The 131209-nt window shown below is 39.7% G+C and overlaps 1 protein-coding gene across 1 annotated transcript; it reads left to right on the top strand.

Annotated features, from left to right (window-relative positions):
- Positions 1-28502: 28502 nt before the first annotated feature.
- Positions 28503-128488, top strand: LOC309822951 (UPF0524 protein C3orf70 homolog; the record flags this gene model as incomplete). The annotated part of the gene is made up of 2 exons (XM_082655051.1): positions 28503-28698; positions 127932-128488. 2 exons carry the CDS (start codon positions 28503-28505, stop codon positions 128486-128488), a joined length of 753 nt encoding a protein of 250 aa, XP_082511177.1.
- Between the last annotated feature and the right edge of the window lie 2721 nt (positions 128489-131209).

Here is a 131209-nt window from a genome sequence, read left to right as displayed (position 1 = left end):
ACCACAGCTACTGAGCCTGCGCTCTAGAGCCCGCGAGCCATGACTACTGAGCCCACATGCCGCAACTACTGAAGCCCCATGCCTAGAGCCTGTGCTCCACGACAAGAGAACCCACCATAATGAGAAGTCCAGGCACTGCAAAGAAGAGTAGCCCCTGCTCGCCGCAAGTAGAGAAAGCCCGAGGGCAGCAACGAAGACACAACGTAGCCAAAAATAAATTAAAAAAAGAAAAAACTTCTCTCTCAAAAAGTCTTGATCCTGTCTCCCCTTCCAGCTACCAGCGCTTTTCACTTCTTTCCTTCATAGCAAACATCTATACTGATTATTCTCACTGTTTCCCATTGCTTCCCTCTCATTCTCTCTTGAACCTATTTCAATCGGACTTGTATCCCCACCACCCCACCAATAATGCCTTTGTCAAGGTCACCAGTGGCTATTTTATTGCTGAATCTGATGGTCAATTCCTGATTCTCATCCTACTTGATTCATCAATCATTCCCTCTTCCTTAAAAAGCTTGCTTCATCTGATCCAAGGGTACCACCTCTGTTGATTTCCTCCACCTCACTAGCCTCCTTCTTAGTTTCCACTGCTGGTTCTCTTTCTCCCTCACCAATAAATGTTGGAAAGTCCCAGGGCATAGTCTTTAAACCTCTTCTTTTGTCTATGTACACCTACTCTCTTGGTGACCTCATTTAGCTTCAAGGCTTTGAATATCCTCTACACACCTAAAACTCCTAAAGTCACACCTTCAGCCTGCACCTCTCCCCTGTTTGACTGTCTACTTGACATCTACATTTGGATGTTTAATGGAGATCTGAATCTTAACATGTTCAAAATCAAGCTCTTAATATTTGCCAGCCCCGAAAATACAGGCTTCTCCTGCAGCCTACCCCATTCCTTCCTGCCAGTTGTTCAGGACATAAATCTTAGCATCATCCTTGACTCTTTATCTCACTCTCCACATCTAATCCATCAGCAAATCTTGGTGGTTCTACCTGCAAATGAATCCAGAATCCTACTACTTATCACTGCCTCCTCTGCTATCGGCTGGGTCTAAGTTCTCTCTCACTCGAGGCAAAAGCATCCTAATGGGACTCCCTGCTTCCCTCCTTGTTGTACTGTGGTCTTATCCACACAACACCAAGAACAGCTGTTCTATTCAAAAGCTCCATGGCTTCCCACATCATTTAGAATAAAAACGAGATTCTTTACAATGCCACGAGGCCCTACATTATGTAGTCCCACTACCTCTCTGACTTCAGCCCCTATTTCTCTGTTTAGATCATTCTGCCCCAGCCAACCTCCTTGGTGTTCTCTGAATATGCCAAGTAATCTCTCACCCCAGGGCCTTTGCAAGTCCTGTTCTGTCTACCTGAAACTCATGGCCCTCAGCTATCTGCATAGCTTGCTTTCTCCCTTTTTTACCTTCTGTTTCAATGTCACCTTGTTAGAAGGTCCTTCTGACTATCTCACATACAAGAGCAACCATCCCCCCTTCCTTGTTACTCCCTATCTCCTTGATCCTGCATTTTCTCCATAGCACAATTACTGTCTGACATATTATATGTTTGTTTATTTGCTTATTTTCTATGGCCCTTCCCCTGATGTAAGTTTCTTGAAAGTAGGCATTTTGGGTGTTTTGTTCGCTGTTCTAATTGGAACCTAGACCAGTGCCTGGTACATAGGTGATGCTCAATATACCAGTTGACCCTTGAACAATGTGGGGGTTAGGGGTGCTGACCCCCTGTGCAGCTGAAATCCATGTATAACTTTTGTGTCCTCCAAAACTTAGCAACTGATAGCCTACTGTTGACAGGAAGCCCTAAACAGAAACCATCAATTAACACATGCTTTGTATGTTATATGTATTACATTCTGTGTTCTTACAGTAAAGTGAGCTAGAGAAAAGAAAATGTTATTAAGAAAATCATAAGGAGGAGAAAATACATTTACAGGCTGTACTGTATTTATGAATACAGTTAGTTTATGTTGTCTGTTTACAAGATGAATCATCTGTCTGTCAGTACCTACATCAATATTGTCTTATACAATATAGAACATGGTAGCTGTTATCCTTATTACTAACACTAGATGTCAAAAATGAAAAGATAATGTGAAAAAGAAATTTGTATTTATTTACAGGTATAACGATTCATGCATCAATAACAAAGCAGCAGCAGTATTATTGCTTTATGGTAGCCTAGCCTATATGTTAATGAATGAATTGTTATGAAATTTTTATGGCATAGAGTGTTACAGTCATATTCATAATACAGTATTGGAAACATTGTTGTATTAAGAGAATCCACTTACCTGTGATGGTAGGGTGATACACAGTTTACCCAATTACCAGAGAGAGGCATACTGTACAGTAATGTAATTCTTTGAAAGCAAAGTTATATAACAGAAAACTAACACATTATTAATTTTATATTAAATATCACTCACCTTATGCCTATGTTAGGCTAGACTAGTATCTACATATATTTTATGTATTTCTTATATACCTTTTTCTTAAATTGTTCAATATTTCTAGGTACGTGGTTCGTTTGTGAATTGTTTCAAATTGTTGCAAATCTCCAAAAATTTTTCCAATATGTTTATTGGACCCGCACAGTTGAAAAGTGTGTTGTTCAAGGGTCAACTGTAATTATTGAAGAAGTAAAAATCTTAATTTACCCCTTGTCTGAGGCTTGCCATTCTGAAATATTATACCCCATGCTCTGCATGCTGGAGATTAGCCCAGGCTATCCTAGGAACACTGAAGGAAAGTTGTAGAACGATTGCTCATCTAATGATTGTCTGTTTAAAACTGTCTAGCACGGTTTAATGTAAGGTGGTATAAAAACTAAATTTCCATTGGTAACCTGACTTATGACTTGTCTACCCACCTGTAATTACAGAATGCATGATCCAATAAAATTTTTCCTAATTTGTGATTTGCATTAAAAAATACTTACAGAGAACTAAAAATAAAATGACATTTTGTACAATTTAAACTTTTATTTAAGACAATAACATTACATAATTATAAAATTCAAAAATATTTGTTATTAGAATGTATGAAAATTTGAAATCTGAACTGTTGCAGAAAATCTAAGTTTTGCTCTACTTCTGTATTTTCAGTTATTCAACTGGTCCTCAGTAATATCTCATAATTTAGACTCTATGTCAGAAAATGGAACAAAATTAATGAGTTAAACTTTAAATAAATCATTCCATGAACTGGATATATTGAGAGTAGGATTTTTGCTACACTCCCCACTAGATGGTGCTGCTAAGAAGTTTTCTTAAAAATTCCAATTTAGACATACAATTTTAACCAAGCAATAGAATATCATTCATATGTTTAACGATAGTTCTGTCATAAGATGTGTTTTTAAAACTTTCAACAAAATGTTCTGTGGGCTCCTAGAGCTTGTGTGTAGATGTGATGTGGGTCAGTTTTATAAATAATAGGCAATCTGAGTAGGTGGAAATTGGAGAGAGAATTTCAGCCATAACAGCATTTGATATTATTAGATTTCCAGCGATCATCATGTAGTTGGCTTCCAATTACCTTTCTCAAATTTAAAAGAATTACATAAGATGTACATAATTTTCTTGTAGATCTTGTTCAGTCTACCAAAATGAGTATTGTAATACCCTTTCAATTAAAAAACCCAGATGCTTATTCTTATGTGGTTCATGAAAAGCCAGCTTTATTAATTCTTACACATATGAGAAGAGTGTTAAAAATAGTAATTCAACAGTTGGATTTATGGTTCTTTCTGTGAAGAGATTTGGTCTATAAGACAGAAAAATCAGTGTTTTTTCCAGTGTGTAATATAATCTGTATTCCAATATAGTAGCATGAGCTATTGGTATAATATAGCAATTAGCCCTTTTGACCACTTCCTAAGAGCCCCTAATTTCAATGGGAAAACCTAATGGATATAGGGAGTCAGACTCTCCAATCTGCTATAGATTTGAAGCTTTAATGGAAATTTGAGGGTCAAAGTCTTCTTTTATTTTATCCTCTGTGGAAATTGAATCTTGCTGTGAAAAAGCCATTGCATTTTCTTTTCTAGATTAAATTTCAGCCTCTTTACCTTTTACACGTTGATTCTATTTTCTATCTTTTAGTTACTGTTGTCTTCCCAGGTTTATTGAGATATAATTGGCATACAACAGTGTGTAAGTTTGAGGTGTACGGGATGACTTGATATAAGTACATACTGGGAAATGACTACCATAAGGTTAATTCACACAACCGTCACCTCACCTAGTTACTTTGTGTGTGTGTGTGAGTGTGTGTGGGTTGAAAACAGATAAGAGGTACTCTCTCAGCAAAACAAAATAGTATTGTTAACTTTAGTTACCATGCTATACATTAGATGCCCAGAATGTATTCAACTCTAAGTTTGTACCCTTTGACCACCTTCACTCATCACCCTCCTTCCCCCCCAGCCTCCAGTGACCACCAATCTACTGTATCTACAAGTTTGGTTTGTTTAGACTCCACGTATAAGTGAGATCATATATATAGTATTTCTGCGCCTGATTTATTTCACTTAGCATAATGCCCTCAATTTTTATCCATGTTGTTGCAAATGGCAGGATTTAATCATTATCGTTACTTTCTCCTAGTGTTACCAGAATTGGGATAAGAAAAGGGAAGGCATCATTTACATAATCATCTGCGTTTATTTGCATAAATTATAAGTCAGTCTGAGCACATGAGAGGCAGATGGGAGGGGAAAGGAGAGGAGCCTGGAGTGGGGGTTGGAACTTCAGAAAGGTCTTCTGGGACTTCCCTTTAGGAAGACAGGAATCTGGGATGGCAACATCCAGGGAGACAGGAGAGATAGAGGAGCCGATACAGACTATGCGATTGTCACTGGAAAGGGTGAAAGAGGAAAGGAAAGCAGGCAGCAGGAGCACAACTCAATGCACTTCTTTCTTCTTTTCACTGCAGCTGATGTTCCCACTCCCTGGCACCTCAGCCTGGAAATGGGGGAAGCGGGAGCTCAGGGCCAGGGCTCAGCAGCTGCTCTGCCGGGCTCCTGGCAAGGGAGCTGCCTCAGCACACAGACCCCTTTCTTCTTCCTTGGAGGGAGTGGGAAGCCGCTGTCAGTGGAGCCTTGTTTCTTGGTCTCTCCATCCCCCAGTTATCAGAGGGTGAACCACTGTGTAGCAGTTTGTCTCCAACTCCTGGACAGGGCTGGGCCAGAGGACAGCACAAGAGAAATAATCCTAGCATATTAGCGCCCTCTTTTAACGCTTGAGGAGTTAGGCAATTTGGCGGATCCCAAGGCTGGAGGCCGACTTCAGTTGGAGGAGGCAGTTCGGGAGGGATTTTACTCTGATGCCCAGAGTCATTTGTTTCTTTGCCTCCAAAAGAGTAAAATAAAGCAGTAGTTGCCAAACTTTTAAGATCACACCTCTTTTGGTTAAAAGAGTAAGGAGAGAGCAAGAGAGTGAGGGAGAGAATGCGCCCTTATTGTCACTTAATATATGCATGATAATTACCTTTGTCTTTATCATAGAGAAAACTTGCACAGCCCTTACTGTTGCAGGGCACTGTTCTAAATATTCCTCATATAGGGGCTTCCCGGATGGCGCAGTGGTTGGGGGTCCACCTGCCAATGCAGGGGACACGGGTTTGATCCCTGGTCCGGGAGGATCTCATGCTCTGTGGAGCGGCTGAGCCCGGGGGGCCACAGCTGTTGAGCCTGCGCTCTGGAGCCCGCGAGCCACAACTGCTGAGCCCGCGTGCCACAGCTGCTGAGGCCTGTGCGCCTGGAGCCCGTGCTCCGCAGTGGGGGAGGCAGCCGCAGTGAGAAACCTGCATGCTGCAGTGAAGACCCAATGCAGCCAAAAATAAAATAAATAAACAAATAAATAAATTTAATAATAAATAAATATTCCTCATGTATTTAGTTCTCACAACAGCCCTGTGCAGTAGGTATTATTATCTCTGTTTTACAGATGAGGAAACTGATACACAAAAAGGATTCTTACCCAAGGACACACAGAGGCAAACCTAAGATTTTAACCCAGGCAGTCTTCCCCGGAATCTATGCTCTTTAACTAGTATTCCATGCAATATACACTTATTTATAATCCCACACATATGCTACTGTGATCATATGTAGTTTATGAAACAGACATGCATGGACATTTTAAAAGATTTGCCTGTAGTGGATTTGCCTGCCTTTTATAATAAACCCAGGCCCCCCAGAAGGCACCCAGCTTTTGTAGATGTTGAGATCTGCAGGTGTACTGGAAAGAGTCTGCGTTCCAGAACCAGCCAGAACCGGATGGAATTCTAGTGCCACGTGTGTGACCTGGGATGAGTAACAAAACTTTTTGAACCAGAGTTTCCTCACTTGTAAAATGAGGATAACACATCCTTGCTTGTTTGTTGTAAGGAGAGCTCCATAGGAAAGTCTCTGGTACGTATTGACACAGTAAGTGGTAGTTATGCTTCTCAGAAGCAGATCTCCTCTGAAGCTTAAATTCAGGGTGTGGTACTTGCACTGGCCCTTTCCAAAACTTTGGGAAACCCCTCGCAATTTTGTGATTTGTAATTTTGTATTCTTTTTCTTAAAGAGGGCCCCTAAAATTGTACATAAGTCAGGCTTACGTTGGATTGTCCCATTAATATCCTGCCACCCTTCGACTCTAAAGGGAGCACCTGAGGATCAAAGTGCTGTAATGCCCAATGAAGCTCCATCCCTCCAATTAGGCTTAAGGCAAACAAGTGATGTGGGTGCATGGGAATTGCTAAGGCAGTTCCCAGAGAAAGGGCTTCAACAGCTACCCTCCAAGAAGATGTGAAAGTGAGAACGCTGAGTACTCAGCCTCATGGTGATGGGGGTGTGGGGAGTGGGGAGGGGTGTGTGTGGTGGGGATGCCCTGAGAGGCAGCAGAGATGCTTCCTGTCTCCCCTAAGCTCTGGATAGCACCATATCAGCAGGGTTTCGCGTCCCCATCTGCCTAGTCAGACACAGAATTAAGATCATCCCTTAGTTGGGGTCTGAACACTGTCCTAAATTGATGGTTCTCAATCCTGGTTGCACAGGCAAATCAATCTGGGGAGCTTTGAAAAAATCCTGATAATTGGGCCCAGCCCAGAGATTCCCATTCATTCAGCCTTGGGTGGGGCCTGGACCCTGGTTTTTTTACAAGTTCCCCAGGACATCCCAGCATGTAGTCAGGGCTGAGAGCCATATTGAAATTAGTATGAGCAGCTTCAGTGAGACAAACAGTGATGTCAAAATTAGTGACGGTGCAGTGGTTAAGAATCCGCCTGCCAATGCAGGGGACATGGGTTCGAGCCCTGGTCTGGGAAGATTCCACATGCCACGGAACAACTAAGCACGTGTGCCACAACTACTGAGCCTGCTCTCTAGAGCCCGCGAGGAGGAGCCCTGTGCCACAATTACTGAAGACCACGCGCCTAGAGCCTGTGCTCCACAACAAGAGACGCCACCACAATGAGAAGCCCGTGCACCACAACAAAGAGTAGCCCCTGCTTGCCACAACTAGAGAAAAGCCTGCATATAGCAACGAAGACCCAATGCAGCCAAAAATAAATAAATAAACTTATTAAAAAAAAACAATAATTAGTAGTCTTCAGCGGGGTAGACAGCAGCAGATGGTACAGACCTTTCTTAGGACTGCTGTGAGGCAGGCACTGTGCTAGGAACCGAGACGGCTAAGAGCTTTGACTGTCTCTGGGCCACAAAGAATTTGCAACCTACTCAGGGAGAAGCACACAGGCTGCTATGATGCTTGGAAGAGAGGCTTTTGTTTCGGTGAGGATGTGTCAAGGAAGACTTCCTGGAGGAGTTACCTGAGTCATAAAGGATAAAGTAATTATACAGATGAAGAAGGGAAAAGGGGAGAGTGGTCCAGACAAGGGGAACAGTCCCTGCACAAAAGCTTAGAAATATGAACTACATTTCAAAGGTGCGATGGTTAATTTCATGTATGAACTTGACTGGGCCATGGGGTACCCAGATATTTGATTAAGTATTATTTCTGGGTATGTCTGTGAGGGGTTTTCTCAATGGGATTAACACTGAATTGGTAGACCGAGTAAAACAGATCGCCTTCTCCAATGTGAGTGGGCCTCATCCAATCCATTGAAGGCCTGAATAGAATAAAGGACTGAGTGAGAAAGGATCCTCTCTCTCTACCTTACTGTCTTGGAACTGGGATATGGGTCTTCCCCTGCCTTCAGGCTTGAACTTGGACTGGAACTATGCCATGGGTTCTTCTGGGTCTGGACTTCTCAGCCTCCATAATCGTGTGAGCTAATTCCTTATTTAAAAATCCCTTTTAAATATTGGTTCTGTTTCTCTGGAGAACCCTGACTAATATACAATGTATATTGGTTGGGGTGGGAGTATGGGAATGACGTGCAATTTGGGATTACTAGAGGGGGGAAAAGTGAGAAAATGAGAATTAAACAGGTGGGTGAGAAGGTATAGAGGACACTGGACCATTGGGCAGGCTGGGGGCGGCTAGCAAGGGCAGCTGGACTGACCAGAGCTGAGCCAGGTGAGCAGCCCCTGTGAAGAGAGGGAAATGGCTCAGTGCCAGCATGACCACATGAAGCTCCTTTGGACCCCAAGCTGGAGAAGGAGGGACCACAGGGCTCTGGACAAACTAGCCAAAGAGGGTGACAGAATAGGGAGGGGGACCACCTTTGCTGGGTTTGAGTTCCTTTGAACTCATGGGAAGGCTCTTGGCTCATCCTGGAAGGGCTTTTTGACAAATACAGAGTGAGTCTTCAGGCCATCCTGAAATTCAGTCCCTCCCCTCTCTGGCTTGGCAATACTCTTTCCAAAGCTACCTCACTCAGGAGCTCAATAATATATGTTTATTCTCAATAATATATTTTGTTTGAAAGTTGTTTCTTTTTTAAATTTTTGTACATCCATCTTGTCTCTGATAATGTCCTTCATGCCTCTATGGTCAGAAATTTATTCCTTCTCCACCACTTGGATAAACATGTTTTCCTGTTTGTATTTCTAGGTCATTTAACTAGTTTGTTTGTTCTAGTATGTACTTAATGCTCTGACTCATGATAACACTATTTACTATGTTCTGGCACTATGGTAAGTACTCTACATACATTATCTAAATTACTCCTCAAAAGTACCTTCAAGCTAGGTATTATGAGTTCCATTTTACCAAGCAAGCAAAGGAGACTTAGGAATTTTAGAAATCCACCAAAGTTGATCTGATTCCATTTTTGTTTTTAATTACTGTATGCATAAGTAAATGCTTTTTTATACTAATATCTAATTATCTTAATGGTATTTATTAACGATTCCTTCCCTCACTGTCCTAGTTCTGATTTGTCACGTATTAACTCAGAGTTTGAGTTAATCTGTTAACATTTCTATTTTTTCTGATTCAACAACTTTATTATGTTTTTTAACTTAGTGCTCTATTGTTTTTATAATTACCACTTTATAATATGTTTTAAAATTTAGTAAAGCAAAATATACAGTAGGGTGAGTCAGTAATCATTACGTTTAAAATAAAATTCTGTGGCATTATTCTTGTTATTATACCAGAGGAATTGTTCTCTTCATTTGTTAGGGACTTTAACTTGTTGAGGCTTTAATTGATAAATCTACATTTTAAACTTGGAAATACTATTATATTTACTTTCTTAATCAGCAAGTATAGCACTCAATTTATTAACAGCCCTCTCTATAATTTCTCTGAATAAACCTTGCCACAAGTTAAATCCATTCCCATGTATTTAATCCTTTTTTGTTGTAATACCAGCAATAGAATCCATTTTAATTTTATTTCCTTGTTATATATTAGTACATATACTGATACATATATAATACAATACACACATATATACATGATATACACAGATACCTACAAATCTTTTGGAGTCAGTCCTGCAACTAAACTCATTATTTCCATAAATTTTTAGTTAATTTCCTTAGATTTCTAGGTCTGTAATCATGCTATCTGTAAAATAGATACTTTTGTTTCTTCCTTTCTGATATATATACATAGTATTTTCTTTCTTCTTGAATAGCTATTGACAACATTTCTGGAACAATAGATCTGATTTGAGAAACCAATATGTGTTTCTTCTTTAAGAATAAAATCGACTCTTTGTTTTCAATACACACCCCATTATGTTTAGCTAATGTTGCCTTAGTTTCCTGTTTGGAAGGGCTGAAGATAAAAATAATTTGGCAGCAGCTCAAATAAAAATAAGCCAAAAAAAAAAAAAAAGGTATATTATCAGGACATCCAGAAGCAATTGCTCCTACTCCTTTTTCTGGGCATTGCTGGTGTATTTCATACCTATGAGTCTCTTGAGTTTGTCTCTCCTTGAACCCTAGATCCCCAGTGCTACAGTCTGTAGTTATGAGGGTCCCTGCCCTAAGATGCTGATATTTTTCTTGTTACCAGTACCCCTTCTTCCACATTCCTTCCCCAGAAGTAAAGGATATATTCTCATATAAGAGAGATGAGTTTAAACAGTGCAGAGCAGGAATCTGCCTTTCTGGTGAATTACTGAACTAAATTCCATACGACAAAAAAAGCAACCCTAAATTACCAACACCTGATTTTAAAAGTTTTCATCAGCAATGGATAGCTAGTGGCAACCTGCGGTATAGCACAGGGAGCTCAGCTCCGTGCCCTGTGATGACCTAGATCAGCGGGATGCGGGGGATGGGAGGGAGGTCAAGAGGGAGGGGATATATATATACAAATAGCTGATTCACTTTGTTGTACAGCAGAAACTAACACAACATTGTAAAGCAACTATACTCCAATAAAATAAACAAATAAAATAATAAATAATCTTTAAAAAAAGTTTTCATCAGGAAGAGATGAGAATTATAGCCAAAAACTTGTTAAAGTCTCTTTGGATTATATAATATATTATATTAATTTCCATTTTCCTGTTAATGTGATATCCTATATTACTTTTACTTCTTTGTACCAGTTTTGTGTTTCTAAAATTAAGCATAGTGACTAGTACATTTAAAGCATTTTTCTCTTCTTTTGCTAACACAAAATCTTAACATTTATGTTCATAAATAAGATTGGCCTATAATTTGATTTGATTCTTATTCAGATTTTGAAATCAATCATTTTTCACTTCATAAAATAAATTGGGTAACATACAACACACATAAACACATACATTTAAAGTTTATGTAACATAGGGATTTATTTTGTTGTTGTTCTTTGAAAGTTTGGGAAATTTTCCTATACCCATCAGGACTAGGCATCTTTGTGGGAGTAACTGCTTGTATTTCTTTCTCAGTTTTTTGATCTGTCACAGTGCTTTATATTTTTGTAAGCAAACACCCATTTAGTTATGTATTATGTTCTTATTTCTAATCTTATTAATTTGTATTTTTTCTTATTTTCATTGAGATAATAGTCATTTATTAAAAAACAGGTTTTACTTTTTTAATACACTAACTTGGCTTTCTTCTTTATTTTATTTATGTATATTCTTGTTTCATTTTTTTTCTACTCTTGATTTGCTACTTCTCCCTCTTAACTAAATATTTTAGGCAGAGTTTTAGTTCACTATGTTTATCTTTTTATTTATTTATTAATAAATGTGCTCACAATGATCTTTCCCCCAGTAACTGGTTTGTATGAGGTTTCCCTATGCAATAATGCAGTGGTTAAGAACATGGGCTCCAGAGTTAGGCTGCCTTATCAGCTGTGCTGCCTTGGACAAGTTACTGAACCTCTCTGTGCCTCCAGCTTCCTCATCTGTAAAGAGGGTGTGGTTACTAGGATCCACCTGGTAGATTATTTTTGTAAAGATTATTTGAGACAGTGTGAGCACTTAACACAGTATGTGGCACATAGTAAGTTGTTAATAAATGCTAGTATGTTAGTTGTCATTACTATTATTTTTAATTAGAAAATATGAATTACCTAGTTCTTACTGTAGGAGTCCTCACAAGGAAGAGGCACTTCCGGTGAGGGGTAGGATGAAAGAGAAGTCTGGCCTCAAGGACTGGTGTCTGGCTGAGGGTTGGAGGAGGATCTGTGATTCCCAGGCTGATAGTGTGGGTTTACAGCTGGAAAACCATGTAAACTGCTTTCACGAACTAGAGCTTGGTCAAGCGTAACACAGCAAAGTTCCAGGTAATTATAGCCTCTGCTCTTTCTGCTTCTCCTTCCTCCTCTACCTAATCCTTACAGCTTCTCAACTCCACCTCTAACTCCTCTTACCCCAGTTCAAACCCAAATGAATTTCCACTGAGGTATACACAATTAATGAGATATGAGTGCTACTGTGTTGTGTTTGAATTTAACATTTGGTATAGTTTTGTTTTGTTTTGTTTTAATATTTATTTATTTATTTGGCTGCACCGGGTCTTTGTTGTGGCGCACGAGATCCGCACTGCCACGTACGAGCTCTTTGTTGCGGCATGCGGGATCTTTTCTGTTTTTAGTTGCAGCATGTGGGATCTAGTTCCCTGATCAGGGATGGAACCTGGGCCCCCTGCATTGGGAGCGTGGAGTCTTAACCACTGGACCACTAGGGAAGTCCTGGTATAGTTCTAAGGCAAATTAACTTTCATGTGGATTTCTCAGGCGCAGTTCAATAAAGTGTTAGATTTTATTTTGTTTCTGTTTGGAAAGGCTCAAAGGGGCAGGAGTCCTTCTTGAGTATTGCATATGTGCCCTTCTATCCATCAACCTAGTCCCATCTAGAAGTCAAAACAGGCAGCTGATTTGAATTTTTGTGAGGGGCCAAGGTAAGGAAGTTACAAAGAGCATGGCAAGGAGTCTCTAAATTAATATCTGTGTGAAGCGGGTGGTGGTTTTGTAAGAAATAAAATTTGAGGCCCTCTTCCTAGCCATGCTTGTCTCAGATCACCTTCTTCCTAGCTTCCCACTCAACAGGGAAGAAGTCGCTAATCAGAATGGTCGGAGCCCAAGACGTGGGTTGGGCTATGTAGTAGATTGTACTGCATTTTCCCAAACTGTCTCATCTCTCGTGCAGTTCTTATGATGTGATGTTGACGTGATTCATTGCGAGGTAGGGTCTGTCCTCTCCCTCTGAACCCAGGCAGACCTTTGCAAGTGCCTCAACTAGTCGAATGTAGCAGAAGTGATACTGTGTGACCTTTGAGGCTGGGTCATAAAAGTTACTACGGCTTCCACCTGGCTTTTCTTGAGGCACTGACGGCGTTAGAGGAAGCCACTTGGAGAGGTCACGTGTGAGCACTGTGGCTAACAGCCAGCCACAGACACGTGAGGGAACGCTCCTTCAGACAGGTCCACCCCTCAGCCTTTGAGTCTTCTGTGGAGATTCCAGAAACTGTGGAGCCGAGAACAGCCCTCCTTGCTGTGCCCTGTCTGATCAGGAGGACCTGATCCACAGAAACTGCAAGACAGAGTCAACGATTCTTGTAAGCCGCTACGTTTTGGAGTGATTTGTTACAGACCACCAGGTAACGAAAACAGGCTACATTTATAAAAGGGTGTGAACCCACCTGCTCCTCTCTTGTGCTTCCTGCCTCACTTCTAGATGCATCAGGCCTAGAGAGTCTCTTCTCTCTTCTATGTTCCTCCTAATATGCATTTGGGGGAGCAGATAAACCAAGACCTATTGTGCAAGCCTGGCCATATAGTTCCCCTATTTCTTAGACTTCTTCCTCTTTGCATATGGTCAGAGGGCAGGGATACCCCAAGAGGAAGGTGGCCCTACTTACTTTTTTTTTTTTAACATCTTTATTGGGGTATAATTGCTTTACAGTGGTGTGTTAGTTTCTGCTTTATAACAAAGTGTATCAGTTATACATATACATATGTTCCCATATCTCTTCCCTCTTGCGTCTCCCTCCCTCCCACCCTCCCTATCCCACCCCTCTAGGTGGTCACAAAGCACCGAGCCGATATCCCTGTGCCATGCAGCTGCTTCCCACTAGGTATCTACCTTACCTTTGTTAGTGTATATATGTCCATGCCTCTCTCTCGCCCTGTCACAGCTCACCCTTCCCCCTCCCCATATCCTCAAGTCCATTCTCCAGGCCCTACTTACTTTTTTTTACCAGATAGCTCTACATTGGGGTATGGGCACCTGGGCTCTCCTAATGCGGAGGTATCTTGTTTCACAACCTGTGATTACTTTTTGCGCTTTGCTTCCTTGGACCCTGGTGGGAAGGGGAGAGGGCAGTGGTAGGCAAGGCAGGGTTTGTGCATTGCTGGGTCCTTGCCTGTAATATCGCAGTATCAAAATATCACCCTAAAAAAACCAAAAAAAAAAAAAAAACAGAAAAAAAACCTCACCCTAAAAACCAACCATGGGCAAAGAGTGAAAAGAAGTAATCAAAACGTAAAATGCATAAAAACAGAAGCCAATTCCTCTTCACATCTCTATGGCAGAAGAAAGAGCAGCAGCTTTGGGATCACAATATACGATTTCTATTTCTTTCTCTACCAGGATAGATTGTGGAATGAGTAGTTTGATGACCTTGGGCAAGTCACCTCATCACTTTTCTGTGACTCCACTTTCCTGAGTAATAAAAGGGGCGTTTTACTTAACCAATCCTGTCAATCTATGAATCCACAAATCTCTCCTCTCACTTTCAAAGCTATTTACACCTCCAGCTTCCAAACAGAAACATATACATTTGGATGGTCACCCATGGGAGATACGAGAAGGGCGGCAGTCCCCAGCTCTGTGCCTCCTGGAAATCACAACAGCTGCCGCGGCACTTGGCTGTCTCTCTGGGAAGTGAAGGATGAAATTCCCTGGGGACAGCAGCTCCTTGGGGAAATCCAGCTGCCAGTGAGGAGAAGCAGTCTTGGTCTTACCCTTATTTCCCTCGAGATGAACTAGCTCTGCTCAGGCCTGGAGTAACAGTGGTGCCCCAAATTCCACACAGGTATATACCCAGACCAAGTAGGAATGAGTAGCAGAGAAAGCAAGCAAGTCTTATCCTCTCCCCTGGAAGCTGGGGCACAGAAGGGATTCATTTTACAAACAGCTATGTAAAGAACCTGAATGAAGCCACCATAGACATAATGATTAGAGCTAACTGCATTGATGATTCTTCGTACCTGATCCACTGGGGGTGGGAGGGAAAGAGGGTCTCCTGGAAGAAGCTTCCAATGTTGTCAGGTTACATGTCATCTTCCTACACCTAATTTCAATCTGACTTTTTTGAGATAGAATTGACATAAAGTTCTATTAGTTTCAGTTATACAACATAATGCTTTGATTTACGTACCTATTGTGAAATAATCACCATAATAAGTCTACTTAACGTCTATCACCACACATAGTTACAAATTTTTTTCTTGTGATGAGAACTTCTAAGATTTACCATCTTAGCGACTTTCAAATATGTAATACGATAAATATTAACTATAGTCACCATACTGTAATTATATCCCCAGGACTTAATTTATCCTACAAATAAAAGTGTGTACCTTTTGACTCCCTTCTCCCATTTCTCCACCTCCACCCCCTGGCCCCTGCCTCTGGCAATCACCAATCTGTTCTTGGTATTTATGAGTTTGCAAGGGGTGTTTCTGTTTTAGATTCCACATATAAGTGAATAAGGTATTTGTCTTTCTCTGGTTTATTTTCGCATAATGCCCTCAAGGTCCATCTAAGTTGCTGCAAATGGCAGGGTTTCCTTCTTTTTTATAGCTGAATATTATTCTCATACCGATTTCTGAAATAACAGTATCATACTTGTGACCTATCCTTCCACCCCCAGCCTCCCAGCCTCTGCAGGACACACACTCACCTATGCACTACACCAGGCATGTCAGCCTTGGTGTCTCCGTGTCCTCAGTTCCTTCAGTGGGAAACTGTCCACCCGTAGCTCCAGCTAAAAGAGCAGTTTAGGTGGCCTTTGTATCACATGACTTTGCTTTCTTTTCCTTCAGCTGTCGATGACTGTTAAAGTGGTGGTCGAAACAAATCCTCACTCTAAGGAATTCAGACTGGGAGGAAAGAGAAAAAGCTAGGTCATATCAAGAACTGAAATAGAAAGAATTAACGGTGGAAAAGAATAAGTTGGGGTTGGGACCGTATGAGGTCAAAGTTAGAAGGAAGCAGGTACTATGAGGGAAGAGGAGCTATAAGGTGGAGAAAAAATAATAGAAAGAATAAGTGTGTTGGTGATGTCAGGCACCAACACATGCGGAATAGCAGGGTCACATTTCTGGAGCACAAGAGCAGTCCCTCCTCCTGTCGTTGGTCCCAGGCCTGGTTTGCACACAACCCCAGTTCCTGGAGGCCTGAATGTACAATGACTTCTGTTCTTGGTTTTTCTTATTGCACCACGTACCTCCTGACATTAAACTTCCCATTATACAAAGTACCTGCAAGACACACGTGCACACACACACACACACACACACACACACACACACACACACAAACATACACCACACTGAATACTAAGAGCTCTAGCATGGATGCTCTATGATGCTCTAGCATGGATGCTCTATGATGCTCTATGATGACTCTTCTGCTCTCTGAATAGAATGGTGAGAAATGAAATATTTCCTGCCATATCAATAAACAGAGGATGTCACAGTCATTAATGATTGCAGCCCTCCTAGGAGAGCCGAGGAAACTCAGGGCTGAAAAGAATACCTGCCATCTAGCAGCCGTCAGACTGCAGCCACTCCTTGCGGTGAGCCTGAAAATACAGGACACTGGCCCCAGAGAGCTGAGGTGCATATCAAAGGAATGATTTCAATGAGCCCAGACTCTTGCATCTTCCCATGTATAGAAAAGCACTAAATTCCTTAACTTGAGATATCTGGTTTTCTTTAATTAACAATAATCTTTTGACGTCCCGGCTACCTGTCCTTTGTTGCAAAACTCCTCTATATCCTGGCCCCTCACCTCACCTCCTCGGAGCAGTTTCTCAGAGTTATCTGAAACGCTGTCTCCGGGCTGCAGTCCTCATTCTGCCCCAAATAAAACTTAACTTGCAACTCTCACGTTGTGCATTTTTAAAAAATAAATTTATTTATCTATAGCTGCATTGGGTCTTCGCTGCTGTGTGCGGTCTTTCTCTTGTTGTGGTGAGCGGGGGCTACTCTTTGTTGCGGAGCACGGGCTCTAGGTGCGTGGGCTTCAGTAGTTGTGGCACGCGGGCTCAGTAGTTGTGGCTCGCGGGCTCTAGAGCACAGGCTCAGTAGTTGTGGCGCCTGGACTGAGTTTCTCCACGGCATGTGGGATCTTCCTGGACCAGGGCTTGAACCCGTGTCCCCTGCATTGGCAGGCGGATTCTTAACCACTGTACCACCAGGGAAGCCCTGTGCATTTTTTTTAAGTAAACAATGGTGAGGATATTCACTGTGTCCTAGAGTGCCCTTCAATGGGAGATAATGGCCATTAGTATATCACCATCATAATGTCTGCTACCCCCATTAGGTGCCTATTTTGTGGCAGGAACTGTACTTGGCATTGAACTACCATTGTCTCCTCACTTAATCACAACCACTCCACTAAAACTGTTATTATTAACAGGAAAATGCTGGCTCAGAGAGCATAAGTGACATCAGTTAGCCAGTGATGGAGGCAAGATTTGAACTTAGGGCTGCCTGACTCCAAAGTGTGGTGCTCCAAGGACAATGGTGCTTCAAGGACAAAGGGTGACCCTGCCTGAAAAAGTTTCAGCGTTAAACCCCCTACCGGACTCTTAATCGCCCTCCCCACCATGTTGCGATGGTTACGAAATTCCTGAGCCCACCTGGGTGATGCCCACCTGGGCAATGGGACCTGTCCCAAATAAGGAAAGGCATCTGCCCTGTCCCATTCCCACCCTATAGAAGGAAGGTATAGGTGCCTTGACCAATCAGTAAACAAAAATTTCACCTCAGACCATTCTTCTGTTTTCTGGCTATAAAAACTGATCAATAGCACATGTTTGGGCTCCACTCTCCCAGACTACTAGGAAGTTGGCCCACTGTTCTGGCAGCGATCCTTCCCTCTAATAAATTCTATCTACTTTACATTCTGCCTTGTGTCTGGAAATTCTTTTCCAACCCGCGTTTGGACCACGACACAAAGCTCATGTCCTTCTCACGCTGCTGTGACTCCTTCCTAAGGAGTGCTGTTAAAGTCCAGCTTCTCTAGAAACTGAATTCAGTTTCCCAGACAGCACAGAGTTTCATATGGGTTTGGTTTTGATAGCTTTAAGGAAGGCAGGCACTCCACAGTTCAACAGTCCCTGCCTCAGTCTGTTACTTTATACCCAGAACTCTTCATTCCTTTATGTTATATTCTTGGCCCCCAAAGGCAGTGGAATTTGCAGCCTCTGTGACTGAAGCACCCTAATATGTAAGTACAATTTCTTATGCAGAATACCCTACTGCAGACTTCTCTGAACCAGCCTCCAACTAACAATTACTGTTCTCCGTAAGGATGACTCCCAGCCACTTTGATCTCTACACGTCTCAAATGGAACTCTTTTTCTTTCTCTCCAAACACATTCCTCCTTCTTTGTTCCCTAGCTAATGACTGGCATTGTCCCTGAAACTCGTTTGCTCCCCAGACTCAAATAATCCCAAATTTTATTTTTACTTCTTAAGGATTTATACCACTTCTGCTTTCCACCCCCACTGTTCAGGCCCCCTTCCTCTCCCTCCTAGACTGGAAATTGCCTTATCTCTGGTTTTGCTCCATTCAGTGTTTCCTCCTGGCTCATTCCAGACTTAATATTTTTTTTAATGGGGTAGCTAGTTTATGTTTTATTTTTTAGTTTTAAATCTTACTACTCAATTTTATTGCAATATGTAGTTAAATGGTAGATTCTCGTTGGATAATTCTTTTTTATAAAATTGAAGTATAGTTGTTTTACAATGTTGCGTTAGTTTCAGGCGTACAGCAAAGTGATTCATAAAAATGAATATATATTCTTTTCCAGAATACATATTACAAAATATTGAGAATAGTTCCCTGTGCTATACAGTAGAACCTTGTTTTTTATCTATGTTATATGTAGTAGTGTATATATGTTACTCCCAAATTCCTAATTTAATATTTAAAATTCATACTTGATCCTGTCACTCTGGGCTCAGAATTCCTCACTGGCTCCTGTATTAGTTATCTCTTGCTGCATAACAGATTATCTCACAGCTTCTGTGGGTCAGGAACCTGAGTGCAGCTCAGCTAGCTCGGGGTCTCTTACAAGTGTAGGCAAGGTGTTGGCTAGAACAGCTTCGTCTCAGGATTCAGTTGGAAGGATTTGCTTCCAAGCTCACTCATGTGCTTGTTGGGGGCCTCGAGTCCTTACTGGCTGTTGGCCAGAGATGGTCATTTCCTTCCCATGAGGGCTTTTCCATAGGGGCACTCACAGCATGGCAGTCGGCTTCCCTCAGAGTGAGATTTCAGAGGGAGAAGGTTGGGGGAGGGGAGGGAAAGACTATGACAACAGAAGCCATAGTGTTTGTAACCTAATCTTGGACGTGACTCCATCACAACTTTTCGGGTTGCTAAGTCCAGTCCACACTCAAGGGAGGGAATTATGCCGAGTATGAATACCAGGAAGTGGTGATCACTGGGGGCCATGTTAGAGGCTGCCCACTACAACTTGCACTCTCCTGAAACAGTGGTTTGGCTCTGTTGTTTTGGGGGTTACAAACAAATGAGGTTCCAGCATTTCCCTCCAATAAGTAACAGCTTCAGTGGGAGCAGCTGGACTTTACGAATTTGTTTCATTTATGCTTTCTGGTAAGCATTTCCATTGACCAAAGTGCTTCTAGCTTAAAAGTATTCAAAAACTACTGTGTAGAGGACTCAGTCTAAACTTTGCAGGGTTTTTCATGATTTGGCCCTTGCCTACCTATTTCACCCCTCGTCTAGCTGCTCTGTCAAGCCTGCATTACTTAGGAACAAGACAGACTTACAGAGCGGCTCTTTGCCTTTCTTGCCTGCACGCATGCTGTTCTCTTCCCCATAATACCCCAGCCCAGGTTGACTGCATTGCCAGTGCTAACTCATCCTTTCCGTGAGATATTTTTTGGTGGCTCCAGGCAGATTTTTCTGTTTCTCCTGCGTTCTTCTACTGTGCTTTGTTTAAACCCCTTAATCAAAGCAATTACCTTTTATACTCTTATGGTTTGTTTATGTCTCCCTTCTAAATTATCTCCAGCATCCAACCCAGAGGCTGGCACCCAGAAGATACTCAACAGCTATTTGTGGAGTGGATAAATGAGCCCAGTACTACATGCTGGACGTGACCTAAATGCTTGGGGCCCTGGGTGTGGGTGGAGTGCTGACTGCAGCCCAGCATCTTCATGGGTTGAATGTGGCACCTCAGCTGTCTCATTTATAATCCATGAGTCAGTCATTGTATTCCAGATTGCTCTTCACTGTCATTTTAGCCTTTTGCTGCGTACTGAAATGAGCTAATTAAAGCTGAATTATTTTAATTGCTAATCATCAAGAAAAAAGGTTTTCTTCTTTTTTTTTTTTAATGGAAATGGCAGAATGTGTGTGTTATCTTACCATTAAAAGAAGCCAGAGTGTTCTTTCAAAATTATGATAGGTCCACCGCTTCCAGAAGTAAGTGTGGACCACTGGAGCGTAAAGAACGGTTGTGTTGTGTGGAGCACAAGATTGACCTAGATCCTACTTCCATTACTGTCACATCATATTACTCAGGAAAAGTCCAGTGGTTATGGGGCTTGAACACTGAGGGTGTGTACTGATCCCCACAGGGGGCTGATGGCTTGTCATATTAATCAGAGGCCTTTTGCCCTCCTCTTTTACGTTCAAAACCTACTCTGGAGGTTATTCTTCCACAAAAAAAATTTTCATAGATAAAAATATTTCTCTAGTTGATAAAACAAATTGGGACAAAACTTGGTGTGTGTCTTCAAAGGGCACCTAAGGGATAGAATGGTGAATGTTGAAAATTATATTAAAATAATCCACAAATATCTACTACTTCCACTGCTTCAAAAATATTACAGGAAATGCTGGTTTGGACTGGCTCAGGGTGTTACCAAACCAAAGTTGGGTCTGCTTGCCCAACGCAAAGCAGAGCCAGTCTACTGACACTGGATTGTGGTGAAGGAAAGCACAGTGTTTACTGCAAGGTGCCAAGCAAGGAGAATGGGCAGCTAATGACCCAAACTCCTGGATGGCTCTTAGGGAAGGGTTTTTAAAGGCAACATTAGGGGTGAGGGCCACAGGGTACGTGATCAGCTCATGGACATTTTTTTGGTTGGTTAGTAGTGAGGTAACAGGGTGATGTTTCAGGAATCTTAATCATCAGCCTTCTGTTTCCAATGAGTCTGTGGTCTGTGGGCTTGTGGTCAGTATGTAGTCACCATCATCCACAAGTTTGGGATCTTAGTTTCTGCAGAACAATGCAAAGATATGCATCAGATTGTTATCTATATCCCTTCAGGAGGAACTAAGAGTCTTGTGACTCTATTGTTCTAATCATTAACTGCTTAAGTCTGTTCTTGGAACTCAGGGAAGCTTAGGGGAGGCCAAACAAGAAGCATGTGTGCACAGTGTGTGTGTGTGTGTGTGTGTGTGTGTGGCACTTAGGGACTTGTACCCAGGAAGGCCCTGAAAGGTCCTGTTCAGTTTCAGATACCTACCTTGCCTTTGATAGTGGTGCAATGGGATATTTTGCGGGAAAGCTGCCCTTCATGGTACAATATCAGAAGGTTAGGGAAGGACCATGAGCATTTCTCTATTGTGAGTCTGTCGTTCTTGCAATGTCTAAAATACCTCTTGGAGTCTAGAGTTGTTGTTGCCTGGGTCACTCACCTATAGAGGTTAAAACATTCATTCAGTAAGATGACAAGCCAGTTTGTTGAATATTTTTGAATGGACACATTAAAAGATTTATGACTAAACAGTCATAAATAGTATAGAATGGCAAAACATCTGTTTTTTAAAGCTTAGATCCCCAGAACTAGGAGATTCCTATGAAGCCTTTGAAGTTCAGTTTCATAGGAATCTCCCAGTTCTGGGGGTTTAAGCTTTAAAAAACAGATGTTTTGCCATTCTATACTATTTATGACTGTTTAGTCATAAATCTTTTAATGTGTCCATTCAAAAATATTTGTTGAGTGTCTTCTAGTACCCAACACAATGCCAAGCACTGGAAATACACAGTACCTGCCTTGCCATGTGAGGTACCAAGTGGTAGGCACAGCACGTCCTTGAATATGGAAGAGGCAGTGAACTAAGAAAAGGCTTCAAGTAGCCTTCAAGCTAGAATTTGAAGGAAAGGGGAGCATTTCTCATGTATAAATGGGGGGAGGGGGCGGGCAATTCTAGGCAAAGAGAAAAGAATGGGGGAAGGCACAGAGGCAGGCAGGAAAGTGTATTACACGTCCAGAAACAAAACCACCATCTGGGGAAGGTACAGATTTGGAGGCATGGGGAAGAGCAGCTGGAGAAGAGGTGGGGAGGGCTTTGTATAGCCTACAAAGGTTTGGAGTTTGTTCGGTAGGCAGTGAGAAGCGTCAAAGGTATTTAGGCCATGTATGCTCTGATCAGGTTTGTTTTAGAGAAATGTCTTCTCAGCATCATGAAGGAAGGACTGGACATAGAGAGTCTATAAACATGGAGGGCATTTGGAGGTGCTGGGAAGAGGAAGACTAATATATATATATATATATATTTTAAAATTAATTTATTTTATTTATTTATTTTTGGCTGCATTGGGTCTTCGTTGCTGCTCACGGGCTTTCTCTAGTTGCTGCGAGCGGGGGCTACTCTTTGTTGCAGTGCGCGGGCTTCTCATTGCAGTGACTTCCCTCATTGTGGAGCACAGGCTCTAGGCATGTGGGCTCAGTAGTTGTGGCTCGCGGGCTCTAGAGCACAGGCTCAGTAGTTGTGGCACACAGGCTTAGTTGCTCTGCGGCATGTGGGATCTTCCCAGACCAGGGATCGAAACTGTGTCCCCTGCATTGTCAGGCGGATTCTTAACCACTGTGCCAACAGGGAAGCCGAAGGAAGACTAATATTTATTGAGGCTCTTCAATGTGCCAGATATTGTGCTAGCCTCTTGACATGTTATCATATTTAGTGTTTACTGCAGGTGTATGATATACGAATTATAATTCTCAGTTAAGAGATGAGGCTAAATAACTTGTCCAAGATCACTCAGCTAGGTGGTAGTAGAGCTGAACTTTGATTCCATTCTGTCTGATTCCAAAGCTGCTGTTTTTCCTTTACACCAAAATGATGATGAGGGTCTGAATTATGCCAGCAGCAATGCTAAATAAGCATCCTCCCTCCCCAGAGAAGACTTCTAATTTTGTTGCACCTCATTTGGAAGGGCTTCTCCATCCATTTCATCATTCTAATTGCTTTAATATGACAAATTGACCAATTACTAGCAGGTTATTTATAACCACGGTGGAATTAGTTGCTTGGTTCAATCAAGCAACCAAAAAGTAACTGATTTGTAATGACTCGATTTATCAAAGTGTTCAGAATGGTTGGTGTGTGTAGACAAAACTTACATTAGCGTTAGACAAATATGTGCAATCAGATAAGAAGGGACTATCTGACTATTCACAAATGACATCTGAACCCAAAAGGATTCTAACCCTAGCTAAGTGGACAGGTCATAGTTTTAAGTGCTAAGATATATTCTGGAAAACCTTCTTTTTTGTTTTGCTGACAAAGAAACTGAATCCCGGAGAGCATAAAGGATTTGCCCAGGTCTCCAAGCCAGAAAAAAAACAGAGCTTAGACTTGAACCATCTGTATTGTTCTGATGCCCAGTCCTAGAGAACTTGTCCCACTGTGCCTGTGGCACTGTGACATTGAGCAAGTCACTTAGCCTCTTGAATACTCAATTATTTGCCTACAACATGAGGGAATTGGGGGGTGTATCAGTTAGCTTTACTCTGTAAGAAACTACTTACTCGAAACTTAGCAGCTTGAAACAACAACTGTTTTATGCAGCTCCTGATTCTGTGGTGTGTCCTTGTGGTTGTTCTGTTCAAGACTGGCTCAGCAGAGCTCTACCGGACTTTCTTATGCTTCTGGGATCAGCTGGTTGGTCTAGGATGATCTAGTATAGCCTCACTGATGCTTCTAGTGGTTAATAGACAGTTGGCTGGGAATTGTCAACTGGGGGCACCTCCATTCTCCTCCACAAGGCATTTCACCCTCCAGCAGGCTTGCTCTGGCTTGTATACATGTTGGTCTCACAGTTTCAAGCACAGAAAGAAAGGGCAAATCCCAATGAGTATGTCCTTTGGAAATCTTTGCTAAGCATGTTTTCTATTCTCCCGTTGGCTAAAGCAATTCACATGATGTGGTATGTAGCTTCTGAAATGGCTCCCAATGATTCCTGCCTCCTGATATTCATGTCCTTGTGTAACTTCCACCCCTTGTTTGAGGGCTGGACCTACTGACTTGCTTCTAATGAATAGAATATGGCAAGAATGTTGGGATATCACTTCTGAGACTAGGTTATAAAAGACGGACACTCTCTGACTCTTTTTACATGCTTGTTCTGGTAAAGCAAGATGACTTATGAAGAGCTCTATGTGGCAAGGAATTGAGGGTACCTTCCAGCCAACAACCAGTGAGGAACTGAGACCCTCAGCCCAACAGTTCTTTAAGGAATCAAATCCTTGCAAACTAGTCACTGAGCGATCTTAGAAGCAGATCCTTCCCCAGTTCAACCTTCTGATGAGAATGCAGCCCTGGCCCACACCTTCATTGTAGCCTTATGAGAGACTTTGAAGCAGGGGACCTAGCCAAGTCATGCCTGGAGTCCTGACCCACAGAAGCTGTGTTGTGTTAATTTTGGAGTGATTTATTACACAGCAATAGCTAACTAATACACGTAGCTAAGCTCAGAATCAGTGCGGGAGGGAAATATTCAAGGATATGGTTACAGGAAAAGTAATTATAGGAATTATTCGCACGTATTTACAAACAATTTACCACAGATGGACTTTTTCCAGGCTTTGGGAGTCTGAGATGGAATAATTTCCACTACTTCAATGACTTATTCTCTGCATTAAGTATTGGGAACAATATGGTGAACAAGACAGAGGCCATGTTCCTGCCCTCAAGGAGCCTACAGTTTGTAGCAGAGGAGGGGGGATGAGGAAAGACATTAGTTCAATAGTTCCTTCTTTAATTATGTGTTTAAAGTTGAGTTAAGTGATACAAAGGAAATGTGTATATAACTTAGTTTGGGTTGGTCAGAGAAAACTTGAAGTGGCAGATAAGCTAAAGAGGTAGGCAGGAGAGAAAGAGACAGGAAAGAGGAAAATTCCAGGCAGCAGCATTCTTAAAGGGGAGCCGGATAGGTGGTCAGCAGCTATGGAACAAGTTCAAACTTATGGTCAAATTGTATCCTACTATGTGATAATTGTATTGTGACTTATGGTTTTTAAAAGTTCATTTAGAAATAGATGTTTAAATATTTATGGATGGGGCTTCCCTGGTGGCGCAGTGGTTGAGAGTCCGCCTGCCGATGCAGGGGACACGGGTTTGTGCCCCGGTCCGGGAAGATCCCACGTGCCGCAGAGCGGCTGGGCCCATGAGCCATGGCCGCTGAGCCTGCGTGTCCGGAGCCTGTGCTCCACAATGGGAGAGGCCACAACAGTGAGAGCCCCGTGTACCGCAAAAAAAAAAAAAAAAAAAAAAAAAAAAGCTCATATCCTGACAACACATCCCGAAGGCTGTGTGTATACACGTTTGACAGGTCACAGCACATATACCTCCTCCCGCCCCACTGCAGACAATAGAGGTTAATAACATCTTTAGGGCAAGGGAATGGAATGAATTTTATGTTATAGAAAATGTAAAGGCTTCTCAGCTTCAAATCATATGGCTAACATAAAGTAGGGTATTTGGGTAATTTACCTTGCCTCCTCAATATGACACATTACTTCCTGTGCTCATTTTTCACTAGCTAAGATGGCATGATTTCATATAGTAGAATCTTATATGGTTCACCCTAGAGTAAAAGCCAGTGGAAGGATTCTGTTCAAATACTAGTTACTGAAAGAATTCTGTTATAAGACCTTATATAACATGGACAGTATTAGAGTGAATTTATGGGTTGGGGAAGGAGAAAAATAGGGTAGGAGAGATGGGAATCCCCTTTTTGAAAAATTCTGGTTTGGCTTGCTACAGCAGTAATGGATTATGTATTTCTTGGATTAAATTTTTCCTTCCTTTTATTCATGTTATTCTGAGGTGGGTCAGACTGTGAAATTAACAGCAGGGATGGAGAAATTTTATAAGTCAGGGATGTACTTCCTTAGGATTTTTTTTGGTGGGGGAGAGGGATGCCTGGGGCTGAAGCTGAAGATGTGATGCTTCATGTTTATAACTGTTTCAGTGTTAGGTTATTGGAGGGAACCATATTTTGAGATTTTGATTCATACCTTTCTTGAAAATACCTTTGCCACCAAATTGTCTCTCTTCAGCCCCTAATAAATGAAGCCTTCACTAGAGTCAGACATATGCAAATTACATTTCCCTTCTTAAGCCAAGGTTAAATAAAAGGGAAGATTGCTTATGGCAGTGAGGATTTTCAAAGCTTGAAGATGAATTTGGTTATTTCAAAACCATGATGAGTCTCCTTGTCAGTGCAAAGCAGGAAAGGAATAAAGTAATGGAGAAGGTGGACCTGGGCATAAACATGTTCCCACACAGCATTTGTACTGAAAGGCTTTGTTGTTGTTCCCTGAACCTTGGCAATTACAGGCATTTTCCTCTGCTCTGAAAAATGTTTGGCAAATAGCAAGAGGAGGTCCCCTCCTTTTCTGTGTTCAAGGCTGGGTTCTGGCCTTGTTGCAGGGAAACGCTAATTCCCAACTGTGCTCCCCGGGAGCAAATGGTTTGTTTTCTCTTCACTGAACCCTGCCCGGGGTGGGCTCTCAGCAGCGGAGCCTAGCATGGAAAATCTATTTGGAGCAACTTGTCCTCAAGAGGGAAGAAGGCAAGCTGATTGGGTGGGAGAGTTGCAGTCACCTTCAGGGCCAGTTACACCTGCTGGCCAGGGTGGGCATTAACACACAAAGGCACAGAGTCCATGGCAAACACGAGTCTTGTTTGTATGCCCACAAACACACATACTGCACACACCCAACTCCACCCGCATACACCGCACACATACACTCAATATGCCAGTCATATGCACCACACTGCCACATACATACCACACACACATACACACATGCTATGTAACAACCGTGCCCACCGCACCCCACGTACACATGGATACACACATACTCAGCTACTCGAATAGCACACACAGAACATATACCCTACCACACATAAACACACCACTGACACTCCACATTGGTCACATGCATCCATGCCACATACACGTGTATACACACCTCATATCACACAGTTCACATAACAGTCACAGGCATCATGCACACCACACATGTACCATGTACTCACTTAACAACACATCCAATTACACACACACCACACCTACTCCACATAACAAGCATACACGCCCACACATCACATACATGCCAAAATACACACACGCAACACATTCCACATACCAGTCCCGTACATCGCACTTCCCGTGCATCTCTTTTACACACACACACACACACACACACACACACACACACACACACACACACCACGGCACCCAGCTTGGTTACTTTCCCCCTCAGCAAGGCGGGGCTGCAGCCTCGGGCTGAGACCTGGGCGAGCGATGGTTACCAGGGGCCGCGAGGGGCTGGTGGCAGTGCGTGGCCCGGGACGTGCGCCCCAGTGGCCCTGCTGGCAGCAGGAGGCAGCCCCGGGGGAGCGCGCGTCTGTTGCGCGCGTATGTGCACGCGCCCCCAGGGGCCTGGGTGCCCAGACCCTCTGGGGGATGTGTACGAGGGCAACGTGGGGTGCGCGTGGGGAGAGGCTGTGCGTGTGAGAAAGCCTTGCTCCCAGTTGCGCAGGGACCAGCCCACTGGACGTCTGGGAGGGCGTGTCCTCAGCGTGCACAGCCCTCTGCGGATTGTGGACGTGTGTGTCGAAGGGGAGTGTGTGTGGGGACTGAGTGTGGGAAGTGTTCCTGGAAGCTGGCCTGCGTGTGAAAACTGAGCCGCCGAGGTGTGTGTGTTCCTAACGGCCCTCCGTCGGTCGGGCTCAGCCTCTGAGGACTGAGTGTGCGGCGGCTGCGGGGTACGCCAACGACCCAGCACCCAAGCCCGGCGTGTGTGAGGAGGCGGGGTTGGCGGAGGGACTCGTGGCGTCTGCCGGGGTCGGCGTGTGCGCGTGCGTGTGCGCGTGGGGGCGCGGCGCGCGCCACGGCGGAGGGAGGGAAGGCGGCGGCAGGCCTAGACCCCGGTCGCACCCGGGGCGGCTCCTGTGCTAACCTGGGGTTGCTGCGCTCCCGCCGCCGCCACCGCCACCTTCAAGCGGTGGCGTGACTCCCAGCTCGCGCCCCGCCCTCCCGCGTCCTCAGCCGGCTCGGTTTCCTGCCCGCCCAGACGCCGCTCCTCCTGAGCTCCGGGTCTCGGCTCCGCGGAGGGAGAGGAAATGTGTGCGGCCGCGGCGCCGGCGCCCGAGCGCGGTTGGAAGAGCGAGAAAGTGGACGAGGCTCAGGCCCTGGCGCGGAGTTGCGCCGCCCGCAGACCCGACTTCCAGCCGTGCGACGGGCTCTCAATCTGTGCCACGCACAGCCACGGCAAGTGCTTCAAGCTGCACTGGTGCTGTCACCTCGGATGGTGTCACTGTAAGTCGAGCCTCATGTCCCCGCCTTTCGCGGCGGTCCCGGGGCGCCCGCCGGGCCGTCCGGGGTCGCGGCAGGGACTCTGCGGCCTGGGGGGCTCCGGGCTGGGCCGGGGCTGCTCTGCCGCAGGCCCAGGGCCGCCCTGGGGTCCGGGCGGCGGGAACTGCCCTCGTGCCGGACCAGTCGGGTCGGCGCTGCCTTGGCAACGAGATGAAATCCGTGGGGAGCCTAGCTTTAGCCACTTCTACAAAAGGGGATCTATCTACCTGCCCCAGGAAAATGGGACATATATATATTAAAAAAAAATTTTTTTTTCCATTTTGTTTTTCAACCGAAACTACCAGGCAGTGTGTTGAAAAAGGGTCGACAGCAGTCAGAGTTGACGACAACCGAAGGGGAAGCCTTTTTTCGGGGCTGGTGGTTAAAAGATGCTCCCCTCTTTTTATCACTTTTGTCTTAACAGGCTGCTATTTAAAAGAAAGGGAGCCCTTGGAATTCCAATCGTAGCCCACTTCTTGTATCCAGACTGAGAAAGTGCTAAAGTGTGAGGGACTGCTTCCAAGAAGTTAATATTAACAGTTTGGACGGGTGAACTGTTTGAATACCCAGTTCCAGCATATAGAGCCAGTGTATTCTAGAGAGTGTTTTAAAATTACAAAAATAAAATGAATGAAAATAAGCTTCAGTAATTTTAAACCAATTTATAAAAGTAAATGGTCTAGACCTTTCTCTACGTTTATCCCGCCTGTGATTTTTAAAATGGATTTAAGTAGCCATTTAATCAATTTCATAATTTGATTAGTTCATGGTATTTGGCCTACTGTATCTGGTGAATTATTTCTTTTTAGAAATATATTCTAAACTTAGTTTCCACATAACGTTATAGTAGAGGGGTTTGGAGTGCTTATTTAGGACACAAATTCTCAAAGTGATCTTAAATTAAAATTATTTTTTCCTTGTTGGTTAGAAAAAAATGGCTTCCAACAAGAGATGCAGTACATAGCAGATCCTTATTTATATTAATTGAACATAATATATTTCTAAAAATTTTTTTCAGACTTTTGAAAAATTTCACATACACAGCACTGAAAGAGGATCACTGTAGTGTTACACACCTAGATTAACAACTGTTAACATTTTGCCACATTTGTTTTACTCTGTAGACTTGTTAAAAAGTTTTTTTTCCGTAATATTTTAAATTGAATTTATGACTTCGAGGATAGAGAATTCTTACATTTTCTTTACAAATATAAGGCACATTGAACAGTACTGATTTTTTTTTGCATTCTCTGTACTGATGGGTCAGTTTCTTCCTATATTGCATTATTCCTGTTGCTCTCAGATCCATACCTAATTATATGGCATTGCTTCAGTGGGGGACAGGGTACAAAGTTGGAAGTCACAACTGTGGGAAACCTGTGATGCTGTAGTACACAAGTAGGGTGAACCTGGTGAGTCCATTTCCTGAGGAAGTACAGAAAGAATCATAGTGTAGAAGGCGAGGAACATTAAAAATGGCCCAGTTCAGTGCCTGTCTTATTTCAGCAGTCTCCTCTTTAAGTACACCATTACTGATGGGAACCTTGTCTACTCAGGCAGCCTCTTCCTTCATTAGACAGCTTTGACTCTTAAAATGCTCTTCCTTATATGCAGCTGAAATCAATTACGTTAGAACTTCTTTCCATTGCCTCTATTTCTACCTTATGAAATCATATAGAACAATCTAAAGCTTTTTTAGATCAAATCTGTTTCGACTCTTCAGATATACACATGAATTTCTCACAGATATAGACTGTCTTTTTCCTATATCCCCAGTCACAGCCACAATGTCTGGCCAGAAATAGGTTTGAAATTCACGTTTGTTGAATGACTGAATGAAGGTAGCCATTGTTTTCCTCTCAAGGCATTGCTTTGTCCTATTTATAAATCTCCATTCCCTCCTGCCTTTCCTTTAATGGTATTCAGGCCCCTAAGCATCCTGGTTTTTCTGTTCTGAACATGTGCCAGTATGGTTATGATCCTTTGAAGACAGTGACCCATAGAAGGGTACAGCATATCCCAGTTGTGGTCTGATCTGTCCAGAGTTAAGCAGGACTCCTGTCACCCATGTTTGAGATACTACTGCTGCAGCTAGCATCACATTAGTTTTTCTTGTTTCCACATCATATTGAGCTTGTTGCTGTCAGATTGAACTAAGCTTGATGTGAACTAAGCCATTAAGCCTCTTTTTTGTTTGTGTGTTTGTTTTACATTTGTGGCATAAGTTACAGCGTTTGCCTATCTCACAGTTATATATGTGTATTTGGATATGGGTACTCACTGATCCCTTAGATATATTTTCCTCTTATTGGTAAAATTGTTGAACAGGGAAAGGCCACAGATGAAAGTCCTGAACTGCCCTTCAGGTTGATAACAATTCATTAATGAGCACTTGTTGTTATGGTCGTTAAACAGTTACCTCACTACCTAATTGTACCGTTATCCATCTTCTGTTTATCTTATCCATATGGGTGTAATGAGAACCTGGTCAAATACTTTGTTGAAATTCTACCAACATACTACTTTTACATCTTTTTGATGTGTGATGTCTGTCTATCTGTAAAGATACTCTCGTTAAAAAAAAAAAAAAAAAAGGAAATTAGTCTGGTATAACATAGGTTGGTTCCACAAATGCTTAACATTTTCTTTTCTAAGTGATTAGAAGCTATTTTTTAAATAATCTGAATTTAGAAAAGGATGGGCATTGAGTATACTGGACTGTTGCCAATTCTTTCTATTTTTTAATCAGGCCTACATTTATTTCCTCTTTTCTAGTCTTTGGCAGCCCTCTGGGTCTCTGTGCTTCCTCTGCTGGCAGTGGTTCGGTGATCACATCGAAGAGCAGCTTCAGTTCGTTAAGAGCAGCAAGGTGCTCTGTTACAGTGTCCTCACCTATACTAGGCACCAATTCTTTCTACCTTTTTTAAGCCCAAATATTATTTTTATTGAACAGAAGCAGAGTTAACGTATTTGAGAGGTTCTACTTCTTTTGGCATTCATGAACACAACATCAGGCCTAAGCAGAATTCCTTTAATTTTGTTGAACATGTATAGAGCACCTTCTCTTCATGAGACATTATTACGGAAACAGGAATACAGATATGAATACAGCTGGATGATGCCCTGTAAGCAGAGTGTAAGGGTGTGATGCATGCTGTATTTATTTTTGTGTTCCTTTAAAATCACAAGTGATATGGGTGAAAAAACTACCAGCTTGTTCACCAAGTCAGAAAATGCTAAAATAGGAGGACTACCTTGAGGTGCTTGAGAGGAAATTTGGAACAAATAAAGAAAAGTCAGTTTTATATGGTTGATGTTAAACTTGTGAAGTTTATAACCTTGTGAAGTAGAAAAGGCTGAAAATACACACCTGTTCATAAAAGACACAAAATATGTGTATGTTGAAAGATGCAGTGCTTAATATAGAGGAAATAATTAGTATATTAGGGTAATAACTGATTTTGAGGACTATGGGAGGAAAACTATATGTGTTCTGTTGGTGTCTCTGTCAAAGACAGATTATTGGGCTGAATAAACTGTGACTCCGAATCTGTAACTTTATTTATTTATTTATTTTCCTAGTAAGGAGAGATATTGGGTTGAATTAACGAATGAACGAATGAAGGATTCTAAGAAGAGTTTTGAGAGAGAAAAAGACATGACTTGGATAGGGAAGAGGAATGGGAAAGAATAAATCATATGCAGAAATTGTAAAGTAGATTTTTTTTGTGGCTTGAGTAGGTAGAATATTTAGAAGAAATAAGAAATTTGATTGTTGAGATAGATGTTAGGGAGGGATGAACAGGCAAGGTGGGGAAGTTTCAGTTGATAGAGACCTTGGCATGATAGTGATAAAATGGGTAGTGGAGGAATGAAGTCAGCAAGGGAGATTATTTTTGTATTAGTGTAAAAAATAGGTTGAAATTCATGCAGCAATATCCACTTAATGGAAATTGGAACAGATTAAATTTGGAAGGGGAGGAAGAGGAGTTATAAAGGGTAACTTCTAGATTTCTAGAATTTTGCCTTATGCAGCTTGGATGGATGGTGATGCCATTCATTCACTAAAAAAAAAAAATACTGGAGAAGAACTAGGTTTGGTTGATCATGGAATCATGAACCCACGAAGACCATGAATCCAGTTTTGTATCTATGGAGTTTAAGTTGCTTTGTCATAGCATGGTGATGTCAGTAGGCAGTTGGATATAGGGGATCTGGAACTTGGAGAAGTCTGCACTAGAGATAATGTGGAAGTCATTTACTTCTTTATAGATTGCAGTTGTAACCATGATGAAGCATGAGATTGCCAAGGGAGAGACTACAGTATGAGAAATGAAGAAAACCATTAGGCTTTCCCTTTAGAACACTAACGTTTAGAGGCTGGTTGCAGGAAGATGAGCTGGCAGTAGAGTCTGAGAAGAGATGGCCAGAGAAGAAAAATCTTAAAGTATGGTATTGCAGAGGCCAAGGGAAATGAGTACTTTAAGAAAGAGTAGGAAAATGAAATCAGTTTTCAGCAGGTTATTTCTTAGATATTGGTGAAATCTAGAAATAATGATTTTCTTTATTACTGATGAAGAGGATGAAAGGTTTAATCCTGCCACAGTAACTTCAGGAACATACTTAATTGCATTATTAGTCAAAGCTGTTTGAGATGGTGAATTCTTCAAGGTAGAAAGAGAAGAATAAAATGGCAGGGGAATTAGGACACAAAGGTAATAATTAATATTTATTGAGTGATTACTTTGTGCCAGAGTAAGATGATTATGCTAAGCACTCAGTAGCCAATTATGTCATTATGTCCATTCTGTAGTGGAGGAAAAAGGCTTAAAGGAGTAACTCTCCCGTGGGCACATAGCTAGTAAGAAGTAGAGCCTTGGATTTGGATCCATGTCTATCTGATTCTAGGACCTGGACGCTTAACCACCATAGGTACTGTGGAGCAATTTAAAGTTAATGAGCAGGGCTCCCCTGGTAGTGCAGTGGTTGAGAGTCCACCTGTCAATGCAGGGGACATGGGTTTGAACACTGGTCCAGGAAGATCCCACATGCTGTGGAGCAGCTAAGCCCGTGCGCCCCAACTGCTGAGCCTGCGCTCTAGAGCCTGCGAGCCACAACTACTGAGCCCACGTGCCACAGCTACTGAAGCCTGTACGCCTAGAGCCCGTGCTCCGCAACAGGAGAGGCCACCGCAATGAGAGGCCTGTGCACCTGAATGGAGAGTGTCCCTCGCTCGCTGCAACTGGAGAGGGCCTGCGTGCAGCAACAAGGACCCAACACAGCCAAAAATAAATAAATTTAAAAAAAAGTTAATGAGCAAAATCAACAGTTTTTAGGCTTTGTTAAAACCAGTGATGGGGAAAGTTTTTAAGAAATGGGTGGCAAATTGTATCAATTGCCATAGTGAAATACAGAAGAATGGGAACTGTAGAGAGGTCACTGAATATGGTGGGGAATGAAGTCCAAGTTAAGAGCTATCAAAGCAAAAGTGATTAGAGGGTGTCAGGGGTGGGTGGAGGTGGGGGAGTGTATGTGGTATGATGTTGGTACCACCCGCAGAACTCAGCTGTATTGGCTTAATAAAATCACACAATAGGTGAGCTCAGTTTTCTGCATCTTAAAAAGATGCAGACATCTCAAAGACATCTTAAAAGATGTCTGTCTTTTTCAGGTTGAAAGCAGGAAGAGTGGCACTTGATGTAGTCTAATAGATGATATTAACATATCTAAAGAAAGACTTACAGCAGAAGGTAGATGGGCAGCATTGAATTATAGAAAAATGGGAGTTGGAGAGGCAGAATTTGGAAGTGGTGTTTGCAGACTGTTCAGAGAAGGTGGCACTGCCTAGAGGCTTAAACGTCTGGTCCCTGTGACTGGACTGTCCCAGCAAATGTTTGGTTATAATTTGGCTTCTTATTTATAGATTTCCTATAGGGAGGGAAAGAGCTGATTAGAGGATTTAACTGTCAGGAGGGGCAAATACACTTCTCTCCACTAGTTAGTATATTAGCATTGTGGTTTTTGTGTTACTCTATTTGTTCTATTTTCCTGCTTTACACAACCCCCAAAATCAAGTTCTGACTTCCCCAGGGTAATGCCAGTCGGTTTTCCTAAGGGGCAACTCAGTCATATCAATAACAAAAGCTACAGAAAATATATTTAAGGTTGTTTGACTGTGAAAACTAGCAAAAAACGGAGTGGTAGTTTGATTAGATGGAGGAGCCAATTGAAGCTTTTTTCTGCTAATGAGGGTTCTTCACATGCCTGGTGGTTAAAGGAAGAGGATACAGGTGTTACCGTGCAAAGGTGAAATCAAGTTCTGAGTGAGTTTCCTCAAAGCTTTTCCAGAGAAAGAGAAAGCTGATAGGTATTTTTCCATCCAAGTGGTGCTTCAGTAATGGACACACACCAACTTCAGTGATAACAGATAACACACCTGTTGCTTATATGCAGGCACAGTTGTAGCCTTTTTGCATGTGTTAGCTCATTTACACCTCACAACAACCTTGTGAAGTAGGTACTGTTATTCTCATTTTTTAGATTAGGAAACTTGCCGAGTAGCCCTGGCCACATGTGGTCAATGTGCATTAGAATCTCACAAACCGGATGGTAACCAGGTCTCTGGGTTTCTTGGTTCCACTCAGGGTACAGTGAGGAGGATTTCAGCTATTTAAAAATTTTTTTCAGACAAGGAGGATTTAAATAAGTAAAATGAGAATGGTTTCTGATTTTAAGAGAGGGGCAATTATATGAATTGTGAACGTTTTTGGAGTGGTTGCAAACTCTATAAAACTATGCTTTTAAAAAACATTTGATAACGTATTTGTATAATATGAAAGTTCAGTCATGTCACATCTTCAACTGCTCCCTAACTGGTGCAAGCCCTTTTTTTGGTTAGATTTGCATACATACCATTAATTATTATTAGTTTCCAAGCCTGTTGAACTTAGGGATTTGAACCAAATAGCTTTTGAGGGCTTTTCTATGATAATTTCCTACGTTATAACACCCTCACTTTAAGTTTGTTTTCTCATATTGTGAAATCTCATTAATTTACAAGAAGTAATATTTTCAGAGAAATTAAGTGTTATTAATTCCAAACAAATTCAGGAACATATGTTTAACAGCTAACAGTTGTCTAGTAGAAGATGTGTTTCCTCGAAAAATAAGGAATGTTTTATACATAGAATGTGGAAGGCAGAGTGTAGTCCTATTAAGGGCAAGGGCTGTGGAGTCAGACACACCTGAGTTGAATCCTGGTTCTTCCATCCATTGGCAGTGTAACTTCCGACAGGTTACTCAACCTCTCTCAGCTTCAGTGTTTTCTTCTGAAAAACAGGACTAAAAATCCTACTTCACAGGGTTGTTGTGAATATTATATGATGTAAAGCAGTACTTAGTACAGGTGTTCAGCATCAGCCCCTCCTCAGAACAAACAATGGAAATACTAGGTAGCCTAGTCATCCTGAGGGCAGGCTCTGGAGTTGGGCTTTGTGTTTGAATCCTGGCTCTGCCCACTTACTAGTTATATGGTTTTGGGGAAGTTACTTAACTTCCGTCTTTGTTTCATCTTTTTTTTTTTAACATCTTTATTGGAGTATAATTACTTTACAATGGTGTGTTAGTTTCTGCTTTATCATCATTTTTAATATGGGGATAATGACATAGTTACATGTTATTGTCATAGTGTGATGATTGTCAAAGTCCCCAATTCCAACTGCTTCCCCTTCCAAAAATGTCCTGGTTAACCTGGAATTCACTTTGTAACCATACTCATTTGTTCAATTACACACTTCAACACAATACAGATGGTAAAAATATACATTTCAAATAGGATGACATTTAGAAATCGAGTTTTTAAATTGCCCTCACTGTTGAAAGTTTTATTTTATAATAGTTACTTTGTGATGATTATCTGCTTTTTATCATGGAATCTTATATTGTACTCCCCACTCCCCTACTCCATCCTATTTTCCACCATTGTTAAGCAATGGATAGTTCTGGTTAATCAGGTATGCCAGTTAGTAGAGAACTGTCATATCAAACATGGGTTAACACGTTTCAAAGGATCAGAATATTACAAAACTGTTAAAGTGAAACTGTACATATTTAACTTTAATGATTTAAAAGTCTGTCACGATCCTGTAGCGATACTTAGCTGTTATTTGGAATACTGATTTTGCGTAGAAAAATGGCAAAAGTGCTAGTTAACAGAGGGGTCCTGGCTTTTAGAATGGGTGGACAAAGTAGATTTAATTGTAGTTTTTGCAAGTTACTTTACTCAAAGTCACAGACTTTTTTGTTGTGTTTCTCCTGTTCATATTGTTGGCTTGCTTTTGAATATCCTGATATTTAGTAGTATTCTGTAAGCACACTGCCAAAAACGTGCAGTATCTGGAGTGCCAACAGTGTATGATAAATCCTTCCAGTTGTGTCTGCACGATGTCCCAAAACAGTCCATTCAGGACAAATTCTTTAACCTCCCTAGTGCTTAGTTGTCTATTTAAAACTAGATTCTTGGTGTGATATAGAAAGTATTTCTTCCTCTGTATCTCATTTAAACAGACCTTTAGTGAAATAAAAACACTAAGAGTGTAATTATTTGGTATTTTATGGAATACTCTGTCTGTTAGACTCATTTGCTTTATCTTTCTGTCTACACACACACACATGCACACACATGTACTTTTTTCTTAAACCATTTAAAAGTAAGTTGCAGACATGACATTTCACTTAAATGTTTCATCATACTTCTTAAGAAAGAGGACATTTTCCTATGTAACCACAATACTAATCATACCTAAGATAATAACAGTAATTCAGGAGTACCATCTAACATACAGTTTCCTTTATCTTCAAAAAATGAATTTTATAGCTGACTTTTTTTTTTTCCAATTTGGGATCCAATCAAGATTCATACATCACATGGATATTTTAATGGCCTAGATTGTGGTGCTAGTTTCATGGGTGTATACTTATCTCCGAACTCATCACATTTTCTACATTGAATCTGTACAGCTTTTTCAGTGTCAGTTATACCTCAGTAAAATGGTTGAACAAGTGAAATAAATAAAATGAGTGGAAAAATAAGATTCATGCATCACATTTCATTATTGTATCACTTTAGTATCTTCTTTAATCATTCTAGAATAATCACACTTTTTTTGGATGGTGTTGAAATTTTTGAGGAGTCCAGATTAACTGCCTATACTATCTCCCATATTTTAGATTTGCCTTATTAGATTTAGGTTGAACATTTTTGTCTAGTTATTACATAGGTGAATATTGTACCTTTCTTACAGCATTAACATGAGGAGACAAGTCAGTGTGTTCCACTAGTGCTGGTGCTAAAGTGATAACTGCCAAATCTGTCCATTATAAAAATATTGTTTCCCTTTGTTATTTTTCTTTTTAAAATTATTTTTGTCACTGTTTAAGGATAAGTAATCGGTGGGGTGATACTTTGACACTGAGTGAATATCCTGTTCCCCAACAAACTTTAACCCAGTGATTTTAGTATTGACTGAGGAGTCTTGTGTGAATCACTTATTTCATTGTTGTTGCAAAATAGTGATTTTCTAATTCTGTGATTCCTACTATTTGATAGCATTCTTTTGTAAAGAAGAGGTTTCTCTTCTCTACCTATATATCCCTCTGTTTTAGGTTTTATTATAGACAACTTGATTCTTTTTAATTTGTTATAATCAAGTAACATAATTTGTGTGTGTGTGTGTGTGTTTAGGTTTAAGATTTATAAAAAATAACAGAGAACACATACTACGAACATCAGAGTTCCCACCACCCAGATGTAACCGGTGTTTCCATTTGTTCATCACTCTTGCTTCAGATAAAGTTAGAGTCCTTGCTGCTTTCTTTCAGAGTCTCTTTCTCATCCTTCTCTCACAAGAAGCAGCCACTATCATGAATTTGGTGTGTATTCTACCAGTAAAGTTTGGGACTGCTTACACCACGCTTTCAGAGTTGGAAGGTATGTTAGGGTCTAATCTTTTCCTATTTTATTTTTATTTATTTATTTTTTATTTTTTAATTTTATTTTGGAGTATAGTTGATTAACAATATTGTGTTAGTTTCAGGTGTACAGCAAAGTGATTCAGTTATACATATATGTGTTCCTATTCTTTTTCAAACTTTTTCCCCATTTAGGTTGTTACAGAATACTGAACATAGCTCTCTGTGCTATACAATAGGTCTTTGTTGGTTATCTATTTTAAAAATAGTAGTGAGTATATGTCAATCCCAAACTCCCAATTTATCCCCTCCCCCACCCTTCCCTCCCCACCCCTGGTAACCATAGTTTGTTTTCTAAGTCTGTGAGTCTGCTCCTGTTTTGTAAATAACTTCATTTGTATCATTTTTTTTTAGATTTTGCATATAAACGATATCCTATAATATTTGTCTTTCTCTGTCTGAATTACTTCGCTTAGCATGATAATCTCCAGGTCCATCCATGTTGCTGCAAAGGACATTATTTCATTCTTTTTTATGGCTGAGTAATATTCCATTGTATATATGTACCACATCTTCTTTATCCATTCATCTGTCAATGGACATTTAGATTGCGTCCATGTCTTGGCTATTGTAAACAGCACTGCAGTGAATATTGGGGTGCACATATCCTGGGAAAACTATGGTTTTCTCTGGATATATGCCCAGTAGTGGGATTGCTGGATCACGTTCTATTTTTAGATTTTTAAGGAACCTCTATACTGTTGTCCATAGTGGTTGTACCAATTTACATTCTCATCAACAGTGTAGGAGGGTTCCCTTTCCTTCACACCCTCTCCAGCATTTATTGTTTGTAGACTTTTTGATGATGGCTGTTCTGACTGATGTGAGGTGATACCTCATTGTAGTTTTTTTAAAAATAAATTTATTTATTTATTTAATTTATTTATTTTTGCCTGTGTTGTGTCTTCGTTGCCACACATGGGCTTTGTCTAGTTGCGGCGAGTGGGGGCCACTGTTTGTTGTGGTGCATGGGTTTCTCATTACGGTGGCTTCTCTTGTTGTGGAGTATGGGCTCTAGGCGCGTGGGCTTCAATAATTGTGGCTCTTGGGCTCAGTAGTTGTGGCACACGGGCTCTAGAGCGCAGGCTCAGTAGCTGTGGTGCATCGGCTTAGTTGCTCCACGGCATATGGGATCTTCCCGGACCAGGGCTCGAACCTGTGTCCCGTGCATTGGCAGATGAATTCTTAACCACTGTGCCACTAGGTAAGCCCTCTCATAGTTTTGCTTTGCATTTTTCTAATAATTAGTGATGTTGAGCATCTTTTCATGTGCTTCTTGGCAATATGTATGTCTTCTTTGGAGAAATGTCTATTTAGGTCTTCTGCCCATTTTTTTGATTGGGCATTGCCCATTTATTGAGCCGCATGAGCTGTTTGTAGATTTTGGAGATTAATCCCTTGTTGGCTGCATCATTTGCAAATATTTTCTCACATTCTGTGGGTTGTCTTTTCATTTTGTTTATGGTTTCCTTTGTTGTGAGAATACTTTTAAGTTTAATTAGGTCCCATTTGATTTCTTTTTATTTCCATTCTAGGAGACAGATCAAAAAAGATATTGCTGTGATTTATGTCAAAGAGTGTTCTGTCTCTGTTTTCCTCTAAGAGTTTTATAGTATCCTGTCTTACAGTTAGGTCTTTAATCCATTTTGAGTTTATTTTTGTGTATGGTGTTAAGGAGTGTTCTAATTTCATTCTTTTACATGTGGCTGTCCAGTTTTCCCAGCATCACTTATTGAAGAGACTGCCTTTTCTCAATTGTGTAGTGTTGCCTCCTTTGTTGTAGATGAATTGACCATCAGTGTGTGGGTTTACTTCTGGATTTTCTGTCCTGTTCCATTGATCTGTATTTCTGTTTTTGTGCCAGTACCATACTGTCTTGATGACTGTAGCTTTGTAGTATAGTCTGAAGTCAGGGAGCCTGATTCCTCCGGCTCTGTTTTTCTTTCTCAAGATTGCTTTGGCTATTTGGGGTCTTTTGTGTCTCCATACAAATTAAAATTTTTTTTGTTCTAGTTCTGTGAGAAATGCCATTGGTAATTTGATAGGGATTGCATTGAATCTGTGGATTGCCTCAGATAGTATAGTCATTTTGACAATATTGATTCTTCCAGTACAAGAACATGGTGTATCTTTCCATCTGTGTCATCTTCGATTTCTTTCATCAGCATCTTATAGTTTTTGGAGTATACAGGTCTTTTGCCTCCTTAGATAGGTTTCTTCCTAAGTATTTTATTCTTTCTGATGTGATGGTAAATGAGATTATTTAATTTCTCTTTCTGCTCTTCCATTGTTAGTATATAGGAATGCAGTAGATTTCTGTATATTAATTTTGTATCCTGCAACCTTACCAAATTCATTGATGAATTCTAGTAGTTTTCTGGTTGCATCTTCAGGATTTTCTATGTATAGTATCATGTCATCTGCAAACAGTGACAGTTTTCTTTTTAAATTTGGATTCCTTTTATTTTTCTTCTCTGATTGCCGTGGCTAGTACTTCCAAAAGGACAATTTGATTCTTTTTTAATTTGTTATAATCAAGTATCATAAATTATTTTGATGTTCAAATTGTCTTAAATTTGGGCAGTAAGAGCTCCTTCAAGCTGGCTTCTGTGACCTTTTGACATGTTCCTGTCATTTTTTGAGCACTTTACTGCTTTCTGGAATAACAAGATGTTCCAGGCTTACCTAGTAATTTCCTCACCCCAGATCAGAAATCAGAAACCATTATGTGGGCTTTTAATGTGCTTACTTCTACTGGGATATTACTGCATGTTACTTTCAGTGGATAGACGTAGGAAGTGTGTGTGTGTGTATGTGTGTGTGTGTGTGTGTGTGTGTGTGTGTGTCTTTCACCTTTCCCCATTCCATAATTGTACCTCCCTTCTCTGTGGGCAAAAACCCTGGTTTCCATTATATCATAATATTTACTCATTTCTTCTATCTTCAGTTACACACAAGGTAGTTTAGGAATTATTACATTATTACCATTACCAACAACCAACTGATTACTAAAGTTCAAGATTCTTTGCTTGTTTTTTAGAATATATCTTGGAAAGGATTTATAGTCAGAACACTGTGTTCAAAAGTTTCTTGAATTAATTATTTTCTTGTATGTGGTTATATTATCAGGTTAATTTATTTCTGATTTGAATCAATTTCGGGTATACTTTTTTCATCCTTTTTAAATTAAACTTTTTATTTTGAGATAATTTGTAGATTCACGTTAAGTTGTGAGAAATAGTACAGAGAGCTCATGTGTTCTGTATTCAATTTCCCAGTGGTAGCATTTTGCAAAACTGTAGTACGATATCACAACCAGGAAATTGACATTGATACAGACAGATTCAGGAGCATTTTTATCATTGCAAGCATACCTCATGTTCCCCCTTTATAGCCACACTCACTTTCCCTCTTGCCCCAACCCCTCATTAATCCCTGCCAATTGCTAATCTGTTCTCTATTTCTTTCATTTTGTCATTTCCAAAATGTTATATAAATGGATCATACAGTATGTAACCTTTGGGGATTGGCTTTTTTCACTCAGCATAATAATTCTCTGGAGGTTCCTCCAGGCTGTTTCATATATCAATAGCTCATTCCTTTTTATTGCTGAGTAGTGTTCCGTGGTGTACACGTACCACAGTTTGTTTATTCATTCACCCATTGAAGGACATCTGTGTTGTTTCCATTTTTTAGTTATTATAAATAAGCCTGTTATAATCCTTTGTGTATGGTTTTCTGTGTGAACAAAAGCCTTCATTTTTCTGGGATAAATGCCCAGAAGCACAATTGCTGGGTTGTGTGGTAGTTGCACATTTAGTTTTTTAAGAAACTGCTAAACTGTTTTCCATGGTTACCGTAACATTTTACATTCCCATCAGCAATGTATGAGTGATCCAGTTTCTTCACCACATTCCTGTCAGCATTTGGTGGTGTTGCTATTTTTATTTTAGTGATTCTGATAGATGTGTACTGATCACTCATTTTAATTTTAATTTGCATTTACCTGATTGCTGACGTTCATGTGCTTATCTGCCATTTGTATATCCTCTTTGGTGAAGTATCTCTTCTCTTTTTTTTTTTTAAATACTTTATTTTTTTAGATCAGTTTTAGGTTTACAACAAAATCAAGAAGCACGTATGGTGCTTTCCCATGTATTTTGCCCCTACATGTGCATAGCCTCCCCCATTATCATCTATCAGAACTGTACATTCTTTTACCCAGGATGAACCTACATTGACACATCATAACCATCTAAAGTCCACAGTTTACCTTAGGCTTTACTCTTGGTATTGTACATTCTATGGATGTGGACAAGTATATAATGATATATATGCATCATTATAATATCATACAGAGTATTTTCACTGCCCTAATAATCCTCTGTGCTCTTCCTATTCATTTCACCCATCCCCTTGGAAACCACTGATCTTTTCATTGTCTCCATAGTTTTAGTTTTTCCGGAATGTCATATAGTTGGAATCATATAGTATGTAGCCTTTTCAAACTGGCTTTTTTCACTTAATAATATACATTTAAGGTTTCTCTATGTCTTTTCATGGCTTGGTAGCTCTTTTTTTTTTTTTCCCCCTCCGGTACGTGGGCCTCTCACTGTTGTGGCCTCTCCCGTTGCGGAGCACAGGCTCCGGACGTGCAGGCTCAGCGGCCATGGCTCACGGGCCTAGCCGCTTTGCGGCATGTGGGATCCTCCCAGACCGGGGCACGAACCCGTGTCCCCTGCATTGGCAGGCGGACTCTCAACCACTGCGCCACCAGGGAAACCCGCTTGTTTCTTTTTAGTGCTGAATAATTCCATTTTCTGGATGTACCACAGTTTTTAAATTATTTTACTTTTTAAAAATTGAGGTATAACTGACATATTCGTTTCAGGTATACAACTTAGTGATTCAGTATTTGTATATACTGTGAAATGATCATCGCAGTTTAAGTCTAGTTAACATCCTTCACCATACATGGTTACAGATTTTTTTTCTTGTGATGAGAACTTTTAAGATGTACTCTCATAGCAACTTTCAAGTATACAGTAGAGTATTATTAACCATACTCATATTACACCTCCATGACTTATTTATTTTGTAACTGGAATTTTGTTTGTTTGACCATCTTTACCCATTTTGCCCATTCTCTCACCCTCCTGGCTCTGGCAACCACCAGTCTGTTCACTGTGTCTGTGTATTCAGTTGTTTTTTTTGTGTGTTGTTTGTTTTAATATTTTTTTTATTTTTATTTTTTTAACATCTTTATTGGAGTATAATTGCTTTACAATGGTGTGTTAGTTTCTGCTTTATAACAAAGTGAATCAGCTATACATATACACATGTTCCCATATCTCTTCCCTCTAGCGTCTCCCTCCCTCCCACCTTCCCTATCCCACCCCTCTAGGTGGTCACAAACCACCGAGCTGATCTCCCTGTGCTATGCGGCTGCTTCCCACTAGCTATCTATTTTACGTTTGGTAGTGTATATATGTCCATGCCACTCTCTCACTTTGTCACAGCTTACCCTTCCCCCTCCCCATATCCTCAAGTCCATTCTCTAGTAGGTCTGTGTCTTTATTCCTGTCTTACGCCTAGGCTCTTCATGGCCTTTTTTCCTTTTTTTGTTTTTCTTAGATGCCATATATATGTGTTAGCATACGGTATTTGTTTTTCTCTTTCTGACCTACTGCACTCTGTATGACAGACTCTAGGTCCATCCACCTCACTACAGATAACTCAATTTCGTTTCTTTTTATGGCTGAGTAATATTCCATTGTATATATGTGCCACATCTTCTTTATCCATTCATCTGTTGATGGACACTTAGGTTGCTTCCATGTCCTGGCTATTGTAAATAGAGCTGCAGTGAACATTTTGGTACATGACTCTTGTTGAATTATGGTTTCCTTAGGGTATATGCCCAGTAGTGGGATTGCTGGGTCATATGGTAGTTCTGTCTGTAGTTTTTTGAGGAACCTCCATACTGTTCTCCATAGTGGCTGTATCAATTTACATTCCCACCTACAGTGCAAGAGTGTTCCCTTTTCTCCACATCCTTTCCAGCATTTATTGTTTCTAGATTTTTTAAAAACAATTTTATTTATTTATTTATGGCTTTGTTGGGTCTTCGTTTCTGTGGGAGGGCTTTCTCTAGTTACGGCAAGTGGGGGCCACTCCTCATCATGGTGCACGGGCCTCTCACTATCGTGGCCTCTCGTTGCGGAGCACAGTCTCTAGACGAGCAGGCTCAGTAATTGTGGCTCATGGGGCTAGTTGCTCCGAAGCATGTGGGATCTTCCCAGACCAGGGCTCGAACCCATGTCCCCTGCATTGGCAGGCAGATTCTCAACCACTGCGCCACCAGGGAAGCCCTGTTTCTAGATTTTTTGATGATGGCCATTCTGACTGGTGTGAGATGATATCTTATAGTTTTGATTTGCATTTCTCTAATGATTAACGATGTTGAGCATTCTTTCATGTGTTTGTTGGCAATCTGTATATCTTCTTTGGAGAAATCTCTGTTTAGGCCTTCTGCCCATTTTTGGATTGGGTTGTTTGTTTTTTTGATATTGAGCTGCATGAGCTGCTTGTAAATTTTGGAGATTAATCCTTTGTCAGTTGCTTCATTTGCATATATTTTCTCCCATTCTGAAGTTTGTCTTTTGGTCTTGTTTATGGTTTCCTTTGCTGTGCAAAAGCTTTTAAGTTTCATTAGGTCCCATTTGTTTATCTTTGTTTTTATTTCCATTTCTCTAGGAGGTGGGTCAAAAAGGATCTTGCTGTGATTTATGTCATAGAGTGTTCTGCCTGTGTTTTCCTCTAAGAGTTTCATAGTGTCTGGCCTTACATTTAGATCTTTAATCCATTTTGAGTTTATTTTTGTGTATGGTGTTAGGGAGTGTTCCAATTTCATATTTTTACATGTACCTGTCCAGTTTTCCCAGTACCACTTATTGAAGAGGCTGTCTTTTCTCCATTGTATATTCTTGCCTCCTTCATCAAAGATAAGGTGACCATATGTGTGTGGGTTTATCTCTGGGCTTTCTATCCTATTCCATTGATCTGTCTTTCTGTTTTTGTGCCAGTACCATACTGTCTTGATTACTGTAGCTTTGTAGTATAGTCTGAAGTCAGGGAGCCTGATTCCTCCAGCTCCATTTTTTGTCCTCAACATTGCTTTGGCTATTCAGGGTCTTTTGTGTTTCCCTACAAATTGTGAAATTTTTTGTTCTAGTTCTGTGAAAAATGCCAGTGGTAGTTTGATAGGGATTGCATTGAATCTGTACATTGCTTTGGGTAGTAGAGTCATTTTCACAGTGTTGATTCTTCCAATCCAAGAACATGGTATATCTCTCCATCTATTTGTATCTTCTTTAATTTCTTTCATCAGTGTCTTATAAGTTTCTGCATACAGGTCTTTTGTCTCCTTACGTAGGTTTATTCCTAGATATTTTATTCTTTATGTTGCAATGGTAAATGTGAGTGTTTTCTTAATTTCACTTTCAGATTTTTCATCATTAGTGTATAGGAATGCCAGAGATTTCTGTGCATTAATTTTCTATCCTGCTACTTTACCAAATTCATTGATTAGATCTAGTAGTTTTCTGGTAGCATCTTCAGGATTCTCTGTGTATAGTATCATGTCATCTGCAAACAGTGACAGCTTTACTTCTTTTCCGATTTGGATTCCTTTTATTTCTTTTTCTTCTCTGATTGCTGTGGCTAAAACTTCCAAAACTATGTTGAATAATAGTGGTGAGAGTGGGCAACCTTGTCTTGTTCCTGATCTTAGTGGAAATGGTTTCAGCTTTTCACCATTGAGGACGATGTTGGCTGTGGGTTTGTCATATATGGCTTTTATTATGTTGAGGTAAGTTCCCTGTATGCCTACTTTCTGCAGGGTTTTTATCATAAATGGGTGCTGAATTTTGTCAAAAGCTTTCTCTGCATCTATTGAGATGATCATATGGTTTTTGTACTTCAGTTTGTTAATATGGTATATCACGTTGATTGATTTGCGTATATTGAAGAATCCTTGTATTCCTGGAATAAACCCCACTTGATCATGGTGTATGATCCTTTTACTATGCTGTTGGATTCTGTTTGCTAGTATTTTGTTGAGGATTTTTGCATCTGTGTTCATCAGTGATATTGGCCTGTAGTTTTCTTTCTTTGTGACATCATGTCTGGTTTTGGTATCAGGGTGATGGTGGCCTCATAGAATGAGTTTGTGAATGTTCCTCCCTCTGCTATATTTTGGAAGAGTTTGAGAAGGATAGGTGTTAGCTCATCTCTAAATGTTTGATAGAATTCGCCTGTGAAGCCATCTGGTCTTGGGCTTTTGTTTGTTGGAAGATTTTAAATCACAGTTTCAATTTCAGTGCTTGTGATTGGTGTGTTCATATTTTCTATTTCTTCCTGGTTCAGTCTCGGCAGTTTGTGCATTTCTAAGAATTTGTCCATTTCTTCCAGGTTGTCCATTTTATTGGCATAGAGTTTCTTGTAGTAATCTCTCATGATCCTTTGTATTTCTGCAGTGTCAGTTGTTACTTCTCCTTTTTCATTTCTAATTTTACTGATTTGAGTCTTCTGCCTTTGATTTCTTCAGTGATCACTTGGTTATTAAGTAGTGTATTGTTTAGCCTCCATGTGTTTGTATTTTTTACAGATCTTTTCTTGTAATTGATATCTAGTCTCATAGCGTTGTGGTCGGAAAAGATACTTTACATGATTTCAGTTTTCTTAAATTTACCAAGGTTTGATTTGTGACCCAAGATATGATCTATCCTAGAGAATGTTCCATGAGCACTTGAGAAAAATGTGTATTCTGTTGTTTTTGGATGGAATGTCTTATAAATATCAATTAAGTCCATTTTGTTTAATGTATCATTTAAAGCTTATGTTTCCTTATTTATTTTCATTTTGGATATCTATCTATTGGTGAAAGTGGGGTGTTAAAGTCCCCAACTATGATTGTGTTACTGTCGATTTCCCCTTTTATGGCTGTTAGTATTTGCCTTATGTATTGAGGTGCTCCTATGTTGGGTGCATAAATGTTTACAGTTGTTATATCTCCTTCTTGGATCGATCCCTTGATCATTATGTAGTGTCCTTCTCTGTGTCTTGTAATAGTCTTTGTTTTAAAGTGTATTTTGTCTGATACGAGAATTGCTACTCCAGCTTTCTTTTGATTTCCATTTGCATGGAATATCTTTTTCCGTCCCCTCACTTTCAGTCTGTATGTGTCCCTAGGTCTGAAATGGGTCTCTTGTAGACAGCATATATACAGGTCTTGTTTCTGTATCCATTCAGCCAGTCTGTGTCTTTTGGTGGGAGCATTTAATTCATTTAAATATAAGGTAATTATCGATATGTATGTTCCTATTCCCATTTTCTTAATTGTTTTGGGTTCGTTATTGTAGGTCTTTTCCTTCTCTTGTGTTTCTTGCCTAGAGAAGTTCCTTTAGCATTTGTTGTAAAGCTGGTTTGGTGGTGCTGAACTCTCTCAGCTTTTGCTTGTCTGTAAAGATTTTAATTTCTCCATCAAATCTCAATGAGATCCTTGCTGGGTAGAGTAAACGTTGTTGTCGATTTTTCTCCTTCATCACTTTAAATATGTCCTGCCAGTCCCTTCTGAATGCAGAGTTTCTGCTGAAAGATCAGCTGTTAACCTGATGGGGATTCCCTTGTGTGTTATTTGTTGTTTTTCCCTTGCTGCTTTTAATCTGTTTTCTTTGTAGTTAATTTTTGATAGTTGGATTAATATGTGTCTTGGCGTGTTTCTCCTTGGATTTATCCTGTATGGGACTCTCTGTGCTTCCTGGACTTAATGAACTATTTCCTGTCCCATATTAGGGAAGTTTTCAACTATAATCTCTTCAAATATTTTCTCAGTCCCTTTCTTTTTTCTTCTTCTTCTGGGACCCCTATAATTCGAATGTTGGTGCATTTAATGTTGTCCCAGAGGTCTCTGAGACTGTCCTCAGTTCTTTTTATTCTTTTTTTTTATTCTGCTCTGCAGTAGTTATTTCCACTATTTTATCTTCCAGGTCACTTATCCGTTCATCTGCCTCAGTTATTCTGCTATTGATCCCTTCTAGAGAATTTTTAATTTCATTTATTATGTTATTCATCATTGTTTGTTTGCTTTTAATTCTTCTAGGTCCTTGTTAAATGTTTCTTGCATTTTCTCTATTCTATTTCCAAGATTTTGGATCATCTTTCCTATCATTATTCTGAATTCGTTTTCAGGTAGACTGACTATTCCCTCTTCATTTGTTAGGTCTGGTGGGTTTTTATCTTGCTCCTTCATCTGCTGTGTGTTTTTCTGTCTTCTCATTTTGCTTATCATACTGTGTTTGGGGTCTCCTTTTTGCAGGCTGAAGGTTCGTAGTTCCTGTTGTTTTTGGTGTCTGTCCCCAGTGGCTAAGGTTGGTTCAGTGGGTTGTGTAGGCTTCCTGGTGGAGGGGCCTAGTGCCTGTGTTTTGGTGGATGAGGCTGGATCTTGTCTTTCTGGTGGGCAGGTCCTCGTCTGGGGGTGTGTTTTGGGGTGTCTGTGGCCTTATTATGATTTTAGGCAGCCTCTCTGGTAATGGATGGGGCTCTGTTCCTGTCTTGCTAGTTGTTTGGCATAGGGTGTCCAGCACTGTAGCTTGCTGGTCGTTGAGTGAAGGTGGGTTTTGGCATTGAGGTGGAGATCTCTGGGAGATTTTCACTGTTTGATATTACGTGGAGCTGGGAGGTCTCTTGTGGACCAGTATCCTGAAGTTGGCTCTCCCACCTCAGTGGCACAGCCATGACGCCTGGCTGAAGGACCAAGAGCCTTTCATCATGGCTCAGAATAAAAGGGAGAAAAAATAGAAAGAAAGAAAGAAAGAAAGAAAGAGAGGGTGGGGGGAGGGAGGGAGGAAGGGGATAAAATATAATAAAATAAAATAAAGTAAAATAAAGTAACGTTATTAAAAGAAAAATTAAAAAATAATTAAGAAAAAAATTTTAAAAAGAAAAAAATAAGGAAAAAAATAAAACCGGAAGGACAGAACCCTAGGACAAATGGTAAAAGCAAAGCTGTACAAAGTCTCACACAGAAGCATACACATACACACTCATAAAAAGAGGAAAAGGGGAAAAAATAATATATCTTGCTCCCAAAGTCCACCTCCTCAATTTGGGATGATTCATTGTGTATTCAGTTATTCCACAGATGCAGGGTACATCAAGTTGATTGTGGAAATTTAATCCACTGCTCCTGAGGCTGCTGGGAGAGATTTCCCTTTCTCTTTGTTCACACAGCTCCCGGGTTCAGCTTTGGATTTGGATCTGCCCTCTGCGTGTAGGTTGCCTGAGGGAGTCTGTTCTTCGCTCAGACAGGATGGGGTTAAAGGAGCCGCTGATGCGGGGGCTCTGGCTCACTCAGGCCGTGGGGAGGGAGGGACACGGATGCGGGGCGAGCCTGGGGCTGCAGAGGCCGGCGTGACGTTGCACCAGCCTGAGGCGCGCCGTGCGTTCTCCCGGGGAAGTTGTTCCTGGATCACGGGACCCTGGCAGTGGCGGGTTGCACAGGCTTCCAGGAGGGGAGGTATGGATAGTGACCTGTGCTCGCACCCAGGCTTCTTGGTGGCGGCAGCAGCCGCCTTAGCGTCTCATGCCCGGCTCTGGGGTCTGCACTGATAGACACGGCTCGCGCCTATCTCTGGAGCTCCTTTAAGCAGCGCTCTTAATCCCCTCTCCTCGGGCACCAGGAAACAGAGAGGGAAGAAAAAGTCTGTTGTCTCTTCGGCAGCTCCAGACCTTTACCCGGACTCCCTCCCGGCTAGCCTTGGCGCACTAGCCCCTTCAGGCTGTGTTCACGCCGCCAGCCCCAGTCCTCTCCCGACGCTCCGACTGAAGCCCGAGCCTCAGCTCCCAGCCCACGCCCGCCCTGGCGGGTGAGCAGATAAGCCTCTCAGGCTAGTGAGTGCCGGTCGGCTCTGATCCTCTGTGCGGGAATCTCTCCGTTTTGGCCTCCGCACCCCTGTGGCTGCGCTCTCCTCCGTGGCTCGAAGCTTCCCCCCTCTGCCACCCGCAGTCTCCGCCCGCGAAGGGGCTTCCTAGTGTGTGGAAACGTCTCCTCCTTCACAGCTCCCTCCCACTGGTGCCAGTCCCGTCCGTTTTCTTTTGTCTCTGTTTATTCTTTTTTCTTTTGCCCTACCCAGGTACATGGGGGAGTTTCTTTCCTTTTGGGAGGTCTGAGGTCTTCTGCCAGCGTTCAGTGGGTGTTCTATAGGAGCAGTTCCACGTGTAGATGTATTTCTGATGTATCTGTGGGGAGGAAGGTGATCTCCGCATCTTACTCTTCCGCCATCTTCTTCAATCTCCTTTTTTCTTTTTTTTTGTTTCCACATATAAGTGAGAATACATGGCATTTGTCTTTTTTCTGACTTATTTCACTTAGTATAGTGCCCCAAGTTCCCTCTATGTTGTCACAAATGGCAAGATTTCATTATTTTTTATGGGTGAAAAATATCCCAAATATATAGCTCATTTTCTTTGTCCATTCATCTGTTGGTGGACATTTAGATTATTTCAGTGTCTTGGCTATTGTAAATAATGTTGCAGTGAACTTGGGGGTGTGTGTATCTTTTCAAATTAGCATTTTTATTTTCTTCAAGTAAATACCCAGAAGTGGAATTGCTGGATCATACGTAGTTCTATTTTTAGTTTTTTGAGGGACCTCCATACCGTCTTCCATAGTGGCTGCACCAAGTTACGTTCCCATCAACAGCTCACAAGGGTCTCCTTTTCTCCACACTTGTTATTTCTTGTTTTTTTGATAACAGCCATTCTAATAGGTATGAGGTGATATCTCATTGTAGTTTTGATTTGCATTTCCCTGATGGTTAGTGATGTTGAGCACCTTTTTATGTATGTGTTGGCCATCTGTATATTTTCTTTGGAAAAAGGTCTATTCATATTCTTTGCCCATTTTTTAATCAGATTGTTATTTTGCTATTGAATTATATGAGTTCTTTCTATATTTTGGGTATTAACCCATAATCAGTTATATGATTAGCAAATATTTTCTCCCATTGGGTAGGTTACTTTTTCATTTTGTTAATGGTTGCCTTTCCTGTGCAGAAGCTTTTTAGTTTGATGTAGTCCCACCTGTTTATTTTTGCTCTTGTTCCCTTTGCTTTTGACATCATCTAAAAAAATCACTGCCGAGACTGATGTCAGGAAGCTGACTGGCTGTGTTGTCTTCCAGAAGTTTTATGGTTTCAGGTCTTACATTCAAGTCTTTAATCTATCTTGAGTTAATTTTTTTTTTTTTTTTTTGCGGTACGCGGGCCTCTCACTGTTATGGCCTCTCCTGTTGCGGAGCACAGGCTCCGGACGCGCAGGTTCAGCGGCCATGGCTCATGGGCCCAGCCGCTCTGCGGCATGGGGATCTTCCCGGACCGGGGCACGAACCCGATCCCCTGCATCGGTAGGCGGACTCTCAACCACTGCACCACCAGGGAAGCCCACTTCTTAATATTTTGAATTATATTTTCAAATACTGAACCAGCCTTCCACTCTAGAATAAATGTCACTTGGTTATGGTGTATAATTTTTGTTTTATATATTGCTGAATTCTGTTTGTTAAGTTTGTCAAGGATCTTTAAGTCTATATTTATGAGGAGTGCTAGTCTCTAGTTTTCTTTTTTGTATTGTCTTTGGTTGTGTTATCAGGATAATACTAGTTTTATACAATGAATTGGGAATTTTTTATCCCTAGCCTATTTTCTGGAAGAGATTGTTTAGAATTGGTGCTAATTTTTTCTTAAACATTAACAGCTGTTTAAGGAAACAGGTAATTTTTAAAATTACTAATTCAGTACTGTATAGCACAGGAAACTATATTCAGTGTTTTGTAATTAACTATAATGGAGAAGAATCTGAAACAGATTATATATGTATATCTGAATCACATTGATATACACCAGAAACTAACACAACATTGTAAATCAACTATACTTCAATAAAAAAAAAAACCCAAAGTTAAAATTAATAATTCAGCTTCCTTATTAAAGGATATTCAAATTATTGCCAATGGGTGAGTTGTGGTAGTTTGTAATTTTTGAGGAATTGGCCCATTTCATTCTAAATTGTCAAATTTATGTGTGTAGAGTTGTTTGTAGTAGTCCCTAATTATACTTTTGATGTCTTCATGGTGTTTAGTAATACCCCCTGCTTCATTCCTGGTACTGGTACTTTGTGTCCTTTCTCTTTATTTATTTATTTTTTAATCACTCTTGCTGGAGGTCTGTTAATTTTATTGACCTATTTGAAGAACTAGCTCTTTGTTTCATTTATTTACTCCATTATTTTTCTGTTTTCAATGTCATTGATTTCCTCTCTCATCTTTATTATGTCCTTCTTTCTGTTCTGCTTGCTTTGAGTTTATTTTGTGCTGCCCTTTTTTTTTTTAGCTTCTTAAAGGTGGGAACTTAGATTATTGGTTTGAGACTTTTCCTCTTTTCTAATGTGTGCAGTTATTGCTATCAAAGTCCATCTCACAATTTTGATATGTTTTATTTTAATTTTCACCAAACTCAATGTATGTTTTGATTTCTCTTGAAGTTTCTTTCTGATTTCATGGATTATTTAGAAGTGTTCAGTTTCCAAGTGTTTGGAGATTTTTGATATATTTTTGTTAATTGTTTTCTAGTTTTAGCACAGAACACACTTTTTGTGATTTAATTCTTTTAAATCTGATGACCCAGGATATGGTCCCAGTGTCATGGGCACTTAAAAAGTCTGGGTATTCTGCTGCTGTTGGGTAAAGTGTTCTATAAAGGTGTATTAGATCCTGCTGGTTGCTTGTATTGGTGAGTACATCCTTGTTTGTTTTCTATCTAATATGTTCTGTCAGTTGTTGAAAAAGCATTGTTGATGTCTCATAATTAATTGTGGATTTATCTTTTCCTCCTTTCATGTCTGTCAGTTTTTGCTTTGCATATATTTGCAGCTCTGTTTTTTGGTGCATACACATTCAGAATTGCTATGCCTTCTTGATAGATGACCCTTTTATCATCATCTAATATCTCTCTATCTCTGGTAATTTTCTTTGCTTTGAAGTCTGCTTTATGTGATATTAATATTGGCATACCTGCTTCCCTTTGATTAATGTTTTCATGACATATATTTCCTCTTTTTTTATTTCCAAACTGCCTGTATTGGTAAATTTGAAGTGAGTTTTTTATATACAGCATAAGTTGTTTTTTAAGCCACTATGCCAATCTCCTGTTTTTTTTTTTTTTTTGCAGTATGCGGGCCTCTCACTGTTGTGGCCTCTCCCGTTGCGGAGCACAGGCTCCGGACGCGCAGGCTCAGCGGCCATGGCTCACGGGCCCAGCCGCTCCACGGCATGTGGGATCCCCCCGGACTAGGGCACGAACCCACGTCCCCTGCATCGGCAGGCAGACTCCCAACCACTGTGCCACCAGGGAAGCCCCAATCTCTGTCTTTTAATTAGACCATTACACTTAATGTAATTATTGATAAGTCAGGGGTTAAGTCTCATTTTATTTTTTGTTTTCTCCATTTTCTCCTTCTTTTCTGTTTCTCCTCTTTCTTTTCTCTGCCTTCTGTGAGTTACTTGGACATTTTGTAGAATTCCATTATGAGTACCTGTAATATTTTTGAGTGTTCTCTTTTTGTAGCTTTTAGGTATATGTATATAGCTTATCATGGTCTGTTAGTGTCCTTCGACGATTTTGAGTGAAATATTGAAACCTTACTTCCCTTTATATGCCTCTGTCCTCTACCCATTTATAATATAACCATCCTAAGTATTTCTTCCACATATGTTTAGAACCATATCAGACAGGGTTACAATTTCTGTTTTAACTGTCAAATATAATTTAGAAAACTCAAGAGGAAAAGGAACATATTTATCTACATTTTTGCCTGTTGTGTTCTTTTTTTTTGACTTTCAGAAGTTCCTTCTTTTATTGTTGCCTTTGTGTTTAGAGAACTTCCTATAGCCATTCTTTATTTTTTTTTTTTGGCGGTACGTGGGCCTCTCACTGTTGTGGCCTCTCCAGTTGCGGAGCACAGGCTCCGGACGCGCAGGCTCAGTGGCCATGGCTCACAGGCCCAGATGCTCCTCGGCATGTGGGATCTTCCCGGACCGGGGCATGAACCCATGTCCCCTGCATTGGCAGGTGGACTCTCAACCACTGCGCCACCAGGGAAGCCCCTTATAGCCATTCTTTCACGGGAAGTCTGCTGGTGACAATTCTCTTAGCTTTCCTTCATCTCAGAATGTCTTGATTTCTCCTTTATTCTTGAAGGATATGTTTAGTGGGTATAGAATTTTGAATTGATGTTCTTTTTTTTTTTAGCACTTGAAAAAAATTGTTCTGCTTCCTTCTGGCCTCCATGGTTTCTGATGGTAAATTCACTGTTGTTTGAATTGTTTTTCCCTTCTAGGTAAGGAGTTGTTTTTCTCTGGCTGCTTTCAAGATTTTTTCTTTTTGTTTTCAGAAGTTTGAATATAATGTTCTGACCTGGATTTCTTTGGCTTTATCTTGTTTGAGATTTGCTCAGCTCTTGAATTGGTAGGTTATGTCTCTAGCCAAATTTGGGAAGTTTTCAGCCGTTATTTCTTCTGCTACTTTTGCAGCCCTGCCTTTTTTCTCCTCTCCTTTTGGGACTTCAGTAAAATGAATGTTAGGTTTTTTTGGTTGTAATCTTGTGGCTCCTGAGCTCTGTTCAGTTTTTTGAGTCTATTTTCTCTCTGTTCAAATTGGGTAATTTCTGTTGTTCCTTCTTCCAGTTCATTGAAGCTTTCCTCTTCCATTCTTCCGTTGATTCCCATTCACTGAGTTTTTTATTTTGGTTATTGTATTTTTCAGTTTTCATATTTGTTTGGTTGTATATTCTTATATTTGTTGAGATTTTTTTCTGAGGCTTTCTATATTTTCTTTGTTTCAAGCATGTTTGTAATTACTGAAGCATTAAAAAAAATCATGCTGCTTCAAATTCCTTGTCGGATAATTCTAATAACTCTGCCATCTCAGTGTTGGCATTTTTTGTCATTTTTCATTCAGTTTGAGTTCACCTTGGTTTCTTGCTATGACAACTGATTTTCAGTTGAAACCTCGACATAATTGTCATTGTAAGGTTCTGGATCTTTAACTTATTTTTACTGACTTTTTTGGCACCACTCTAGCAGGGGAAGGGAAGTGCTTCCTCATTAATTGACACCGAATGGAGTGGCTGCTTTTTGTTACTACTGGGTGGGAGTGGGGGGCTCTCCATGTGGTCTCCACTGGCACCACTGTGGAGATGACCTCATTTCCTGTTCTTCCACTAGGTTTCTGATTCCACCTGGCTAGAGTGCTGAGATACCTCATTAGAGCCTTTCAAGTATACAAGTCCAGGTTCTCCCCCCTTTCTTCACCTTTGATTTTGTGGATCAGGGTAGGGTACACAGTATTTTTTCTTATGTTTGCCTGGAGTAGAGTGAGTATTGTCTAAAAGTTATGCTAAGTTATTCCTTTCCTTGTCCTTTGGCCAGAGAGAACAGGTATTTGTTGGGGCACTTCTTGTCTGCTCCCATTGGCTTTTCCTGGTTGACAACTTCTTTGGCTCCAAACCTGGAATATAAAGCCCCACAAAAATCCCTGGGACTGCACCACCCTGTTGTTGCTTGGTCCCTGAGGTACCTAGTAGGTCAGCTTTGTATTCAAAGTCATCTTCTGTTTATTTTACATGTAATGTCTAGATTTTGAGTTGTGTTTAGGGAGGAAGAATAGGAGAAAGTGTGTCTGCTCCATATTCCTGGAAATATTAGTCTCTATCTTTTTTATTTGATCTTAACTTCTGAATATGTATCACAAGTCAAAACTACAGGGGCTTCCCTGGTGGCACAGTGGTTAAGAATCCACCTGCCAGTGCAGGGGACACGGGTTCGATCCCTGATCCAGGAAGATCCCACATGCCGCAGAGCAACTAAACCCGTGTGCCACAACTACTGAGCCTGCACTCTGGAGCCCGTGAGCCACAACTACTGAGCCCATGTGCCACAACTACTGAAGCCTGCCCGCCTAGAGCCCGTGCTCCACAACAAGAGAAGCCACTGCAATGAGAAGCCCGTGCACTGCAACGAAGAGTGGCCCCCACTCGCCGCAACTAGAGAAAAGTCCACGTGCAGCAACGAAGACCCAACGCAGCCAAAAATAAATTTATTTAAAGAAAAGGTCAAAACTACAAACAAAAGAATACTGAGAAAAGTCTCATTTATATTTCTGTATCTTCCGCTCCATTCCTATTTACCTCTTCTAGATAGTCTTTTTTTTTTTTTTTTTTTGGTATGCGGGCCTCTCACTGCTGTGGCCTCTCCCATTGTGGAGCACAGGCTCTGGACGTACAGGCTCAGTGGCCATGGCTCACGGGCCCAGTCGCTCCGGGGCACGAACCCGCATCCCCTGCATTGGCAGGGGGACTCTCAACCACTGTGCCACCAGGGAAACCCTAGATACTCATTTTTATTAATGTTCTTTTTTATTCCGTGTTCCTTTTTGCAGAAATAAGTCCATTATATGTATGTTCACACGTGTGTATTTATGTACACTTACACATTCTTATTTCTACTTATTAAACACAATCTAGTCATACTTTATTATTTATTGCATTGTGTATTTTTCATTTGACAGTATATCCTAAAAATCATTCCATATCCATTCATGGAGATCCTTCTCATATCTTTATGCCTGCATAATACTCTATTGTGTCTATATGTGCAGTAGGTTTTTAACCTTTTTTTTTTTTTTTTTCCTGGGCATTTTGTTTGTTTCTCATATTGCTTTACAATGGTATGTTAGTTTCTGCTTTATAACAAAGTGAATCAGCTATACATATACACATATCCCCGTATCTCCTCCATCTTGCGTCTCCCTCCTACCCTCCCTGTTTCTTGTATTTTATTACAAATGATGTCACAGTGAATAAATGGTGCATGTATTGTTACATATTTGTGGAGGTATTGCTATATCTTTAGAATAAAGTCCTAGAGGAAGTGTTGCTGGATTAAAGAATAAATGCACACATATTTTTGTTAGATATCGACAAGTCCCGCTTCATAGGAGTTGTGCCATTTGTCTCTGGCCAGCAACATATAAAAATGTCAGTTTCTTCATAGCCTCATGGTTAAGTATGTTGTCAAGCTTTTGAGCTTTGGCCAGTGTGATTGGATAGAAATGGTATTTCAGTGTAGTTTTAATTTTTATTTCTCATATTATGAGAGAAGTTTAGCATATTTTTTTGTTTTGACTTCCGGTCTTCAAAGATATTTTCATAAGTATAGACTTACAGTGTATTGAAGATACCATTCTACTTTCTTCCAGATCTCATTGTTGCTGTGGGGAAGTCAGCTGTCAATTTGTCATACTGTTGAAGGTTATCTCTTTTCCTCTCTACTTGCCTTCAGGGTAGTGTCTTTGCTTTGATGTTCTACATTTGACTGTGTGTCCAAATGTGGAATTCTTTTTCTTTATCCTGTTTAGGATTCATTTAGCTTCTTCAGTCTATGGATGGATGTCTTTCATCAGTTTCAGAAAATAGTTGACCACTCACTCTTCAAATATTATGTTTTCCCTGTTCTCACTATTATCTTTTTTTTTTTTGGAAGTCTAATCAGATGTGTCTTAAGTTTTCATTTTATCATACATGTCTTTTAACTTCTACTTTGTATTGTGAATCCCTTTCTTGCTCTATAGTGCATTTTCAATAACTTCTTTGGATATGCTTTCCAGTTTATAATCTCTTCAAACTGTGTTTAATCTGTTATTAAAAGAACTCATTGAGTTTTCTGCTAACTGTATTATTTTATAGATTTTTTCTGTGGCTTTATTTTGCTCTTTTTCTAGTTTCATAATGTGGAAAGTTAGATCATTTCCCTCTAAATAGTGATTTAGGTACATCTAACAAATTCTGACACATTGCATTTTCTTTTTTTTTTTTTAATGTTTGTTTAAAAAAAATTTTTCTTATTAGTCATTCATTTTATACACATCAGTGTATACATGTCAATCCCAATCTCCCAATTCCTCACACCACAACCCCCACCCCCTGCCACTTTCCCCCCTTGGTGTCCATACATTTTTTCTCTACTTGTGTGTTTTGATTTCTGCTCTGAAAACTGGTTCATCTGTACCATTTTCTAGGTTCCACATATATGCATTAATATATGATATTTGTTTTTCTCTTTCTAACTTACTTCACTCTGTATGACAGTCTCTAGATGCATTAACATCTGTATAAATGACCCAGTTTTGTTCCTTTTTATGGTTGAGTAATATTCCATTGTATATATGTACCACATCTTGTTTATCCATTCGTCTGTCGTTGGGCATTTAGGTTGCTTCCATGACCTGGCTATTGTAAATAGTGCTGCAATGAACATTGGGGTGCATGTGTTTTTGAGTTATGGTTTTCTCTGGGTATTTGCCCAGTAGTTAGATTGCTGGGTCGTATGGTAATTCTATTTTTAGTTCTTTAAGGAACCTCCATACCAGTCTCCATAGTGGCTGTATCAATTTACATTGTCACCAATAGTACAAGAGGGTTCCCTTTTCTCCACACCCTCTCCAGCATTTGTTGTTTGTAGATTTTCTGATGATTCCCATTCTAACTGGTGTGAGGAGATACCTCATTGTAGTTTTGATTTGCATTTCTCTAATAATTAGTGATGTTCAGTAGCTTTTCATGTGCTTCTTGGCCATCTGTATGTCTTCTTCAGAGAAATGTCTATTTAGGTCTTCTGCCCATTTTTTGATTGGGTTGTTTGTTTTTTAAATATTGAGCTGCATGAGCTGTTTATATATTTTGGAGATTAATCCTTTGTCCAATGATACATTTGCAAATATTTTCTCCCATTCTGAGGGTTGTCTTTTTGTCTTGTTTATTGTTTGCTGTGCAAAAGCTTTTAAGTTTCTTTAGTTCCCATTTGTTTATTTTTGTTTTCATTTCCATTACTCTACGAGGTGGATCAAAAATGATCTTGCTGTGATTTATGTCAGAGTGTTCTTCCTATGTTTTCCTCTAAGAGTTTTATAATGCCCGGTCTTACATTTAGGTCGCTAATCCATTTTGAGTTTATTTTTCTGTATGGTGTTAGGTAGTGTTCTAATTTCATTCTTTTACATATAGCTGTCCAGTTTTCCCAGCACCACTTATTGAAGAGACTGTCTTTTCTCCATTGTATATCCTTGCCTCCTTTGCCATAGATCAGTTGACCATAGGTGTGTGGGTTTATCTCAGGGCTTTCTATCCTGTTCCACTGATCTATATTTCTGTTTTTGTGCCAATACGATATTGTCTTGATTACTGTAGCTTTGTAGTATAGTCTGAAGTCAGGGAGTCTGATTCCTCCAGCTCCGTTTTTTTCTCTCAAGACTGCTTTGGCTATGTGGGGTCTTCTGTGTTTCCATACAAATTTTAAGATTTTTTGTTCTAGTTCTGTAAAAAATGCCATTGGTAGTTTGGTAGGGATTGCATTGAATCTGTAGATTGCTTTGGGCAGTATAGGCATTTTCACAATATTGATTCTTCCAATCTAAGAACATGGTATATCTCTCCATCTTTTGGTATCATCTTTAATTTCTTTCGTCAGTGTTTTATAATTTTCTGCATACAGATTTTTGTCTCCCTAGGTAAGTTTATTCCTAGGTATTTTATTCTTTTTGTTGCAATGGTAAAAGGGAGTGTTTCCCTAATTTCTCTTTCAGATTTTTCATTATTAGTGTATAGGAATGCAAGAGATTTCTGTGCATTAATTTTGTATCCTGCAACTTTACCAAATTCATTGATTAGCTCTAGTAGTTTTCTGGTGGCATCTTTAGGGTTCTCTATGTATAGTGCCATGTCATCTGCAAAGAGTGACAGTTGTACTTCTTCTTTTCCAATTTGTATTCCTTCTATTTCTTTTTCTTCTCTGATTGCTGTGGCTAGGACTTCCAAAACTATGTTGAATAATAGTGGTGAGGGTTGACATCCTTGTCTTGTTCCTGATCCTAGAGGAAATGCCTTCAGTTTTTCACCATTGAGAATGATGTTTGCTCTGGGTTTGTCGTATATGGCCTTTATTATGTTGAAGTAGGTTCCCTATATGCCCACTTTCTGGAGAGTTTTTATCATAAATGGGTGTTGAATTTTGTCAAAAGCTTTTTCTGCATCTATTGAGATGATCATATGGTTTTTCTTCTTCAATTTTTTAATATGGTGTATCACATTGATTGATTTGTGCATATTGAAGAATCCTTGCATCCCTGGGATAAATCCCACTTGATCATGGTGTATGGTCCTTTTAATGTGTTGTTGGATTCTCTTTGCTAGTATTTTGTTGAGGATTTTTGCATGAATACTCATCAGTGGTATTGGTCTGTAATTTTCATTTTTTGTAGTTTCTTTGTCTGATTTTGGTATCAGGGTGATGGTGGGTTCATAGAATGAGTTTGGGAGTGTTCCTTCGTCTGCAGTTTTTTGGAAAAGTTTGAGAAGGATGGGTGTTAGCTCTTTTCTAAATGTTTGATAGAATTCACCTGTGAAACCGTCTGGTTTTGGACTTCTGTTTGTTGGAAGATTTTTAATCACAGTTTCAATTTCATTACTTGTTATTGGTCTGTTCATATTTTCTATTTCTTCCTGGTTCAATCTTGGAATGTTATACCTTTCTAAGAATTTGTCCATTTCTTCCAGGTTGTCCATTTTATTGGCATAGAGTTTTTGTAGTAGTCTCTTAGGATGCTTTGTACTTCTGCGGTGTTTGTTGTAACTTCTGCTTTCTCATTTTATTGATTTGGTCTTCTCCCTCTTTTCCTTCATGAGTCTGGCTAATGGTTTATCAATTTTGTGTATCTTCTCGAAGAACCAGCTTTTAGTTTTATTGATCTTTGCTATTGTTTTCTTTGTTTCTATTTCATGTATTTCTGCTCTGATCTTTATGATTTCTTTCCTTCTGCTAACCTTGGGTTTTGTTTGTTCTTTCTGAAGTTCTATTAGGTGTAATGTTAGATTGTTTATTTGAGATTTTTCTTGTTTCTGGAGGTAGGCTTGTGTAGCAAAAACTTCCCTCTTAGAACTGCTTTTGCTGCATCCCATAGGTTTTGATCATAGTGTTTTTATTGTCATTTGTCTCTAGGTATTTTTTGATTTCCTCTTTGATTTCTTCAGTGATCTCTTGGTTATTTAGTAATGTATTGTTTAGCCTCTGTGTGTTTGTGTTTTTTACGTTTTTTTCCCTGTAATTGATTTCTAATCTCATAGCGTTGTGGTCAGAAAAGATGCTTGATATGATTTCAGTTTTCTTAAATTTCCTGAGGCTTGAATTGTGATCAATGATGTGATCTATCCTGGAGAATTTTCCATGCGCGCTTGAGAAGAAAGTGTAATCTGCTGTTTTTGGATGGAATGTTGTATAAATATCAAATAAATCTATCTGGTCTGTTGTGTCATTTAAAGGTTGTGTTTCCTTAGTAATTTTCTGTTTGGATGAACTGTCCATTGGTGTAAGTGAGGTGTTAAAGTCCCTCACTATTATTATGTTACTGTGGATTTCCTCTTTTATAGGTGTTAGCAGTTGCCTTATGTACTGAGGTGCTCCTATGTTGGGTGCATATATATTTATAATTGTTTTATCTTTTTCTTGGATCGATCCCTTGATCAGTACATAGTGTCCTTCCTTGTCTTTTGTAACATTCTTTATTTTAAAGTCTATTTTATCTGATATGAGTATTGCTACTCCAGCTTTCTTTTGATTTCCATTTGCATGGAATATCTTTTTCCGTCCCCTCACTTTCAGTCTGTATGTGTCCCTAGGTCTGAAGTGGGTCTCTTGTAGACAGCATATATATGGGTTTTGTTTTTGTATCCATTCAGCAAGCCTGTGTCTTTTTGTTGGAGCATTTAATCCATTCACGTTTAAGGTAATTATCGATAGTATGTTCGTATGACCATTTTCTTAATTGTTATGGGTTTGTTTTTGTAGGTCCTTTTCTTCTCTTGTGTTTCTCACTTAGAGAAGTTCTTTTAGCATTTGTTGTAAAGCTGGTTTGGTGGTGCTGAATTCTCTTAGCTTTTGCTTGTCTGTAAAGCTTTTGATTCCTCCATCGAATCTGAATGAGATCCTTGCTGGGTAGAGTAATCTTGGTTGTAGGTTCTTCCCTTTCATCACTTTAAGTATATCATGTCATTCCCTTCTGGCTTGTAGAATTTCTGCTGAGAAATCAGCTGTTAACCTTATGGGAGTTCCCTTGTATGTTATTTGTCATTTTTCCCTTGCTGCTTTCAATAATTTTTCTTTGTCTTTAATTTTTGCTGATATGATTACTATGTGTCTCCGCGTGTTTCTTCGTGGGTTTATCCTGTATGGGACTCTCTGCGCTTCCTGGATTTGGGTGACTATTCTTTTCCCATGTTAGGGAAGTTTTCGACTATAATCTCTTCAGATATTTTCTGGGATCCTTTCTTTCTCTTTTCTCCTTCTGGGATCCCTATAATGTGAATGTTGTTGCGTTTAATGTGTCCCAGAGGTCTCTTAGGCTGTCTTCATTTCTTTCCATTGTTTTTTCTTTATTCTGTTCCTCGGCAGTGAATTCCACCATTCTGTCTTCCAGGTCACTTATCTGTTCTTCTGCCTCAGTTATTCTGATGTTGATTCCTTCTAGTGTATTTTTCATTTCAGTTATTGTATTTTTCATGACTGTTTGTTCTTTAATTCTTCTAGGTCTTTGTTAAACAGTTCTTGCATCTTCTCTATTCTCTATTCTTTTTCCGAGGTTCTGGATTATCTTCACTATATTTATTTGTTTGTTCTTTTATATATATATATATTTATATATTTAATATATATTTATTTGTTCTTTCATCTGGTACATAGCCCTCTGCCTTTTCATCTTGTCTGTCTTTCTGTGAATATGGTTTTTGTTCCACAGGCTGCAGGATTGTATATAGGTATTTTCTTTGGCACTTTTTCAAGTAGTCATTTTGAAAAAGCCTTGCTTATTTTTAATAGGTACTTGTTTTTACTCATATTTTCAATTCCTTTTATTTCTGTAAGCGTAACAAGCATACTTGTTTTATATTCTGTTTCTGATCACTCCAGTATTAGAAGCTTTGCAGATCTGATTCTGCTGGATTTTAGTAAGGCTTTATTCATTTGTACATGTAATTTTTAAATGGTGAGCACCTGTTTCTTTGAATGTTACCCACGGGAATTCCTCCAGACATGATTTGCTTTTTCTTTTGCTTCTGCCAGATGGGCACTATTAGTGCAGGATTGCTTTAAACTAGACAAATACCTTGACATATTTCGACCACCCAGAAAGTTTAAAGTTTGGCTAAAACCCGTTGAAGGTCAGCTTTTGTTTATGAGTTGTCATTTTTCTCCCCTCTTTCCTCATGTGTTCGAGATTCAAGATATGTAAAACCCCTGTAGGAGCAGGTTTATTTCTAGTTTACTCTTACACTGATACCACCTTGATGGGGAACTTATTTTTAAATTCTTTATGATAAATGCTACCATACTTTTTGTCTGTTTCTCAGTGTAGTGGGAGTATTAAAATTTTTTTTCTAAGATTTTATAATTGTTTTTGGCAGGAGGATTAGTCTAGTTGACTAGTATACCATGCAGTCAGAAACAGGTCTATTTTTAATATTCCTACTGTGTAGTATGTCTTTTTTAAAGTTATTTTAAAGCATTTTGGAATAAGAATATATTCATGGAATATAGATATATGCACATGTGAATTCAGTATAATGAGAGGCAGTAAGTATATTAATCATTTGTTTAACCAGCTATCAGATGTCAAGCAAACTCTGTTATAAGAAGACATTATCACTTGGTGTCTTTTCATTGAGTACAGTTGACCTTTGGACAACGCACGGATTAGCGCTGCTGACCCCTGTGCAGTTGAAAATCCATGTATAACTTTACAGTCAGCTCTCTGTCTGCATGGTTCTGCATTTGTGGATTCAGTCAATCACAGATTGGGTAATACTGTAGTACATATTAATTGACAAAAATCCACATGTAAGTGGACCCATGAAGTTCAAACCCATGTCGTTCAAGGGTCAGCTGTAGTGGGTGCCTCCATTCCAATCATTGGAGATATTACCACCTAATCATAGACTTGTTATGGTTAACTTTTGGGTTAAATTACAACAGCTTCTGTAAAATCATTTTGATTTGGTTAAGGTGATAATCATTTGATTATTTTACAATTTTAGACCATCAAACCATTTGAGATACTACTTCACACCTACTGGGATGTTAGTAATAAAAAAGACAGGTGATAGCAAGTGTTGGCAAGGATGTAGAGATATTTGAACCCTCATGCACTGCTGGTGGGAATGTAAAGTGGTGTAACCATCTTGGAAAACGGTTTGTCACTTACTCGGAATCTTAAACATAGAGTTACTGTATGACTTAGCAGTTTTACTCCTAGGTATGTGCCCAAGAGAAATGAAACATGTCTACTCAAACACTTGTACACACATGTAATAGAAGTATTATTGATAATATTCAAAAAGTTGAAACCACCCAAATGTCCCATCAGTTGATGAATGGATAAACATGGTATGGTATATCCATACATATACTATTTTTCAAAATTAATTAATTAATTTGTTTATTTTTGGCTGTGTTGGATCTTCGTTGTGCATGGGCTTTTACTCTAGTTGCAGCAAGCAGGGGCTACTCTTTGTTGTGGTGCATGGCCTTCTCATTGTGGTTGCTTCTCTTGTTGTGGAGCACAGGCTCTAGGTGCACGTGCTTTAGGAGTTGTGGCACGCGGGCTCTAGGGTGTAGGCTCAGTAGTTGTGGCGCATGGGCATAGCTGCTCCGTGGCATGTGGGATCTTCCCAGCCCAGGGATCGAACCTGTGTCCCCTGCATTGGCAGGCGGATTCTTAACCACTGCGCCACCAGGGAAGTTCCCATACATGTACTATTATTTGACAATAAGAAGGAGTGAAGCACTGATGAATGCTGCCACATAGATGAGCCTTGAAAACATCATGCTAAATGAAATAAGTGAGACACAGAATTCACATGTATGATTCCATTTGTATGCAATATCCAGAATAGGCAAATCCACAGAGACAGAGAGTGTATTAGTGGTTAGTGGTTTAGACCAAAGGAAGGAAGAATAGAGAGTGTATTAGTCAGAGTTCTCCAGGTAATCAGAACCATTAAGATGCATACAGAGATGCCCACACACACAGAGATTTATTTTGATGAATTGGCTCGTGTGATTATGGAGCCTGAGAAGTCCCATGATCTACCACCTCACACTGGAGACCCAGGAAAGCTGGTGATGTATTTCAGCTTGAAACTTTATTGTTGTCACAGTTGTTATTTACATGGAAGTGATCTAATTAAGATTTGTATTTTATTTATTTAATTAACTTCTATTTAACTCTTCATTTTGAACTGACGAAAAAGTTATAAAATAGTATAAATTCATGTATCCTCTTTACCCATATTTCCCTAAATATTGAGTGTATATTTTTATGGTATGATTATCAAAATCAAGCTTAGTGCATGTTTTATAAGGCCTGTAAGTTAAGATGGAGTATACATTTTTAAAATTAATTTTTACTGGAGTATAGTTGCTTTAGAATGTTGTGTTAGTTTCTTGCTGTACAGCAAAGTGAATCAGTCATATGTATGTATATATCCCCTCTTTTTTAGATTTCCTTTCCATTTAGGTCAACGCAGAGCATTGAGTAGAGTTCCCTGTGCTATACAGTAGGTTCTCATTAGTTATCTGTTTTATACATAGTAGTGTACATATGTCAGTCCCAATCTCCCAATTCATACCTCCCTCTTCTCACCTTGGTAACCATAAGTTTGTTCTCTACTTCTGTGACTCTATTTTTGCTTTGCACATAAGTTCATCTCTACCATTTTTCTAGATTACACATATAAGCGATATTATATATTTGTGTTTCTCTTTCTGACTTGCTTCACTCTGTATGACAGTCTCTAGGTCCATCCACGTCTCTGCAAATGTCACTATTTCATTCCGTTTTATGGCTGAGTGACATTCCATTGTATATATGTACCGCATCTTCTTTATCCATTCCTCTGTCAGTGGACATTTAGGTTGCTTCCATGTCCTGGCTGTTGCACATAGTGCTGCATGAACATCAAGGTGCACGCATCCTTTTGAATTATGTTTTTTTCTGGATATATGCCTAGGAGTGGGATTGCTGGGTCATATGGTAGCTCTATTTTTAGTTTTTTAAGGAACCTCCATACTGTTCTCCATAGTGGTTGTACCAATTTACCTTCCCACCAACAGTGTAAGAGGGTTCCCTTTTAAGATGGAGTATACATTTTTAAAGAGTTATTTAAAAAAAAAAAAAAGGCAAAGCGGGATATGTGACAGAGACCTTACGTGGCCCACAAATCCTAAAATATTTGCTATTTGGCCCTTTACACAGAAAAGTTTACTGACCCCTGATCTAATTTCCGTAGGCTATTCAAATTGCCCCAGTTGTTCCACTGATACCCTTTTCTGATCCAGGATCAAATTTAGGATGCCATGTTGCATTTAGTTGTTATGTCTCCTTAGTCTCTTAATTTGGAACAGTTCCTCAGTCTGTCTTTTATCTTGATGCTGCTTTTGAAGAGTACTGTAGGATGTCTTTCAGTTTGGGCCTGTCTGATATTTCCTCATGATTAAATTTAGGGAATATACAATTTGGTAAACTAGCTTTTTAAAGAATTGAACATTTTATATAGGTTGGAATCAAATTGTTACAGAATTATGATCCTTCAATTTTTAATCTGAGAACAGTATAAATCGTAGACTATTCCTTTTCTAACCCAGTGTTAATTATTTTTATATAATTTCTGGATGGTGTCAGTCTTTTTTTTTTTTTTTTTAACAATAGTCAGGAGATACTCTCTGCTGGTATTTGTAATGGCTTTTTTGTTCAGGAACTACTGACTATATTAGAACTGTTACCAAAAATGTAGTTTTGTCTTAGTTTGCTTGCTTTGAGCTAATATTAAATATTATATTTAGATTAAGGAGCTAAGGAGCCTTTATTATAATTTTGTATAATTTAATGTTAACTGACAGTGAATCTACCTGTAATGTGTTTTTTATTATTTTATAATTTAGCAATATCAAACCTCATTTAACTAGCAAAGACATTAACAATTTTTAACAGCTTGAGAATCTGCGTTTTAGAATTGATACACGTTTCAAATTGTGCATGTGAAATTATGGCTAAAAGTAGGATACTTATATTTTACTTTAAAGTTATGATCAGTGTAACTAATTTCTGTATTTAACTTTGGATTCATTTTAAACAGAATTATGGATTTATGAGCCTCCCTGTACAGCTATCATTTTGGTAGGTCTTTATTTTGAAAAGGGTGTAAAAATGATATTTTTTCACTAAATTACATTCAGTCATTGTGTCTCTCAAAAATGTAATAATTTAAAGGCCAAGTTTATATACTTAGAAACTTTCTGTTAAAGAAAATAGGTAATTGAAGAAAAAAATTATGTGAATATTTGTTAAATGATTTAACTCAGATAATGTTAGTTTTAATTACTTGATTAAATGCCATACGTTCCTAGTGTGATAGAACTTATCTCTAAGTTCTCTAGAACTTATAAGAGAAAGTACCTAGAGATCATCTGTTTCAGAGTTTTTCAAATTATGCTGTAAGGTAGGGTTTGATGGAAGTGCCTGGGAAATTCATAGTGAGGGGCACCTCTTTTCCACTTCAGAGAAGCATCTTTTCATCTGTTTTACATAAAATAGAAAAACTGAAGAAATCATCAACATCGTAAGACAAAGAAAGTTATGTTTTCTGGACCTAGTGCCCTTCACAATGTTAATCAGATATAAGCTCATTCATTTTCAATAAAAGAGATGGAGAGCTCTCAAACTCACTGAGTGTAGGGTTTGCTATCTAGAATATGGTCTAATTCGTTTGTTTCTAAGCCATTTATTCTTTTTATTAATTTAATTAAGCTTCTTCAAATGTTTTATGATATCTGAAAATTATAGTTCTATTTCAGTTGCTATAAGCTTACCCTTTCATTTGTTAATTTATTCCTTGGTTTGGTGTGTTTCTATACGGATGGATTAATTATATTCACACACAAAACAGAAAATGGAGGCATCTGGAATAGTCAGGAAGCCAGAGGAATGAGAATATTTGTCATGTTGTAAGGGAGAATGTGTTTGTCAAGATCCAGACTACATTCCTAAAAGAACATGTGAAGATGCCTCATATTCTTCAATATGTGAGAAAAAAAATTCTATTTTTTTATTTTTTATATTGGCTGCACTGTGCAGCATGTGGGATCTTAGTTCCCCAACCAGGGATTGAACCCATGCCCCTTGCACTGGAAGCGTAGAGTCTTAACCACTGGACCACCCGGGACATCCCAAAAGTAACTTTCTTACATCAGATTGTAAGCATGCGGCTTGTTTTGTAAACAAAGTGCAATAACAGTATTATCATCACTAACATTTCTGTCTTTTAGATCCTTTCTTTTTCTTTCTCTCTATCTCCCATTCTCACTCTTTTTCTTTTCTGTTTAACTTGTTACCAGGGATACTATTTGATTTTTAAAAACAGCTGGCTGTATTGGGCTATTTGGAAAGGAACTTGTACCAAAAGTTTGCTAGCAGATTTGGGTACAGTGATTGCTGAAGTAACTGACTTCAGATTCTTTTGAACCTAGAAGACAGACTCATGCGTTTTAGTTTCCCTTACCTTTCTCAGTATTCTAAGACCTCCAACCATTACTGATCCTTTAAAAGTCCCTTTATTTGTTAGTTTACCTTTCCAGAGGCATTTTCACTTAGGTGTTTAATGCCTTTTTAGCTCTAAGAGCCCTTCTAGAGAATGTCTGTTCTGTGGGTAGCTTACACATGGGCTGTACCTCTGCTTACCTCTTATGATCTTCCCTGAACTTTAATGGTCTATTTGTATAGTCGCTAAAAAAAAAAAACAAAACCAAACACTTGTATTTGCAGTATTTTTCATACGTTTTAATACAAATCTAAAATCTGTTTTTTTCTATTTCAATTTTCTCAAAATATAAACTGTTGAGGTGTTGTAGAGTATACGTCCTCCCTGCAAATTTGTTGTTCTTTCTTTAATTACTGCAAGAACCAGTGCTTGATTTGTTCATTCTTGTACGTATTTGACTTCTTGTCACATTCTGACATAAAAGAGAACAACAGAATGTGTCTTGCACAAAGCATGGTGATTTTAATAGTTAAAGAAAAATTTGCCACCATAAATTTTTGCTGTTCACTCAACGAATAGTTATTGAAAACCTAACGGTGCCAGGTACTGTTCTAGAAGCTGAGGCTTCAACAGTGAACAAAACACAAAAATCCCCATCCTCATGGACTTTCTAGTGCTTATTAACAGTGATGATACATAAGGTTCATTGCTTTTGTGAGATCATTTTCATTTAGAAAAGTCTTTGGGTATTATCTTAGGTACTGTGAAGATTTGTGTGTGTGTGTGTGCATAGTTTCTTTTTTAAACAAATAATATTTGGATAATATATTATCACACAGATATTATAAAAGATAATGAGTATGGGAAGAGTGTGGTCTTTATTGTCCGTCAGATTGACCCAAGTTTGAATTCTAGATTTTCTACTTAACGTTCATTTTGCTATGAATATTTGTGGTCTTGGGTAAGTAACTTAGCTTCTCTGAGCCTTAGTTTACTGATTTGTCAACTAGAAGTAATACCTATGTTGTAGAGTTATTGTGAGAATTAGAAGTAATGTAATACTTTGTGGTATTGGTAACTACCATTATTACAATTGTCATTACATTCTCTGTAATCCAAATTCCTTGTCAACAATGACATCAGCAGTAAGAAGGCAGGGCCTAGGACCTAAGATTTAAACGTTTCTGGACATTCATTTGTGTTAAAACTCTGTTTATTGGGAGAGGGACTGGATACTAACAGTAAAGGAGCATTTTTGGAAACTAGTGAGGCCTTTTAAATGCAGAAAGGTTGATCAGATCAACTTCAACAACTTTCATTTAAAACGTAGCAAAAGCTCTTTGTCTATCATTGGTGTGGCCACAGATAGGAATTTCTGTTGGCTGCTGTGACCAAGGGTCTTGGGTGCACAGTTTTTCATCATAGCTTTTGATCTCAGTTTTTGGTATGACCTTATAGACTCTTGGATACTACCTTTCACTAAGACTAGCTTTTCTTCACCTCATACCAGGCGTTTAGCTTCATGTTGATTAATCCAGATTGTTTGAGCTTGCTTTACTCCTTTTGTCATGGGCCAGAGACCTTGAAAACATAACCCTCAGGAGATGTATCACAACAGTAACTAAACACAGCACAATACACAGTGGTATAAGGGTGAAATTCATAGTGGATTTAAATAAATTTCTTAACGTTTTTCTTACATAATAAAATGTGTTTATCCTTAGTCACATTTCAAATTTCAGATTTTATTTTGACACCATAGGCAGTCTGTCACTTAGAAGCTGGCTGACAGTGTTAATTAAATTGGCTTTTTAAGTTAGGTAGAGTACATTTTTTTCTAGAAACACTGTTCTGACTTGTAATTAGGGTCTTAAAGTAGCTACTAAAATTTTATTCAACACATAAAATTTTTTCAAATGATTGATTTTATTGCACTGATACTAGAGGTACTAGCATATCTAAACTTGGGGTTCCTTGGGCAGGGAGAACAGGTAACTGTAGACACTGTAGTGCAATAACTATATATTTGCTTCTGTTACAGAATCTCTTTATACAAGACTGAACCAAGACACACGGATGCCCTGAGCAGGCTATTAATTTAGCATTCTTCTAAACTGATATTGTTTAAATATTTTGTTCAACATTTAATTGTAGTGAAGAGAAATAAAAAGTTGTGTATCTTTATGTTCAGAAAGAAGGATTTCTTACAGATTACTAAGTGGAATATAACATTTCTATTCTCACATGCAGGATTCAGAATACTCAGAAATAGGTGGGCTCAGCAATTTCCATATAAACTATCACTTCAGCCATAGCAGGACCGATTTATACTTCACTATAAAATGTGAAATCCTGGGATTGCTAGGGCTCTGTTTCTGATTTATTCCTTAGAAACTGGCATCATGGATCTTGCTGTCCTGTTTCTTGTCCAACACTGTCTCTATACCTGGGTGAAAGAAAAGTTTTTCTATTTTCCAATATCTTCATAGGACAAGAGAACCCTGTTAGACCAGTAATACCTTAAATTGGAAAATAAAAGAGCCTTGTCCCTATGCCCATATAGGGGTGGGGGCTGACTTTGGACGAGACCCTTCTGCTATGCATTTTTATGGACAGTTTGTCCCTATTTGTCAAGTGCATGAACACTAGACTCATTTACAGCCGTCCCTTGGTATCTGCAAGGGAGAACAGGGGGACTGGTTGATTGGTTCCAGGAACCACCCTCCCCTTGGATACCAAAATCCAGGGATGCTCAGTCCCTTATATAAAATGGTGTAGTATTTGCATATAACCTACAAATATCCTCCTGTATACTTTAAATCATTTCTAGATTACTTATAGTACCTCATACAACACAAATACTATGTGAATAGTTGTAAATACAATGTAAATAGTTGCCTACTTACGGCAGATTTAAGTTTTGCTTTTTGGAACTTTTGGAATTTTTTAAAAGAAATATTTCTGAACCATGGTTGATTGAATCCGTGGATGCATAGCCTGTGGAAATGGAGGGCCGACTGTATTGATCACCTTTTATTTGCCAAGCACTGCACTAGATTTGTTAGGAGATAAAAAGAAAAATAAATAGACTCTTCCCATAGGGAATTTAGAGTCTCTTAGGGATGGAAGAGAACTAACATTTAATGAGTACCTACTGTGTGCTGGACAGCGTGTTAAAAGCTTTTACATGCGTTATCTTAGGTGATCCTCTGTGAGTGGATATCATTACCTCATTTTGAGGTGCAGATAGTATTGGGGTTCAGAATATGGAGTCAGCAGCTGGACTACTTGGATGTAGACTCCAACACTTACTACCTGTATGACTTCATGTAGCAAGTAAGTTACTTAACTTCTAGGGACTTCAATTTCCATATCTGTTAAGATGTAATAATAAAACCAACTTCACAGAGTTATTATGAGGATTTAATAAATTAATATGAGCAAAGGGGTTAGAAAATTATGTGTCACATAGTAAGTGTTCAATAAATGTCATTATTTTACAGATGTGGAACCTGAGACTCAGAAGTTAATTAACTTGCCATAGGTTAAATAGCTATTAAGTAATTGGTGGAGCTAGGATTTAACTCTATCCCTTCACCTTTTACTCAGTGGACATTGGTATAAGAGAGTTTAAGAGAGGTATAAATGGTTAACAGTAATTCAGAGGAAGGAGTACTTAATTCTGCATTGGGAATTAGATAAAGGAGTCCTTAACTGGATATAGATGGTTGAGGGAAATTCCACTTGGGAAAGGGATATTCCAGAAGGCAAACTCCAATAAAGCAGGGACTGTGTCTTAATAATCTTGTAGTCTCAGTACCCAGATGGTGACTGGAAAGCAGTGGGCACTCAGTAGATGGTTACTGAAACTGAGCTGAGCAAGTGGGGAATGGAGAATGAACATTGAAGGTGAATGGATTGAGCTTGGATCCTTGCTTCCTTCCTTATCTGTCCTGGAGAGATGTACTTTTTCTTTCCATTGGTCTCAATAAGGAATGACCTCAGTAATCCATATCCTATGTCAATGTAAGTTAGAATCAGTTAAGGAAACATTTCACTGTACTTTGTTTTCTTTATTCTAGTTCAGCAGGAATTGAAAAAGAAGATCTGATAAGTAAAAACAGTTGCTTTCCTTTCTTTGAAAATGAATAAAACAAAACATTTACTATTCTGGCCCACAAAATTAGTGAATCAGCAGGTTTGGAAAGAGAAGGCAGAGACTTTGTATCTGAGTCTTAGGGGACACCATACAGGAGGTGATGGAAAGGTATTTTCTGTTATTCCTGGGTATGAGATAAGGGAGATGGGGAATTTTAATAGAAAAGGTAGATAAAAGATACCTGGAGAACTTTCCTGAGACACTAAAATGGATTTTTTTTTTTTTTTTTTTTGTGGTATGCGGGCCTCTCACTGTTGTGGCCCCTCCTGTTGCGGAGCACAGGCTCCGGACGCGCAGGCTCAGCGGCCATGGCTCACTGGCCCAGCCGCTCCGCGGCATGTGGTATCCTCCCGGACCGGGGCGCGAAGCCGCGTCCCCTGCATCAGCAGGCGGATTCTCAACCACTGCCCACTAAAATGGATTTTTAACTGCGATTTTTTTTTTTTTTTTGGCCGCACCACACGGTTTGTGGGATCCTAGTTCCCCGCCCAGGGAGCAAACCCGCGCCCCCTGCAGTGGAAGCGCAGAGTCCTAACCACTGGACCACCAGGGAATTCCTCAAATGGACTTTTAAAAAGCTATAAAATCTCCTCTGGAGATTTGAATGTGAAGATACTAAATAATATTTTTGTAGTATAATTATTAGTGCAGTAAGGGAATGGACAAGAGATCTCTTGCATATTTATGAATTTGTCAGTGGACTGTACTTTCTCCTGGGGCTGCTTTTGTGGCCATGTGACTGTGCAGTTGGATGGCCCCACTCAGAAGAACTTTGTGCTCAGTTTAATGATTTGCTGTTGTCAGGTTGAAAATATTAAGCTTTGAACATGGGGCCTGCATTTTCATTTTATACTAGGACCCATAAATGATGTAGCCAGTCCTGCCTTTTCCTATGACTGTTCCACTCAAGGCAAAGAAACACATAGGCCCTTAATATAGAAGAAAATAATACCTATTTTCCAGGATTCTTTGAAGGTAAGAGGAGCTACATATGAAAGTCCATTCTGAGCCTCCTCAGTATCCGATGTGACTTCTGTTTTCTACGTTACTTCCCAGGTCTCTCTTCCCAGCTGCGTGTACTTGGAGAAACCCAGAGAAGTTATTTGGGACTCCTTGTTCTAACAGTAATGACCTTGTTCTATAGCCGTTTTGTCACATATCGCTGAATTTCACTTGTCTGAAAGGACAGCTCCTTCAGTCTGTGACTTACAGATCCTTTTTATCATCTTGCAACAAGTTCTCTAAGCTGTCTTACCTAGAAAGGGCGCCTGGAGCTTTCAGCTGTCAGTTTGTTAGCTATGTAAAGACACTGGCAGCCTGAACTCAGACCACTGTATTATGTCATTTGATATTTTTTTTAAATTCAAGAAATTAATTAAGTTAAAGAGTGGTCTTAAAGTGATAAAATGTGTAAGAAAAGATGAACATTATAGAATTGTAAGATATTTATCACTTTTACCTTCATTTTTTCAGTGGCATCCTTTTGTACTTACCATGATCCTTGGTTTCTTTTCCTTTTTAGAAAGTCAGATTCATTGAAGTATAACTCACAGACGGTAAAATTCACACATTTTCAGTTCTGTGAATTTTAAACAAACGTATATAGTTGTGTAAACATCACCACATCAAGGTGTAAATATTTTCACCCCAAAAGTTTTCCTCAAGCCCTTTTGTTATCTCTCCCCCCATCCCCACTCCCAGCCCTAGTAACCTCTAATCTGTTTTGTTCCCTATAGGTTTGCTTTTCCAGAATGTTTTATAAATGGAATCATACAATATGCAACCCTTTTACTATAGTTTTTATAATATTCCAGAAAGTTATGTAAATGGAATTATGTGGTATGTAGCTTCTTCCACTTAACATAATGCTCTTGAGATTCGTCCATGCTGTTGAGTGTATCAGTAGTTTGTTCCTTTTTATTGCAGTTTCATATTCCATTGTATGAATGTACCACAATTCATTCATGAGTTGTGGGACACTTGGGTTGTTTCTAGTTTTTGCTGATTAAGGATAAAAACTGCTATAAACATTTGCATGCATGTTTTTGTGGAGATGCATATCTTCATTTCTGTTGAGTAAGTATCTAGGAATAGGATTGCTGGATTGTATATGTTCAATTTTCTAAAAAACTGCCAAACTGTTTTCCAAAGTTAGCTGTACTATTTTGCATTCACACCATCAACGAATGAGTATGCCTCTTGCTCTACATCCTTGTCAGCTCTTGGTGTGTCAGTTAAAAAAAAAATTATCCATTTAAATATGGGTCTAGTAGTTATCTCGTTGTAGTTTTAATGTGATTTCTCTAATGACTAATGACACTGGACATCTTTTCATGTATTTATTTGCCATCTGTATAATCTTCTTTGGTGAAATATCTGATCAAATTGTTGCTCATTTATTTGAGTTGTATATTTTTTACTGTTAAGTTGTGAGAGTTCTTTATATATTCTGGATATTGACCCCTTGTCAGATATGTTTGCAGGTAGTTCTCCTAGTCTGTGGATTTTCTTTTCATTTTCTTATAGTGTCTAGAAAGGAGTTTAAAATTTTTATGACACCTTTTTTTTTCTTTTATGGTCCATGCTTTTTGTGTTCTACTTAAGAAATCCTTACCTAGTCCAAGATCACAAAGGTTACCTCCTATATGTTCTTCTGGAAGTTTTATAGTATAAGTTTCATATTTAATTGACTCCTCCATTTCAAGTTAGTTTTTTATATAGCATTAGGTATTAGCTGAAATTCATTGTTTTTTAACATATGGATATTCAGCTGTGTCAGCGCCTTTCGTTGAAGACTGTCTTTCCTCCATTGAATTGCCTTGGTGTCTTTATTGGAAATCTTTTGACTGTAGAGGTGCTAAAGCCTAGTATTGTTCCACTTATCTGTTGTCTGTCCCTTCACCAGTGCCACACTGTCTTGATTACTATGGTTTTGTTGTAAGTCTTGAAATCAGGTAATGTGAGTCCTTCAACTTTATTTTTCTTTTTCAAAATTGTTGAAAATATACATTTTAGAATCAGCTTCTCAATTGACATTGTAAATTTACAATTTACAGCTTCTCAATTTACAAAATATACATTTTAGAATCAGCTTCGCAAGTCTCCTGGGATTTGCATTACATTTGCATTGAATTTGTAGATCAATTTGGAAAGATTTGATTTTCCTTCATGTGTTTTGAAGCTCTGTTGTCAGTTTTATACATATTTAGGATTATTACATCTTCTTAGTCAATTGGCCCTTTTATGTAATATCCCTCTTTATCCTTGGTGATAGCCCTTGTTCTGAAATCTACTTTGGTATTATAGTCAGCACAGTTTCCTTTTGATTAATTTTTGTATGGTATATTTTCTTTATCTTTTTACTTTTAACTACTTTATGTCTAAATGTTTAAAGTGGGTTTTTTATAGACAGCATATTGTTGGGCTTTGCTTTTCTGTATAGTCTGGCATTGTAACTTTCTTTGATTGTCCTGTATGATCTTGGCCTTGTTACTTCTCCACCTCACATATCTCATTACACCCTTCCTCCTCACTACTCTCCCATCAGACTAGCCTGAATTCAGTTTGTAGGACTCATAAAATTCTTTCTTGCTATAAACCATTGTTCTTGCTGTTGTCTCTGCCTCGAATATTCTCACACCCCATGGTATCCTACCATCCTTCCTCCCTCCAGCCTCCTGTGCTGTAAGCTTATAACACATACTCTTCTTGTCCTTCGAGTCACTTCTTACATACCGTCTCTTCACAGAAGCCTTTCCCTACCATCCTATCTAGAGTAGGCCCTCCCTATTCTTTGTAACAGCGTCACGCTTTCTTTTCTTTCTAACCGCAGTCACGTCTGTGTATTTGCTTTGAATGACTGTTTACTATACTCTCTACCCTCTCCCAGTAGAATGCCAGTATCATGAAAGTAAAGGAGTCTTATCTGTTTTACGTTGAACGGTTAGCATTCAGTAATACAATATCTGGTATGTAGTATTGATATATGATTATTGAATGAGCAAATGAATACTTTTTCAAAATTTGGCTCTTTCTGGGAGTTACATAACCATATATATGTATATTTTTCCCATTGTATATATTATCCATTAGTCAGAAATGTATTTATACTTGCTAAATGACTCTTTGTCCATTAGCAGTCACATCTCTCAAGTAACCTATAGTGGTGTTAGTGTTCTATGACCTAGTATAGGATCTTTGTAGGACATTTTGCAAAACTTAGCTTCATTTTTCTAAAAGCACCCAGAATTCTGAAAAATGCAAATACAAAGACACAAAACTAAAAATCGATTAGTGATGTACTTTTAAATTCAGAATTGGATCAACTGAAAGCCTACTTCAAAACTTCATAATCACTTAAACATGCCTTTTCAGTTCATTTTTACATCTGCATATGTAGTGAAATGTGGTACACTGTTTACTTGACATTTGATGACTACAATAAAGTGGTAGTAAACTAGATGTTAGAACCAATTTATCATCAGTCATTAGGATCAACAAGCATTGTTGGTGGGAAGAGGGACAAAGTCTGCTTAGAAAGTAATTAATATTTTTATTTTTGAGGGACATTAGTGAAAACTTACAATGTTAAAGATGACATATTAAAGAGTAAGTTATAACAATAAGGAGTTTATCTGGTAGATAATGGAATAAGAAAATGAAGGAATGTCCTGCTGCTGCTGCAAACACAGATACATTTTGTTTTAAATATAGCAGCAAGAAAAAATCTTTTCATGCATGACCATGTTTGAAGGCAGGAAAGGCAAATCTCCTTGTGCCAGAGGGAACTCAGAGATTGGAAGTTAAATTCTAGAGGCCCATGAGACAGTAATTGGACTGGATATTGGTCTGTGGGGTTTTAACCCAGGCCAGGGGATAAGAGTGGAGAGCATGGGCTGCATGTGTAAGTAGAAACTAGAAAAAGACAGCTTCCTAAAGAGTATTTTTACCTCATGAATCAAATCAAATACAGGAAAGAAACTGAAAAAACATTTCTAAATTAGTGTAATCCAGTTCTTGCTGTTTTTCAGTAAGATAGTGATCTGGCAGTGGGGTACCTATCCAAATTTGAATGAAGCTTAGTCTGTTCCCATTACTCTTTTTTCTCTTTTTCAAAATTTTTTATTTTATATTGGAGTATAGTTAACAATGTTGTGTTAATTTCAGGTGTACAGCAAAGTGATTCAGTTATACATATGCATGTATCTATTCTTCTTTAAGTTCTTTTCCCATTTAGGTTATTACAGAATATTGAGAAGAGTTCCCTGTGCTATACAGTAGGTCCTTGTTGGTTATCTATTTTAAATATTGCAGTGTGTATATGTCAGTCCCAAACTCCCAATCTATTCCTCCCCCTCCCCCTTCCCCCTAGTAACCATAAGTTCTCTATGTCTGTGAGTCTGTTTCTGTTTTGTAAATAAGTTCATTTTCTTAGATTCCCCGTAAACGCGATATCATATGATATTTGTCTTTCTCTGTCAGACTTCACTTAGCATGATAATTTCCAGGTCCATCTATATTGCTGCAAATGGCACCATTTCATTCTTTTTAATGGCTGAGTAATACTCCACTGTATATATGTACCACATCATCTTTATCCATCCATCTATCGATGGACATTTAGGTTGCTTCTGTGTCTTGGCTATTGTAAACAGTGTGTCAGTGAACATTGAACTGCATGTATCCTTCCAAACCATGATTTTCTCTTTATATATGCCCAAGAGTGAGATTGCTGCATCATATGGTAGTTCTGCGTTTAGTTTTTAAAGGAACCTCCATACTCTTCTCCATAGTGGTTGTACCAATTTACATTCCCACCAATAGTGTGGGAGGGTTCCCTTTTCTCCACACACTCTCCAGCATTTATTGCTTTAGACTTTTAAATTAATTAATTAATTTGGCTGTGCCAGGTCTTAGTTGTGGCATGCGGGATCTTTGTTGCCACATATGGGATCTTGTAGTTGCGCTATGCGGAATCTTAGTTGCGGCATCTGGGATCTAGTTCCCTGACCAGGAATCGAACCTGGGCCCCCTGCATTGGGAGCACGGAGTCTTAACCATTGGACCACCAGGGAAGTCCCTATTGTTTGTAGACTTTTTGTTGGTGGCTATTCTGACTGGTGTGAGGTGATATCTCATTGTAGTTTTGATATTCATTTCTCTAATAATTAGCAGTGTTAAGCATCTTTTCATGTGCCTCTTGACCATCTGTATATCTTCTTCGGAGAAATGTCTATTTAGATCTTCTCCCCATTGGGTTGTTTATTTTTTTGATATTGAGGCTCATGTGCTGTTTGTAAATTTTGGAGATTAATTCCTTGTCAGTTGCATCATTTGCAAATATTTTCTCGCATTCTGTGGGTTGTGTTTTTGTTTTGTTTATGGTTTCCTTTGCTGTGCAAAAGCTTTTGAGTTTCATTAAGTCCCATTTGTTTATTTTTGTTTTATTTTCATTACTCTAGGAGGTGGATCAAAAAAGATATTGCTGCAATTTATGTCCAAGAGTGTTCTGCCTATGTTTTCCTCTAAGAGTTTTATAGTATTTGGTCTTACAGTTAGGTCTTTAATCCATTTTGAGTTTATTTTTGCATATGGTGTTAGAGTATGTTCTAATTTCATTTTTTTATAAGTAGCTGTTCAGTTTTCGCAGAACCATTTATTGAAGAGACTGTCTTTTCTCCGTTGTATATTGTTGCCTCCTTTGTTGTAGATTAATTGAACATAGGTGCGTGGGTTTATTTCTGGACTTTCTATCCTGTTGTATTGATTTATTTTTCTGTTTTTGTGCCAGTACCATACTGTCTTGGTGACTGTAGCTTGGTAGTATATAGTCTGAAGTCAGGGAGCCTCATTCCTCCAGTCCCGTTTTTCTTTCTCAAGATGACTTTGGCTATTTGGGATGTTTTGTGTTTCCATACAAATTGTAAATTTTTTTATTCTAGTTCTGTGAAAAATGCTGTTGGTAATTTGATAGAGATTACATTGAATCTGTAGATTGGTTTTGGTAGTCTAGTCAGTTTCACAATATTGATTCTTCCAATCTAAGAACATGGTATATCTCTTCATCTGTTTGTATCATCTTTGATTTCTTTCATCAGTATCTCATAGTTTACGGAGTATACAGGTCTTTTGCCTCTTTAGGTAGGTTTATTCATAGGTATTTTATTCTTTTTGTTGCAGTGGTAAAAGGGAGTGTTTCCTTAATTTCTCTTTCAGATCTTTCATCATTAGTGTATAGGAATGCAAGAGATTTCTGTGCATTAATTTTGTATACTGCAACTTTACCAAATTCATTGTTTAGCACTAGTAGTTTTCTGGTGACATCTTTAGGATTCTCTGTGTATAGTATCATGTCACCTGCAAACAGTGACAATTTTACTTCTTTTCCAATTTGGATTCCTTTTATTCCTTTCTGCTCTGATTGCCATAGCTAGGACATCCAAGACTATGTTGAATAAGAGTGGCAAGAGTGGACATCCTTGTTTTGTTCCTGATCTTAGAGGAAATGCTTTTAGCTTTTGCATGTTATGCTAGCTCTAGGTTTGCCATATATGGCCTTTATTATGTTGAGGTATGTTTCCTCTATGCCCACTTTCTGTAGACTTTTTATCATAAATGGGTGTTGAATTTTGTCAAAAGCTTTTTCTGAACCTATTGAGATGATCATATGTTTTTAATTCATTTTGTTAATGTGATGTATCACACTGATTGATTTATGGATGTTGAAAAATTCTTGAATCCCTGGGGTAGATCCCACTTGATAATGGTGTATGATCCTTTTAATGTATTGTTGGATTTAGTTTCCTAGTATTTTGTTAAGGATTTTTGCATCAATGTTCAGTGATATTGGCCTGTAATTTTCTTTTTTTGTGGTATCTTTTTCTGGTTTTGGTATCAGGATGATGGTGGCCTCATAGAATGAGTTTGGCAGTGTTCCTTCCTCTGTAGTTTTCTGGAACAGTTTCAGAAGGATGGGTGTTAACTTTTCTCTAAGTGATATAATTCGCCTTTGAAGCCATCTGATCCTGGACTTTTATTTGTTGGAATTTTTTAAATCACAGTTTCAATTTCAGTACTTGTGATTTGTCTGTTCATATTTTCTATTTCTTCCTGGCTCAGTCTTGGGAGATTGTACGTTTTTAAATATCTGTCCATTTCTTCTAGGTTGTCCATTTTATCGGCATATAGTTGCTTGTAGTAGTCTCTCATGATCCTTTGTATTTCTGTGGTGTCTGTTGTAACTTCTCCTTTTCATTTCTAATTTCATTGATTTGAGCCCTCTCCCATTTTTCTTGATGACTCTGGCTAAAGGTTTATCAGTTTTGTTTATCTTTTGCAAGAGGCAACTTTTAGTTTCATTGATCTTTTCTGTTGTTTTCTTCATCTCTATTTCATTTATTTCTGCTCTGATCTTTATGATTTTTTTCTTTTTACTAACTTTGTCGTTTGTTCTTTCTCCAGTTGCTTTAGGTGTAAGTTTAGGTTGTTTGAGATTTTTTGTTTGTTTGTTTCCTGATGTAAGATTGTATTGCTATAAACTTCCTTCTTAGAACTGCTTTTGGTGTGTCCCATAGGTTTTGGATTGTTGTGCTTTCGTTTTCATTTGTCTCTTGGTATTTTTTGATCTTCTCTTTGATTTGTTCAGTGAGACATTGGTTGTTTAGTAACATATTGTTTAGCCTCCACGTGTTTGTGTTTTTTACAGTTTTTTTCTTGTAGTTGGTTTCTAATCTCATAGCGTTGCAGTTGGAAAAGCTACTTGATATGACTTCAATTTTCTTAAATTTACTGAGGTTTGCCTTGTGGTCCAGCATGTGATCAATGTGCACTTGAGAAGAATGTGTATTCTGTTGCTTTTGGATGGGATGTTTTATAAATATAAATTAAGTCCATCTGGTCTAATGTGTCATTTAAGGCCTGTGTTTCCTCACTGATTTTCTGTCTGCATGATCTGTCCATTGATGTAAGTGGGGTGTTAAAGTCCCCCAGTATCATTGTGTTACTGTCAGTTTCTCCTTTTATGGCTGTTAGTATTTGCCTTATATATTGAGGTGCTCCTATATTGGGTGCATCTATATTTACAATTGTTATGTGTTCTTGGATTGATCCCTTGATCATTATCTATGTCCTTCTTTGTCTCTTGTAGCAGTGTTTATTTTAAAATTTATTTTGTCAGATATGAGTATTACTACTCCAGCTTTCTTTGATTTCTGTCTGCCTGGAATACCTTTTTCCATCCCCTCATTTTCAGTTCCTAGATCTGATGTGGGTCTCTTGTAGATAGCATATATATGGGTCTTGTTTTTGTATCCATTCAGCCAGTCTGTGTCTTTTGGTTGGAGCATTTAATCCATTTACATTTAAGGTAATTGTTGATATGTATGTTCTTACTGCCATTTCGTTAATTGTTTAGAATTTGTTTTTGTAGGTCATTTTTCTTTCATTCCACTTTCATTCTCTTCTCTTGTGACTTGATGACTAACTTTAGTGATGTGTTTTGATCCCCTTTTCTTTCTGTGTGTGTGTATCTATTGTAGGTTTTTGGTTTGCAGTTCCTATGAGTTTTGATATAGCAGTCTATATATAAACAAGATTGTTTTAAGTTGCTGGTCTTTTAATTTCAAATGCATTTCCAGTATCTTGCATTCATTCATACTCTCCTCTTCTCAGGATTGCTGGTTTTGATATCACATTTGTGTGTGGATGATTTCCTATCTTTACTGTATGTTTGCCTTTACAACTGAGCTTTTCCATTTGTAATTTTCTTATATCTAGTTGTGGCCTTTTCTTTTCCACCTACAGAAGTTCCTTTAGCATTTGTTGTAACACTGGTTTGGTGGTGTTGAATTCTCTTAGCTTTTGCTTGTCTGTAAAGCTTTTGATTTGTCCATCGAATCTGAATGAGAGCCTTGCTGTGTAGAGTGTTCTTGGTTGTAGGTTCTTCACTTTAAATGTATCATGCCACTCCCTTCTGGCCTGCAGAGTTTCTGCTGAAAAATCGGCTGATAAACTTATGGGAATTCCCTTTTATGTCATTTTTGCTTTTCCCTTGTTTCTTTAATATTTTCTCTCTGTCTTTAATTTTGTCAGTTTGATTACCCTGAGTCTTGGCCTGTTCCTCCTTGAGTTTATCCTGTGTGGGACTCTCTGTGAGTTTATCCTGTGTGGGACTCTGTGCTTTGTGGACTTAGGTGACTGTTTCCTTTCCCATGTTAGGGAAGTTTTCAGCTATTATCTCTTCAAATATTTTCTCAGGTCCTTTCTCTCTCTCTTCTTTTTCTGTGACCCCTAAAATCCAAATGTTGGTGTGTTTAATGTTGTTACAGAAGTCTCTTAGGCTGTCCACATTTCTTTTCATTCTTTTTTCTTTATTCTGTTCCATGGCAGTGATTTCTACCATTCTGTCTTCTGGCTCACTTATCCGTTTTCCTGTCTCATTTATTCTGCTGTTGATTCCTTCTAGTGCATTTTTCATTTCAGTTATTGTATTATTCATCTCTCTTTGTTCTTTAATTTTTCTATGTCCCTGTTAAATATTTTTGGTATCTTCTCAGTCTGCGCTTCCATTCTTTTTGCAGGGTCTTGGATCATCTTTACTATCATTACTCTGAATTCTTTTTCGGGTAGATTGCCTGTCTCTACTTCACTTAGTTGTCCTTCTGGAGTTTTATCTTGTTTTTTCATTTGGAACATATTCCTCTGCCATCTCATTCTGTGTAAATTTCTGTGATTATGGTTTCCGTTCTGCAGGGGGCAGGGTTGGAGTTCTTGTTTCTGCTGTCTGCCCCCGGTTGGGTGAGCCTGTCTAAGAGGCTTGTGCAGACCTCCTCGTGTGAGGGACTGGATCCTGCCCACTGGTCGGTGGAGTGGGGTCTTGTCCCTCTGGTGGGCAGGGCTGTGTCATGGGGTGTGTTTAGCAGGCAGCTGTGTGTTCAGGAAGACTTTAAGCAGCCTGTCTGCTGATGGGTGGGTCTGTGTTCCTGCCCTGTTGGTTGTTTGGGCTGAGGCACGTCGGAGCACTGGAGCCTACGGTCTTTTGGGTGTGGCCAGGTCTTGGTGAGAAAATGGCAGCCCCACGGGGGCTTATGCCAATGAGTACTCCACAGAACTACTGCCACCAGTGTCTTTTTCTGCACAGTGAGCCACAGCCACCCCCTGCCTCCACAGGAGACCCTCCAGTACTAGCAGGCAGGTATGGCCCAGGCTCTCATGAGGTCACTGCTTCTTTCCCTGGGTCGTGATGTGTATGATACCTTGTGTGCGCCCTCGAAGAGTGGAGTTTCTGTATCCCCCAGCCCTGTGAATTCTTGCGGTCAAACTCCGCTGACTTTCAAACCCAGATGCTCTGGAGGCTCCTCCTCCTGATGCCAGATGCCCAGGCTGGGGAGCCTGACGTGGGGCTCAGAACTTTGACTCCTGTTGGAGAGCTTCTGTGGTATAATTATTTCTAAGTTTGTGGGTCGCGCATCTGGTGGTTATGGGATTTGATTTTATCATGATTGTGCCCCTCCCACCATCTCGATGTGGCTTAATCTTTGTCTTTGGATATAGGATATCTTTTTTGGTAAGTTTCAGCATTTTTGTTGTTGTTGTTGTTGATGGTTCAGCAGTTAGTTGTCATTTTGGTGTTTTCGTAAGAAGAGGTGAGTTCATGTCCTTCTACTCTGCCATCTTGTCTCTGTCCATACCTGCTATGTTCTAATTGCCTTTCTAACTACCCCCCCAAAATTGTTGACATCCTCTGTGGCCATCTGTCAAGGTGGTCATTCCTTTGTGTTTGATGGAATTAGAGGAGTATCACGGTTCCACGGATTGATGAAGGAAAATACTCTGTGTTCTTGGCTTTTGGTGTTTATTTCCTTGTTCCTTGAGTGTCTGTTTTTTAAGGATCTTGTCTGTAAACCATATCTACTTCCCACACGCACAAACTGACATCTTCAATAAGCATCTTTTCTGCTCTCCACTTTTTAGTGCCTTTCCTGGAGCTGTGGAGGATGACACAAAGGGTAATAAAGGGTGGGGAGAGTAGAGGAGGAAGAGGTGAAGGAGGAGGAGAGCTGGGGAATTGGCTGCTCTTGGGTGTAGTGAGATGTCTCCAGCCAGGGCCAAGCTGTGGCAGCAGTAGCAGCAGAGAAGGGTCTGTGTGGCTAAGAGGCTTTTGATCTCTTTCTCTCTTACTGTCACAGTAAAGAGGAGAATGGAGGGTGCTCAGGAGGGAGGCTAGTGGAGGGCTGAGGGGGTAGTAATCGTGGTTGGGGGGTTTTTGAAGAAGAAACTCCTTCTCCTCTCTCAGGCTCAATCCCCCCCTCCCCATTACTCTTCTTTTAGGTCCTATCCCTGTCTTCTCTCTCTGTTGAGTTTCCATTTTATTGCATTTTAAATAAAGTTGTAAGATAGAAAAAAGGGGAGTCTCCTGGTCATTAACCTCTCATTAGTTTCTTGAAAGCTTTGGTTTTTCTTGGTTTAGGAGAGACTAGCTCATAAGTAGGGCAAACGTGCAGTCATTTATGAGCTGTAATAGAAGCAGCCAAGTAACATAAGCTTCCATCATTATATTGTTTTAATTATGTCCGTTAAAGAATCATTGGAAGAACATTTAATGTTTTAAAAGTCTGGAGAGATAGATGATGTGTTAAGAAAAATGAAGTTATTTTAGCAACTAACTCTTCTCTCTCAATATAAGGACCTAGGAGAAATTTACAGAAGTCATTACCATTGTCTGTAAAGGGTTTGCAAAGTCATTTGTAGGGGAATTCTTAATTCAGTAATGAAATAACATGGTAGAGTGGTTCTTGAGATAATATTATTATTTAAAAATGACTCAATTTGCACTGAGTACAACATTTAACTTTCTTATTTTCCTAGAACTGATTTATTATTTTAAAATTTTTGTTTAGATTCTATATAGTGTTCAGATATGGGTTTTTTGTGGGGTTTTTTTGATGTGGACCGTTTTAAAAGTCTTTATTGAATTTGCTACAATATTGCTTCTGCTTTATGTTTTGTTTTTTTGGCCTCGAGGCATGTGGGATCTTAGCTCCCCAACCAGGGATCGAACCCACACCCCCTGCATTGGAAGGCGAAGTCTTAACCACTGGCCATCCAGGGTAGTCCCCTGATATGGGTTTTAAATTCTGTTATTCTTAAAGCACACCAAGGAGAATAGTAGTAAAATCGTTTAAAAGCAATTTTGTTAGGTTACAGTCCTTTCTGGAAAACTACAAGGTAAGTTAAATGTTGGTGTTTATTTCCAGTTTTATTTTATCCCTATAATGTTTTTACTAAGGAGAGGTTTGTGCAGACAGGTGTGAACCTATGTAATAAAATGCGGTACATGCACATCTATATACATTTAAACATTTACTGAATGCCCCCTTTATGTTAGGCACTTGTGCTACCTCTAGAGCATATACAGATGATAGACACAGTCCTTATTCTTAAGGGGCTCACAGTCCAGTGGGAGAGACAGGGAGAGATAGACAAATAAATAGAAAACTGCTATCAAGTATATGTGCTGTCAAGTGTATGAAACTGTATCCAGGATGCTATGAGAGTACAGAAGGGGAGTATCTAACTTAGACTTAGGAGTCGGGGAAGACTTCCAGGGTGAGGGATACTGAGCTGAGTTTTAAAGGAAAACAGGAATTGGCCAGATAAAGAAGGAAAGAAAGGAGTGTCGTTACAGGTAGAACATAGAACTGTGAGAAGACTTGTAGATATAAAAGGACATTCATTTAATTATTTGACAGATATTTTTTGAGCATCTGCTCTATGTCAGGCATATGTAGTACCTCCACTGGGGACATACTGGAGCATGAAAACAGACACACTTCCTGCCCTAAATGGGCTTTACAGTCTGTATGGAGAAAGAGATGAATAAAATAATCACAAATAATTTCAAAAACTGTAATGGTGATAAACGCAGTGAAGGAGAGGTTTAAGGCGCTCTGAGAACAGGTATTAGAGTTGGGGTTGGGGCATTGTTCCCTGCGGAAGTGATCCTGGACCTGACAACTGAAGGATGGGTTTGTAAACAAATATTATGCGCAGTTGGATTGATCTCACTTTTACTCTGCTTACAAAACATAGGTTCATGGGTTTCTCTCCAGGGAGTACAGAATGGCTGGAATGTAGGGTCTGTGTGGGAGAGGGAAAAGAGATGAGGCTGGAGAGCGGGGCAGGAGCAAGATCATGGAAGGCTTTGCATAGCATTCTAGGAAATTTGGTTTTTATCTTGAAGATGATGGATGTTGTGAACCACTGAAGGATTTGAAGCCAGGCTGAGAGAAACATAATCAGATTTGTGTTTTAGAAGGAACTTCTTGAGAAAGGTTACTGTGGAGGATTGGTTGGAGACGGCAAGACTACATTAATTACTACTTGTTTCTCTGCCAAGTAATACGTGATAGGTTCTGTACTTTCTATTAATATTTTAGTTCCTTCATTTCTGCCATGTCAGTGACCACCCTTCTGTGTCTTCATCTATTTATTTTTGGTGGTACATATAGTAAGAACCATGGTTTTTACCTTTAGTAGTGGGCATGGATTCTAAAGATTTCTCACAGGTATTACAAGAACAAGAACAGGAATTGGAGGAAATATATTTCACATATTTTTTTAAATTTATTTTTTAATTTTTTGCATTACGCTGGCCTCTCACTGCTGTGGCCTCTCCCGTTGTGGAGCACAGGCTCCGGATGTCCAGGCTCAGTGGCCATGGCTCACGGGCCCAGCCGCTCCGCAGCATGTGGGATCTTCCCGGACCAGGGCACGAACCCGTGTCCCCTGCATCGGCAGGCGGACTCTCAACCACTGCGCCACCAGGGATGCCCTATTTCACATATTTTAAAGTGATGTGGCACTGCTCCAGAAATAATACTGATTAATGTTTCCAGGAGGGAAGAACAAGTAGGAAATTCCTGGGTTATGCTTCTGTTTGCAATTTTATTGACAAGGTTGCTGATTTTAAAAGTAAGAGATTCTGCTTCAATAAATGATTGGTAATAAATATTAATATTTCCACATCTGTGATTTCTTATCTAAAAATGCAGAATGTTGGACTAGCTGAGCTCTGAAGACCTTTCTGCCCATTGTAAACTATGATTCTGTGTTTGCTCTTTTAAGAGGTCGTCACACTTTTGCTTTCTTCACTGACATCAAATTAAGGCATTGGTTTTCAACAGTGGGTGATTTTGCTACCTAGGAGATATTTGGCAGTATCTGAAGACATTTTTGATTGTCACAACTGGGGTGTTGCTACTCCCATCTAATGAGTAAAGGCCAGGGATGCAGCTAAACTTCCTAGAAGGTACAGGACAGCCCTTCACAAAAAGCATTATTAACAAATTTTTAGACGTGATAAATATGTTATGAAATAGATGGTGGTGGTGGTTTGACAGTGTATGCTTATCTCCAAACTCACCAAGTTGTATACATTGTATACATTAAATATGTACAACTTTTTGTATGTCAGTCATACCTCAGTAAAGTGTTTTTTTTTTAATTAATTTTCCAGCCCAGAATATTAATAATGACAAGGTTGGGAAACCCTGAATTAAGGCAAGATTGATACGACTTCCTTTGGTTAAAATATAGTTCTTGAGTAGATGTGACATTCTCTCTCTACTATTGTCTTAGTCACCTTGGGCTGCTATAACAAATATACCACAGACTGGATGGCTTAAACAACAAATATTTATTTCTCATAGTTCCGGAAGCTAGAAATCCAAGATCAGGTTTGCCATCACAGTTGTGTTCTGGAGAGGGCCCTCTTCCTAGTTTATAGATGGCTGCTCTCTTGCTGTATCCTCACGTGGCAGAGAGAGAGAGATCATTTCTCCTGTGTCTCTTATGAGGGCACCAATCCCATTTATTGGGGCTCCACCCTCATGACCCAGTTATTTTCCAAAGGCCCCACCTCCTAATACAGTCACATTGGAGATTAGGATTTCAACATATGAATTTTGGGTGGACACAAACGTTCAGTCCATAACAAGTATAATATTTATTTGTTCATTTGTTCATTCACTCACTGTGAATTTTGCCAAATCACTAAGCACACCATCTTTGTATTCCTGTGGTATTATCTAATACAGAGTAGGTCTTGTTGAGATATCTGAGGGGACTCAATAAATAGCATTCCTCTTCTTACACTGAGTTCTGAACCAGCTGAGAAATAAGATAAGAATAAGTATCTGGGAACCAAAATATCACCCTCATTCTAATGAAAACTAAATTGGAGGATGCAGCATATATTTGCTGGCAGTTGGGCTTCCAAATTTTGAAGCTCAGAATTGGAAGGCTTATCCACCCAGTCATAACAGCACTGGACTGAGATGAGTGCCAATGTGGAGACTATCCTTAGAGAAGCAGGTCAGACTTGTGTTCTCTGTGGTTGACTCATTCCAAAGAGGTAAAAGGAGGGAGCTGAGCCAAGTACACACAGTTTATTCTTCCAAATTTGCCAACTGGTAAACCATTCTCTCTTTCCTTAGGTAGAGAGAGGAAAGGCATAGAGAGGGCCAAGAGTTTGATACTAATTGAGCTCCCTTTGTAGGATACGTAGGGGAAGGAGCAGAACCTTTCTCCATAATAGGCCTCAGTAATCACTAAGGGACTGTGGTATGGAATCTACCCATACTATGAATGTCTGCAAGGTCTAGACGGGGACAGTTTTTTTTTTTTTTTCTGGATTTGTGTGCATTTATTGTGTCTAATCTACCCATTAGTTAACCCACAGGCAAATGACTACAGCCAAAACTAGGAAAAATGAATTAGAATTTTAGATGATAAAAGGGACCTTACAGATTTTTTAGTCCAGTGGATCTTAATCTTGGTTGCACATTGGAATCACTTGGGAAACTTTTAAAAAAATATTGATGCGAGGGCACCATCCCAGGCCATTTAAAATAGAATCTTGCAAGGTAGGACCTGGGTATCGCTATTTTGTAAAAAGCCACTCAAAGGATTCCAGTGCATAGCCAAGACTGAGAATCACTGATCTAGCCTGGTCTTCTCATTTTATGTACAAAAACGGAATCTCAGAGAGTCTTGGTGACTTGCCTAAGGCTATAATTAGTGAGAGCTGGAGTAAGAATGTGGCCTTCTGTCTCAGAGTCTAATGCTTCTTATTGAAAACAAAGCTTTTGGTGGGTCTGCCTTTTTTTTCCTTCATAATTTTAGCTCAACAAAAGAATTTGCAAAAGCATGTTAGGAGACTTGGATTTAATCCTGGCTCTGGTGCTAGCTGGCTAAGTCATTAGGCCTTAGTTCCCTTACCTTTTAAAACTGAGGGGTTAGACAAGATCATTTCAAGGTTTTTTTTAGTTAGTAAAACTGTGTTAGGGAGTTCCCTGGCTGTCCAGTGGTTAGGACTCTGCACTTTCAGTGCCGTGGGCCCGGGTTCAATCCCTGGTTAGGGAACTAAGATCCTGCAAGCTGTGCAGAGCAGTCAAAAAACAAACGAACAAAACTGTGTTAGACAAGATCATTTCCAAGGTTTTTTTAGTTAGTATCAATAAAACTGTGTACTTCTGTAGTTTGAAAGCACGAGCTTTATTGCTCCTTAGATAGGGTTAATTGCTGTTGTTGTTTTAACTTCTATTAAGAATCTATCTAGCAAAGTGTAATGCTAAGTGTTTTTAGATACATTAGTTCATTTTAATTGAAATATTTTAGGATAGGTTTCTGATGGGAATCTTTAAAGGGATCATTAAAATCTAGCTACTACCACCATTTAAAATTATAATGCCTTGAATATCTGAGCTTCTTTAATTTGCTTCATTAATTTACTATAAAGGTAGCCTCTAGGGACATGTCTACATGGTAAGGAATATCAGAAAAAATGCTGCTAATTCTTCTTAAGTCTGGATATATTCAAGTATCTGGACAATTACTTGAGTCCTTTTAATGTAATCCTAATATTTCTCAATATACAAATAAAACTTGAGATAAAATTACTTAATCCAGTTATGTTCTTTTAGTAACTTTTGTGTTCATTTATTTTCTTATAGTAATCAACTTAGAAAGTATTATTTGAAATTTAAATTGTTAAGTTGTTTTAGCTTCTGGCCCTAAGGGCAGGGTCCATTATATTCCAGAGATTAAGCTACTATGTACCTCCCCCTTCTCTGCCCCACATAGTTCTATCCCTGGCACTTCAGAAGTGCTTAATAAATATTGGTTAGCTTAATTACTATTTTATATTCTGGTATTGATAGTCCACTGTGTCTTTTTTCCATATATATCACAACTGGAATTCTCCTTTTGGCACTATCTGGTAATTAATTATAATAAAAACTCACTAAGAATAATGAATAAGATTATTTCATTAAATGATTCCACTAGTGTTATTTATAGAGCCTTTTATGCTTGTCCATAATTCTATAAGGTTTTCCTAACTTCTGAATAAACCTCAGGTGAGGCAGGAATCAAGACACTGCTCTTTACAGCCGTGTTAGAAGAAAAGGAATATTCTTTTTAAGCAGTCTCGTGTTTCTTTTAACTTCTATTCTTACAGTTCTATCAAAAAAATATGGCATAGTTAATTCTTTAGGAGTCTTATTTTTTTGTTGTTTTAAATTTTCTACATACTGTAGATCTTTTTTTCTAGTCTAGGTGAGAGTTTCTGCAGGAAGGCAAATATCAGATATGCTACTTTATTTTTGCCACAGTTCTCTATAGGATTTGTGTGCATGTCAAATGGTAACTATCATTTTGGGATAAACATGTTAAAAATTTAACTCATGTTCAGTGACTCAGGTTCGAAATCATGTCATGGAAGTCTTTTTTCTGAATTTTCAGATTCTGGAATTTTTTTTGAAGTACTGATTATTATTGATTATTGTATATAATATACAAAAAAGAAAACATTTTAATTCGTCTAAACATACGAGTCTAGGGAGATAATGGAAAATGTATTAGGTAAAAATTCAAGATAGAGGTTATCTCTTGTGGTGATGGGGTCTGGGGAGGGAGAGGGGAATGATATTAGGAATGAATACACAGAGACTTCAACTATATTGCTAGTTTTATTTTTTAAACTAAGTGGTGAGTGCATGGAAGTTCATTATGTTTTTCTTTATACCTTTGTGTAAAATAAATATTTCATAATGGTTATTTTTAAAATGTTAAAAGTAAGCTAGGTGAGAATAGGTTGAAGACACCGTAAGTGTAATTTTTTAGCCAATTGGGAATGCTAATATGAATTATTTGTTGGGAAACTTCACAGAAATAAATTTTCTAGTTAAATTTGAAAGTAGTGGAATTATTTGGAAATGGAAGCCTAAAGTTTCAAGTCTAAATGACAGAATGAAAGAAAGCCAGAATAGAGAAAAGGATGCTTGCTGGGAAATAAGGAAATGAGAGCAAGGTGGCAAATGACCATTCACTCAACTAGTTTCTTGTTATAGTCAGAATATGGTCACAAAATGAGCCACAGAGTCATACAGAAGTCATCAGTGACATCTGCCAAAGTCTTGGGAGTGGGAGGAATTCAAAAGAAGGGAAACCAAAGTCTAAACTTTCCTAAAGGACAATCTACACAAGGGTTCACTTAAGTCTCTGGGTTTTTTTTTTTTTTTTTTTTTGTAAATAAAAGCTGATTTATCTTCTACCTGAGCATGTTACTTTACATCAAGGCTTAAATCAGTACCTTTCACTACGTGTGAGATTCCTTATCTTTTTGGTGTAGGAGTGACTAAGAAGCCCAGTTGTAAATCTCAAACTCTGTCGGTGCTGACAAACACAGGGCTTACTGGGCTCTCGAGAAGTCATTCAGACTTTCTATTGCCATGGTTCCAGAGATAGCCCACTTAAGAAATCGTTTGGAAACTGGACTCCCTTCTAAGAAATTTGAGTCTAAAATACTTTTAAAAAGATCATAAAAAGCAGATATGCATGCAACTTGCATGATAAAATATTTTTGCACAGTTGCCAGTTACCTTATCTCAAAATTTATCTTCGACGAAGTTATGAGGCCTCTTAAAGCTGTTTTCTCAATCTGCGGCCCCTCCTTTGTTCCCTTAGTTTCTTCAGTGCTTATTACCACTTTTTCACTGGTATTAGTGAAAAGAGGCAGCCTTTTAGTAGAATTACTAAAAGTTTATCAGCATCAGAATACATCTCTGTACTTGTAAAAACCAAACCAAACCCGAAATAAGACAAAACAAAATAAAAGCCTACTAGAACACAAAACAAAAAATTTTAAAACCCTACTAAAAAAATATGATTATTAGACTTCTGTCTAGGTAAGTTTTCCCATTTTGTTGTTGTTCAGCTTTAATTGGGCAAAATACTGAATTTTAAAAATACTTCTAATTTTCACCAATGTGTTTAAATCCTCTGCATATTCTTTAATGTATGATTCCTGCAACTGCATCTTCTACTCAGCTAAGCATCTGACCAGAACTTAACAATATGTATCTCATTCCCCATGGAATCCTCATGACAGTGTGACCACTTAGATTTATAGTTGTACATTTAAAATCTTTTATCATAAGTTTTAATGGGTGAGCTTATAGTAGGCCAAGAACCTTCCTGTGGGGGTCTGTAAATAAATATGTGCTACATAAATTACTAATTTTAGGGTAGATTTCCAAGGCAAACATTTTTCTAACAAATTTAGTTTTTAAATCAGTATTTTCTCAACTGTTTGCTTTGAGTTACCTAATGTGCCAAAACATTTATTTATTTATTTATGGGGATATAGTTGCTTTACCATGTTATGCTAGTTTCTGCTGTACAGCGAGATGAACCAGCCATATGTATACACATATCCCCTCCATTCTGGATTTCCCTCCCATCTAGGTCACCACAGAGCATCGAGTAGTGTTCCTTGTGCTGTACAGCAGGCTCTCACTAGTTAATCTGTTCCATACATAGCAGTGTATACCTGTCAGTCCCAGTCTCCCAATTCATCCCACCACCCCTTTCCCCCCTTGGTGTCCATATGTTTGTTTTCTACATCTGTGTCTCTGTATCTGCTTTTCAGATAGGTTCATCTGTACCATTTTTCTAGATTCCACATATATGCATTAATATACGATATTTGTTTTCCTCTTTCTGATTTCACGCTGTATGACCGTCTCTAGGTCCATCCACATCTCTACAAATGACCCAGTTTCGTTCCTTTTAATGGCTGATAATTCCATTGTGTATATGTACTACATCGTCTTCATCCATTCAGCTGTTGTTGGATGTTTAGGTTGCTTCCATGTCCTGGTTATTGTAAATAGTGATGCAGTGAACATTGGGGTGCATGTGTCTCTTTGAATTATGATTTTTATCAGGATATATGCCCAGAAGTGGGATTGCTGGGTCATATGGTAGTTCTATTTTTAGTTTTTTAAGGAACCTCCATACTGTTCTCCATACTGGCTGCATCAATTTACATTCCCACCAACAGTGCAAGAGGGTTCCCTTTTCTCCACACCCTCTCCAGCATTAATTGTTTGTAGATTTTTTGATGATGGCCATTCTGACTGGTATGAGGTGATACCTCATTGTAGTTTTGATTTGCATTTCTCTAGTAATTATTGATGTTGAGCATCTTTTCACATGCCTCTTGGCCATATGTATATCTTCTTTGGAGAAATGTCTATTTAGGTCTTCTGCCCATTTTTTGATTGGGTTGTTTGTTTTTTTTGATATTGAGCTGCAGGAGCTGTTTGTGTATTTTGGAGATTAATCCCTTATCAGTTGCATTGGTTGCAAATATTTTCTCCCATTCTGAGGGTTGTCTTTTCGTCTTGTTTATGGTTTCCTTTGCTGTGCAAAAGCTTTGAAGTTTCATTAGGTCCCATTTGTTTATTTTTGTTTTTATTTTCATTACTCTAGGAGGTGGGTGAAGAGTTCTATAGTGTCTGGTCTAAGAGTTCCTCTAAGAGTTTCATCTAAGAGTTCTGTAGTGTCCTGTCTTACATTTAGGTCTTTAATCCATTTTGAGTTGTTTTTTTTTTTTTTTTTTTTTGCGGTATGCGGGCCTCTCACTGTTGTGGCCTCTCCCGTTGCAGAGCACAGGCTCTGGACGCGCAGGCTCAGCGGCCATGACTCACGGGCCCAGCCGCTCCACGGCATGCGGGATCTTCCTGGACCGGGGCACGAACCCGTGTCCCCTGCAAAGGCAGGCAGACTCTCAGCCACTGCGCCACCAGGGAAGCCCCCATTTTGAGTTTATTTTTGTGAATGGTATTAGGGAATGTTCTAATTTCATTCTTTTACATGTAGCTGTCCAGTTTCCCAGCACCATTTGTTGAAGAGTCTGTCTTTTCTCCATTGTATAGTCTTGCCTCTTTTGTCATAGATTAGTTGACCATAGGTGCATGGGTTTATCTCTGGGCTTTCTGTCCTGTTCCATTGATCTATATTTCTGTTTTTGTGCCAGTACTGTACTCTCTTGATGACTGTAGCTTTGTTGTATAGTGTGAAGTCAGGGAGCCTGATTCCTCCAGCTCCGTTTTTCTTTCTCAGGATTGCTTTGGCCATTGGGGGTCTTTTGTGTCTCCATACAAATTTTAAGATATTTTGTTCTAGTTCTGTGAAAAATGCTGTTGGTAATTTGATAGGGATTGCATTGAATCTGTAGATTGCTTTGGGTAGTATAGTTATTTTCACAATATTGATTCTTCAATCCAAGAACGTGGTATATCTCTCCATCTGTTTGTGTCATCTTTGATTTCTTTCATCAGTGTCTTATAGTTTTCTGAGTACAGGTCTTTTACCTCCTTAAGTAGGTTTATTCCTAGGTATTTTATTCTTTTTGTTGCAGTGGTGAATGGGATTGTTTCCTTAATTTTTCTTTCTCACCTTTCGTTGTTAGTGTATAGGAATGCAAGAGATTTCTGTGCATTAATTTTGTATCCTGCACTTTACCAATTTCATTTATCCATTTCTGACCTCAGAGTAGCTGTTGGGTAGACATATTAAAGGAGATATTTTTGTCGTTAGAATACCACATGCCTTTCCAAAGTGTTTCCAAAGACACACTTCTTTTAATTTATAGTCGTTGAATAAATATTTATTTGGTACCTTTTATGTGACAGCAATGATAGCTTGTTTGCCTTTCCTCTTCCAAAGTCATTTTATGTATAGAATATGCCCTCCACAAGAGTGATTATCATGTTATCTACTCAGTAACTATCTTTGCCTTTTCTTTTTAAATTCAGTTGGGATATAAACATATGCTGCTTTAAGCACTTCTTTTTTTTTTTTTTTTTTTTATGGCTGTGTTGGGTCTTCGTTTCTGTGCGAGGGCTTTCTCCAGTTGCGGCAAGTGGGGGCCACTCTTCATCGCGGTGTGCGGGCCTCTCACTATCGCGGCCTCTCTTGTTGCGGAGCGCAGGCTCCAGACACACAGGCTCAGTAACCGTGGCCCACGGGCCCAGTCGCTCCGCGGCATGTGGGATCTTCCCAGACCAGGGCTCGAACCCGTGGCCCCCGCACCGGCAGGCAGACTCCCAACCACTGCGCCACCAGGGAAGCCCTAAGCACTTCTAATACTGCATAAAGATCCAGATTTCTAACAAAAAAGGGGGGGAGGAGTATATCATTAAAAATATTCACTATATTGGGCTTCCCTGGTGGCGTAGTGGTTGAGAGTCTGCCTGCCAATGCAGGGGACGCAGGTTCGTGCCCCGGTCCGGGAAGATTCCACATGCCGCAGAGTGGCTGGGCCCGTGAGCCGTGGCTGCTTAGCCTGCGCGTCTGGAGCCTGTGCTCTGCAACGGGAGAGGCCACATCAGTGAGAGGCCTGTGTACCACGAAAAAAAAAAAATTCATTATATAAACATCACTGCTGAATTCATTAATATCAATCAGTATCACTCAAAGGTGGTTTGGTTTATAATACTTGAACATTTTCCCCCTTTGCTTATTTTTTCATCTTTTAAAAACAAAAAATTAAAACTTTTCATAGTTATTCCTTAATTTAAATGTTTTTTATTTTAATGTGAGGATAATATTTGATAGAAAACAAAATGTTCTCCAGACCCATAATTTAGGGAAACCATCAATAGGGAAAGCACTGGTATTATTTAAATCAGTAAGGTATGGTAATTGAGCCATTTAATGATAAAAAATAGAAAGTACAACATGGACCTTTGCGTAACTGATTATATTGGTATTTCCCCCGTGTCCTTTTATTATATCTTACTGCAAGGGAGTTAAATTTTTTTTGTTTTGTTTTTGTGGTACGCGGGCCTCTCACTGTTGTGGGCTCTTCCGTTGCGGAGTACAGGCTCCGGACGCTCAGGCTCAGCGGCCATGGCTCATGGTCCCAGCCGCTCCGCGGCATGTGGGATCTTCCCGGACCGGGGCACGAACCCGTGTCCCCTGCATCGGCAGGCGGACTCTCAAGCACTGCGCCACCAGGGAAGCCCAAGGGAGTTAATTTTGAAGAAAAAGTATTGCTGTTCTCAGTGTACGCTGTCAGGGATGATAACATTCGTATTCATGACCTCAAGTATCTTATGGACTCCTAAAATTTTGTATCCCCTTCAGATATCTCTCTCCTGTGTTTTAGGTACATGTGCTAGCTGCCTATTAGATGTCTCCATGTGAATATCCCACAGGTACTTCAAGTTCAACATGTATAAGACTGTACACATCATCTACCCCTCTTCAAAATCCACACCTCTCATAATTCTTTTTTTAACAGCTTTATTGAATATATATGATAATTCAGTAAGCTGCATATATTTAAAGAGTACAATTTGATAAGTTTTGACATATATGTACAGCCCCAAAACTATCACTACAGTCAAGATAGTGAACATATCCTTCACTCCCAAAAGTCTTGTTGTGTCCCTCTACTTTCTTCCATCCCGTCCTGTGTCACCCCTCTTCTTCCCCCACTCCAGCTACAACCACTGATCTACTTTCTGTCACTATAGGTTTATTTCAGATTTCTAGAGCAGGGTTTGGCAAACTATGGCCTGTGGGCTAATCTGGCCTGCTGCCATGTTTGCAAATAAAGTTTTGCTAGAACACAACAAAACCCAATTGTTTATGTATTATCTATGGCTGCTTTCATGTTATAATAGCAGAGTTGGGTGTTTGCAACAGAAACTGTATGGCTCGCAAAGCCTAAGATACTTATTTACTATCTGACCCTTTACAGAAAAAGCTTGCTGAGAGCTGTTCCAGAGTTTTATTTGAAATCATACTAAATCACACAGGATGTACTTTTTTTTCCCCCCGGCTTCTTTCACTCAGCATAATTATTTTGAGGTTTGTCCATGCCTTGCACGTATCAGGAGTTCCTTCCTTTTTATTGTTGAGTAGTATTACCTTGTATAGGTATACCACAAGTTTATCTGTTCACCACCTGTAGATGGACATTTGTGTTATTGCCAGGTTTTGGCTGTTGCAGATACAAGGGCAGTCGGCATTTATACTTAGGAGTAAGAATATCTGGATCATATGTCTAAAGAATGTTTAAAGAAACTGTCAAAGTATGTCCCCAAATAGTTATACCACTTTACATTTCTTCAAGCACGGTGTGAGTTCTAGTTCCTCCACATCCTTGCTAGCATTTGGTACAGTTAGTCTTTTGAATTTGAGCCATTCTAATAGGTATGTAGTGATTTTTAAATTGCATTATATTTTTTAAATTGCATTTCCATAATGACTAATGATGTTGAGAATGCTTTCTTGTTCTTATTTGCTATCTGTATATCTTCTTTGATGACACATCTATTCAAATTTTCTGCCCAGTTTTTAATTGGTTTGTTTGTTTTATTATTATTGAGTTTTGATAGTTATTTATATATTCTGGATACTATTCCTTTACCAGATATATGATTTGCAAATATTTTCTTTCAACTTGTAGCTTGTCTTTTCATTCTCCTAACAGTATTTTTGAAGAGCTGAAGTTTTTAATTTTGATGAAATCGCATTTATCAATTTGTTCTTTTGAATTATGCTTTGGGTGTCATCTAAGAGATTTCCACAACCCAATGTTATAAAATTTTTCCTATGTTTTCTTATAGAAATTTTATAGTTTTAAGTTTTACATTTATATTTGTGATCTAATTTGAGTTGATTTTTGTATGGGGTATCAAGTATGGATCAAATTTTTTTTTTGATATCCAGCTGTTTCAGTATCATTTGTTGAAAAGACTAGTCTTTCTTCATTGAATTGCCTTTCCATCTTTGTCAAAAAGTAGTTGTTTATTATATGCATGGAACTATTTCTGGACTCTCAGTTCTGTTCCATTGATCTGCTTGTCTATCTTATGGCAATAGTGCTGTCTTCATTACTGTAGCTTTGTGATAAGTCTGGAAATCAGGTATTGTTAAGCCTCCAATTTTGTTATTTTGGCTAATCTAGGCCCTTTTGCACTTTCATATGACTTTTAGAATCACTTGTCAGCTGCTGAGATTTTGATTGGGATTGTATTGATTTATACATCAATTTGGGGGAGGAATTGACATCTTATCAATACGAGTTTTCTAACCCATGAACAAGATATATCTTTCCTCTTACTTAAGTCTTCCTTAATTTTTCTCAACCATACTCTGTTTTCCAGTATATGATCGAATTTGAATTTAATTCCATCATGGTCAAAGGATCATGCTTTGTATGACATGGATCCTTTTAAATTTAAATTTATTGAGGCTGGATTTACAACTTAGAATATGGTCTATCCTGGAAAAAATTTCATATACACTCGAGAATAATGTTTATTCTGCTCTTTTTGGGTGGTGTGTTCTATAAGCGTCAATGATGTCATGGTGGCAGATAGTGTAGTTTAATTCTATCCTATCCTTACTGATTTTCCTGCTTGTTCTCTCACTTATTGAGAGAGAGCTGGAAATCTCTGATTATAAATGTTGATTTGTCTGTTTCTCTTTGCAGTTCTATCAGTTTTTACTTCAAATATACTGAAACTTTGTTTTTGAGAGCATAACATTTAAAATTATGTCCTGTAATTAATTGACCCTGTTGTCATTGTGAAATGACCTTTTTCAAAATCAAGGTAATATTTTTTGCTTTGAAATCTATTTTGTCTGATATTAATATAGCTACTCTAGTTTTCTTTTGATTAGTGTTAATTGTATCCTTTTACTTTTAATCTGTTTATATCTTTCTATTTCAAATGTGTATTTTTAGACAGCATACAGTTGAGTCTTTTTTAAAAATCCAATTTGATAATTTCTGTCTTTTTGTTGGGTGTTTAAACCATTTACATTTATTGTGACTATTGATGTGCTTAGCTTTAAGAGTATCATCTTGCTATATTTATTCTCTGTTCCTCTTCCTTTTGAATTTGAATTAGTTGAGAAATTCTGTGATTCCATTTCATTTCCTTTGTTGACCAATTAGGTGATTCTTTGTTGTTTTACTGATTGCTTTAGGGTTTAAGGTATTAAACTTATCATAGTCTATTTTCAGTGGTATTATATGGTATTACATATAGTGTAAGAACCTTGTGATAGTATACTTTTGTTTCTCCCTTTCTGGCCTTTGTGCTACTGTTGTCATGCATATTACTTTTATTTATATTATAACTTCCATAATACATTGGGGTTTTTTTTGTTGTTGTTGCTTAAATAGTCATTTATCGTTTAATAAGGTTTAAATCATAGGAAAGAATTTTATATATTTATCCATGTGGATTCCATTTCCAGTGTTCTTCTTTCCCTTATGTAGGTCCATATTTCCATCTGGTATCATTTTCCTTCTGCCTGAGGGACGTCCTTTAAATTTTTTTTTTTTTTTTTGGTAGTGTGGGTTTACTGGTAATAAATTCGTTCATCTTTTGTATATCTGAAAATTATTTAGCCTTCACTTCTGAAAGATATTTTCTCTGGATATAGAATTCTAGGTTGACAGTATTTTAAAGAATGTTGTTCCACTGGTTTATTGCGTGCAGTTTTTGACAAGAAATCTTCAGTCATTCCTGTATTTGCTCCTCTGTCTTTTCACTCTGGCTACTTTTAAAAAGGTATCTTTATCACTGTTTTCCTTTTAATAATTTTGTATTTACTGAAACCAATTGTAGAAAATGTAAGCTTGTACTTTGTGTGCCTTTTCACATTTCACATTCTAATAATTGACTTCTGTTGGATTTTATGAAAGTTTCTGCAATAGATTGGAAATTTAAAACTAACAAGAACAAAAGCATTCTTCTCCCACAGATAATTTGAGAAGCCCTGCATTATGGATGGGACTAGATTTTTTTCTGTTTTATTCTGCTTATTTTAAAAATTGAAATATAATTTGCATACCATAAAATTTACCCATTTAAAGTATACAATCAGTGGTTTTTATTATATTAAGGTTGTATAACTGTCACCATTATCTAATTCCAGAATATTTTTATCACCCCCCCCAAAAAACTCTGTACCCATTATCAGTTACTCCCCTTGCACTCACCCCAGCCATTTCTCCAGACCTAGGCAACCGCTAACATACTTTCTCTTTTTATGGATATGCCTATCCTGACATTTCATATAAACAGAGCCATACAACATATGGCTTTTTGTGTCTGCCTTCTTAGCATAATGTTTTCAAGATTTATCCAAGTTGTAGAATGTATCATTACTTTTTTCCTTTTTATGACCTTATAAATAAGATTCCATTGTATGGATTATACCACATTTTGTTTATCCATTCATCAGGTGAAGGACATTTGGGTTGTTTCTGCTCTTTGGCTGCTATGAATAATGTTGCTATAAATGTTTGTGCACAAGTTTTTGTGTGGACATATCTTTTCCATTCTCTTGGTTATATTTCTAGGAGTGGAATTGCTAGGTCATAAAGTAACTATATTTAACTTTTGAGAAACTGAAAACTTGTTTTCCAAAGCAGCTGCTCCACTTTGCATTCCCACAAGCAATGTTACCCAGCTCCCAATTTCTCCCATTCTTGCTGACCCTTATTGTTGTCTAGTTTTTTTTTATACAGCAGATTCTTATTAGTCATCAGTTTTATACACATCAGCGTATACATGTCAATCCCAATCGCCCAATTCATCACACCCCCACCCCTCCTGCCGCTTTCCCCCCTTGGTGTCCATATGTTTGTTCTCTACATCTGTGTCTCTATTTCTACCCTGCAAACCAGTTCATCTGTACCATTTTTCTAAGTTCACCTATATGCGTTAATATACGATATTTGTTTTTCTGACTTACTTCACTCTGTATGACAGTCTCTGTATCCATCCACGTCTCAACAAATGATCCAGTTTCATTCCTTTTTATGGCTGAGTAATATTCCATTGTATATATGTACCACATCTTCTTTATCCATTCATCTGTCGATGGGCATTTAGGTTGCTTCCATGACCTGGCTATTGTAAATAGTGCTGCAGTGAACATTGGGGTGCATGTGTCTTTTTGAATTATGGTTTTCTCTGGGTATATGCCCAGTAGTGGGATTGCTGGATCCTATGGTAATTCTATTTTTAGTTTTTTAAGGAACCTCCATACTGTTCTCCATAGTGACTGTATCAATTTACATTCCCACCAACATTGCAAGAGGGTTCCCTTTTCTCCACGCCCTCATCAGCATTTGTTGTTTGTACATTTTCTGATGATGCCCATTCTAACTGGCGTGAGGTGATAGCTCATTGTAGTTTTGACTTGCATTTCTCTAATAATTAGTGATGTTGAGCAGCTTTTCATATGCTTCTCAGCCATCTGTATGTCTTCTTTGGAGAAATGTCTATTTAGGTCTTCTGCTCATTTTTGGATTGGGTTGTTTGTTTTTTTCATATTGAGCTGCATGAGCTGTTTATATATTTTGGAGGTTAATCCTTTGTTCATTGATTCGTTTGCAAATATTTTCTCCCATTCTGAGGGTTGTCTTTTCATCTTGTTTATGGTTTCCTTTGCTGTGCAAAAGCTTTGAAGTTTCATTAGGTCCCATTTGTTTATTTTTGTTTTCATTTCCATTACTGTAGGAGGTGGATCAAAAAAGATCTTGCTATGATTTATGTCAAAGAGTGTTCTTCGTATGTTTTTCTCTAAGAGTTTTATAGTATCTGGTCTTACATTTAGGTCTCTAATCCATTTTGAGTTTATTTTTGTGTATGGTGTTAGGGAGTGTTCTAATTTCATTCTTTTACATGTAGCTGTCCAGTTTTCTCAGCACCACTTACTGAAGAGACTGTCTTTTCTCCATTGTATATCCTTGCCTCCTTTGTCATAGATTAGTTGACCATAGCTGCGTGGGTTTATTTCTGGGCTTTCTATCTTGTTCCATTAATCTATGTTTCTGTTTTTGTGCCAGTACCGTATTGTCTTGATTACTGTAGCTTTGTAGTATAGTCTGAAGTCAGGGAGTTTGAATCCTCCTGCTCCATTTTTTTCCCTCAAGACTGCTTTGGCTATTCAGGGTCTTTTGTGTCTACATACAAATTTTAAGATTTTTTGTTGTAGTTTCATAAAAAATACCATTGGTAATTTGATAGGGATTGCATTGAATCTCTGGATTGCTTTGGGTAGTATAGTCATTTTCACAATATTGATTCTTCCAATCCAAGAACGTGGTATATCTCTCCATCTGTTTGTGTCATCTTTGATTTTTTTCATCAGTGTCTTATAGTTTTCTGAGTACAGGTCTTTTACCTCCTTAGGTAGGTTTATTCTTAGGTATTTTATTCTTTTTGTTGCAATAGTAAATGGGAGTGTTTCCTTAATTTCTCTTTCAGATTTTTCACCATTAGTGTATAGGAATGCAAGAGATTTCTGTGCATTAATTTTGTATACTGCAACTTTACCAAATTCATTGACTAGCTCTAGTAGTTTTCTGGTGGCATCTTTAGGATTCTCTATGTATAGTATCATGTCATCAGCAAACAGTGACAGTTTTACTTCTTTTTTCCAATTTGTATTCCTTTTAATTCTTTTTCTTCTCTGATTTCTGTGGCTAGGACGTCCAAACTATGTTGAATAAAAGTGCCGAGGCTGGACGTTCTTGTCTTGTTTCTGTTCTTAGAGGAAGTGCTTTCAGCTTTTCACTGTTGACTATGACATTAGCTATGGGTTTGTCATGTATGGTCTTTATAATGTTGAGCTATGTTCCCTGTATGCCCACTTTCTGGCAAGGTTTTATCATAAATGGGTGTGGAATTTTGTCAAAAGCTTATTCTGAATATATTGGGATGATCATATGGGTTTTTAAAAAAATTTTATTTAGTTTTGGCTGCATTGGGTCTTCATTGCTTCATGCAGGCTTTCTCTAGATGCGGTGAGAGAGGGCTAGTCTTCATCGTGGTGTGCAGGCTTCTCATTGCGGTGGCTTCTCATGTTGCGGAGCACGGGCTTTAGGGCACAAGGGCTTCAGTAGTTTTGGCTCGCGGGCTCTAGAGCTCAGGCTCAGTAGTTGTGGTGCATGGGCTTAGTTACTGCACGGCATGTGGGATCTTCCCAGACCAGGGACTGAACCTGTGTCCCCTGTATTGGTAGGCGGATTCTTAACCACTGCACCATGAGGGAAGTCCCTCCTTATTTCTTTTCAGTCTTTTTTCTGTATTCTGTTCTGCAGTGGTGATTTCCACCAATCTTGATTGTTTTCCAGCTCACTTATTCTTTCTTCTGCGTCAGTTACTCTGCTATTGATTCCTTCTAGCGTTTTTTTATTTCAGTTATTGTGTTGTTTATCTTTGTTTGTTTGTTCTTAAATCTTCTAGCTCTTTGTTAAACATTTCTTGTGTCTTCTCGGTCTATGCCTCCATTCTTCATTTTTTGGCTGCGCTGTGTGGCATGTGGGATCTTAGTTCCCTGACCAGTGATCAAACCTGTGCTCCCTGTAGTGGAAGCACGGAGTCCTAACCACTGGGCAGCCAGGGAATTCCCTGTGCCTCTCTGTTCTTTTTCCAGTATCTTGGATCATCTTTACTACCATTACTCTGAATTCTTTTTCTGGCAGATTGCCTGTCTCCACTTTACTTAGTTATACTTCTGGGGATTTATCTTGTTCCTTCATCTGGAATATATTTCTCTGTCATCTCATTTTGTGTAACTTTCTGTGATTGCTGTCTCCATTCTGCAGGCTACAGGGTTGTAGTTCCTTATGCTTCTGCTGTCTGCCCTCTTGTGGGTGAGGCTGTCTAAGAGGCTTGTGCAGGCTTCCTGGTTGGAGGGACTGGTGCCTGCCCACTGGTGGGTGGAGCTGGGTCTTGTCTCTCTGATGGGCAGGGCCCAGTCAATGGGTGTGTTTAGAGGTGGCTGTGTGTTTAGGATAACTTTAGGCAGGCTGTCTGCTGACGGGTGGGGCTGTCTTCCCACCCTGTTGGTTGTTTTGCCTGAGGTGTCGCAGCCCTGGAGCCAGCACTGGAGCCTGCAGGGGGTTGCGTGGGCCTAGGTCTTGATGCCAAAATTGCGACCTCTGGGAGAGCTCATGCCAATGAATATTCCCTGGAGCCTCTGCCACCAGTGTCCTTGTCCCCCACAGTGAGCCACGGCCAACTCCCACCTCCCCAGGAGACCCTCCAAAACCCGCAGGTAGGTCCGACCTGGGCTCCTGTGGAGTTACTGCTTTGCTGTGGGTCAGTGCACATGAAACCTTGTGTGTGCCCTCCAAGAATGGAGTCTCTCTTTCCCCCAGTCCTGTGAAGCTTCTGCACTCAAGCTCCACCGGCCTTGAAAGCCAAATGCTCTGGATGCTCCTCATCCCAATGCCAGATCCCAAGCTGAGGAGCCTGATGTGGGGCTCAGAACTCTCACTCCTTGGGAAGAACCTCTGTGATACAAGTATTTTTCAGTTTGTGGGTCGCCTACTCGGTTGGTATGGGGTTTGATTATATTGTGAAACCGCCCATTCTACTGTCTCGTTGTGGCTTCTTCCTTGTCTTTGGATGTAGAATGCCTTTTTTGATAGATTCCAGTCTTTTTTTGTCAATGGTTGTTCAGCAGCTAGTTGTGATTTTGGTGTTTTCATCAGGGAGGGTGAGCTCAAGTTTTTCTACTCTGCCGTATTGTCCTCCTTCCTGCTTTCCCTCAGAACAAAGACTGTGACTTCACAGTGCTGCTTCTCACCAGCTGGCCTGAGAGACAGTTGAAGATGAGGTAGAAGATCTCCTTTGGGGGTGGTCTTATCAAGGAAAAAAGGCGCTAGACTAAAGAGTTGGATACACTTTTTTCCCCCATTACTGGATGTTAAAGCTTGACAGATTATATTGCCCTGGCAGTATCTCATCACCATTACAAGCAATATTAGTCCCACTGTATTATTCAGGGTTCTCCTGAGAAACAGAACCAATGGGATGTGTGTACACATAGGAAGAGATTTATTATAAGTAATTGGCTCACACAATTATGGAGAATAGTGAGTCCAAAATCTACAGTGTGGGCTGGCAGGTTGGAGACCCAGGAGAGCCGGTGTTGCAGATAAAGTCCAAAGATAGTCTCCTTTCCCTCTCGTTCAGGGAGGCTGGTCTTTTTGCTCTATACAGGCTTCCAGCTGACTTGCGGAGGCCCATCCACATTATGGAGGACTATCTGCTTTACCCAGAGTCCACCAATTTAAATGTTAGTCTCATCCAAAACCCCCTCCAAGTTGACCATCACATGCACCAAGCTGTAAAATGAGTAGTTTTGTAATAAGTGTTCTTGTGCAGTATAGTATGTGAATACATCTTTTTTTTTTTCCTGTGTGGGTTCATAAAAATGTTTACTGTAAAGGAAAATACTCTCTTCCTTTATCACATCATTTTGTAATCCTTTGAGGTTTTCTGGGAACACTACACATTTTCTGAATTATTGGCATTCATCAGTGAACACTTGGAGATACTTGTTTTGAATAGAATGTGGCCTGTTTTTATTCCAGACAGAAGGAATAAAAGCTTCATTAATCTATTTGTTTGAAACCATCAAGAAGATCTCACCTGACATTTTAGTTTCATCGTCTGTAAAGGATTCACAGAAATCCTATTTGGTTGTTTATTAGCAACATTAAAAAAAAATTCCATAATTGGTATGCCTGTGGTGGGAACAGCTGGGGCTCTCTTTGAGCCAGCCATCTGCACAGACAATTCCCAGGATGGTTTTATTTGCTTAGATTAGTCCAGGCAGATAACAACAACTGCACCTGCATATGCTTCATCCTTGCTGTAAGGCTGGTGTCTGGGAGTGTTTTTTAGGCACAGCCTAGCCCCCGAAGACCTGTGGCTTTGTTTCTCTGCAGGGGATATATTTTTGCTGGTGGTACCTTTTTTTCCTTGTCAATTAAAGTGATAACTTAAAAAACTCATCAAACCCAGAGAAACCTTATTCAGCCTTGAAAATCTGCATTATCATATTACCAAATCTCATTGTTGTATCAGAAAGCTAAAACCATACAGGCAACTGCTCTAGTCATAAATTACCACACATGTGTAGGCAAATAGCTATAAAGCTCGCGTAGTGCTAATCACAGTGCTGAATCGGTAGGTTTACTTTACATGCTGCTCCTACGTGCTCCAAAAAGAACCACACGCTTTACAGGGAGGGCTACTTCTTTTATATTCCACATGCTTTACAGGGAGGGCTACTTCCTCCTTGCCTCTTTTGTCCTCTTCGTAGGCAGTTGTATTCCAGGCTCTAGGGAAAAGACCTCTACTGTACTTTGCCAGTCACGATGGTCTGCTCTGATTCATAAAGGTACTGAATGTTACTCCCAACCTACCCTGAATTTTTTCAATATGGAATTAAGTTTAACATATCTTGGTCTATTGTGAAAGCTGGTTCAGAATTTTTTTTTTCCAGCTTGTTTTTTAGGGAAGGAACTTTTAGTTCAGTAGTTTTATATGTCATTCCTTTGGAGGAGGATACTAAACGGCATTCAGTAAGCTCTCTTTATCTTAGTTATATTTGACATTAATTATTGATACAGAAATATTCAAGTAACTGTTTTTTGTCATTATTTTTTTAACATCTTTATTGGAGTATAATTGCTTTACAACGTTGTTAGTTTCTGCTATATAACAAAGTGAATCAGCTATATGTATACATATGTTCCCATATCTCTTCCCCCTTGCGTCTCCCTCCCTCCCACCCTCCCTATCCCACCCCTCTAGGTGGTCACAAAGCACCGAGCTGATCTCCCTGTGCTATGCAGCTGCTTCCCACTAGCTAGCTGTTTTACATTTGGTAGTGTATATATGTCAATGCTACTTTCTCAGTTTGTCCCAGCTTACCCTTCCCACTCCCTGTGTCCTCAAGTCCATTTTCTATGTCTGTGTCTTTATTCCTGTCCTGCCCCTAGGTTCATCAGAACCATTTTATTTTTTTAGATTCCATATATATATGTGTTAGCATACAGTATTTGTTTTCCTTTTTCTGACTGACTTCACTCTGTATGACAGACTCTATGTCCATCCACCTCACTACAAATAACTCAATTTCATTTCCTTTTATGGCTGAGTAATATTCCATTGTATATATGTGCCACATCTTCTTTATCCATTCATCTGTCGATGGACACTTAGGTTGCGTCCATGTCCTGAGTATTGTAAATAGTGCTGCAGTGAACATTGTGATACATGTCTCTTTTTAAATTATGGTTTTCTCAGGGTGTATGCCCAGTAGTGGGATTGCTGGGTCATATGGTAATTCTATTTTCAGTTTTTTAAGGGACCTCCATACTGTTCTCCATACTGGCTGTATCAATTTACATTCCCACCAACAATGCAGCAGGGTTCCCTTTTCTCTACACGGTCTCCAGCATTTATTGTTTGTAGATTTTTTACTGATGGTCATTCTGACTGGTGTTAGGTGATACCTCATTGTGGTTTTTATTTGCATTTCTCTAATGATTAGTGATGTTGAGCATCCTTTCATGTATTTCTTGGCAATCTGTATATCTTCTTGGAGAAATGTCTATTTAGGTCTTCTGCCCATTTTTGGATTGGGTTGTTTGTTTTTTTGCTGTTGAGCTGCATGAGCTACTTGTATATTTAGGAGATTAATCCCTTGTCAGTTGCTTCATTTGCAAATATTTTCTCCCATTCTGAGGTTTGTCTTTTTGTCTTGTTTATGGTTTCCTTTGCTGTGCAAAAGCTTTCAAGTTTCATTAGGTCCCATTTGTTAATATTTGTTTTTATTTCCATTTCTGTAGGAAGTGGGTCAAAAAGGATCTTGCTGTGATTTATGTCATAGAGTGCTCTGCCTACGTTTTCCTCTAAGAGTTTTATAGTGTCTGGCCTTATATTTAGGTCTTCAATCCATTTTGAGTTTATTTTTGTGTATGGTTTTAGGAAGTGTTGTAATTTCATTCTTTTCCATGTAGCTGTCCAGTTTTCCCAGCACAACTTATTGAAGAGGCTCCATTGTATATTCTTGCATTCTTTATCAAAGATAAGGTGACCATATGTTTGTGGGTTTATCTCTGGGCTTTCAATCCTGTTCCACTGATCTATATTTATTTTTGTGCCAGTACCATACTGTCTTGATTACTGTAGCTTTGCAGTATAGTCCGAAGTCAGGGAGACTGATTCCTCCAGCTGCATTCCTCCTTCTCATGTTTGCTTTGGCATTCTGGGGTCTTTTGTGTTTCTGAACAAATTAAAAAATTTTTTTTTCTAGTTCTGTGAAAAATGCCTTTGGTAATTTGATCAGGATTGCATTGACTCTGTAGATTGATTTGGGTAGTGTAGTCATTTTCACAATGTTGATTCTTCCAGTCCAGGAACGTGGTATACCTCTCCATCTGTTTGTATTGTCTTTAATTTCTTTCATCAGTGTCTTATAGTTTTCTGCATACAGGTCTTTTGTCTCCGTAGGTAGGTTTATTCCTAGATATTTTATTCTTTTTGTTGCAGTGGTAAACGGGAGTGTTTCCTTAATTTCTCTTTCAGATTTTTCATCAGTGTATAGGAATGCAAGAGATTTCTGTGCCTTAATTTTGTATCCTGCTACTTTACCAACTTTACTGATTAGCCCTAGTAGTTTTCTGGTAGCATATTTAGGATTCTCTATGTATAATATTATGTCATCTACAAACAGTGACAATTTTACTATTTCTTTTCCAATTTGAATTCCTTTTATTTCTTTTTCTTCTCTGATTGCTGTGGCTAAAACTTCCAAAACTACGTTGAATAATAGTGGTGAAGTGGGCAACCTTTTCTTGTTTCTGATCTTGGAGGAAATGGTTTCAGTTTTTCACTGTTGAGAACAATGTTGGCTGTGGGTTTGTCATATATGGCCTTTATTATGTTGAGGTAGGTTCCCTCTGTGCCTACTTTCTGGAGGACTTTTATCATAAATGGGTGTTGAATTTTGTCGAAACCTTTTTCTGCATCTATTGAGATGATCATATAGTTTTTCTCCTTCAGTTTGTTAATATGGTGTATCACGTTGATTGATTTGCATATATTGAAGAATTCTTGCATTCCTGGAATAAACCCCACTTGATCATGGTGTATGATCCTTTTAATGTGCTGTTGGATTGTGTTTGCTAGTATTTTGTTGAGGATTTTCATGTCTATGTTCATCAGTGATGTTGGCTTGTAGTTTTCTTTTTTTTGTGACATCTTTGTCTGGTTTTGTTATCAGGGTGATGGTGGCTTTGTAGTATGAGTTTGGGAGTGTTCCTCCCTCTGCTATATTTTGGAAGAGTTTGAGAAGGATTGGTGTTAGCTCTTCTCTAAATGTTTGATAGAACTCACCTGTGAAGCCATCTGGTCCTGGGCTTTTGTTTTGTTGGAAGATTTTAAATCACAGTTTCAATTTCAGTGTTTGTGATTGGTCTGTTCACATTTTCTCTTTCTTCCTGGTTCAGTCTCAGAAGGTTGTACTTTTCTAAGAATTCGTCCAATTTTTCCATTTTATTGGCATATAGTTGCTTGTAGTAATCTCTCATGATCCTTTGTATTTCTGTAGTATCAGTTGTTACTTTTCATTTTTCATTTCTAATTCTGTTGATTTGAGTCTTCTCCCTTTTTTCTTGATAAGTCTGGCTAATGGTTTATCAATTTTGTTTATCTTCTCAAAGAACCAGCTTTTAGTTTTATTGATCTTTCTTATTGTTTCCTTCATTTCTTTTTCATTTATTTCTGATCTGATCTTTATGATTTCTTTCCTTCTGCTAACTTTGAGTTTTTTTGTTGTTATTGTTCTTTGTCTTTCTCTGATTGTTGTAGGTGTAAGGTTATGTTGCTTGTTTCAGATTTTTCTTGTTTCTTGAGGTAGGGTTGTATTGCTATAAACTTGCCTCTTAGAACTGCTTTTGCTGCATCCCATAGGTTTTGCATTGTCTCGTTTTCCTTGTCATTTGTTTCTAGGTACTTTCTGATTTTCTCTTTGATTTCTTCAGTGATATCTTGGTTATTTAGTAGTGTATTGTTCAGCCTCCATGTGTTTGTTATTTTTACAGTTTTTTCCTGTAATTGATATCTAGTTTCATATTTTGTGGTTGGAAAAGATACTTGATATGATTTTAGTTTTCTTAAATTTACCGAGGCTTGATTTGTGACCCAACTATCCTGGAGAATGTTCCATGAGCACTTGAGAAGAAAGTGTATTCTGTTGTTTTTGGATAGGGTGTCCTATAAATACCAAGTCCATCTCGTCTAATGTGTCATTTAAAGCTTGTGTTTCCTTAATTAATTAATGAATTTATGGCTGCATTGGGTCTTTGTTGCTGTGCACTGGTTTTCTCTAGTTGCAGTGAATGGGGGCTACTCTTCGTTGCGGTGCATGGGCTTCTCATTGCTGTGGCTTCTCTTGTTGCGGAGCATGGGCTCTAGGCTCGTGGGTTTCGGTAGTTGCGGCACATGCACTCAGTAGTTTTGGCTCGCAGGCTCTAGAGCACAGGCTCAGTAGTTGTGGCACACAGGCTTAGTTGCTCCACAGCATGGGGGATCTTCCCAACTCATGCTCGAACAGGTGTCCCCTGCATTGGCAGATGGATTCTCAACCACTGCACCATGAGGGAAGTCCGTCCTTGTTTATTTTCATTTTGGATGATCTGTCCATTGGTGAAAGTGGGGTGTTAAAGTCCCCTACTATTATTGTGTTACTGTTGATTTCCCCTTTCATGGCTGTTAGCATTTGTCTTATGTATTGAGGTGCTGCTATGTTGGGTGCATAAAGATTTTTAAAAATTATTTATTTATTTATTTATGGCTGCACTGGGTCTTTGTTGCTGCACGTGGGCCTTTCCTTAATTGCGGCACGTGGGGCCTACTCTACATTGCGGTGAGCTGGCTTCTCTTTGTGGTGGTTTCTCTTATTGCAGAGCATGGGCTCTAGGCTCAAAGGCTTCAGTAGTTGTGGCACATGGGCTCAGTAGTTGTGGCTTGCGAGCTCTAGAGTGCAGGCTCAGTAGTTGTCTTGCATGGGCTTAGTTGCTTCCTGGCATGTGGGATCTTCCCTGACCAGGTGTTGAACCCGTGTCTCCTGCATTGGCAGGCAGATTCTTAACCACAGTACCACCAGGGTAGCCTGGATGCATAAATATTTACAATTGTTATATCTTTTTCTTGGATTGAACCATAGATCATTATGTAGAGTCCTTCTTTGTCTCTTGTAATAGTCTTTGTTTTAAAGTCTATTTTGTCTGTTATGAGTATTGCTACTCTAGCTTTCTTTTGATTTCCATTTGCATGGCATATCTTCTTCCATTCCCTCTCTTGCAGTCTGTATGTGTCCCTAGGTCTGAAGTGGGTCTCTTGTAGACAGCGTATATATGTGTCTTATTTTTGTATCCGTTCAGCCAGTTGTTGTCTTTTGGTTGGAGCATTTAATCCATTTATGTTTAAGGTAGTTATCAGTATGTATGTTCCTATTACCATTTTCTGAATTGTTTTGGGTTTGTTTTTGTAGGTCTTTTCCTTCTCTTGTGTTCCTTTAGCATTTGTTGTAAAGCTGGTTTGGTGGTGCTGAATTCTCTTAACTTTTGCTTTTCTGAAAAGGTTTTAATTTCTCCATCACATCTGAATGAGATCCTTGCTGGGTAATCTTGGTTGTAGGTTTTTCCCTTTCATCACTTTAAGTATACCATGCCACTCCCTTCTGGCTTGCAGTTTCTGCTGAAAGATCAGCTGTTAAACTTATGGAGATTCTGTTGTATGTTATCTGTTGCTTTTCCCTTGCTGCTTTTAATATTTTTTCTTTGTATTTAATTTTTGATAGTTCGATTACTATGTGTCTTGCCATGTTTCTCCTTGGGTTTATCCTGTGTGGGACTCTCTGCGCTTCCTGGACTTGATTGACTATTTCCTTTCCCATATTAGGGAAGTTTTCAACTTATAATCTCTTCAAATATTTTTCAGCTCCTTTCTCTTTCTCTTCTTCTTCTGGGACCCCTATTATTTGAATGTTGGTGCATTTAATGTTGTCCCAGAGGTCTCTGAGACCATCCTCAATTCTTTTCATTCTTTTTTCTTTATTCTGCTCTGTGACAGTTATTTCCAGTATTTTATCCTCCAGGTCACTTATCCATTCTTCTGCCTCAGTTGTTCTGCTATTGACTCCTTCTAGAGAACTTTTAATTTCATTTATTCTGATGTTCATCATTTTTTGTTTGTTCTTTAGTTCTTGTAGGTCTTTGATAAACATTTCTTGTATTTTCTCCATTCTGTTTCCAAGATTTTGGATCATCTTTACTGTCATTGCTCTGAGTTCTTTTTCAGGTAGACTATTTCCTGTTCATTTGTTTGGTCTGGTGGGTTTTTACCTTGCTCCTTAATCTGCTACATATTTCTCTGTCTTCTCATTTTGTATAACTTACTGTGTTTGGGGTCTCCTTTTTGCAGGCTGCAGGTTTGTATTTCCCATTGTTTTTGGTGTCTGCCTCTAGTGGATGAGGTTGGTTCGGTGGCTTTTGTAGGCTTTCTTGTGGAGGAGACTGGTGCCTGTGTTCTGGGGGGGTGGCCGTGGATCTTGTCCTTCTGGTGGGCAGGGCTGCATCTGGTGGTGTGTTTTGGGGTGTCTGGGAACTTAGTAATACTTTAGGCAGCCTCTCTGCTAATGGGTGGGGTTGTGTTCCTGTCTTGCTAGTTGTTTGGCATGGGGCGTCCAACCCTGGAGCTTGCTGGCCGCTGGGTGGAGCTGGGTCTTAGCATTGAGACGGAGATCTCTGGAAGAGCTCTCACCGATTGATATTACGTGGGGCTGGGAGGTCTCTGGTGGACCAATGTCCTGGACTCGGCTCTGCGACCTCAGAGGCTCAGGCTTGACACCCGGCCGGAGCACCAAGACCCTGCAAGCCATACGGCTTGGAAGAAAAGTAAGAAAAAAACCCAACAAAACAAAAAAACGAACAGATAGGACCCCAAACCAAATGGTAAAAGCAAGACTAAACAGACAGAAATCACAAAAAGAAACATACACACACACACACCATAAAAAGAAAACAAGCAAACAAAGAACAAGGAAAAGAAAGCAAGAAAGAAAAATGAACAGTCAAAACCCTAGGACAAATGATAAAAGCAAATCTTAAGCAGACAAAATCACACAAAGAAACATACACAATCACGAAAAGAGAAAAAATAAAAAAATTGTAAAAAATTTAAAAAAGGGGCTTCCCTGGTGGCGCAGTGGTTGAGAGTCCACCTGCCAATGCGGGGGACATGGGTTCGTGCCCCAGTCCGGGAAGATCCCACATTGCACAGAGCAGCTGGGCCCGTGAGCCATGGCTGCTGAGCCTGCGCGTCCGGAGCCTGTGCTCCACAACGGGAGAGGCCACAGTAGTGAGAGGCCCGCGTACTGAAGGAAAAAAAAAAAAAAAAAGAAAAACGAATCCACTAATGATAGCAAGCACTAAAAAGTAAACTAAGATAATTATCAGAAACAAATCAGATGCAGAAAGCAAACCCCAAGTCTACAGTTGCTCGCAAAGTCCACCACCTCAATTTTGGGAAGATTCGTTGTCTATTCAGGTATTCCACAGATGCAGTGTTCATCAAGTTGATTGCGGGGATTTAATCTGCTGCTCCTGCGGCTGCTGGGAGAGATTTCCCTTTCTCTTCTTTTGCACAGCTCCTGGGGTTCAGCTTTGGTTTTAGCCCCACCTCTGTGTGTAGGTCGCCCTCAGGCATCTGTGCCCCGCCCAGACAGGATGGGGTTAAAGCAACGGCTGATTAGGGGGTCTGGCTCACTCAGGCCGGGGAGAGGCAGGGGTACGGTAGTCATAATTGGAATGCGGGGTGAGCCTGCAGTGGCAGAGGCTGGCATGACATTGCAACAGCCTGAGGCGTGCTGTGTGTTCTCCCGGGAAGTTGTCCCTGGATCTTGGGACCCTGACAGTGGCAGGCTGCACAGGCTCCCGGGAGGGGTGTGTAGGTAGTCACCTGTGCTTGCATACAGGGTTCATGGTGGCTGCAGCAGCACCCTTAGCATTTCACGCCTGTCTCTGGGGTCTGAGCTGATAGGCATGGCTCGCGCCCGTCTCTGGAGCTTGTTTAGGTGGTGCTCTGAATCCCCTCTCCTCACGTACCCCAAAACAATGGTCTCTTGCCTCTTAGGCAGGTCCAGACTTTTCCCTGGACTCCCTCCTGGCTAGCTGTGGTGCATTAGCCCCCTTCAGGCTGTGTTCATGCAGCCAACCCCAGTTCCTTCCCTGGTGTCTGACCTCCAAAGCCCCAGCCTCAGCTCCGAACCCCCACCCGTCCCAGTGGGTGAGCAGACAAGCCTCTCAGGCTGGTGAGTGCTGTCGGCACCCATCCTCTATGTGGGAATCTCTCTGCTTTGCCGTCTGCACCCCTGTTGCTGGGCTCTGCTCTGTGGCTCCAGAGCTTCCCCGCTGCCACCCCTGTCTCTGCCAGTGAAGGGGCTTCCTAGTGTGTGGAAACTTTTCCTCCTTCACAGCTCCCTCCCAGAGGAGCAGGTCTCCTCCCTACTCTTTTGTCTCTGATTTTTCTTTTTTCTTTTGCCCTACCCAGGTACGTGGGGAGTTTCTTGCCTTTTGGGAAGTCTGAGGTCTTCTGCCAGTGTTGGTAGGCGTTCTGTAGGAGTCGTTCCACATGTTGATGTATTTTTGATTCATTTGTGGGGAGGAAGGTGATCTCCACGTCTTACTCCTCTGCCATCTTGAAGGTCTCCCTCGAACAATATTCTTTTAAAAATAAGTTTTAGAATGCATTCTTCTAAAATTGTTCTCTGTTAATATTAAACTTAATTGTTTGTCAGTTTGTCCAGTTTTAAACATCTAAAGGATTAATATTTTAATACATAAGATTTAATGTCTTAGTCTAGGCTCCAAATATATAAACTACTTAATTTTTTAATACTATACTTATATTAAAGCATTCTCAGTAGACAGATCAGGCAGTACCACCTACAGCAGTGGTCCCCAACCTTTTTGGCATCAGGGACCGGTTTCGTGGAAGACTGTTTTTCCATGGACGGGGGTGGGAGGGAAGGTTCAGGCAGTAACGCGAACCATGAGGAGCGGCAGATGAAGCTTCGCTTGCTCGCCAGCCGCTCACCTCCTGCTGTGTGGCCTGATTCCCCCATGGCCCGGGGGTTGGGGACCCCTGTTCTACAGGAAATCCCACACTTTGACTTTGGTCATTGAATCAATTTACATCCAATCAGTAGATGGAAACCATGTAGTAGATTACACAGGGGAAGTTTAATATAAGGAATCGTTGGACTTTCCTGGTGGTGCAGTGGTTAAGAATCCACCTGCCAATGCAGGGGACACAGTTTTGAGCCCTGTTCTGGGAAGATCCCACATGCCACAGAGCAGCTTAGCCTGTGCGCCACAATTACTGAGCCTGCGCTCTGGAACCCACGAGCCACAACTGCTAAGCCTGTGTGCTGCAACTACGGAAGCCCGCGTTCCTAGAGCGTGTGCTCTGCAGCAAGAGAAGCTACTGCAATGAGAAACCCTCACACTGCAACGAAGAGTAGTCCCTGCTCGCCGCAACTAGAGAAAGCCCGTTTGCAGCAACAAAGACCCAATGCAGGGAAAATAAATAAAAACAGAAAGAAAGAAAGAGAGAGAGAGAGAGAGGGAGGGAGGGAGAGAGAGAGAGAGAGAAAAGAAAGAAAGAAAGAGAGAAAGAAAGGCAAGAGAGAGAGAGGGAGAGAGAGAGAAAGAAAGGAAAGAAAGAAAAAAAAAGAAGAAAGAGAAAAAAGAAAGAGAAAGAATTGTAAAACTCTAAGAAATAAGTGACCAAAGGATATAAGGAAACTCTGTGTATTTCCTTTGAGCTGAGGGAGTATATATACCCAGGAAGGACAAAGGTGCAAGGAATTCCGCCTCCCCAAGACTGGGGTTCAAAACTTGTTGGAGAAAGTATAGTTCAGCCTACAGAATAGCAGAGAACCTTGCCTCTTTGCCCAGGCTGTACTGTTTTGAATTTGCTGGGCAAGCAGGAAGCAGCCCTTTGGAGTGCCAGGAAGGCATGGGCAATGAGCAGTTAAGGGTGTGGGTATGCAAAGGTGGCATAGGCTTGGATAGGCAGGAGGGAATGATGTAGGCAGAAGGCCTTCAGAACGCTGGTTTGCACGTGGAGAAGGCCATGGGAAGGCTATCACCAGGCCAGGCCAAAACCACAAGGTTGCCAAGGAACCGTACATTCTGGGTTCACGGCTGGGGCAGACCTCCAGCAGATTTCATTCCCCCCCACCCCAGCCTGTGTGCAGCAAACATGAGAGCCCCTTCCTCCTGTAGTGTCCCTCTAGTGCTCTCTACTGAGAAATTTAGCATCTTGCTCAGTGTAGAAGAAAAATGTTTAAAGGGATTCTGTTCACTGTGGCTGAACATATATTGAAAAGAAAATTTGGAGTTGAGAGGCATTAGTTGATACTAGCACATTTATAATCTCGTAATAACCTGGGCCCCTTTTTCCTCTTTACTGCTTAGTGTCAGCTGCGAAGTGACTTTCTCCATATATTTCACAACCCAGCTATTATGATGAAGAGAGGTTGTCTAAGAACAGATCTCCAAGTTGAGTTTTGGTGCCATCATCTGAGCCTCCTTGTCCCCATTCAAGAGTAGTTAAGTGAATAGTTAAGTAGAGATGCTATTTAGCTGTAAGTAGTACATTTGTAAGTTCTTACCCCTAACTCTGGGTTTCCCCAGTGGCACTGATTTTAAAGTTGGCTGGCCTAATCACAGGTCCAAGAGAAATGAGAGGTAATTATAACAACTGATTAAAGAAATAACATGGTGAATATATTTTCTTTCATTCCATTGGGAAATATAAATTTTTGTATATAAATAATTTGATTTTAAATTATATCTCATTGATACTTAGAATGTGTTTTATTATTGTTGTGACTGATTAATAAACAAATAAAGCTCCAGAATGCCATACTGGTTTGTATAAATTTAAAAATGAGGTTCTTGACTAAACACAGACATGTTCCTTACAAAAATAACCTTTAACAAAAAAAATGTATTGTTTTATTTCAGTAAGTATCTGCTGAGCCCCTGTGAAAAGCACAGATGGTTTAAGATCTTAATTTTCTTAGATCAGGTTGACTGGTTAGCATCCTTTTCTTGGGAATTTTCTGAACTTTTTATTCCCAGATCAATAGATGAATGTGACAGATGTCTTGTACTACTTCCCTTAGTTTTAGACTGTCACGATTATCTGTCCATTGGATTAATGGCTGCTAATAACTTATTTGGGATCTGTAGAACTACACAGCTGTGTGTTAGTGGAATGGCAGAAAACTGCGCCAGAGTCTTCATGTTCTCCATCTCCACTTGTGCTGCCTCCCATAGGGAGTTTCTTTGTTCTCAAATTTTTTCTAATTGAAGTTTTAGAAATCTGTTGGCTAGTCTGGTAACTCAGCCCATCCACTATTGATTTTTGCAGAGGAAGGTAGGAGGCTGAGATGGTTTAATAAAATGCCAATAAGGTCAAGGCTTCTTATAAAGAAATCAAAGGTAATGACTATCATCATCGTCATCCATCTTCAGACAAAAAAGGGGTGGCACTCATACAGCTTTCCTTCCCTTGCAGTGATCCATAATCAGCCACTTTTCACTTATTCCTCTTTCCCTCCATCAGGCTTCTCTCCCAGTGTTTTCCTGTACTGCAAAGTGCAGATACTTAATACACAGTGGTTGAGTCTCTGTGTGCTCTGTCAGCAGCCCTCCTCTTCTTTCTGAACATACGGTTTTTCATGCTTCATCTCATCCTCAGTCAGCCATCCTTAGAAGACTCCCTCAGCCATCCCTTTTTTAACCAATTACTGTATTAAAACCAACTCTACAGAACAGCTCCCGGTGGATAAGTAGGACTTCTGAGATTAAGGATAAAGAGGTGGAGATATTCGCTCCATGAGACCCTTATTTGGCCCCCTAAAAGGAACTGGAAAGCCTAAGAGAGTTCTCATTCTCTGCCTTTTTTTTTTTCATTTTTTACTATGGCCTGTTTTAGCCAGACTTACCTATTGGATGTTTCCGAACTCTCTGGCCCTACAAGGGGCTCTTTCCCAACTGGAATTGTCTGTGTCTACAAGTTCCATTGTGCCAGTTTATTCAGCAGAGTGGCTCTTATGGTATCCAGTCTCCTTAGGCAAGGGAAGGGTTTTGCTCTCTTTCTAGATTATCTGTGATGAGACTGGTTTTGTGGCAGGAGACCCTCTGTTCCAGTAAGGCTGTTTACCCCACTGCCCCTGAGACAGCCCACACTACTTCCGCCTCTGGATTTTGCACAAAGCCTGCCACTTTACTTTCTTTTGTCCAGGTCCTAGCCCTTCTTAAGTTTATATCCGTTTCTTGGGAGCCTCTTCTTAGCCCTTCCAGCCCTCACTTTTTCTGGGCTCCTGTACCTTATATAGTGTATACCCCACAACTTAATACTTCTCTTTCTTCTTGTGATGCTTACAGATGTTTGTGTGACTCAAATTGGGTCGTAAGAGGGATGCATTTTACACTTCTCTTTACCCCTAGTTTTTCAGTGGTAGTTACTTATTAAAATACACAATTTTTTTTTTTACATGTATCTGTCCCTCAAACCAGAAGACTTGGCTTCAGGTAGGAATAAACATGGTTTAAAAAAGGATAGAGGCTTCATCATGTCTCTCTTCACATTGGCTACTCTAACTTGGTAAATATGGTGAACAGCTTCTCTCTCTCGTTGGTTTATGGCACTTTTAGAAATGTTATTTTTAAGGCAGGCCTCACTGTACTGGCTGCCCTACTTCAGGGTGTCAAAATTGTGGCCCAGAGCAGTGCAGACTGTAGAGGTCTGTTGGTGAGGGCTCCTGCCCTGCACAGGCTGTTCCGTGGTACTTCCTCCACCTCCTCCATTCCCCCTCTTACCAGTTTGACTTAACTCCAGATCTGAGCGTAAAACCAACTGGAAGATGGTGGAAGCTTGATTGTCGAAGTCTGATTTGTGCTTTAGACCAGCTTTATCTGTGCCCATCCCATGAGAGGAGCAGATAGAAATGGAAGTGAGTAGAAAGGCAAAGCTGGGAAGCCTCTATAGAGGGGCTCGGAGACCTGCAGGCAGCTCCTGTCTTCTATAAGCAACACCAATAATAGAATTATACAGTGTGCCAGGCATTGAGTCAGTGCTTTAAAAGATAGAGTGCACTGACCACTTTACCCTGAGGAAATGGAAAGCATGGGACTGTTCATTTGATAAAGGTTGGACAGCCAGTACGTAGCCTCAGTCCTTGCCCTGAACCCCCAGGATCTGCCACCTTCCTAGGAATGTCTCTGGTGTTCCTTCCTCTACTGAGCCAGGTGACTTGCGTCAGGTCAGAATGTCATGCTTGAAACCCTGTAATAGCCTCCCCTTAACCCCCATCTCTTCTCTTTCCAGTCCCTCTGCACATCTTTACCAGACTAAATTCTCTGAAATCCCTCTTTTATTGTTGTTACTTGCCTCCTCAGGAATCTGCACTGGTCCCCATTGTTAGCAAAACACGAACACTTTGGCCTTGCATTCTAAGCCCCATCCAGCCTCTGTCTTCCTCACAAACTTTATCCTCCTTTGCTGTCTTGGTCGACTCTGTGAACCCCACATGCCTGCTGACACATTCTGGCTCTGGAACTGGCCTGGAGCAGTTCCGATTGCTACTCCACAGGTGTGTGTCTTTTAACAGCCAGGTACAGTCCTTCAGTGAAGCCTGGAATCCTATTCCGCTGCTTGGTGAATGCCCTTGTATATTTACAGTTTTGCTCAACTGGTGTTTTATTTTTATTTTTTATCTTCTCCCTGCAGTTTGACTGGAAGCCCCTTGAAGCATGACTACACATTGTACTTTTTATTTCCCCACAGCATCTGATTTAGTAGTATAAACATGGTAAATAGTCAATAAATATTTGTTAACTGAGTAAATAAACCATGCTCTGGTGCTCTGTCTCACTGGGGTTTTGCTTTACATTAATATGTTCCTCCTCACTAAAGTTTACACGATTTGAAAAATGAAGAAATTAGCATCTTGCATAAATTTCTGATTGGGGACTTCAATATATTGAGCAATGTATGAACTTTATTGTTCTCATAGATTGAAGTACAAAAATATTGGTATATTACTGCCAGTGGAGCAGGGTGGTAGAGGGTAAGGCCACAAAAAATATTGGTTATAATAAATGTTAGGTTCTTTTGCTTTTAGTTTGTGATATGCTACTCAACTAAGTAAATAATGTACATTGCAGAAATAGCTGAATAAGAATATTTAATATTATTTTCAATATAATGAATGCCCTTGGGACTAAAATAAGCATACTTGTGATTCAGTATATAAAATCAAAGAACTGAACTGTGCATGCAGTTTCCCTTAGGCCACTCAGTTTTTTTCAGTAGATTTACCTTTTTAATTATATTTTGCTTAGGCTAATTTTAAAATAACTTTGCATTCCCTGAGAGCAGTGTAGTTCATGTGTCAAGCGGACACACATTTAACAGTCATAAAACTATCTGTAAAAGCAAAAAGCGCATTCCCCTCCAGAGGATCTTTTTTAAAAATCAAAATGCACAACTGATCCTAAAAACTAGTTTAACAAAGTGCATGCAATAGCTTAAGGGGCCACATAAATCATTTTCTACGTTTGTCCCCACCTGCCTTCCCTTTGTGCTCTACAACCAAAAGAAAGAAACTCCTACTAGGGAATGTATCTACTATATATGTACAACTGTGCTACCGATTGGAATATTAGCTGAAGTTAATGGCAGAGAATGACAGTGTAAACTAACAAGAGCATTAGATAAATCTTATTAATTAAGTAATGAGTATTCTCATGAAGAAAGAACATAGGCTGTCACAGGGCTTGGGCTCTAGAACTGACCTCTGCCTTACTACATGAGCTTGAGAAAGTAATTAACTCTCCCCTCTCTCCCTCTATCCCTTCCTTCTTTCCACCAGGATGAAAACATAAATCTTTTTTAGTGTCTCATTGAGGCATGGTGAAAACAGTATGTAGGTCTGTGCAGACCTACTAGAGAATGGACTTGAGGACACGGGGAGGGGGAAGGGTAAGCTGGGACAAAGTGAGAGAGTGGCATGGACATATACACACTACCAAATGTAAAATTGATAGCTAGTGGGAAGCAGCCACATAGCACAGGGAGATCAGCTCGGTGCTTTGTGAACACCTAGAGGGGTGGGATAGGGAGGGTGGGAGGGAGATGCAAGAGGGAGGGGATATGGGGATATATGTATACAGTATAGCTGATTCACTTTGTTATACAGCAGAAACTAACACACCATTGTAAAGCAATTATACTCCAATAAAGATGTTAAAAAACAAAAACAATAAAACAGTATGTACTACATATTGTTGCTAAACACCATTGGGGAAGAACAGTCAGAAAAATTATGAACCAAGACTTTAAAAGAATAGTTTAAGTTACTTATTTAGTGGTTTTGATTGGCCTTTAGTTGAGAAATACCTGTAGTGTTGAACCAGCTTTCCTGAAAAGAAACATGAATATATGAAATTTATTTTTCACTTAGTGATCACAAAAACCTATTGTGATTAGTCAGTTTCATTATTGAGAATGTGATTTGAGCTCCCTTGAAAAAGATTCCATATAAAGTAATGCGTTTACGAAGTTTATTTTTAGTTTTTATATTATTTTTTAAAATGGGTGTTAAGTAGTGTAATGAGGTGTAGTCTTCACTTTCGTATGGATGAATTTTGTGAGTGGCTGAATGAGTCATTAGCAAACTAAGATTCTGCTTCACAGGAGTATTTTGAGAATAAGCTTAAGAATGTGTAAGTTCGTAAGAAAGGAGCTAGGGCTCCTTGGAGAAATGGCTGATTCCTGGACTGGGGCAGGGGAAGTACAGGATAAGCCAGTAACTTCTTATGACGCCAGAACGTGAGGAAGTCGTCACAAAAATATGGGGCATGTTGAAATGACACAGGGGTAACTTAAAGGAGCTCCCAAGAGCTAAGTCTGGGACAATTTGAGCAACAAAATAAATAACGGTAGTAAAGGATTACAATCCCTAGAATAAAATAAATATGAGTCCATGCTTCTATCAGTAAATAATTGAATACATAAATAAATGAGGGAGAAGGAGCATCTCCTGCTTAGATAGAATTCTAATTAATAAATATAGAAGGAATGATGTAAATAGAAAATCACTATTTGGCAAATACCACAGTAGTGATTGTTGCAGGCCACATCCACCTGTGCATGCTAAAATTAGTAGATGGTGGTATGATGAGAAACAGGGTATTTGCATACTCTCAAAATATCTCTTCACAAGATACTTAATATTATAGAGAGAAAAATACTAACTTTACAGTGGGGAAACCTAGACAAACACCACATTTTTTATTTATTTTAAATTTATTTATTTATTTTTGGCTGCGTTGGGTCTTTGTTGCTGCGCGCAGGCTTTCTCTAGTTGCAACGAGCGGGGGCTACTCTTTGTTGCGGTGTGCCAGCTTCTCATTGCGGTGGCTTCTCTTGTTGCAGAGCACGGGCTCTAGGCGCGCAGGCTTCGGTAGTTGTGGCACGTGGGCTCAGTAGTTGTGGTTTGCAGGCTCTAGAGTGCAGGCTCTAGAGCGCGGGCTCAGTAGTTGTGGTGCATGGGCTTAGTTGCTCCGTGGCATGTGGGATCTTCCCGGACCAGGGCTCGAACCCATGTCCCCTGCATTGGCAGGCGGATTCTTAACCACTGCACCCCCAGGGAAGTACCCCCTCTGGACTCTTTACAAAACTAAATCCTTGATATGTTTGTTTTATAATTTATATGTTTATGAGCAAATCAAACAATATAGTATTATATAATCATTGATATTTAAAAGGTGTTTACTCAACTCTGTTTCTCATCTGGCCATCTTTATTACTTTTCTCTTCCCTGCCTTCCTCTTTGCATCTGTATCTCAGTATCACCAGATAACAGGCTGTCACTCCAGCTCTGAATAGCATGTTTAATAGGTGTAACTGGTAGAAGAAAATGTAATCTGGAATGCAACATACCTTTCTCTCCAAGCTGCATTTCTCTTACTTTTACCACACTTCAAGAAATAAAAATGGTGCTTTGGAGGAGAGAGGAAAGTAAGAGGTAGAACAACTGAGAAGAAGAGAAAAAGCAAATTTTGAAGAAGCACAAAGGCGGGTAAGGGGGTGGGTGCAGCAAGGGGGCTTAGGTGAGAGTAGGAGAGGCTGGTCAGAGAAGGCCCAAAGTCAGGCTGCAGGATCCTCTCCACCTTTGGACTAGATAAAGCGCTGAGCCCTCTGGGTCTCAGGAACCTCTTATGCGGTGACCAGTGGGTAACTAAACCATAGGTTACTTGGGCCAGAATGAGCTTAATCAGCATCTGCGACAAGCATTTCATGAGTGCCTGCCATCCATAGCCTCTGAACCCAGTAACCACCAGTCTACCACCCAAGAAAAGACCAAACCTCCGTTCCAGATGTTTTGTTCACCACTCTGTGGACAGAAGGGAGTAGAGTCCCCTAAATTCTCCCAGTCCCTTTTCTGTCCTCTGCCCACACTCATCTTTCTCTAATCCTGGGGCTGACAGACCAGAGGGGAGGCTTGAAAGTCTGCCTTTTTTGCCCCTCTGCTTGGATTCAGAGTTCCTACCAAGCTGTTAGAACTTGCCTGACTTGAACTTTGCCTGACAAGGAGTAATCCCTTCCTTTACAGAGAACAGAATTGAAGATACCTGGTATTGGGTTGGCCAAAAAGTCAGATCGGTTAGTGAATATGTTGTTCAATGAAGTTCTTTGTGAAAATGAAAAATGTCTTTTATTTTTACTTAAAACTGAACGAACTTTTTGGCCAGCCCAATATATTTTAAACAATTTCCCAGGCAGGCATGACAGTTCTTGCTTGTATTTTTGTTAGACTGTAAGGTTTGTGTGAAATATGTCCAGGCTTGGAAGCAGACCTGGGACCCCAAAGGCTTAACAGTTTTACTCCAGAATGATTTTTTTTTTTTTTAGCCGTGCCGCGTGGCATGTGGGATCTTAGTTCCCAGACCAGGGATTGAACCCGGGCCCTTGGCAATGAGAGTGCGGAATTCTAACGCTGGACTGCCAGGGGAATTCCCTCACTCCAGAATGAAGCTGAGTGTATTTTTAGAGTAATTTAGTTACAAAGAAATTGTGGCATCTAAGCCTACTTTTTTGTACAGGAGTCAAGAAACAGAGGTAAAAAATACAGGCAGGCTTGATTGATCTTAATAGATCAAATGTTGCACTATCTGTGGCACAGTTTGCTGTTCACATTTCTGATCTAAAATTGCTATTCGTCCATGCTTAATGAACTTATTTAAAAAATACAAGGTAGTTTTCCTTACAAATGTGATCCCTATCCTAGAATTTTCGATCTGACTAAGAACTAAAACAGATGGGAGCAGAGCACAGTGGGTGATTTGCCTGCAAAGAGATGCTCATGAGGAGGTCATAAATCAGTGGTTCTCAGCGAGGGCGATTTTGCCTCCAGGTATATGTGACAACATCTGGAGATGTTTTGTTTTGGTTTTTGGGTTTTTTTGGGTTTTTTTTTTTTCAGTACGCGGGCCTCTCACTGTTGCGGCCTCTCCCGTTGCGGAGCACAGGCTCCAGACGCGCAGGCTCAGCGGCCATGGCTCACGGGCCCAGCCGCTCCGCGGCATGTGGGATCTTCCCAGACCGGGGCACCAACCCGTGTCCCCTGCATTGGCAGGCGGACTCTCAACCACTGCGCCACCAGGGAAGCCCTGGAGATGTTTTGATTGTCAGCCTGGGGAGGAGGTGCTACTGGCATCTAGTGGGTAGAGGCCAAGGATGCTAGTGCATAGGACAGCCCCTCAGCAAAGGATTATCTGATCTGAAATGGCAATAGCATTGAGGTTAAAAAACAGTGTCATAAATATGTGCAGAAGATACTGTATGGACTGATTGATAAATCAGCTACGTTAGGAATAAACCCAAGATGGTGCCTACATTTGTGGCTTCTGTCTCTGGGACTTGTGGTCGTTGTTGGTTTTTTTTTTTTTTTCCAGATTTCTATTTTTAAATCATTTTAGGCTTACAGACTGGGCAATTGTCATCTCCATCTGTCTTCTTAGCACTTGGTACAGGGGAGGCTTTGTTAACTGTTGAGTGAAGCAAAAGAGAATGAGCAAAGAGATGCGGGAGGAGCAGATCCAGTTAGGTTTCACTTCCACACAAACTCTGTGAGAAACACCTAGGCAGAGGGAAGGTTTGGGGATAAGCTTCTTGGTTTTCTAGAAACATCTGGCAGGTCACCCCCCTGCATCTGCCTGTGCCTGTGCTTGGCTGAGGTTGTGCTTGTGGAATTGGTGTCAGGGAGAACATCTCCTGCTTTGGCCACTGATGAGCTTTGGGTCTTGAAAGAGATCATTTCACACCCTGCACCTGACCCTGGCCACTGAGGGTGACCAGGACAATGCTATAGGCCATTACCTATTAAATGTGTGTGTGTATGTGTATTCTGATTAAAACATAGAAACCTGAAGAGTGAAAGTCTTATCATAATCCTGATGATAAATTTTAAATGTCTATATTAGCATATAATTATTAAAGATAAAAATGGAATTATAATTTTATGGTATATTATACTATTTTACAGTATGTTTTTACCATACTATAATGTGGACATTCCTTATTTTAGTATGATGGGTAAATCATTTCAAGTTGTCTGAAAAATAAGGATGATAGTATCCACCCACCTATTCCAGAGGCATTAAAAAGACTCAAATATAAATTAAGATTTGTAAAGTGTGTTGAGTTTCTTAGATGAAAACACCATGATGTTATGGTACCGTGTTGTATTTTTAATTGATTATAACAGTTTTGAACGATTCTATTATTAGTTTCTTCTGAGATGTTATTGAAATATTTTTAAAAACATTCTGAGTCCTCAGAGAGAAACCATTATGGCTACCTTAATGTAGTGTGTGTAATACTCTTAGATTTCAGCTGCCTTTTTGTGTTCCCCACAGGCAAATACGTGTATCAGCCGATGACCCCTGTGGAACAGCTTCCAAGCACTGAGATTCCCGCAAGGCCTTGGGAACCCACAAACACCATTCAGATCTCAGTGTCCCTCACTGAACACTTTTTGAAATTCGCATCTGTCTTCCAGCCTCCCCTCCCCCCTGATTCACCAAGGTACTGTATGATCTCAGACCTCTTTATTGACAACTATCAGGTTAAATGTATTAATGGGAAGATGTGTTATGTGCAGAAGCAGCCGGCGCCACATTCCCACAAAATTAGCCCCGAGGAGGTCTCTGCACACGATGCCTTAATATCAAAAGAGAGCAATACGCCAAAAATAGATCACTGCTCTTCTCCCTCAAGTTCTGAGGACTCTGGGATCAATGCAGTCGGGGCTCACTATGTGGAGTCGTGCGATGAGGACACAGAAGAAGGAGCAGAACTGAGTTCAGAGGAAGATTACAGTCCAGAGAGCAGCTGGGAACCAGACGAGTGCACCCTTCTCTCCCCTTCGCAGTCTGATCTGGAAGTGATCGAAACAATAGAAACCACCGTGTGAGCGTCCAGGCAGGAAGCCCCGTCCTCTGATCCATGCTGAGCTTTTGTACTTTTGTCTAATGGATCCTTTTTCCAATGCAGTCGATGTTTTCTACCCCTCTCTAACAACCATACCAGTTCAGTGGTCTGCTGATTTAGCTTCACTTTTACATTAGTCTTATAATTAAGACATTTTTTTCTTATAAATGATTTTCTTTTGTATCTTGACTTCCTTTTTATGTAGCATCTGGTGTCATGAATTGTGACCCAGCCTTAATTTCACTGGGAACTTTGAAAGCAATGATGTGATGAAGTGATGATCACAGAGCATCACGGATCAGGTTGAGGAGCTGCCCGGAGTGAAGGAGACACTATTTTATAAAGAGCCAGTTCTTCGCAGAACAACTCTTTGGCGTTCCTTTTGGTGTGCTGATGAGCACCCCTACCCTGCTAGTCCCGTGTGGAAAGTGGCTCACGTGACCCCTCAAGGTGTGCACTGGTTAATGCCATTCTGTCCCTTTCCCCGTCTCCCCACCGCCTGCACTGGGGCTGGGCCAGTGCTGTCCTGGCTTACTTCTGGGAGGTTACTGGAGGCCAGCTCAGTCCCTAGTTATGGCCAGTGTCTGCACATCCCTCCGTTATCTGGGGCTGAGCTAGACCTCACTTCAGAAGAGATTCCACCTCTGTTTCAGGCTCAGTCCAGCTTTAGCTGAGTGCCTACGCTCTTCAGGGATACAGAGTGAATAAGGCCTGACTCCCGGCAGGAAGGGACCACAGTCCAGTAGGCGAGGTAACACATGCAGGTGATGGGACCCAGAGTGCCCTGGGAACCCGGGGGAAGGAGAGATGTACTTGGCCTGGGCTAGCTGGGGATGTTGTACCATTTGAACTGGCCTCTTGGGTGGGTTCCCCAACATATCCCTGCTTTTTAAAATTGTTCTTCAAGTCTGGGGGAAACTTTTAGGAGTTATATAGGTATTATATTTAGGAGGCAGCCACATCTGATGTCTTAAGAAAAAAAGTCAGTCATAGTTTTAGTTAGCATGGAAGTGCTAAAGACAGCAGTCCTTTAGGGATTAGGAATGAATCTAATAGGTTTGATTAATTCTGCTTCATTTGGTTGTATGAAGCATTAGGATGGCTTAGGTGAGAACTGGATTAGAATTCAGTATGATGCATGGATTTTTTATGCCAATGCAAAAACAGTTGAAATAGTTCGCTAAGTCAGGAGAAAATATTTTGTGTAATATTCATTCACTTTACAACAGTAATATTCATGGACTGTTGTAAATATTCTCTTTTCCTGCACACATAAAGTAGTAAGTGATTCTTTCTTATTTAGCTCTCTTCAGAATTCTGCTCCTAATCTCCATTAGTAACTGGTGTTCTCGTGTGAGTCGGTTACCTGCTGTTTCTCCAAATATACCGTCTGTGAGGCATAGTTAAGAATCTAGGAAATTTAAAATATGGCCCACATGAAACCAGAACTGTCAAAGTTGGAGCTGGAGAAATACTTCCTACACCCTGACTATCCATGAGTGTGCGCTCATGGCATCATCTCATGACATAGCTTCTGTGTCACATTAGTTTGTATTTTAAGAAATAAGAAGAGGCCTGTTGTGTCCTTCCCTGAAGCCTCCACTTGGCATCTTTCAAAAGTCACTCCAGGCAGAACCTGCTTTCCTAGTTGTATGTGTAGTCACGTGACTGGCTAGAAGAGTTTGTTAGATTCAGGTGCCCCAAGCAGCCATAGGGTTTAGAAAGCAGAGTGTGCATATTCCTTTGAAAGCAGTGTTTGCTAACACTTTCTGTGCTAGATGAGAATGCAGCCAGCATAAAGTTCCCACTTATTGAAATGTAAAGACTTAACAAGTCAAACCAAGAAGGTGGTGAGCAGAGCTCCAGGTACAGCGGGGCCCAGGAGAGGGTGGCGGAGGAGGGTGTACGGAGAGGGGCTTAGGGACAGACAGCTGATGAGCCCTGCCCTGGGCTCTCAGCACCGCCCAGGATTGAGTGGCCAGCTGCAGCCAGGGCGACTCGCGCCAGGGTCCTGTCTTCACCTAATTCTGGGTGAGCTTGTTGCAACCCCGGGCAGGAACACGAGGCACTCTTTCTCTGCACCATTCCTATCAGTTCTCTCCTCCATCCGTTAATCTAATTGGGGTCAACCACCAGGTCTCCAGCGCCATGGGAATCCATGGGCACAGGGCCACGTTTCTGAGGCTGGCTGTGTCAGGGTTGGGCACTTTATATGGTAATATCTATGACTTTTGCCTATGTTCCTGTTTAAACTCCTGAACTGCCATTCAGATTAGCCATGATTTTAATGGAATTTTTGGATTTAAGACTAGTTGATAATCACTTTAAATGTTTGCACAAACTCTTTATAATTAAAAACTAAGATTCACTTCTATCTATTTTATAGAACTGGAGATGTTCCACAGGATTCTAAATATCAGATGCTCCTGGATCTCAAAATAGCCTTTTCTAAATAAGCACAAACAAGAATTCTTTTTTTTGTCCTAGCACTGTTAATAATTATCTGAAAATCATATATGATTGAGCGAGAATTGTTTCTCTAATGCTTGCATTCCAAAAACAACTGATAAGGATATAAAAATACGTAGTTTCAACTTAAATTCTAGGCCTATTCTGTTCTGTATTATATGAAAGAACTGCTCTGTAATCCTGATACTGTATTGCTCATTTGTATAAGCATATTTATAGGCACTTTTAGAAAATG

This window comes from Grampus griseus, assembly GCF_964374135.1.
Source record: "Grampus griseus genome assembly, chromosome: 5".
NCBI classification, from domain to species: domain Eukaryota; kingdom Metazoa; phylum Chordata; class Mammalia; order Artiodactyla; family Delphinidae; genus Grampus; species Grampus griseus.
This window is presented reverse-complemented; position numbering and strand designations above follow the sequence as displayed.